The 144,179-nt window shown below is 40.5% G+C and overlaps 2 protein-coding genes across 3 annotated transcripts; one reads left to right on the top strand and one right to left on the bottom strand.

The window, feature by feature from the left end:
- Window positions 1-2,384: 2,384 nt before the first annotated feature.
- Window positions 2,385-74,372, bottom strand: PDHX (pyruvate dehydrogenase complex component X). 2 transcript variants are annotated; one of them, XM_027072907.2, is made up of 12 exons: window positions 74,150-74,372; window positions 57,753-57,833; window positions 45,390-45,490; window positions 38,280-38,479; window positions 34,761-34,859; window positions 26,191-26,365; window positions 24,003-24,150; window positions 16,281-16,339; window positions 12,754-12,912; window positions 8,520-8,584; window positions 5,142-5,348; window positions 2,385-3,935 (listed from the first exon to the last, which is right to left on the bottom strand). In XM_027072907.2, the coding sequence occupies exons 1-12, from the start codon at window positions 74,307-74,309 to the stop codon at window positions 3,791-3,793; spliced, it is 1,599 nt and encodes a 532-aa protein (XP_026928708.1). In that variant the 5' UTR covers window positions 74,310-74,372; the 3' UTR covers window positions 2,385-3,790. The 2 variants fall into 2 exon arrangements, with proteins under 2 accessions (XP_026928708.1, XP_026928709.1); XM_027072908.2 differs by lacking the exon at window positions 2,385-3,935 and having other exon boundaries at window positions 4,314-5,348; window positions 74,150-74,368.
- Window positions 74,373-74,475: 103 nt separating this feature from the next.
- On the top strand, window positions 74,476-98,467 carry APIP (APAF1 interacting protein). Its single transcript, XM_027072909.2, has 7 exons — window positions 74,476-74,744; window positions 84,961-85,061; window positions 90,664-90,712; window positions 91,800-91,917; window positions 93,425-93,560; window positions 96,897-97,064; window positions 98,148-98,467. The coding sequence occupies exons 1-7, from the start codon at window positions 74,688-74,690 to the stop codon at window positions 98,245-98,247; spliced, it is 729 nt and encodes a 242-aa protein (XP_026928710.1). The 5' UTR covers window positions 74,476-74,687; the 3' UTR covers window positions 98,248-98,467.
- Window positions 98,468-144,179: the final 45,712 nt, after the last annotated feature.

Below are 144,179 nucleotides of genomic sequence, written 5' to 3' on the forward strand. Positions count from 1 at the left end.
CCAGCCTTCCTGGCTGGGCTTATTGTGCCAGTTACTGATTTATTGTCTCTCAACTTCAAATTTACCCTTTAATGCCTGTTGTAAAATAATGAATGCAATTCTCTGAAGCATATCTTAGGAAACGTACAGCAAGAACGATCTGTTAAGCTCTCTCGGAAGGCGCGTGACAGAATAAGCAGGTGTCTTCGTTCTTGCCATATGTCCGGAATGGCCCTCCTAACGCTATGTCCCCATGGCCCTCTCGGTGTAGGTACCGTGTGCTCCAGGCCTCCCATCCACCGGGGCACCCTGAGCCCTTTCACGTGCACCAGCCCAGTGGCTGAGGCTCACCTGTGCCCTGGAGAGCTGCTTCCGGTTTCCCGTGGTGAATGTGGACAGATCTGGCCTCAACGACCCAATGACCTCTGCCAGACAGTGAACCGCAACCAGTGGTCCCTGACTAATAAAGTCAATATACAAGATTAGACCTTGACTGATACTGGTTGTCCACACAGAAGTCTGGAGCCTCCAAAGGAAAAATTGGGAGTCACTACTTTTGCTTCTGAACTTGGACCAGATTGTCAGGTATTTGTTAAGTGTGAAATATGTCATGTTTTTATCCATAGAGAAACTAAGCCCCTAGTTTAAGTTGATATTTTTCCAAGTCTTCCATTCAGAGGGAGCAGTTATATTACTTAAAGTCAGCATTTCAAGTTAACAGGGGGTGTCCATAATGAAAACAAAAATCCCTCAGCATTCTCTGCACGCAATTACCCGAAAGACACAAAGAGAACTATTACAGAAAAAAATATGAACTGATTTAAGAGTGGCCATGTAGCAAACACATCAGTGTTACTACTGAGGAACAGGCCCCTCAGTTACTCCCGGGGGAAGGTGCGGTGTGTTAATACCCAACTATCTCAGCAACGGTACCACCTGCACTGTGGCGAGCTTGAAGTTGGGTGCTGCACGGATCCGGGTTCAAATCCCAGTTGTGATGCCTGAACTATGCGCCACTGGGCAAATTACATAATCTCTTGAGTTTCATTACCCTCCCTTGCAATGATGATGTTAAAATAGGCTGGACCCGCTTTATAGAATTGAGATTAAACAAGACTAGCAACCACCACCACCACGGTTAATTTTCCCTCCTGTTTCCTCATTTTTCATAGATAAGCACATTGAGGCACAGAAAAATAAAAGTTTTTACCAAGAGCACAATATAGATAAAGCTAAACCCAGGCGAAAATACTCTTAATACTTGGAGCACAAAGTACGTACTAAAGGGCAATACTTCTGTCGCGAAGGACAGTAACTTATTGAGTGCTCTCCTATAGTTAGTTGCCTACCCAATGCCATTCTTTACCAAACGGGCTGTTGATGAGCCACTGGAAAGAAGCAGAAAAAGTGCAATTTATGTGATTATCATTTTGACAACTTACGTGTAATACTTTATGCTTTATCAAGTGCTTGACTAATAGAATATCTCATTTGATCACAACAGCCTCATCTTTAAAAGATCTATTTTTAAGTGATGGGGTAATAAAGAATTTCACAACTGAAGGAATTTCAGAAAACGTAAATCGTTTTTGGTGTGAACAAAGGCAAATCATGACTAATTAATGATTTTGTGAATAATTTCTCAACTTTGAATAAAAGCCCGTTTCCTTTCATTGTATATATCATGTGCAGTAGAGGTTAGGTGAGAGGTTTAAAAGTATCCGCTTTCCTAGGAAGAAAAGGCTGCTCGAACTTGTTGCAAAAAATACAGATGAGTGATAAAATGTGAAGGTAAGCTCTTCATAGATCAAAAAAATAAAAGACTGCTACTAACAGAGGCTAATCATTTTTCCAAACACATCTTTATGCCTTATAATTTTATTCAATATTACAAGTCTAGACAAACCACACCTTTCCTCCAACCCAGCACCTGTCCCCATCTGCTGCAACCAATGGAAACACTAGGAAGTAAAATTTAAAAGTCCACAAAACTATTTAACATTATTTTATTGGAAGACTGCTGCTTTTTCCATTTACAGAAAGCTTAAATGTCTTCTGAAATATATCATTTGCTGTACATGACTTAATTTTTTGGATGCCGGTGATGTGGGCCGAGGAGGACTGTGTTTTGGGCCGGGAAATTACATTACTGTTGCTGCATTATCTGACCGCACACGCCCGCACTCCGAATATCTGTAATACACCACAACATATTAACATGTACACTATTCTTCACCTCCCCCCCTTCTTTAACCTCCCCTGACCTAGTGCAGAGTCTAGTTAACTCACTCTTTCATTAAGGCAAAAGCTTCCAGATGGTTCCTGCCGACTGCTGTCCTCTCCTCATTTTGACCTGCCTTGCATATCATGGCCAGCCTAACCTTATAGCAATTCTACGCTGTTACTTCTGGTGACTGAAAAATCAACAGAAGTTTCTCATGAATAAGGCCGTATCTAAATTAACAGTTAATTGTTACCTGCAGCATATTTGGTTCTTTTACTTCTTCACGTCACCTGAGACAAAGTCCGTCATGATGCAGTTGTGTAATGAGGATGTTTCCCTTGAACACGAAGATCTAAATGCCATTTTACTTTTTCTTCCACACTCTAACTATAATCCATTAACTCACAGCACCCCCTATCTTTCAATTAAAAGGTTAGGAAACTAGGCTTGCTTTTAACAGAATGTCTGAATGGCTGGCCTGTACGATTTAGCATGAAATTAAATCCGCAACGCAAAGAAGAAGAAAAAAAAATCTAAAAATAAAAGTTCCATTTGACATTACACATAAGATAGCTGCACTAGCACATATAAATCGCCTAGTATTGTTGCAAACAAAGGAGGTGGGCCAGCAATATACTGATGCCACAAAATAGTGAACAAACTCTGTAAGGGTCACCTGGAAATTGCAAGGGGAGAAGCAGGGCCATTTGACTTATAAACAGTCATTGATATTTCTTTTCATGCCCAAGTGATAAAAGAAATGTGTGCTGCCTTTTCCTTAGAAGTCTTCCCAACATTTTACTCATTTTCCCTGTTTAAATGAGGAAAAAGATGACCAGATATCAAATTTAATTTTTATATCCTCTCAGTGTGATACCTCTCAGTACTACAAAAACAAGTATCTATTACACACATACAATAAAATAAGATATAAATAATACATATAAAAAGAAATAAACATATATATATATATGTATCTATAAAAACTGGAGGAGGGAGCCTGCCCAAACAGCATAGAGCTCGTTCTCTAGAATAACCCAAACCGCGTTACTCAGATCAGTGCTACGGCCAAGTGTATGTATTACACTTACATAATCAGTGTAAGTATTAGAGAAAACGCTTCCAGTCAGAATGAATTTGTACCAAAAGCTGTGAGGTGAGCCCATGAAAAATCAAAATGCCTCAAGCATACACGGTATTTCTGCTGTGCAGTTCCCGACTTTCCAAGGCAGGCAGTGGTGGCTACGAGCGCCCAGCTCCCTGCTGGGGAAACAGGTGCATTGCCATGTACGCATGTCCGTCTGTGGAAAACAGAGCTCCACACCAATGCTCATGGCTGTCTCAAGTTCTATTCCTCAGATATAAAAATTACGAGAAAACAAGTAATTTCAGTTAAAACTGAGAGTAACATAACTTGCAAGAGTTACTTTGAAAAGAGCATTTGGGGACAATTTTTAGTGTAACTGTTAATATGACAAAGGTTTTTAAGACTGCTTTGAAAAAAAACAGTTTGTAAAGAGTAATTGGATTAAGCATATTCTTAACAGCTGATATACTGGGGCTCCGGTGGTTTTAGAAGCTCTTCGGTTAGAGCGTAGGCAGCGTGCTGTCATACCACGTGGTCTGCTTTCTGGGGATTCCGGGTAGCAGACACCAACACAAGCCTTTCTGTGACTGGGTATTTAAATCAGCACCCAATTTCAGGCCAGTTGACGTGCCGATCGTGGTAAAGCTGTTAAAAGAGAGAAACAGCCTCTTCTAACTTTTACAATAATTAGTGAAAAGTTCATACTATTGATGGAATAAAAAGGAGAGTTCCTGCCTACTTCATAAAATTTCCCTTCTACTCTCTTTCAAAGTTTTACACTCCACATCCGTTGTTTTCCTAATGTTAGATCAAGTTTAAGTTCTTCCTTTCCTCTTGCAGACTTCCTTATAAGCTGTCCCAGGCAAACTACTAACCAACTTCAAGGATTTGCTAAACTTCTGTGTCCTAACATTTAAAATACAATAGAAGCTTTTGTATTTTCTCACATTTTATTGCACAATACAAACTTGATTCAAATGCACTAAAAAACCAACATTTTGTGTTTAACACTAATTCAAAATGTTTGGTAGGAAATAGCATACTTTATTTTAATATATTCCAACTTAATATGAAGGTGAACAGTTTATTTCAGAAAGTTTAGATATTTTCACTATAGTTTATTACTGAAACAAATGTTTTGGTCTCTCTCTCTTATTTTTGACTTTTTAATTCTTCCTCTTTATAAGTTCACAGTGTCATAGAAGTGAAAAATAAGACTGATAGAAACCACTCTAAAACCTATGGCTTTATATACATAAAAAATTCAATAATGTTGCCACAACCCCTAATACAATGTGATCCTTATTTACTTACTATTATCCAGAATACACTTCTGTACATATTAAATTGTTCAAGTATATCTAGAGCAGTGCTTATGAAAAGTGAGGTCCCACTGCTTAAATTAATGGGCTTCTCTTTGACGCTCACTTCTAATTTCAACATAATTAGTTCTCACAATTTTTCCCATTTTACAATTTATCATACATTCTCAAATAGTTTAAAATGCTCACATGAGCCAAACAATTTAATTTACATTTCACTTTAGAACAGCACCAGAGGTTAAAAATGAATCTGACGAACCAAATGTTCTCTTTCTTTTACTAGTTACGGTTTGTTATTTCTGTAACATTAAACTCAAGCTGAAAATGAGGACAACTCGGAGGACAAACTCGTTCACCCTAAATAAATAAACAACTCATCCACTTCGCGCTTGTATACCTAATTGTCTTCTTACAGTGTAGGTTCTAGTACCAGCTACTCAATTAACTAAGCCAGAGACCAACTTCTCATGTTGGAGGCTAGGCCAGTCGGATGGGGTTCTCCAGGTTTGCTTTAAAACTTTCAAGAAACCTGGTAGCCAGTTCGTCGTCCACCACCCGGCTGTCACTTGACATGGTGACCGTTATGAGCTGGTGCCGCTGCAGCTGGGCATTCCCCTCTTCGTCCCGCGTGAGCTTGAGCACAGGCCGGAATCTCCCGACGGCCAGAATGCAGGCCTGAGGAGGGTTGATCACTGCAGTAAACTCGTCGATGCCAAACATGCCCAAGTTGGAAATACTAGGGGAAAACAGAACACTCTGAAGGTGGCGCATCCTCAGTCAAAGAACCCTTTCCCGGAAGCCTACGTTTTTCCTTCACTAAAAAACTGATACAGAACCTTATACCAAGTTATTCAAAGACCAAAGACAAAGACAAACATACCATTCGCAACAGTATCAAAAAACAAGTACCGACACACATATAAGTAGTGTGTCTAATATAACATTCATTCAGCATTGAACTGGAAGACCTCGGCAGTAGAATATGACAAGAAAAAGAAACGATAAGGTACGAGAAGGACTGGGAAAAAGAAAGAAAACGGTCACGGGACGCCTGGATGGCTCAGTCAGTTAAGCGTCTGACTCTTGGTTTCAGCTCAGGTCATGAGCTCACGGTGTGTGGGATCGAGCCCCACATTGGGCTCTGTGCTGGGAGCATAGAGACTGCTTGAGATTCTCTCTCTCCCTCTCTCTCTGCCCCTCACTCACTCACACACTCTCTCTCTTTCAAAATAAACTTAAAAAAAAAAAAACAGAAAAAACAAGAAAATAGTCATTATTCATAGATGAATTGACTGTGTACACAGAAAATCTAAGACTCTACAGATAAAATAGCATACGTAAGTGAATTTAGCTAAGTCACCAGATAAAAAGGCCAATGTAAAACTTCATTTTATATCTATATACAGGTTGCTGTAGTTAAAAATGAAATTTAAAAACACTACCATTTACAACAGTAGCAAAAAATAAATAAAAGAAATACATCTAATAAGACCTCTATGTAGAAGATTATAAAACAGAACTGAATGAAACCAAAGAACTGAATAAACAATGGCGTATACCGTGTTCACTGCCTGGAAGATTCAATACTGTAAAGATGTGAATTCTTCTCACGCTGATTAAAAGACTGAATGCAATCCCAATCAAAACCCCAGCAAGGTTTGCATCTATGTGTCTGTATATGAAAAGTGGTAAGTTGACTCTGAAATGTATTTGCAAATATAAAGAGCCAAGAAAGACAGTTTTAAGGGTGAACAAAATTAAAGACCTCCCTAGACCTCCCTTACCAGGTATCAAAGGTTACACCTTGGTGATACCAAGCAAAAGGGATGAACACACAGGCCAACTGAAGAGACAACACAGAACAGACCAAACACACACATGGTCACTTTCTCAGTGCTATGGAGAAGGAGTCAGCCTTTCAATAGGTGATGTTGGGTCAATGTAATTAATATCCATAAGGGGGGGGGCAGTTACAGAATCTTGACCTTTATCTTCGTACCAGATACAATCCAATTTTAGATGGATTGTGATCTACATGTGAAAAGTTGTAAAACTTCTAGAAAATAACAGAAAAATAACTTCATAATTCTGGGAGAGGCAAGAATTCTAAACAGAAAACAAACAGTACAAGCTGTAAAAACAAACAAACAAACAAACAAAAACCCCTAAAAAACAGAATTTCATTAAAATTCACAACTTGTGTTCATTAAAAATCCATGAAGAAAGTTCCAAAGGCAAGGGACGCAGTGGGAAAGGATACGTGAAATAATATGTATCCTATAAAGAGCTGTGTGTCTGGAGCTAAGAGCCTTCCGCATACCATTTTTAAAAATGGACATAAGATATCAACAGGTACTTTATCTGGTAAGTTACCAGATACCGTAAAGGCTGAAAGATAATGAAAATAGTATTCAATAGCATTAATTTGCCTGACCCCAAAGAGTACCGCTACATAGCTTAAGAACTGTTACAATTTAAAACCTAACGTTACTAAGCGTTGGTGAGAATATGAAGCAACGAGAATTCTCATGCGCTGTTACTGGAAGTATAAAGTTGTATGACCGTTTTGGAAAACTGGCAGTATCCATTAAAGCTTTTAATTCAGGAGTTCCACTTTCAGGTCTATACAACAAATACATTCACCGTAAGACACCGATGAGAATGTTCACGGCACCGTTATTGGTAACAGCACCAAACTGTAAACAACAACATATGCCCAAGAGTAAAAGCAGACACTGGCGTATTCATACGATATGCTACAAAATACTATATACTGGAAAAGTAAATAACTACTTCACATGGCAACATGGCAATCTCACAGACATTAATGTTGAGTGAAAGAAGTCAGACGCTAAGGGATATATATTATTTACATAAAGACCAAAGGTAGCAAAACAAATCCGTGGTGATAATTTTTGGAAAGGTAGTTACCTTTGCCAGGGGGATAATTAGGAAGGGGTAAAGGGAAGCTTCTGGGATGCTGGTAACAGTCTATAACTTGCTTTGGTCGGTTACACTGAAACCTGTGTTCTTCCATTTTTTGAAACATTCACGCTACACTCAGTACACAGTGTACTACATACACTGTATGAAGGAGACACTTAAAAACAGAGCTGATCATACCTAAAGGATCCAAATGTTAATATTTTCCCCTGAATTATCTTAAAATAAAAGAGATTGCAAGTAGAAAACAAAAGTAGAAGTTTATAAATGTATTGTATTTATAATATATTTTTTAATGTTTATTTATTTTTGAGAGACAGAGAGACAGAGCATGAGCAGGGGAGGAGCAGAGAGAGAGGGAGACACAGAATCTGAAGCAGGCTCCAGGCTCTGAGCTGTCAGCACAGAGCCCGACGCGGGGCTTGAACCCCCTTACTGTGTGATCATGACCTGGGCTGAAGTTGGACGCTTAACCAACTGAGCCACTCAGGTGCCCCTATAAATATACTTTTTTAAAGCTTCAGAACCTGCATGTCATTCTGAGAGCACATGAATAGGTTAACTAGCTAACACTAGCAGGCTCCTACCAGCCTCGATATTTCGCTTACAGTAAAACAAAAGTGTTTCAGAACATAGATGAAAAGGACTGACTTCTAGATCCGGTCGTCTGGTTTTGCTTGTTTGTTTTTAATTTTTTTAATGTTTATTTATTTTTGAGAGAGAGAGAGAGAGAGAGAGAGAGAGAGGGAAAGTGGGGGAGGGGCAGAGAGAGAGAGAGGCAGACACAGAATCCTAAGCAGGCTTCAGGCTCTGAGCTGTCAGCACAGAGCCCGATGCGGGGCTGGAACCCACAAACTATGAGATTGTGACCTGAGCTGAAGTCAAATGCCCAACCGACTGAGCCACCCAGGTACCCCATGGTCGTCTGTCTGACGTTACTGATAATTCAGAGTTTAAATTTTACCTAAAAGATCCGCCTTGGTATTCTTCAGGTAACAGTTTTCCATCTCTCGCTTTCTTTGATAGAGCCTGAGAAAGAAAAATACACATTGAGCATGACAACCAGCACCATGTTATGCAGCTGATTTTGCCCCTTGTAATACTTGTCTGGGGTACACACTCATCACTGATGTGCCCTCACTGACTCTATAGGACATATATATATCTACACACACATACATACACACACACACACACACACACGTCATTTTCTCTAATACAATTCAAAAATGAACAAGTTAGAGCACAGATCATCTAAGAACCTAAAGATGTGAACTGAAACTCTACAAAAATTACTTCCCTTTAAAAATTCTTCCAGTATTAGAATTACCCCATATACCATAACTATGCAGCATGTTTTCTATAGATACAATGAAATTATTCTGCCTATAAAGATTTTTTTTGTGAGACAAAGTATTAGAAGAAACCACTCTTGTCGACCCAGTAGCTTTTAAATAAATTTTGTCTAATGACAACCATCACACAACCAACATAATAGTTTTCATCTTTCAATGTTTCCTTCTTTTTTATAAAACCGAAACATACACATCATATCTATCACTTCAGACAGCTGCAAAAAAAAGCAGAATTGTATATTTCACTCTCAATATTATAAGCATCTTCTGTGCTGTTAGTCTTTATAAATGATTTTTAAATGTCTGCTTAACATTCTAAAGACTACATCTGCCACAATTCAGTCATGCCCCCAGTGTTTTAATTTGGTCCACTGGTTTCAATTACTTCATAAAAATCTTCAGAGGTGCAATTACAAAGCTCTAGGACATACACATTTTTTGGGTTCTTGATCTACAGCTGAAGCAATTCCTGAATGAGCTAGTTTTACACCTGCCACGAGGACTGTAAGAATATATTAACTTCATACCACTCTCAGCAAAATTGATTTCTAAAAACTGACAGAGGAAAAGACAGATGACACTCTGAGAATGACGTTAAGAAAAGTAGTTCAGGGGCGCCCGGAGGGCTAAATCTGCTGAGCATCCAACTCTCGATTTTGGCTCAGGTCATGATCTCAAGGTGTGTGGGTTCGAGCCCCGTGTCGGGCTCTGTGTTGACAGACAAACCTGCTTGGGATTCTCTCTCTCCCCCTCTCTGCCCCTCCCTTTCTTTTTCTTTCTCTCAAAATAAACATTAAAAAAAAGGAAGTCGTTAAATATTCCTTGACTTGCGCTTGCAATCGACTACCCTCGTGTTAATTTTTTGTTTTAATGCTTTAAAGACAAAGAAATGGAGATTGAGTCATTACGTATGAAAAATTAATAAGGAACTAATTTAGGAGGGGAAGAAAGAGAAAAATGAAGCCACTGTCACCTGGGGAGGTAAAATAAATCTGAGGCTTACTACTTGGATCCAAAATGAATACTGAAAAGGTGAACTTAGACTTGTATGGTCCTTGGACTATCAGAAATATCAGAAATAGGACAAACTACAAATGTGTTTTTTCTGCCTTAAGCGATGTAGCTGTTCACATGATTTAAACAGGCATGTATCATGAACTTTGAAAGGTATTGATTGATTGATTGATTGAAAGGCAGTTCTTTAAAGGCAGATGATCACAACAATCCTGATGAATTACTAGGCTAAAACAAATAAAACACATGTTCATTTTAAAAACTGGACTGCAAGCCCACATAATACACTTAAAAAAAACATCTCTCTGTAGACTGTAAACATATCAGCAGGATACTCCTATCAATGAACGCTAAAAGCCTGGCATAAGAATAATTCTGAGGAGCATCACTGGTTTTACAAATTCCTAATTCTCACTGGGATTTCCCAGTAATGTAAACTTAAAATCAAAACACATGTTACCTGAAGCCTCGTGCCGAAAGGATGTAATACAAGATGACTAGGAAATATTTCTAAAATATGTCACATTCCTTACTAACTCATTTAAAAAACATACCGGGTACATTGAGGAAAACTTTGCCTCTGTCTTTTAAAATGTTATAACTAATGAAGCATGGGATCTAAGGCTTGTTACTATATTACTTTATTTAGGGAATAAAAACTTGAACTTAGCTAAGGCATGCCTTTAGCACCACACAATGACATCCTTAAGGTTAGTGAGGGTCAAGAAGTAAAAACTTAGTGCAGGTATTAACCTGGTCCACAGATGGAGCTCCAGAGACCCGCAAACTCCTTGAAAAGTTCATTTCAATACAAGTTTTTATTGAAAATTAAACAAATAAATTCACGGAGCACCTACTATCTCCATGCACTCTTTCTTCTAGAATTGGATATATGGCAAGAGCAAGACCGTCAACATCAGACAGGAAGGAACAGAGAAGGATCAACAAATAAAGAAATGAGGTGAGCTCAGAGAATGATCAACTGCAGGAACACAATAACACAGGATAATGTCAGGAAGCTACTTCAGCAATGGAAGCCACAGGAGCCCTAAGAAAATGGCTCATGAATTGTGAAATGCCCCGATTTAAATAAAACCTCACCTCTACTGCTTTCTAGATGCATCACCGTGGGCAGATTTCTTAACGGCACTAAAACTCCATTTCCTCCATTTCAAAATGGGGGAATTAAAGTTTCAATTATGATACTGGGCTGATTAAATACAGTGCTTAGCCTGGTGTCTCACACATGCTAAGAAGAGAGAGTGGGGTGTTGGTCACAGGCGGCAGGGTGGGAGAGGGTGGGAGAGGATGGGAGAGGGTGGGAGAGAGAAGCAGGGAGAATAAGAAGCATAGAGGAGCAGCCAGCGCACACTGAAACTTAAGGGTTGCCAGGAATTACAGGAAAACCTCAAGGACTGTCACAGAGGCCCTTGAACATTCCAAAGGGTCAAGGCTGCCCTTCCCATTGCGGAGAGGCTGCTCACACTGCTTCCTTACACCTCAACTTAGCTTCTTTCAGGATATAAGAAAATGGGAACGCTAACACTGCTAATTTAAGAACTATGTATTATCATAGTAAAATTAGTAAACTGGTCAAAAGCAAAGAGACTTTCCTATAATGCTTAATTTTAAAAATTTAATATATAAGAAACACATAAATATTAAAAATAAGAAAGATATAAAAATACATAAGAAAATTCTAACTTTATAGTGAAATTTAACCTCATTTGGATTTCACAAAAACACTAATAATACATGTATTCTCATTGTTGTTGAAAACTTTTGATGACTAAAAGGCACACAACTATCTTAGTAAACCAACGTATCTTACTTTGACTTCTGAATTGGTCGAACTAAGTCACCACTCAATTAAGAAAAACAGTTGCATTTTTATCTATAAAAACACATTCTGCTAATCTTTTCAAAGAGGAGCAAAGAAAGAGCTAACAATGTCCATTCCACTAAGGCCAGCATTAACTGTATCTAACTCGAAGATTCTAAGAGTATGCTTTTAAAAGCGGATTAACTTGTGTTCGTGTATTTTGGGCAAGTACATCTACGACGTGTACACTGTCAGCTCCCCAAAGAAATCTTATCTTCTACTTTTAAAAGTATACTTGCTCGTCCACTATGTATATACAACTGGTCTTTGGTAAATAAAAAAAAGAGAAGAACCATTTATCTAAATGAGTCTGCAATATTCAATTCTAACGCTGTAAGAGAGGTGACACTTCCGTCAAAAAATACCTCTGGAAATTATACAGGCTGTCAGAGCCGATCTATTGCCCGTGTTCCCATGCGGTTCAATGGGATATTCTGGGGGAAATCCCACTCCTCCATATTGGAGCTAGAAAAACTGCTTTTAAAGAAACTCAGGAAAAATCCAGTACTTTTGCTTCTGGAAAATGAAGGACTTTTAGTGGCCTCAATTCTAGAGAGGAAATGAATAAAATTAGTTTTGAAGAATAAAACACTGTGAACAGTGAGATCTACTCACCACCTTCACAGAAATACAGTTTCAGCTTTAAAACTAACTAAAATATCATCTTTAGAGTGGAATTCTAGACTTTGGGAAATAAAGCATTCACCTGTAACTTGAATACAGTAGATCCTAATCTATCTGTATGTTATTTCTGAATTTTTGAATATTAAATTTTCTTAAAATGGTTCCTACCTAGATAAAACCTTAAAAACTTTCATACACAATTGACAATCACTTGAAAATACTAATACATAAATATCTCTATCACAGTATGACCAGATCATGTCAAGACTTTACCAGAGAGTAAATACTAACATTTTGAAAGCACAGTATTTCCTAAGACATACCTTTACAGAGTCAGCAATTTCCCGTATACCCTTAGCGGCAGCATCTTTTATGATTGGCGTAATTAAACCTTTATCTGTTGCCACAGCCACTGAAATGTCAATAAAGGGCAGTTGCTTTGGGCCCTCTCCATCCCAGCTTACATTAACATCTGGCATTTGCTATGAAACAGAAATAGAAAAAACATGTCACTAAAGAAGCAGCTGTAGAGCAAGGCGGTTACAGAAAAATAACTAAAATTATTCTGCATTTTTGAAAGTGAATATAAGTGGACAGAGCAAACAAATGAAGATCTGGTTTGAAACAATGATTTGGATCTCAGTGTTAAATGTCGTCTATGTTTGGGAAGAATAAACATACCAACTTTTTTGAAGCAAGCTTCAGGAAACACTGATGGACCTGTTTTGATCGCTGTATACTAAATCATGGCTAAAAAAAGGTCTCCCTTTGTTAAATCTGATTACTAAAAAGCATTTAACATTTGCCATACTTCCTGCCTCATACAGTGACCAACATGGCCTTAAGGAGAAGAGAAGAAGGGAGGGGAGCGGGTAGCAACATTCAGTCACATAATTCCTGAGGCAGGTAGACGGCGCAATTATCTAGCGCAGCCCTGGCGGATATCATCCGGCCCCTAATAAGTGACTTCTGTATTTAAGAGAGATTTCCCAGGCTTCACCAACATATGACAGATACTGTGTATGAGCATGCATGTGTTTAATATACATACAACTACGCGGAAGACGAAAAGAGCAGAGGAAATGGCTAAACGCCTGGAGACCGTGTATACTGACACTGTTGTCAAGTATCGGAGAAAGTGATGGTGAAAAACCGCAAACACAGACGAACTTCTCTTCCCACTCTTCGCTTGGGTAACAGCCTACCTAAGTGTACTTCTGAGCCCTCCCCAGAGAAGCCTTTCCCACTGTGCTCCTCCCCGGCCTGTTATGTTCACTCCTGCTGCTCGTTCATTCGAAGTCATCAAAGCTCATTTGTCAAAATCAGACACGGCGAAGTCGCAAACCCCCCGAAGATTTTAAATTCTTACAGACGACGCTAAAGTAAAAGAGGGGGAAGAAAAGCCCCTCCCAAGTAAGGAATATCTGGCAAAAGAAGTGTAATTACGCAGCCATGCAACAAAAGCCCAGGGGACATGGTCTCAGTTGTAGGCAAAGGAAAATTCGTACCCTTAAACTTTCTTATTCGTATTTATAATCATTATTTCACATTTTCTAATAAAATATTTTCAACCGAAGTCTAATCTAATTCTACTCTGCAGCTAAGGAAATGACGGAAGGAATACATAAACAATATAAAAGACTGAGCACACAAATATACATTAATAACAGCGAGACAGGGTCTAGAATAATGCCAGCCTTGAGGACATTACGATATTAGAAGAAACATTTAAATAACGTTAGGCTAGTTAAGCTTGGGAATCCAGAATGAAATGATTTTCTGGGAATATAGAAGTTTCCAAAAGTGATTCAAGAAAACGCTGAAAATTAAACAGCTCAATAATTATGGGGGAAAATGAGAAAGTCATCAAGTCTACCTCCTCAAAATAGAACTAGGCTGAGATATTTTTATTGGTGAATTCTATAAACTTCAAGAAATAAAAATCTTTATAATAAAGAAAAAAAGTACAGAGAAAGGAAAGAGAAAAAGGATCCAAATTCATTTTAAGAAACCACTGATTTAAAAAAAACCTGATAAAGCTAGCACAAAATTTAAATTACAATCACGGTTCCTAGTACAAAATTATGAAATGAAATGTAATGGCCACTGGAGATTCACTTAAGGAGGGCAAGAATGATTCATAATTAGAAAATCACTAATACAATTCAAAATATTATTTGGTCAAAACACAAAAGCATATGAACCCTTAGATACGAATGGCTAAGAAAAGGCATGACTTTAACATTCTCCATTACTGTATTGTCCAAGAAATAAAAACAAATTCCTTATAAGCATACTTTAAATATAGCACTTAATACGCAGTGGTCCAGAAAAATAGCCTGGTTATAGAAAGAAAGGCAGGACAGAAAATGGTGCAGAGCAGGAAGGCAGGAAGCCTGGGTTTCCAATCTACGTGTCCAGCCAGACACCCCACCGCTCACCTGCCTTCCTGGCCCCTCCAATGGACACCATTTGGCTTCTCGAACGGAGTTATGTCCAAATCCAACTCTAGAACTCCTACCTCGAACCTGCTCCTCTCTCACATTCCCAATCTCTGCACGTGGAAAGCTCCATTCCTCCCAATGCTTGGGCTAAAGCCCTTGTCCTTTCTCTCACACTCCACATCCAATCCATCAGTCAATTTTGTTGGCTCTGCTTTGAAACATACCCAAAATCTCACCTTCACCCTAGCCACCCTCCTAGCTGCCACCTGAGTCCACACCACTGTCAGGGTCCACAGCCTCCCAGGAGAGCACTGCTGCCCCCTGGCCTCTCTACAGGCTGCATTCCTCAAACCACCAGAACAGTCACTCCTTTTTCTTTGTAAAGGTGAAGTAGACCGTCAGTCCTCTTTCAATCCCCTCCAAAGGCTTCCTTCCCCTTCATGATAAAACCCCTAGTCCTTTCCATGGCCACCAAGGCTTCACCTACTTCAGGGCCCTCTCCACATTCCCTCTTTTAATATCATCTGTTCAATCTCATCTCCTACCTTCTCTCTCCGAGGCACACTTTGTCCCTGGGCCGTGTCTCAAAGGCAGCACTTGCCCCTCCCAGCCGCTGCGTCTGCAGTTCCCTCTGCCTGGAGCACTCTTCCCCCAGGTGTGTCTGTGGCTCACACCCTCTTTTTTGGGCCTTGGCTCAGTTATCACCTTGCCAAAGAGGCCTTCCTTGCCTAACTGTGCACAACGACACCCCTACTCCGCTTTCTCTTGCTCCTCAATACTTTCACTATCTGACAAATACCGGTCTCTTCCATCCAGAGTGTAAGCCCCAGGAGAGCGGAAAACATGTAGGCGTTCGTTCACTATTGTACCTCTAATGCCTACAAAGTACTCAGCACAACACCGGGGATCAATTCGTATTTGCTGAATGGTCTCTGTTCTGCTATAATTAGTCGTACGCCCCACTGATTCTCAGTTTCATTTGTATTACTGAGGGGGTGAGACTACATGATGTATTTTTAGCAATAATGTTATAAAATTTTGGGGACTTAAAAATCAGAGTTCCATTTATCATATAAAAATCCCAAGACATGAGACTATTTAAAATTTTTTTTAATGTTTATTAATTTTTGAGAGACAGAGAGAGCACGACTGAGGGAGAGGCAGAGAGAGAGAGAGAGAGAGACAGACAGAGACAGAGACAGAGACAGAGACAGAGAGAGAGACACTTCTAATCTGAAGCAGGCTCCAGGCTCTGAGCGGTCAGCACAGAGCCCGACACGGCGCTCAAACTCAGAAGCCATGAGATCATGACCTGAGCCAAAGTCGGACGCACAACCAACTGAGCCACCCAGCCGCCCCAACATGAGACTAAAAGAAGCCAAAATTATTTGGGGTCTGCTACTTACTTTAAGGGTAACAGCTGCTGCCTTGATAATAAAATCGTTTACTGATACTTTAATGTCATCTGAAAGAAAAACAAGCATATCAAAATTAGGGTTCATAATGAAACTTTAACATTGACCATTATGATTGCAAACTTACTCATTAACAAACCATAATGAAAAATATTGTAAGTTTTTGTTTATTCGCTTAGCAAAATTTCCCTGATTAGAAAAACTTTTATGAGGCCCTGGATAAATAATATTAGCCATACATGTAGACAATTACTTCTGGAACTTGATTATAATTCTTTTAAAGCTTAGATATCATATACAAGAACTTGAAGGATACATTATAACCGTAATTAGAAAGAACCAACCCCTATCTCTCTAAAAACACAAATGGTCTCTCTATATAGATTCAGATGATTCATTTTTTTCTCTCATCCTTTTCAAATGTCTTCATTCTGCATGAGCTTTATAATATATTGATTATACTAGAACAGTGGTAACACAGTCACTTTAAAGATATCTATATCTATCTATCTATCTATCTATCTATCTATCTATCTATCCATCCATCCATTCATCCATCTAGAAAGAAATTTCTTACTAATGGAGTGGACACCAAAAAAATTTAAGACCAATGAGCTGCTTTTTAACTTAACAAAACAGGATATAGCAAAGGCCAAAGATGAAGCAATGTTGGCACACGTCCTGGTGCAATGAACAAAATGAGGTTTTCTGTCTAGTTTTATGGTGATTCCATTAAATCAATTTCCTTCCAGTATACATAATGATTTCAAGGTAAAGCTGAGGTCCCCTCCCTTCCCATATAAATCCCATGATTTATACTTTTGCTTTTCCAGGTGGGTAGGAAAGTATTGAAAAATGTAAACTACACTTGATTCTCCATTGCAATGGCTTCTAGACAAAGCGTTTAAGATAAAGATCTCGTCAATGGTATGTGGCAAGATAAACAAATCCCGTTACTATAGTATCATGGAATTTTATATGAACAATAGCTCATTCCCAAGGCATGCTGGAGATTTCAGAAAGACACTAGATGAATTACCATAAACCCAAATACTGCCAAACTGTCACGGTAAGAGTCACCTGCTCATCCAAATCATTGCTCTTTTAATTCAGATTTCCAGAGACATAAATATTTTTGTTTGCTTGTTTTAAACCTCTTTATGAGTAGAAATGTGAGTGGGTTTCCAGTGCTTAGAGAATTTTAATGATAACCAATATAAAAGACTTGGTCTACATAAATTCCAATAGGTGGACAGATATTAGGAACTCATTATGCTTACTCTTCATGGCTCCCTCAACCTCCTTCTCACTTTATCTACTATCCATAGGTATCCACAGTGAAGACTTCCCAAACCATCCACCGGCTGATGATTCCCAATCTACTGCCTGAGTCCACAGTGCTCACCTAAATTCTCTGCCCTCATTGTACTCCAACATTTAGTACTGTTGAGTTGATCACTTTCTTCACCTCAAAACACTGTCTCTTACTGGCTTCTGTGTCACTATATTCTCCATTGTTGTCTTCCACTCTTTACCACTTACTCATTTTCTATCCCTTTCTCTCAAAGGTGGAATCTTCCCAGGCAAGAACTTTCGGTTCCATGACTTTGATACCATTCATATGCTGATGATTCCTTCAAATGCTACCTCTAATCCCCATGCATCAGGAGCTTCAGGCTTATTATATGTCCAATTTCTCACATGACATTTCTCTTAGGCATTGAAAACCAAAAAAGTGCAAAGGAGATTTTTTCAAGTTATTTTATTTTTAACTCTTTATTACGGAAATTTTCAAATATATAGAAAGGAGACTGTTGGTGACATTGACTGAGAAGAATAAGAAATAGTTTGTGAGGGAATATCAAACATTTTCATTTGCCTATCATTACAAAACAGTGCAGACAGGCTTATAGAATACTATAACTATATAAGAAAGAGGACTGGAGATAAATAATGGGGGCTCTAAGAGCCCCTCCTCCCCGAAAATTCCTAATTGCAAAGACATACCAAACTTGGGACCATGAAAAGATACTAGACTAATCCATCCCTCCACTGAAATAGTACTGTTTCCTGCCTCATGAAAGGAAGAAACAAGGAAAATTATTCCCCTAATGATCTCTATATCATGACTAAGCAAGTACACTTAATATCTATAAAGAGAGATTCCAAGGTTAACTTTTTGAATACAGAGAATTTTCTTTGAAGTAGCTTTCCATTTATTTCCTTGAACTTTTAAAAGCTGTCAGGCTGTCTTTGTATGAATTCTTCAAAGTGTGTATCTAAATTGAAATATCAGTTCTGTTGTCACTTAACATGTAGAAACCCAGAAGAGAATGTTTTTCCCACCCTAATAGAGCAGAAGAAAAGCAGAAGTTACAAAATCACAACTTTTCTTGAGTCCATTAGGGAGCCAAGGTTACAAGGCAAACAAGTGAACTGAACGTCAAGGGTGATGGCTCCCCTCTGAGGAAGGACGAGCACACAAAATGATTAACCGCTGTTGGAATATGGGAAAGTACAGGACAAAGTATGGGACAATGCGCGTGAACAAAGGTGGTATCAGCAGACAGATGGAAACTATAAAACAGCATTTGAATGGACATCTCAGGGAAAAAAAACATGCTATCAAAGATAAAGATTTTTTTTGTTAAGATTCACAGACTAAACATAGCCAAGAAAAGAGTCAGTGACATTGAAGCTAGATCAACAAAAATTATCCAAATGGAAACACAAAGAGGAAAAAAAAAAGGTAAAAAAAAAAAAAAAAAAAAAAAAAGAATAGGGGATCTAAGAGCTTTAGACAATTCAAACAATTGAGTATTTACAATCAGAGTTCCAAAGAGAAAACACATCAAGCAGAACATAAGTGGAATACAATGGCTAGGAGTTTTCCGAAATTAATGAAAGACAACAAACCACAAATCCAAGAAGCTGAGAGGAAACCCCAGCAGGATAAAATACAGTATAAAAAAAACGCTAAAGCATATAATAATCAAACTGCTAATGGAGAAAATCTTGAAGACAACAGCACCAGAGGGGAGACATCATTATAGAGGGGAACAGAGATATTAAGAACGGCAGCAGATATTTGGCAAGTCAGAAGATAATGGAATGGGATCTTTATTTCAAGTAGTGAAACCAAAAATCTTTTTACTCAAAACTCTATACCCAGCAGAAATACCAAAAACGAAGGAGACACACCCATCAGGATGCTTGCCAACAAGTGTTGGCAAGGATGTGGAGAAACTGGAACCCTTGGGCACACCTGATAGGAATGCAAAATGGTACAGTCACAATGGAACACAGCATGGCAGCTCCTCAAAATATTACAAATAGAATTACCATATGTTCCAGCAATACTTCTGGGATAGACCCAAGAGATGTGAAAGCAAGGACACAGAGAGCTACGTATACCCCCATGTTCACAGCAGCATTATTGACAATAGTCAAAAGGTGGAAGCAACCCAAGTGTCCACTGACATATAAATAAACAAAACATGGTAAATACATACAATAGAATATTATTGTCTTAAAAAGGATGGAAATTCTGACACATACTACAACATGGATGAACCTTCAGACAATGCACTAAGTGAAATAAGCCAGTCACAAAAAGACAAGCCCTATATGATTTCACTCATATGAGGTACTTAAGAATAGTCAAATCCATAGGGACAGAAAGCAGAATGCTGGCTGCTAGACAAAGGCTGGGAGGAGAGGAAAATAGGAAGCTATCATTTTAGTGGGTATAGAATTTCAGTTCTGCACAATGAAGACTTTTGTGGATAAACTGCTGTGGTTGCACAGCAATGCGAAAGGATTATTATCCCTAAGCTGTTCACTTAAACATGTTTAAGATGGTAAATTTTATGTTACACATATTTTGCCATAATTAATAATTAAACAAAGGGAAATACATGAAGGAGAAATAGACTTTTTCAGATAAAAGCTGAGAATTTATTGCCAGCCAACCTGTATTACAAGACACAATTAAAGGAAATTCTTTAGGCAGAAGTAAATACCAGACAAGCATTTTGTATCTACATAGAGAAATGAAGAAGGCCAAAAAATGGTAAAAAGAAAATGGGCAAATGCAAAAAGACTTTTTTTCCCCGCATTTTTAAAACTCTTTTAAAGTTTATGTTTTAAACATAATTGATTTGCTAAAGCAAAAACATATCAGACATATATGCTGGTGCTTATAGCACATGTGGTAATAAAACATGACAACAAAGGCACAAAGGATAGAAGGGAGAAAACCGAGTATGTTGTTGTAAAGTTCTTACATTACACACGAAGGGGTGTGATACAAATTTGAAGGTAGACTGTGATGAGTTAAAGAATTATATCGTAAACCTTAAGGAAACCACCACGTAGAAAGAGAAAGGTAAAACAGAAATAAAATGGAATTAAAAAATTAAAAAGCAACCAATCCAAAAAAAAAAAAAAAAAGTAAGAAAAAACAAAGGACAAAATTACTAAATGTGAATGGTCCAAACACCTTAATTAAAAGACAGAGTATGGATTAGATTAAAAAATAAGAAAATTATTTGCTGTCTGCAAGAAGTCAGTTTAAATATAAAGACAGGGACACCTCAGTGGCTCAGTCGGTTAAGCGTCTGACTTCGGCTCAGGTCCCGATCTCGCGGTTTGTGAGTTCGAGCCCCATGTGAGCCCCATGTGCTGACAGCTCAGAGCCTGGAGCCTGCTTCGGATTCTGTGTCTCCCTCTCTCTGCCCCTCCCCCTCTATTGCTCTGTCACTCTCTCCCTCTCCCTCAAAAAAAAAAAATAATAAATTTTTTTAAAAATTAAAAAATATAAAGACAGATATATTAGAAGTAAAAAGATATAAAAACATCAATCAAAGAAATTTGGACTGACTGTATCAATATCAGATAAGGAAGGCTTCAGAGTAAGAAATATTACGCCAGGAATGAACAGAGACATTTCATGACACATCAATTCATCAGGAACACATAAAATCCTAAATGTGTTCTGTGCCTAATAACACATCTTCAAGATGATATAATACCAACAGTACTCAAAGGGAAAACAGACAAATCCTAATCGTAACCAGGGATCTCAACACTCTTCTTTCAAGAATGGACAGAACACGTAGGAAATCAGAAAGGATATGAAGACATGAACACTACTCCCAGCCAACTTCACCTGACATTTATAGAACACTCCTCAGAGGTAGAACACACATTCTTTTCAAATACACATGAAACATTCATCAAGATAGACCATATTACGACTCTAAAATCTCAACAAAAGTTAAGATTTACATCATACAAAGCATGTTCTCTAAGCACAATGGAGTTAAGCAAGAAATCATAAAAGAAAGGCTGAAAAGCCCTAAATATTTGGAAATTATATTTACACTTGCAAATGATTCATGGATCAAAAGACACATCACAAGGAAAATTAGAAAACATCTTGAATAGAAAGAAAAATAAAACACATCAAATTCTGTGGAATTCATCTAAAGCACTGCTGAAAGGGACCTTAAAAGCATTATATGCTTATGTTAGCATCAAGGTTTATTATATGACATTGATCTCAGCTTTCACCTTAGGAAACTAGGAAACTAAGGAGCAAATTAAACCCAAAGCAAACAGAAAAAAAAAAAAAAAGGAATAAAGGTAGCAGAAACCAATGAAAAGAAAATTAGAAAAACAATGAAGAAATTGTATGAAATTAGGTGACTGTTTGAAGAGATCAATAAAATTTATAAATCCCCAGCCAGATTGATCAAGAAAGTCAAAAGACACACATTACTAATACTGAAAATGGAGACATCACTTCAGATTATATAATGTTAGAAGTACTATATAGTAAGGTAATATTATAAACAACTTTATGCCAACGACCCCTTTATCCATAGTTCTGCTTTTCACAGTTTCAGTTACCCACAGCCAACAGCAGCCCAGAGGCAGATGATCCTCCTTCTGACATACTGTCAGAGGGTCATCAATACCCTAACACTACGTCCCAATGCCTACATCATTCACCGTGCGTCATCTCACCACGTTGGCATGTTATCACCTCACATCATAACGAGAGGGGCGAGTACAGCACAGTAAGATACTTAAGAGACAGAGAGACCACATTCACTTAACTTTTATTACAGTATTCTACTACAGTGTTCTATTTTATTATGATTGTTGTTAATCTCTATGTCTAATTTTTAAGTTAAGCTTTATCATAGGTATGTATGCACAGGAGAAAACACAGTATATACAGGGTTTGGTACCATCAATGGTTGCAGGCATCCACTGGGGGTCCTGGAATGTATTCCCTGTGGATGAGGGGGGACTACTGAAAATTTTATCACTTAGATGACATGAACAAATTCCTTGAAAGACATAAACTACTCAAGCTCATTCCAGAAGAAACCGATACATCTATTTTTAAAAACTGAATTTGTAGTTAAAAGTCTTCCCACAAAGAAAAAAAATCAAAGGCCTAGATAGACAGTCTCATTGGTGAATTCTACCAAATAATTAAAAAGGAAATAAAATCAATTCTACCCAAACCTTTCAGAAAATAAAGGAGAAGGAAACATTTCCTAATTTATTCGGTGAGATCTGGTAACAAACCCAAGAAAAAAACAAACAAACATCTTTAAGAAAACCACAGGGTAGTTATTATTCATGTGCACAGGTATAACAATTCTTAGCAAAATTTTAGAAAATGGGATGAAGAAATATATAAGAAAATTAATGATTGATGAGTTTTATACAAGGAATACAAGTTTATTCAACATCTGGAAATCAACCAAAATAATTCATCAAAATAACAGAATGAAAAAGGAAAGATTATCTCAAAAGACACACAAAAGCATTTGACAAAATTCAACATCCGTTTATGCCTAAAACTCTCAGCAAATTAGGAATTTGAATTTCCTCAACTTAAGGAATCTACAAAAAACCTACAACTAACATTAAAGACTGAATGTTTTCTCCTAAGACCAAGAACGAGGCAAAAATGTCTGCTTTTGCCATTTATACTCCTCATTGCAGGTTAAGACAGAGGTCTTAGCCAATTCAAAAAAGCAAGAAAATGAAATCAAAGCCATACATACAGAAAGAAAAAAAGAAAGAAAGAAAGAAAGAAAGAAAGAAAGAAAGAAAGAAAGAAAGAAAGAAAGAAAGAAAGAAAAGAGAAGAGAAGAGAAGAAAAGAAAAGGAAAGGAAAGGAAAGGAAAGGAAAGGAAAGGAAAGGAAAGAAAAGAAAAGAAAAGAAAAGAAAAGAAAAGAAAAGAAAAGAAAAGAAACATCAGTTCATGCTAAAAATTCCGAAGTCTCCCAGCAACCTTAGTTTTAACTAATTTGCTGGGAGGTACATTACAAATTTCATAACCTGAAAGTTCATTCTGAAAAAGATATAAAAAATTAAAACTTGTATAAAGAAGAGTGATATCTAAGATATACATAAAATCTAAAACATTTTTCAATCATTTTGGATTTTTTACTTTCTAAAATGTTAAGGATTGCTTTGTTCAGATATCATACCAAAAACATGATTTACTCAATACAATGGAATCGGTTTGTTTCTTATAAGAAAAGTGAACCAATTCTTTTCTTCAGTACTAAAATACACCCAGATGATGAAACCAAAATAAAAAGCTGCACAATGTGCCTTTGTAAGTAAAGGATTTCACAATAGTTAGCACATGTACTGTATTAAGTAAATTTAACTTTACTAACCTCTGACCAGACTTTGTCTAGCTTTTAAAACAGCTCCAAGGTCACAGTCAGTAGTAGCATATGCATGTGGTACAGTACTTTTAGATTCAGTTAACCTCTTGGCAATAACTCTTCGAATATTGCTAGCAGGGATTTCAGTGAATGTGCCCTGCAAAGAAATTGCAATCTGTCCATTAAACCATAAATGGAAGTGGAAAAAGCAAATTCTAATACTATAATCTAGTCTCAGTAACTTAACTCTTGGTAATTAAAGATTAACAGAGGAAAAATACTATTAAAAATTCTTAGTATAAGGAGGAATATAAGAAATCCAGAGAGCTTTAATTTTATAGTATACAACTGTAGAAAAAATTGGTAAAATCCATGTCTTAGTTATAAATGAGAATCTTATGTTACTTTGTATAAGATGATCAAAAAGAAATCTACCAGGTCATGAATAATTCTCCCATGGGTGTGTGTATGGGACAGAGACAGACAGACACACACATACCACTGTAAGCAGCTTGTTACAAATATCACTTAATAAAACTCAAAGCATCCAACACATCAACAAACCAACAACAGACAATTCCTACTTATAAAAATGGTGTGCAGTAGAAAAAGATAATGTACTGGATAATCTGCCAAACTATTTCTATTTTGGTTTGTAATTTAAAAAGAAATCACATGAGTATCATATTTCCTAAAAATTCATAATAAAAAGTCTAAGTGAGATAATAAAATCTTCCTATAACTTACTATAGCTTTTCCACTCTGTTCTTTGAAACTCTAACAAAAAGCAGGATGGACATAAAACTACCTGTGATTCCTTCCTTGTCCTTCACTCCACTCTGGGACTAGATCACAGCCACTTCTAATCAAGCAGCTAAAAATATACCTGAGTCCTTAGGAAACTAAACACTTTGTTAGTAAAGTATTTGTTCAGATAGAATGAATGCTCTCTGTATACCATAAAAATTTGAAAGTAAGGTTTACATTCCTAATTTGAATAACCTACTTCTTAAAAACATAAGATTTGATTACACATAAATTTTTTGTATATGAAGTCACGAATCATGAATTTACATTAAAAATTGTTTCCCATGAAATTTGTACTGTTTGCAAATTCTTTAAAATACTATACTGGAATATATTTCTCCATCAGAAAGAGCAAGATAGGTTTGTTTATTTTTTAAGTGCCCAGTTTTTTGTTTTTTTTTTTCCCTTTCAGTTTTACATGAACCTGATTATCCTGCATTTCTTCTGATGGGAAACAAATGACATGAAAGATACTAAGAAAGGGAGGTAAAAAGAGGCAAAATGGAATATTCTGACAACAAAAAAGGGCTGTTACTGCCTCCATCTGAGAAAGAATGACTAGCTATACAGTCTCTATAGTTCTTCACAGTCAGAGTATCAATTCCCTCAGTCAAGGGGCGCCTGGGTGGCTCAGCCTGTTGAGCGTCCGACTTCGGGTCAGGTCACCATCTAATGGTCCGTGAGTTCAGGCCCCACATCAGGCTCCAGCTGACACTGTAAAGCCTGCTTTGGATCCTCTGTCCCCCCATCTCTCTGCCAATCTCCCGCTCATGCTCTTTCTCTCTCAAAAATAAAAATAAACATTAAAATAAAACAGCCACAGATGAGGGCTAGTGGTGGCTACCAACCATTAGTACCACACCAGAGAAAAGCTACGTGAAAAGCAGCATGATGAAAGAGCCTACTTATATGGCACTGGACTTGAAAGTTAGCACCACACAAACTGGGTTTGTGCTAGGAGTCTGCACGACATGAAGTATCTGGAGAATTTTTTCTTTATCACTGTTAGCTACTACTAAAATGGATTGGTAGAATTACACGTAAAACAGACAGCTGGGGCGCCTGGGTGGTTCAGTGAGTTAAGTGTCTGACTCTTAATTTTGGCTCAAGTCATGATCTCGCAGTTTCCTGAGTATGAGCCCCAAGTTGGGCTCTGGGCTGACAGTGCAGAGCCTGCTTGGGCTTTTCTCTCTCTCTCTCTCTCTCTCTCTCTCTCTCTCTCTCTCTCTCTGCCCCTCCCCCACTCATGATGTGTCTCTCTCTCTCTCTCTCTCTCAAAATAAATAAATTAAAAAAAACCCCAAAAAACAGACAGTAATGGTTCTTATTGATTGGGTTCCTAGTTCTCACTTAAGTCCGAAAACATACAAATCTATTCAAATGATATTACCACTACATTCGGTTGTCCAGGAGTTGAGACCGGTGGGATCATCGGCCGTGTGTATGGTGGCGTGGCCATGGCCTGTGGGGGCAGAGGCACTGCGGGAGTAGCTAGAGGGGCTGGGGTGGGTCTGGATTCAGTAATCTTGCCCGTTTCTTTCAACTGGACCAGTTTGAGAGCATCCCTGAAGAGAGAGATAACCACGATTAGCAACAAGGAATAGAAGAGAACATTTAGAAAATGGAGATAAGGAGGGAAGGTACTGAAATAGAGAGATGTCAAGGCTGTGATGCAAAATGAATTACTTGAGTTACACAAGCAAATCTTATCTGGTCTGCTGATTCATATTATTCACCCAATGGCTACAATATTTGGACATTTTCAAAAACCAAACAATTTGAATTATATCAAAGTTTTGGGCGTAGATATCTTTAAAAGGGAAATTAGTCCTTTTCTCGGGGGGGGGGGTGTCATTTGGTAGACGAACAATTCTTAAACCATACTCTCATTCTTTATACTTGTCAAATAATTTTCACATGGTATTCAGAAAATGTCAAGTTTCTGATGACTTTTATTAGTATATTTACTAAATTACTGGATTTTCTAGTGTAAATAACCTTGTTATGGTCAGAAACTCATACCATTTTAAATATTGCTCAAAATGTTAACAGCATCATCTCATGAAATAAACCTACCCCACAGCATCATTCAGAATGAAAGATAACTAAACTAGTAACAGACTTACCCTGCATTAAAGGTATCTTTGTTTTTTAAAAGGATGTAAGTGGATGACTAAATATACCAAGCTTTCAATTTATGCTAAGTTATAGTGGGTATGAAAGAGTACATTTTCTTAAACAAAATGCCTTCTCGAAAATTATAATACCTGACAATTTAAAAGAACTCTTTTCAAAAACAGAATTTTATAGTAAAAAAAAATGTTTTAATCTAAAAACTTTTTCAAAAAGGTTTTATGTAATCTAAAAACAACTTCAGGGTGACACTAATTTAAAGGCAATTTACATCCTTTAAATTTCTCAAACACGGTTAATTATTCGTTATTGTTTACTGACAGAATTGCTGAGGGGAAAAACCTAGCATCTGCCGGGCATGTCTGAAATTATCCTTCCCCGAACAAAACCTTTTTACTTAATATGGCAACATGGTAGGCAGAATTCTGAGACGGATGACCCCAACATTCTTGTATACACAGAATTATTACCTGGTTACACACCCTGCATAATCCCTTGTGTAGGCCTGTGAGTATGATGGATGCCGCTCCCCTGATTAGGTTACATTATGTGACAAACGTGACGGATTTTGTACACACAATTCAGGTCCCAAATCAGCTGACATGAAGTTAATCAAAAAGCAAAAGGAAAATTACCCTGGCAGGATCAGACACATCAGATAAGCCCTTTAAAAGGAACCAGAAATTCTTTCAAGAAGAGATTTGAATGGAGAGAGACTCTCCTGCGGGCACCGGAGAAGTAAACAGGCATTTGTGAACAGCCTGGGGAGATGACCATGTGGCAAGGACCTGAAGGAGGTCTCGAGGAGCTAAGACCAGTCAGTCCTTGGCTAAGACCCAGTAAGGGGCTAGAGTCCAACAGCTCCAAGGAACTGAATTCAGCCAACAACCACGTGAGCCTGGAAGAGGACTCCAACCTTCAGATGAAGCCCAAGCCCTGGGCCAACACCTTGATTTCAACCTTGTGACTATAAGCTGAGAACCCAGCCATGCTGGGCCCTGGCTTCTGACCTACAGAATTGTTAGATGATAAATAAACGTTTTAAGTTACTAAGCTTGTTGTAATGTTATGCAGCAACAGAAAATTGACCCAGGCAGGAATGCTCCAACCTGGGGCACATTATTAGAGGAATCCCTCAATGGGTCCTAATAGCATTTTTAGGAAGGAGGGTCCGTGCTTTATACCAGGTCCAGAAAGGGGTGCATGGAGTTAACACCAAATATAACTTACTTACTTCAAAGTTAAAGAGCTGACATTTAATATGAGAGGTCAGCTGACGAAGAAACCTTAAATGTTTTATCATCTTGGATCCCTAACTAAGCATTCAAAGTGGGAGTAAAAGGGGCACCTAGGTGGCTCAGTCGGTTAAGCATCCAACCTCAGCTCAGGTCATGATCTCGCAGTCGTGGGTTCAAGCCCCACATCGGGCTCTGTGCTGACAGCTCGGAGGCCGGAGGCTGCTTAGGATTCTGTGTCTTCCTCTCTCTCTGCCCCTCCCCTGCTTGTGCTCTGTCTCTCTCTCTCTCTCTCTCTCTCTCTCTCAAAAATAAACATTAAAAAAAATTTTTTTTAAGTGGGAGTAAAAGTGGAAAAATTAGCCTCTTATGTATGTATTGTGTTTATGCTAATTACATAATTTCATACCAGGCCTGTGAGGGAGGTATTATTATTCCCAATTCAAAGATGAGTAAGTAGGCTCAGGGAGGTTAAATTCCAAGTCTAAGTCAGTATTTCTCAATCACCTACTCTGTTAAACGTGTCAAGGATACAGTGTTAAACAAGACACTTCCCATCAAACAGCTTTATTCTCTGTTATGTTAATCAGGCAAACAAATGACAGATAGTGATGTACTATGAAAAAAATAAAGCAGAATAACAGGATGAGTGATGGGTGAGGATGGGGGGCGCCTGGGTGGCTCAGTAGGGTAAGTGTCTGACTCTTGATTTCGGCTCAGGTCAGGATCTCACAGTTCATGAGACCGAGCCCTGCATCGGGCTCCATGCTGTCAGCGTGGATTCTCTCTCTCCATCTCTCTCTGCACCCTCCCCACCACTGCTTGCGCGCTCTCTCTCTCTCTCTCTCAAAATACATAAACTTAAAAAAAATAAATAAAATAGGGCAGATGGTCAGGGAATGCCTGAGGAGGTGGTATTCACGTGGAAAGATGAAGGAGCAAGCCTCGAGAAGAGCCCGGAGAAGCATGTTTCCAGGCAGGGAGAGCAGCCAGGGAAAAGGCCTCTCTTAAGGACAGAAGGCAGGTCGGCACGAAGAGAGCAGTGAACAAGGGGAGGGGGTTAAAAGATGAAGCTGGAGAGGTGGGCAGCAAGCAGCCGCCAGGGCTGGCATCAAACCCAGGTATGGCCAACTTCAAAGCCTGTGCACGTTCTACCACTTTTCTAACACCTCTATGCACATAGTATGCAAATATAAACCACAGCAGAGTCAGAATAATTTTTTCTCACATGAACACATCAGAATAGAATTCAGCACATCTAGGATTAACAGCAAGTCTGGGACTGAATGAAAAAATGCAATCTATGTAATCCAAAGGTAAACGTAGGCAGTGCTGGTTTTCAGGGCATGGGCAACAACACGGTGACGGGAACAGAAAGGACCGGGGAGAGGAGGAGATATGCGGCCTAGGGAATGACCTTGTGTACCGTTAAGGCCTTGAAGAACAAGCTTACTTCTGTTTGGAAATTGATTTTTAATTTAGATTTAGAACCAAAAGCACCAGTTTCCAGTTAATTATGATAACATTTACATATGAAGTAAATGACTGGCAGCATCATTTCTGGGGATTTATGCCATGAGCCAAAACCCTAGCCAGATAAATAAAAATATGAGCATGGATATATAAGGCCTCTCTGTTGATTCAGAAAAATGCCTTCAATAGAAGATACTTAGCTTTTGAAGGCTCTTACAAATCACAGCTGAACGTTACTAGTCTCTTCCCATTATATAAAATACATCTCTCTCACAAAACCTATTACTAATCTGGGTTTTAAATCAAATTACAGTTTAGTATCAGAGTGGCATATCTAAAATACATTTTATTTTCTTTATATGGGGATCACTAGTTTACTCTCAGTTATCAGTTAAAAATAAGCAGATAAAAATAACAGGTAAAGAGACTAAAGAATCTAAAATGCCTGAATACACTGATTTAAGACTGGTCACACTTAGGGGCGCCTGGGTGGCGCAGTCTGTTAAGCGTCCGACTTCAGCCAGGTCAAGATCTCGCGGTCCGTGAGTTTGAGCCCCGCGTCGGGCTCTGGGCTGATGGCTCAGAGCCTGGAGCCTGTTTCCGATTCTGTGTCTCCCTCTCTCTCTGCCCCTCCCCCGTTCGTGCTCTGTCTCTCTCTGTCCCAAAAATAAATAAACGTTGGAAAAAAAAAAAAAAAAAAGACTGGTCACACTAAACTGACACATCTTTATTTTTTTTTAAATGTTTATTTATTTTTGAGAGAGAGCGTGTGCAAGAGCGAGCGGGGGAGGGGCAGAGAGAGAGGGAGACACAGAATCCAAAGCAGGCTCCAGGTTGAACTGTCAGCACAGAGCCGGACGTGGGGCTCAAACCCATGAGCCGTGAGATCATGACCTGAGCCGCAGTCGGGCGCTCAACCGACTGAGCCACCAGATGCCCCTAAACTGACACTATCAGCATAGGTATTACTATTTTATCAAGAAAAAAAATAGTTTAGTTTCATTCTTGTAGTAATTAAGATTCTTGGGTAGAACAGCTCTTAGTAAAGAATAAAAGCAAGAAGTCATTAATCATAAACAAGAAAAGAGAAAATCAATTCTGGCCACTGCTTCACAGTCAGCTTTTATTGCTAATTTCACACTTACATACCTCGTAAAGTATGAATGTTAACTATTGTTTAATAACAGCCAACAATTTAGTTTCTATAATGCAGAGAATGACTTTAATGATTCTGTCCATGAAATAATTAATCAGACTAGACTGAAGAATTAGGTAGGCATTAAAAGCTCTAAAAATTAGGAGAAAAACAAATACACCACACACTTCTGCAGAACAGCAGAAGGCACCTTGGTGGTTCACTCAGGGTAGAATCTTCTCTACCAGGATCCCTTAGAGAGTAATTCATTTGGGTGGGCAATGACTTAGTTTTCAAAAGAAATACTATTACAAGAATGCCAGACACTTGCCTGTCACACTGGTCAGATTTTTGATGCTGTGATATGAATACAAACATTAACTACAACTATGATTTAAGACACAGATATACCAAAGATGTTACGTTACAGGCAAAGAACTTAAATATATTCTCTCTAAAGGTGGCCCCAGCGCTCGTTTTCCTAAAATACTACATACGCAGGCAAAAACAAAGTCCATATGCTTTTGCGCAACATATATTCTGAGTGATATGTTTGAGCAACATTAAAATAGCAACCCTAACACTTAGGATCTACTTCATAAATACAATGCATCAGAGGCACTTCTTCAGCAGTTGGAACTGATTTTTCTATTCTACTTGCATTTTTAGTTAACAGTGGAAAAAGGAAGGATGTCCCTCCAAATTCCAAGAATGTGTGCTAAGGGATTTGGGGGGAAGCTTATGTCAAAGCCTGCAGTTTTTCAATCTTATCAGAATATGCCATTTTTGTAGATGACAGCAAGTCAAAGTTTTTCCCAAAGTCCACCTTAACGTTAAACTTAAAACACAGGCATCTTTAGTAGCATACAAAGCAAAAATCCTGAATAATGCATGCTTTCAAGGATCTTCTCACGAAATCTTTTGTAATGTGTCAAAGTTTGAAGACCAAAGGTTGACTCCCTTATGATGCAGAGTTAAAGAATACGGACAGGAAAGAGAACTGGATATGAGGAGGAGGAAGATAGCAAAAACATTAAACATGTAACTCTATTTTAACAGTGCTGCCTTTGGGTATACAGCAAGACAATACCATTTTGTTCTCTTTAATAAATGTTACATTACTGTTATAACTTCAACTGAGGTTTAAAAAAAAAGGTATTTGGGGGCGCCTGGGTGGCTCAGTCGGTTGAGCGAACGACTTCAGCTCAGGTCATGATCTCGCGGTCTGTGAGTTCGAGCCCCACGTCGGGCTCTGTGCTGACAGCTCAGAGCCTGGACCCTGTTTCAGATTCTGTGTCTCCCTCTCTCTGACCCTCCCCCGTTCATGCTCTGTCTCTCTCTGTCTCAAAAATAAATAAACGTTAAAAAAAATTTTTTTTAAAATAAAAATAAAAAAAAGGTATTTGTTCATCACATATGTATTAAGCACACATGGAAAGAGAAGGGAGAAATGAAGAAAGCACTATTTCATTCCTCTGCTGTCACACCAATGAACTGCCTTCTAAAATGTCACCTGATCACCAACTTCAAAGACTTTTCTCAGATCACACATTCTTAACTTTTTATCCAGTTCCTAGATATCCTCCAAAACAGGAATTTCAGCCTTCTAAAAGTTTACCTCCTGATTATCTCAATTATAACTACTGCTCTACTACCTACCAAACCTCCCTCTCTAGTTCCAAAGTGTTTCCTGCAAATAACATTCACCTCGCGGACCCTGATGCCTGCGCGGCTCGTCAGCACTGATAATAAGCTTCAGAGCTACCCCATCACCCACGCCACTGAGACAAATACTTTCTCAAAGCCCTTATTGTATTTATGGAGCCAAAATTTCATGACCCGGATCAGAATTCCAACTTCAGTCCTTGACTGGTTGCTATCCTGGTCTATTGCTCCACATTCAGTCCTTTACGAAGGCTTCTGGATTCTGTCTGTAGAACACTGTCTGCGTCAGAAATCTCTCTTACTTCTTCCATACACATTCAAGCATTTTTTATCTTTTACCTGAATTACTTTATAAGCTTATTAATTTATCTCCTTACCTCAAGTATTTTCCTACTCCAATTTATCTTATGCAAATTTGCAAAATTAATCCTTCTAAGGTACAGCTATGATTATTTTACATTTCACCAAATCTTACTCGATGATTAATGAATTAAATATAGACTCTTTGTCCCATCCCTCAGAAATATAGGTGAGTATCCCTGGTTATGAAGAAAGATGTTTTATCCCATTTTTACAGGGAGTTTACTGAAGCATAGACTAGTAGATTAATAAAATTAAGGTATGAATAGTAGACACGAAATAGGGATTAATGTGGGAGAAAAACTAGGCTTAACTGGCTATCGAGATACTTAATTTTAATTTTTTATGGCTACGTTTTTAGGTCCTTTAACTAGAAATTCACAGCCTAGGATGCTCTTTTTCAGTCAGGAGTCAGGACAGCTGATTTCCTGCTCATGTGGTATGGCAGAACTTCACAGGATGTGTTTAAGAGAACCACAGACACATGTTTGATGAGCAAATCAATAAGGCTATAATACAGATAAATGAGACTATCTAAGAATTAAGGAGGTACCGCTCCCCATAAAAATAATACACAAACATAAACTAATGCTTTAATGAAGACTAAAATAACCAATGGGGGAAAAAAAAAAAAAAAGGTCCCTTGGTCCAGCACTGCCACTTAATAGTTTCATAACCCTTGCCCCATCGCAACTTAAAAACTTTTAAGCCAGTATCACCGATCACTTTTTATCAATATTATATGAACAGGGAATAAGCATATTGTTTTAAGACATTAACTCGATTTGAAGAATTTAATATTACTGCCATAGAAATATAACATATAACACTACTGCAATTTTACATCAGTTCATATGCCTAAAGGATTAACCTTTGTCTTCCCAATAGACCAAGTTTGAATAGAGCAGGCGCTATCTGTTCTCATACACTCCTGAAAGAAACAAAATTTAAACAAATGGTAAAACATATCAGTGTTCTTGAACAGGAAGACTCAGGATCATCAAGATATCACTTCTTCCCCAACGTAACTTACAATGCGATACAATCCCAATAAAAACACCATCATCCCCCTGCGGAGTCCCGTCAGCAGGGCAAATGAATGGTTTAAAATTCATTTGGAAGAATAATAAAATAAGAATAAACCAAGAAAACTGGTCTATTGAAAAAGAAGAGCAAGGATAACTCTATCAAATTTTAAATCTTACTTGAGAATATTTATAATTAAGAGTGTGGTACTAAGCAAGTGAGGTACTAACTCATGGACAGTGAGATCAGTGCAACAGAAGACCTAAGAGGGCCAACTGCATACGGAAATCTCTTTGGTCATATCATTGACTAAATTCCAAACAGATAAGAATGAAAGTATTTTTAAAAGTATATATCTAGGTTTTAAAAATTTAAGTGTGATCGCTAACTTATTTCAAGTAAACGTAAAACAATACAAAGGTTCACCACTCTGCACTCTAATTTTCTGCATTTATCACCATTTCTAAGGATCTGGCTTTGTTACCAAATTAGAACTGTTCTTCACTAATGCTGTAATTATTCAGAAACAACCCTTGCACAGAATATAATTTTACACTGCCAAAGCAACTAAAAATACAAAAGAACAGTATACATCCTTTTAAATCTTAACACTGAATAAGCTCTTCTTAAAATACTTTCAGAAAAGGATGATCATGATAAATAATGGAATTGGTTGTTACAAAAAGCACAAACAGGGGCACCTGGGTGGCTTGGTTGGTTAAACGTCTGACTCTTGATTTCAGCTCAGGTCATGATCTCACAGTTTTGGGAGTTTGAGCCCCGTGTTGGGCTTTGCGTTGACAGTGCAGAGCCTGCTTGGGACTCTCTTTCTGTCCCCCCCCCTGCTTGCCCGCCCTCTCTGTCTCTCTCTAAATAAATAAATAAACTTAAAAAAAATTTTTTTAATTAAAAAAAAAAAAAGCACAAACATACTCTTTAGTGAATATCCCCCGAGGGCCAGTGGCTGTGCCCTGGCTAGCATCCAGGGAGTGTTTTTCCAGAATATTACGGGCAGCTGGACTTAAACGGAACCTAAGAAGAAAACACGAAGAGATTAAGGAAACCAATAAACACTTAAATTTGAATCAAATGTACATAAACGTCAACAATTTTGCTGAAACTTAGAAAAATAAAAACTTACAATGAAATTAAAATGATTCCCAGAGATAGTCACGGTAAAATAAATTAATCTGTACGAATCTGGTTTACTTTACTACCAAAACATTTCATACAAAGTTACTTAGTTACTATTTCAAAATACTCTTTCAATAAGAGTAAATATTCAGGGTGCCTGGGTGGCTCAATCGGTTGAGTGTCCAACTCTTAATTTCAGCTCAGGTCATGATTCCAGGGTCATGACCCTGTGTCATGAGGATTGTCAAGGATTGAGCCCTGCGTTGGGCTCTGCGCTGAGCCTGCTTAAGATTCTCATTCTCTCTCTCTCTCTCTCTCTGTCTCTCTGTCTGTCTCTCCCCCTCTGCCCACCTCCCCTGCTCTCACTCTCTCTTTCAAAAAAAAAAAAAAAAAAGTAAATATTCAAAAGAGGAGAGCTTCTATTTCAAGTAATAATTTTTCAAATGGTTCCTAATCAAACACATCAATACGGAACTAGATAAATCATTCCTTCATTTTTTCTGTGTGTGGTAAAAATACACAAAATTTACAATTTAAAATATTTTTAGGTGTACAATTGAGGGGCATAAAGTACAATTACACCAGCCATCTCCAGAACTTTCATTCTCCCAAACTGAAACCCTGTCCCCATTAAACACTAACTCCCCACTCCCCTAGCTCCCAGCAGACAGCTTTCTACTCTCTTTACCAATCTGACTACTCTGGGTAATTGACGTAAGTGGAATCATATTACATCTGTCTTTTTGTGGTTGGCTTATTTTACTTAGCATAATGTCTTCAAGGTTCATCCATGTCATGGTATATGTGTCAGTGTTTCCATCCTTTCCAAAGCTGAATAACATTTCATTGTATGTATATGGCACATTTTGGACACATGAGTTGTTCCCATCTTTTGGCTACTGTGAGTAACACTGCTATACATGGTTATACAAATATCTCTGAGTTCCTGCTTTCAACTTTTTTGAGTATACACCGAGAAAAGGAATTGCTTGAGTATATACCGAGAAAAGGAATTGCTTGAGTATATACCGAGAAAAGGATCATATGGTAATTCTATTTTTAATTTTTTAGGAACTGCCATGCTGTTTTCCAGTGATTGCACCATTTTACATTCCTACCAACAGCGCACAACTGTCGTAATTTCTCTGTCAACACATTATTATCATTATTTTTTTTTAACAATAGCCAATCCAATGAATGTGAAATGGTAGCTCGCTGTGGCATTGACTGGCAATTCCCTAATGATTAGGGACACTGAGCATCTTTTCACATGTTTATTGGCCATTCATACATCTTCTTTGGACAAAATATATATTTGAGTACTTGGCCTATTTTTTAAAAAAATTTTCTAATGTTTATTTATTTTTGAGAGACAGAGACACAGAGCACCGGTGGGGGAGGGGCAGAGAGAGGGAGACCCAGAATCCGAAGCAGGCTCCAGGCTCTGAGCTGTCAGCCCAGAGCCCGACGCGGGGCCCGAACCTGCAAACAGGGAGATCATGACGTGAGCCGAAGTCAGACGCTTAACCAACTGAGCCACCCAGGCACCCCTACTTTGCCTATTTTAATTGAATTGTTTGTTTTGTTGTTGTTGAATTGTATCCTTTATATATTTTTAAAAGACATTAGTATTTACATGAAAGCAGTATTTTAGATTTACTCCAAAGAGTTAAGAGGCAAAACACTTACGTTGATTATTAGACATGGAAACTGAGACATACCAAAAGGCCACACAACTACTGAGTGTCCACTCTTCGATTATGACCTTTAGGCAAAGCAGCAGATACAAATAACTATACAGTTTGATAAAGATGTGAAAATTGAAAACTGAATAAAAGGGGCTGGGTCCAGAAGTGTGTAACTAAAAAATGGAGAGGAAGGAACGTGGTACTTGCTCCATTTTAGGGAAACAGCTCTAGGCGCTATGGACTCAGTGCTATCAAATCTTTAGATTTTTCAGAAGAAACTGAAATTTTAGATTTTTGGTAAGATTAACTATAACCAATTCAAAACTTTTATTTAAGAAAATCACCGTGTGGGCCAACACTGTGCGGTTCACAGGTCTGCTGCTTTATAACCTACACCCCCGGGTCTCAGACTCATTAAGTCTGAGTGATGGATCGTCACAGAATGACGGGGTACACACTGTGGTCTCTGCAACAGGAGAAGAGCAGTGAACACAGCCAGGAGCCTGCCTCTGATTTTCATGGTAAATGAAGGGAAGTTAAAGCAAAGCAGTCAGAAGTGCTGTGTAAACAGTGACGGGAATTTACAACTCAGCACTTCAAAATCACTGTGGATTTTTTTCTGACAAAAGCTGACATTGGTAAGCTGAAGGAAAAAATTTTTAAAAAGGAAAAATTCTGCACTTTTATTTAAGTTTGAAAGTGGTTCATAAGAGGACCCTTCTCGATGAAGAGCTTTTTCTTATAAAGTAATTTTGTATAATTATAGAGAATGTTAAAATAAATAAATGAACTTGTTAGAATTTTCTGAGTCCATCCATTTAAGCTATGCAAAGCTGAAATGAAATGGTGTTTACTAAGTGTGTTATACAGGGATAAGATTGAGCTCTAATCTGTGTCAGACACTCACATGCAGAATAGTTGCAAAGAAATGCATGTTAAGATGCTAATTCCATTTTACTTAAAAAAATTTTTTTAATGTTTATTTTTTGAGAGACACAGAGAGAGAGGGAGAGACAGAGAGAGAGAGAGAGAGAGAGAGAAATGAATGAGTGGGGGAGGGGCAGAGAGAGAGGGAGATCTAGAATCTGAAGCAGACTCCAGGCCCTGAGCTGTCAGCACAGACCTCCACATGGGGCTTGAACTCAGGAACTGTGAGATCATGACCTGAGCCGAAGTCGGAGGCTTAACTGACTGAGCCACCCAGGCACTCCTGCTAATTCCATTTTACATCAGTTATACATTTAAAACTGGAATTCACATTATGGTAACTAGAATTCCATGGATGAAAACACGATCTGAAATTTGGTATATTAAATTCCATCCCAGAAGGCTAAAACCTAATTCAAGTTCAACACGGACAACACAGACTGCTTTGTTCTCCACCAGGTGAGCAGAGCTTTCCTACTACCTGGAACAGGGCAGGTATTCAAGAACTATTTGTTTGTTGAATGAACAATGACATAAAATAATCATTCCTAGGCATCAGTTACCTAAGAGAAAAAAAGGAAGATCAGCCACTTCATATATAAGGTACAAAGATGTTTGATAATGATTAAGATACCCGAGGAGTTGCCATCACTTTTGGTTTGGTTTTGTTTTTTTACATCAGCATCCAAATAAACATACTCACTGCAGTTTTCCCGGTATATGTTCCTTTTTGACAGGAGTAGAAATCTGTGGTTCTGGCGAGGGGCAAGGCACTGATGGTTTTGAAGCTGGTGATGGAGGACCTACATCTTTGGGGATTTCAACATGTTTCCAATCCTCTCCTTCTTCAACTAGCAAACCAATTAGTGCACCTAGCCGTATATTTTTAGATCCTTCTTCAACCTAGATTTCAAAAAGAAAATAACTGCAGAGATGGAAAGGCTCATGACCTCACCAAGTAGTTTACATAATTCTGTACTGATTAGAAAGATCTTAATTTGAGCTAAAATCTGCTCCCAAGTCAGCCTGCCTCCTCCTTCCACCCACCACCGTCCTTTCCTGCCTTCCCCCATGTATGCCTTCCTTCACCATTCTCCCTCTCCCAGTTACTCATGAGACAGCCTGAAAAAAAATCCAGAATCTCTTCTCTGACAGCTTTCAAATATGTAAGAGTGATCATACCATCTTCCTTTTGATGTCAATCGTACAAATCCAAACAGGAGACTATGGTTTTATCCTTCAACTGCTTGTCTTTCCCAGACAGTTTCTACACAATGGCTTAGGAATTCCAGGAGCTCACAAGGAATTAACTCTCCTAAGTGAGTCCTACTGACTAATGTTAACATAAAATATGTTCAGTGAACAGTCTCTGGAGAAAAGAATATCCCATCGTTAAACAGAATTGGTTAACTACTCTGGTTAATGTTGGTTTCTGTCTTTCCCTATATTTAATTTTTTCCCTATGTATCTATTTACAAAACCTGAGAAATAAAATAAAACCCCATGAATTTTTACAAGTACAACAGAAACACACTGGTGACTCAGCTAATCAAACAATTTTTCATAGAAAATGTCAATTAAAAGAATAAATAAGATTGAAGTTAAAAAAAAAACTTAATGTATTTTAAACATTTCAGCAGCATTCATTATAAAGGAAGAGTTGCTTTTTATTTAGTTAGTAAGATAAGTCCCTAGAGAACCTTCAGATGACAATGTTTTTAAGTTCGGTCAGTACTGGAAGAAAATGTCATTCCTTTAAAATTTGTATTATTCCCTTTCAATTACATTAAATAAAGTTCATTACCGATGTAATGTAGTGAATAATAGAATGCGAGGCTGAAAGATGTGCATTAATAGAGTAATTATAAGAGCTTAACTCCTAAAATGGGTATGACATTTCTGACTAACATTAATTTTGATGATTATCAGTATATGCACTAGTCTAAAAATAAATAAGGCATAAGTTCTGGAAGTTAGGAAGCTTTCAAAGTTTACTAATTACTGATGGAGAAGAACAGAAATAACACTTGGATGAAGCTAAATACATATAGAAGACACAGGTACATAAGGTAAGGACATTTCATGAAGTGCAACCTGTGAAAAAAACACAAAACAACCCAAGAACAATTTGTTTAGCTGTCACATACTGAAAAGTTTTAGTTCTGTGGACTACTCATTTTTTTTTTTTTTTACTATTATGTCAAAAGGATAAATTAATATTATTTCAAATAAAATTTTTGTTTTAAAACAAAAAACACACTCAACATGGATCAAGAGTGGACAGGAGAGGAGTGCCCCATTGGTAAGGGTTGGAAAGTTGCGCTTGAAGGGCCAGCAGGAGGCTGGCAGGACTGGGGAGCGGACAGTGGACGGCAGGACAGCAACGAAAGCAAAAATAGGCAGGAAGGCCTGGGGCAAACCTATTTCTCCACAGGACCACACACAGGCTGCTGAACTCCATCCCCAGACACAGACCCCAGGGATGGGGCCTCTTTCTTTACAAGAGACATTCCCATAGGCTGAAATGAATCACGGGCAAATGTGCTCCATGCTGCCCACCGGAGCTTCCTCAGTGTATCCGCTAATAGGAGATGCTGAAGTCAGCAGAATTTCCCAGCAGAGAAATTATTTGAGGGGGTTCACTCCACTCAAGGTGCTGGGAAAAACTGTATTTTGATTGTGATGTTAAAAAATAATAAGTTAAGCAATTATTTAAATATTTTCTTCTGTAAAATAGGACAGTGTGAGAGCTGCTGAGCACAGAAGGAGCATGCACTGCGGTCAGTGGCGTTGAGCCGAGTCGCATGGCTGACTTGGTTTGAAAACTTAGTAACAATTTTCTATCATGGTTCAAACCATTATACAGCTTTAAACTGTATTCTTTAATATACACACTTTAACTCATGTGCACAATGAACTTTGGTCTAAAAGGAAGGCACATAGAGGCGCCCGGGTGGCTCAGTCGGTTAAGCGTCCGACTTCAGCTCAGGTCATGATCTCGCAGTCAGTGAGTTTGAGCCCCGCATCGGGCTCTGGGCCGACAGCTCGGAGCCTGGAGCCTGCTTCGGATTCTGTGTCTCCCTCTCTCTCTGCTCCTCCCCCACTCAGCTCTGTCTTTCTCTGTCTCAAAGATGCATAAATGTTAAAAAAAATTTTTTTTAAAGGAAGACACATAAGAAATACTGACACTTACAACAAATCAATGGCAAGCTAAAAATGCACAGCGGGGAGAAAAAAAACACTCATTAAGTCTTTGAGTAACAGTTTGGCATTCAATTGCCAGGCACTGTTCTAGCACTGTGTCAACTCACTTAATTCTCCTAACAACATTACAAGGTAAGTGCTATTATTATTCATGTACAGATGAGGAAACTGAAGCACAGAAAGGTTAAATAACTTGCTCAATAAGGGGGGAAAGGGACCTAACAATAAAAATTATATTGAAAAACTACAGTCTTTAAAAAAACACCAGTGACACAGTATTAGCGTGAGATGCAGCTAAGAAATTGATTGGAGAACACAAATAGTACCAAAAATAATGAATCTTTGTTTTTTAATTTTCGGATGATCAAGTAAGCCCTGTCCAACGTGGAGCTTCAACTCACGACCCCGAGATCAAGAGTCACCTGCTCCACCGACTAAGCCAGCCAGGTGTCCCTAAAGCAAGTACGTTTTACAATTTTGCTTTAATATCCATGGATTTCAGAAAAAAAAATCTATTCTTGAAAATTGTTTTGAATAGTAATGGTCTACCAATATTATAAAATCTATCAGTGAATGTTTTGCTAGTCAATAAATTAAAATTTCAAAAAATTATAGAAGTTCAAATAATCTTCACATCCCCACCCTTTACACCCTCAAAAGTATCCTGGTTTGTAACAAATCATATAAGAAGCCAAACCAGACGATCTTTAATAAATTCTCCAAATATGTCATCCTAATATGCTATTTTATTAATTTATCACTTAAAACACGTGCTGTCCAATTTGCCAGATAAATTTAAGACTAAGCTTATGAACTGGCATGTGTGTAAAAATTTTAAGGTTTTCCGCACAGCAATTTACCAGTGATTAAATAAGACTTTTTAACAACTCCCTCATTAACTGAACTGAACTGGAAATGAATCCTAAAATTATCTACACTGACAGCAATTGCTCTTTATTAACATTATTAAGAGCTTCTAAGCTTTTTTCTGGTTCTAATTAAAATGTAATAATTATTAGTTTATATCTAAAATGGAAATCAGATGCAAAAACTACGAATGAGAAGAGAATGAAATTGGGCAGGGGGAGGAGAAGAATACAAAAACCTCTCAAAGACTATGCAAACAAACCTCCATGAAGAGCAAAACAGACAATAATTTCTAATTGTTTCAGAAACGTGGGCAAACTAAAAACTAGAGCTTTTTGTCATCACTTGCCTTTTGATGAGATCAATCATCCAACTCCTTGACTCTGGAAGTGAAGATCTCTTATATGTATTCTTATTAAAATCATTTTATTATTTGCTCATATGAGAATTATTCCACAGTGAAAGACAGGTGTAACTGGCAGGAGGGTGGGAGGGCTGAGAGTGGAGTAGGGTGAAAGACTAAAAATCCCCAGTAACATCACCTTGATTTTTTTCACCAGAAAACTGTGTACATTAGGACATGAATATACTCCCATTCCTATTACCCAAAACACATGTGGAATAATAATAAAGCCACAAGGCCCTAAAATATACATACAATCTTTTCTTTGGCAAGGAAGTAGCCATTTGTGCTGCTAAAGCCCTTATCAATCACATACTCCCACTAGGCCCCCTACCTTTTCAGAGCATTAGGGGCCAGATGAATAGGCACTACCGACCTATAACACTGTTAGCAATGTGAAATGCATTACAAAGCAGCTAAGTGGGAAAAGCTATCAATTCTGAAAGACTTTCATAGTCAAAGGACCCAGAGCTAGGTCTAAGAACACAGCTTGCCAAAAGCATACACAATAAAACGTAGCTGGGTTTGTTACATATTGTAATTCAAGCAATCTTTTCCTTTTTCAAACTCTGCATAAATTAGTTAGAAACCATTTTTTTAATTTTTTTAATGTTTATTTATTATTTTCAGAGAGACAGAGAGAGAGAGAGAGAGAGAGAGAGAGCACGAGCATGAACGGGGGAGGGGCAGAGAGAGGGAGACAGAATCTGAAGCAGGCTCCAGGCGCTGAGCTGTCAGCACAGAGCCCAACACGGAGCTCGAACCCACAGACCATGAGATCATGACCTGAGCCGAAGTCGGATGCTTTTGGTATGAATATTTATATTTTCCTTATTATGAAGGTATAGAAATTTTAGTTTTCCATTCATATTTCCTCCAAGGAAGTATTTTCAACAATGTGTTTTAACGTGGCTGTTAATATTGTAGATGACAAGTAAAGAAAGTTTGATAATCAGAATGTAAAAAGCAACATATAAATGACTAGAAAAAAGGGGAAAGGTTTCTAGTAGAAAACACGAATGGAAAACTATACATAGATCTACATCTAAATAGACTGTAACATTCCCAAGTGTAGCCTCTGGATAAAATGTACAAAGGAAGGTGTTCTATCCATGCCCAAAACAGAGGTGAGCTGGTGTCTCAGAACTGAAAACCCATCAACAATGGACTACTGATAGATGTGCGGCATCTCTGTACCAAACTACAGAGGCCCAAATGAATACTAACCATTCAGTCGCAAACAACGAATACAAATTATTAGGTAAAAAAACAGACTGACATGCGAGCTAATGGTCACCAAGAGCTGGGTGAGTAATTGTAATAATGATGAAGACAGCAATATATATTGACACTTGGTGGGCAATAGGTCTTGTAATGAGTATATATGTATTATCTCAATCTCTACTACTATCCATAATGTAGATAGTATTGTCATTATCCTCATTACGAGGAAAAAGGCACAGAGAGGTTAAAGAATTTGCCAACTATTACATAACTAATAACTAGCAGAATTTATTAGCTATATGAATCAGGCAGCAGTTTAACTCCAGAGCCTACAATCTTAGCTGTTACAACATATCATTACATGTTCTAGAAGAAACAAACACGCTCCATCAGTGAATATATCATGTAACCCTAAGTAGGCTTTAAGCATTTTATTTTAATTTTCACAAAAATGCTACTATTTCATTATAAAAACAATATAGCTATTATAGAAAATTTAGACAATAAAGAAAAATAGAAAATATGGGGTAGGAGGATCTTAGTTCCATCCCCCAAAAACAACTGACATTTTTACAACACTTTAATCTTTTCTATACATGTTTTTCTTTAAAGTCCTATAAGATTGGGGCACCTGGGTGGCTCAGTCGGTTAAGCGGCTGACTTCAACTCAGATCATGATCTCAAGGTTTGTGGGTTTGAGCTCCACAACTGGGCTCTCTACTGTCAGTGCAGAGCCCATTTCGGATCCCTGTCTCCTTCTCTCTCCCAAAAATAAATAAACATTTAAAAAAAAGTTTTTTTAAGTCCTACAAGATTATAATCACTGCCCATATACAATTTTTAAAATTTTTAAAATGTTTTATTTTTGAGAGAGAGAGCAGGAGCAGGGGAGGGGCAGAGAGAGAGGCAGACAGAAGATCTGAAGCAGGCTCTGCGCTCACAGCAGAAAGGCCGACGGCTGGGCTCGAACTCATGAACCACAAGATCATGACCTGAGCCAAAGTCAGACGCTCAACCAACTGAGGCACTCAGGCGCCCCTGCCCATATACAATTTTAAAAGCGTTTTTTCAAAAAAATTTAAAAATTTTTATTAATGTATAACATGTAAAGAAATTACATTTTTTTCTAGAAACAATTTTTAATGGCTACATGATATTCCACGTTTTCTTCTGTTAACTAACCTTTCTTTTATTGCTAGACACTTTGATTGAACGTCTGTACTAATAGCTTCCACTTCTAGTAATAGCATTACAGTATTCAAGGCATAGCTCCATATTTTAAATTAGCGATAAAGCAAAGATTGCCCAGAGAGGAATATTCAAAATTACTGCATCTATTTAAATTGGGATCTCAAAGGAAATGACTTCAGTTTTGCTAAACCCACAAGTATATATATATCATTAAAAAGCTCATGAAACAGAAAATATACTATCAATAGACAAGACTGTCAACTCAACTATATTTAAGTATGTGAAAAATACCACATATGTATCTTTTTATATAGATATTTTCAAATGATTGCAAAAATGTCCAAACTGTAAGGATGAGTCAGAGTTGGACCAGGCCACTGAGTGAGGCTATGAAACCTATAGACAAGAATCTGCACTGGACAACTTAAGATATTCTTGTCTGGAGAACAGGAGCTGAACAGATGGTCACTTTACATACTTCCAATCCTGGGAGTCCTGGGGACAGATGAAGAAAGGATTTCTTGATTTCGTGTGATACAGTAAAACGTTCCTTCTTTCTGGTTTAACTGACTACAAACTAGGAAACTGCTAGTGCTGAGTTGTAACCTATTGCTTTGTCTTCAAATTCCACCTCAAAGAGCCTTCTCTCTTCTCAGGCCAGAATGCTTCTCATTCTCTATGAAGAAACCCAAAACACTGAGTACCATTGTCATGGTTGAAATATTTCCATGTTGTCTGATCATCACTGGCTATTATCAGACCTTAAAACTCAACTATTTTAAACATCTGAATTAAAAATGTATTATGTACATACAGATAACACAACTGTAAATACAGTGGTAAAAATAAAGGGTGACTCTAATTCAAGGAACTTCCCACTTAAGAGATCTTCATCCTGTTGGAGACATCAAAATATAAACTTACCACTATTTTGGCCAAGATGCCATCATCACTTGCATCTAAGGTAACCACAGCTTTGTCAGTCTCTATTTCACATAAGGCATCTCCAGCACTCACAGCTTCACCTACAAAACAAGACTGGGTTTGTTTTGTTTTTTTTAAAAAAATATATGAATATTAGTATGTGGGCTGGAGTGTGCTTAAGTAAAACATAAATAATAAATACCAAAATATTCAGTAGCTACCTCTGGGCTATAGAATTACAAGTAATTCTCATTGTATATGTGTGTGTGTGTTTGCACGTGTGTATAAATGTATGGTTTGCTGTATTTTCCAAAAGCTCTATAATGGACAGAAACTATATCTGTTATAATAAAAGACAATTACAAAAGATTACTGAGCAAATGTTAAAAAATGAAGTTTACATTTTAGAGACAATAGTAACGAATGCATGTTCTCCTCCAAACAAATCAATTCCAGACCCATTCCTTTCTTTTTAATATATTTTGACTATCATTCCATGAAGAGAAAAGTTTTACAATTAATAGCGCTTCTGGGTTAACATTGTAGGGTGAGTTCAGAAACCCTGTTGGCACTGCAGAGCATAAATAAAGTATATTAAACAAAATGAGACAATGTCATAGACACAACTGAGGTCAAATAAGAAACACGTCTGTGCAACAGAAAGTATGGAAACTCAAAAATGTTGAGCAGTACCTGCCTTGCTGTTTCTGGACCCAGAAGCAGGTGTGTGTGTTGTGTGGAGGGGGTGATCAGCGGGGAGAATGCAGTGGTTTTCTTTGGAGTAAAGAGAACTAAAAGTGATTTGCTGAAGTGATTTGCAAATCAGAATCTCCCCTTAAAGCCAGGGCTGGATCAGTGCCTTTACTCAAAATAGGGGGCTGATTAAGTGGGCAATGAAGACATGTTGACTAGGACTATGGCTTTACAAAGAACTGCAGTAGTCTAGGAGGTGGGGTACAAAACACTGCCTTAGTACAAGGATCTGAGCCAAGCCCCCCTCTGTCTCCATCACTGCATCCTACCAATATCTCCAATAGCAGCAGCAAAATCCCTAGACTGGGAGTGAGGAAAGGGAGGGCAGGAAGACATTGAAACACAAACAAAAAGCCTTCCACTGAAAAGTAAATTACAAAATGCAATTCCAAAACATTTGAAGAAATTTAATGCTAAGAAAGAAAACCACAAAATCAATCACTGAAAAAAAATATTTCAGATGCAACTCATTTAGGGCAGCCTGCCAAAGATTTTTAAATAAGTATTTTGAGGATGCTCAGAAATACAAATGAAGGTAAAAGGCCCATCACAAGAACAAGAGATAAAAAACAGTGTACAGAAATGAAACAAAGTAACATCACATAGGAAGGAAAGAACTAATTAGAAATCTTGGAAATGAAAAATATAGTCATTGAAATAGAAACAATCAATGGGATGTACTCTAGACTGGACATAGTGAAGTGAATTAGTGAATTAAAGGTAGCATTAAGGAACTACTTGGAACTTAATACAGGCAGAGAAAAAGATTAAAAATAGAAGAGAGCACTTAAGAGACACAACACAGATTGAGGCTGCAACATCCGTCTAATGGATTTTCCAACGGAAGAGTATAGAAGCAATACATGAAAAGATAATTGCGGAGAATTTCCTACAACGGAAAGGAAATATGTATCCTCAACACGAAAGAGCTCTGAACGAATATAGAGTAATTTTAGCCTATGGTGCATGGACTAGGAGGGGGCACCGGGAGCCTTGTAGCTTGCTAGAAATATTATGAATCTTGACTAGGCAGCAGTAACCTGGTATATATGTGTATGTAAAAATTAACTGAGCTTATACTTTATGCAATGTATGCCTCACTAAAAAAAAAATTCAAACAGAAAAAGAGCATTAGACTGTATAAACATGAATCCACATGAGATACACTGTCATGAAATTCTACACAAAAACAATCTTTTTTTTTTTTTTTAGTTTATTTTGAGAGTGAGAGAAAGAGAGAGAAAGGGTGGGAGGGGCAGAGAGAGAGGGAGAGAGAATTCCAAACAGGCTCCATGCTGCCAGCATAGAGCCCCACGCAGGGCTTGATCTCACGAATCATGAGATCATAACCTGAGTCGAAATCAAGAGTCAGACACTCAACCAACAGAGCCACCCAGGTACCCCAAAAACAATCTTAAAAGCTATCAGAGAAAAAAGACAAAAAAAACAAAAACGGATTACTTCAATGGAATGACAGCCCACTCCTCAGAAGCTGTAATAAAGGTCAGAAGACAAAAAAGTAGTATCTTCAAAAAGCTGGGGAAAAAGAACTGTAGAATTTTATATGCAGCCAAACCATCATTCACGAATAAAAGAAAAGGATTCTTTAGACATATAAAGGCTAAGAAAATTTACCACCTATTGATGAGCTATTAGAAAATGCAGTTCATCAAGAAGAAAAATGGACACAGAGGGGACCCATGGGCTACACAAAGCAAATTACTAGAGATTGACAGAATGGTAACTATTAATCATTTAAAAGCTAGTTTCTGAGGGTTTAAAAAATGTAAAACTCAACTTCTAAAAAACAATAAGCTGGATAAGGGAATGTTTCATTGATAGTTAAAGCATGCTAAGAACTTGGACATAAATAGGCCAAAAAAAAAAAAAAAAAAGGCTAACTAACTCTAGACTTTATTGGCAAAATTTAATTAAATATGTACCCAAAATACCTAATAGTGTACACCAAAAAAATATACAGAAATATAATCTACAGCATTTAAAAAAGCAGAGGAAAAATTAAGTAAAAACTTCATCCAATTGAAGGCAGACACATGAAAAGAAAAAAACAACACACAAAAATTGTAGAAATAAGTCCAAATATATCAGTAATTGTAATAAATGTAAATGGATCAAAACAACCTACTAAAAGCAGCAGAAATTATCAAAATGAATAAAAGTGAAATAAAACCTGGAGAAATGTGGCTTACAAGAGACAGACCTAAAAACAAAAACACAATAAAAATACAGGTATAGAAAAGCATGTAACATACAAATACATTCCCTCACACATAAACCAAAAATAGCTGGTATATAGCAGTATCAATAGGCACACTCAATAAAAGAACATGAAGGAAAATCTAAAACCCTAAGATGAATATGCTCTGGAAGTTCACTGTACAGAAACTACTTCACTGTATTCCAAGATGTTCACATAGATGGTTATATTATCTTCAGTTAAAACAGTTCAGAACCATCAATACAACTTTTTTAATGAGATAAACATATCTGTTAGATGGTATTTATGAAACACCTGAAAGGTGATTGGCCTAACCCTAAGGAGATTTTTCTACTCAACAAATATTTATTGCAAATGCATGAGGGCATTGAGGATACAGCAGTGGGGGGAAAAACAGTTAAGATTTCTGAGCTCAGGAAGCTTGCTTACTACCTAGTGACAAATTGGAAATTATGGTGGGGATTAGGTAAAGTCAGAATGCTATAGGAACATTCAGGAGGGGTATCAAATTCAGTTTTTGCAAGTGAAAGGCTTCCTAAACCAAGGAGATATATACAGATTTACATTACTATGTATATTATTTATGTGCATTATGTATACTATATACATATTTGTATGTGTGTGTATGTATATATATATATATATATATATATATATATATAATCTAAGCCTGAAAAGATGAGGAGAAGACAATCAAGTAATGAGGCAGTGATCCAAGAAGGCACAACATACCCAAAGCCCAGGAGGCAAAAGAGAACAGGAAACTTTGGAGGAGCTGGCTAATAGTACCTGAGAGAAGCAATGAGAGATTAGGCTGGTGAGGTAAGCAGAAATCAGACCAAAAAGGAACCTTGTATGTCATACAGACAAAGCAGATTATATCACCTTACATGCTTCTTTATAATGACAGATGTTTCCATAGTTAAAACAGATTGTATTTCAAAAGGAAAAAAAAAAAAATCACACCCTTGTATGTTTCTGCTGTAACCATGGAAAAAACAGTTGAACTAGGCAACCTGGCCATTAAATACTTCTAGACATCTAGAAATTCTGCCCATAGGAAAATAGTAAAATGATATGTTATTACTTGTGTTCACCTATTGCAAATTCCTTTAAAAACCACAGATCAACCATCGATCAACTCAGATGTCTTTCTTCCTATTCCTGAATTTCTACAGCAGCTGTAATTAATTTGAAATGCATCACAAATTGCCTCATAAAATGTTATGTTGCTAGTGTTAATTTTCTTTTTCGATCGGGTTTTCCTCTATTTACCAGACTATGAGCTTCTTCACGATAGGAACAGGACACATCTTAAATGTTTTACATTCTACTTCATTACCCTGGACTCCAGCTAGTGCTTCACACATAATGAGTTTGAGATTAAAATACTTGAGGACAAAACTCCAATAATTTCACAAGTTCTCATGTCATCATAAGGTATACATCAAACTATCATTCACATTTCATTTGGTTCTAATATTTGATTTGTAGCATGCTTCTAACATTTAACATCTCAGGTAGCCTATTTCCTTTTTACGGTGTTCTAATTTTATGTACACCTATTCACGTAACATAGACATATATATTAGCTATACGAGAATGCCAAGAGAGAGAAAATAGAAAGAAACAGAAAAGGATCGATTCGCTATGTGGCGAACTTTCCTCAGAAACCACAGCAAAGTTTAAAACATCATATTATTACATGAGGGCACATTACCCCTCATTTTATGAAGCTAAGCTTTGAGTTATCAATAATCAAACATAATGTAAATGCCAGAAAAATATTTTGAGACTAATAACGATCCATGATGATTCGAAGTATCCTCCGTTTGGGCCCTGATCAACAATTTAGTGCTACAATTGAGAAAAGCTGCAAAACAGAGTAGTTACAAGGAAGTTTTCCAACTCAGACACAGGTTTGATTCCAAGCTCTGACACTTAATGAGTAATCTTGACCAAACTACTTAATCTCTCTGACTCTCAGAACGGTTTTGTTTTGAATATGTAGCTGCTTTAGAAAAAAGATCATGGAACTGGAAATGTTAGGTTAACGCTTCAAATACATCTTCAAATAACACTTCACAACACGTTTAGATAAAAACGTTAGGTATGTTATTGAGAACCATTAAGAACCAGGACTCCTCCTCACTCCCTATCCTATGCTCTGTCATTCCAAACAGATCATTCAACAAACATCAGTATACAAGGCATTATACTAAGCACTGGGTAGAAACGCAACAATAAGACATGGTTCTGTCCACAAAGAGCTTGTATTCTAGAGGGGAAGGCTGAGAGGCCAGGACAGAGCATCATGGATGGTGTGAGGTGACAGACAGCTCCTCAGCAGCCAGGTTGCAGGAGATGGTGGCTCTGCAGTGTTCCTGTGTGTCCCTGCCCCATCTCCTTGTGGTGCACGTCAGCAGCCGAGGTGGAGCGGGCCCGGAGCGAGAGTGCGGGCCCCAGGAGGGGCCAGAGCAGAGGCCCGCCCGGGGGCCGCTCCCCAGCACCGAAGCCAGCATCATCGTCCGTTCCTTTGTCCAGATGGGCGGCTGCCGGAGCGGAGGACTGCAGAATAGAGAGGCTCCCTTTCTCTTTTTAAATTCCGGGCATAAAGTAGAGTCTTGATCAAACACAATGGTGATGTTTATGAACTAAACACATCCTCTGGCTTTAACAAAAGAATTCTGTCCTGCCACAAATTAGCAATACAAGTCTTTATTTAAAAGGGGTATATAGTGGTAGTGGTGGGGGAGAGTTAGATTTTATCTGTAAGACCAAGTAAATCACACCTATATGGACATTAAAGAAAAACCCGTCTTTTTAGTGCTAAGTTGAAACAGAATGGCAGCTCTGATTAGAAACAAAATAATTCAATTGTTTACACGACAAATACTTACGAGCTGCCCCTATGTAAATGACATACAAGACAGTATGGTAAAAAATAATAATAATAAAATGAGACAGACCTGCTTCAAGAAGTTCCTAATTTGACTGAAGAGTACAAACAAGCAGGCCTTGCCAATCCCATCCACTCAGTGTTTCCAGCAGCGTGTGAAGACAGAGGAGGGGGCCCTACTCAAGAGTTTGCCAACCCTTTCCACTTCATTACACCCAAAAAGACATTTGTAGGACCAAAGACCCCAGGCAACTGGGCTCCTAGGCCAACAGAGGAGGTCCTGCCCTGAAGGCTAAAGGCGTGAGTAGCAGTTAGAGAAGGAAACGTCTGGGCAAAATTAACCTTCACGTCCTTCTGACCTCTTACATTTTATTACACGGCCCATTTCAAGTGCTCAACACACATGTGCCTAGGGGTCACTCACTATATGGGGCAGTGCAGATACATAACATTTCCATCACCACAGAAAATTCTATTAAATAAAGCGGCAATCAGTAAGGGCACCCCCCAATTCTAAAATTCCGACATAACAGAAATATTAACAATAAATGTAAAAAAGCGTGCTGACGGAATGCTGTTCGGCAATAAAAGGAAGGAACAGCCTACAACATGAACGGACCTCAAAATCATGCTAAATGGAAGAAACCAGTCACAAAAGACAGACGACACATTACAGGATTCTACTACAGGAAATGCTCAGGAAAGGCAAAATTTTAGAGCTAGAAAGCAGATCACACTAGTGATGGAAGCAAGAAGTGGACGCAGTCAGGCACCAGGGATCTTTTGGGTGACAAAAATGTTCTGAAACTGGATTGTGGCGAGGTCACACACGTCTTTCTACTTAGTAAAAATTATGGAACTGTGCACTTGAAATAGGTGAAATCTATGGGGTGTAAATCACGCCTCAATAAAGCTGTTAACATAGTCGTATCCTGGAAAAAAATGGTGAGGCTATCTGTGAAATGCATGTTTCAAAAGTTTTTCATTTTAGCACCACAAACATGGATACAAATCCCCAAAAATGACAGACACCAGAGCTCTCATACGGAAGCCAGGGACCCGTGTAACTCTGCAATGGGCCCTAGTGATAACACTTCAAACAGTCATCAACCCCTTCAAAAACAGTTTCACTTCGGAATTTTATATTCTGCATTAGTGAGATAAAAGCTATTTGAGATAGTCATAATCCCCTGGAATGTCCACATGAAATGCCAGTCTCTGAGGGATAACATGAAGAGGGGCAGCAGGAGACATCCCTGATGAGGCACACGCTATGTTCCAGACACTGTGGCTCAGGAAGTACTTCCTGTTACTACCTCAACCGAGTTTTGTTCCACAGTGTTTCGTGAGACAGTTCATACTCTGAAATATCTCAAGAAAGAAAACAATGTCTTTCACACCCTCAAATATGCTCTCACAAAAGGGGGGGGAGATGAGAATATTTTCTTGGTTTTGTTATTCTAACAGATTTGATTTCAATTGATCAAAAAATAAGTTATATCCATGTTAATTAAACTGAAAATATCTGAAGCACATTTTTCTAAGTAACAAACCTGTAAAATAGATGGGGAATTACAGCTCAGTTCACCTTTCAAGAGATTCTGACGTTGTACGTGTTACCTGTCACTTTTGAAGTGTCTTCTCTACCAATTTTATAGTGCATACTCTTTACATAATCCCAGACTAAAACTAAGTACTCTAATACTCATTATGAAACCGCTTTGCTAACTAACAATCAACAATGGGAAAAATGTATGTGCTATTGAGTATTTCCAAGACATCCATCAACAAAACGAAATGAAATTGAATTACAGAATTCTAAAGCTAGAGATACTCCTTAGATTTCAACTACTTCAACTCGCCCCCAGATATTTTCATGCCAGAGTGGGAACCCCAAAGGACAAACTGTGATTCCCAGACCAGAGTTCTTCCCACTGCCTTAGCTTAAACACACCCCCACACACCCTTCACACACCCCCATGACACTAGTAATAATAGTTGTGAATTACAGTCTCAGAGAAACATTATAGGTTTGTAAGACCAAACTACTATCCATTAAAGGTCATCAGATCATTAGTCTTTGCTTAAAAATAAACTAGATTTATAATTAGACAAAACACTATTCTTTTCTATGAAAAAACATTCAGTCCTCTTCATGTCTGAAGGTCTAAACTCATTGTTTTAAATAACACTGATCATGCATTAAAAAGATCTCAAGATAATTTTTTAAAACACAGCTAATAAGAAAAAACGGTATAAAGTTTTATGCATGAATATGTTTTTAATACAGAATGACTGAACCAAGTGATCATAAATGTATCGAGCACCAAACATACTTAGAAATACAGTCACATGTGTACAGTACATAAACATTAATGAAGTTTTAAGTTACGCTCAAAAGATCACAATTAAAATCATAAACATGGAACTTGAAAAAAGAAGACAGCGAATTACTGAATCTTTGGACCAAAGATTAAGATTACTCTCAATTATTTATAGTCTATCAGTAAACAAACATTTCTCTTCAGTTGGTGGAACACAATTTTAAGAGCAATCTTCAGGGAAACGTGCTCCAGGGGCTTAAAGCATATCCTGGCTCTTCCTATGTGAAAACGGCACATTGTAAAATCAAAAGGAAAAAAGAACAGAATGATGAGACCATATGTCTCCTGGCTCTTCATCATACTCTCCATACTCTAATGGATGTGAATAACTTACCAGATTGCCAGTGAGCTAGAAGTCTGAAAGACAAATGTGCTCCAAAGAATCCTTCTTATCTAGTTGCCTCAAAATGTGAAGAAATTTAATCTTTTTATAATAACCCTAAAAGGCTGTTCTGTGTCTGAATCATTATGTAATGACACCAACACTCTGTCATATTGAATGTGGAAATAGCCAAAGCTCTGTAATTCATCAGGAACAAGAAACCTAAAAATAGATGCCAATTGATTCCATTATTTATAAAGGTGAAGCTTTCTTAGATACTGATAATTATTTTAAAAGACAGCAGCCACGCAGAGCCAATTGCTCAGAGTGCTTCTTAATGAAGCACTGGCTCTTTCATTTAGTGATATATGTCCTTCTCAAATTCTAGAAAATTCTCTGCTACTTTTGCCTTGAAAACTACATTCTCTCTTTTCTCCTTCTAGAATTCCTGCTATTGGATTACCGGATGATTTTCATCTTATTCCCCATGTCTCAATGTCTTGTTCATATTTTCTACTGCTTTATGTCTCTGGGCTGCATGTAAGCTAATCTTCTCAGGATAGACTTCTGTTCACTAATTCTTTGCTCAGTCACACTTCAACCCAACCTTGAGTATTTCTCTTCTAATTTTAGAGACAATATTTTTCATTCTTAGAAGTTCTGTTTGTCCTTTCCAGATCTGCCTAGACATTCTGCAGAGTGTCTCTTTTCATATTTTCAACTCCTTCTCTTACATGTTTAGTCATTTCAAACACACATCTCTATGTATCTAATAATTCCAATTAACTTAAGTCCTTGGAGATCTAGTCCTGAGACTTGTTACGCCTCATGACCCTTGCTCTGAAAAGACTGCTTCCATGTACAATATTAAATTTGAGACTGTGAACTCTTCGTAAGTGGGACTTTATCTGGGAATCTTGTATGGCTTGGATTGGAGGCTGTGTCCTTCCAGAATAACGGCTTCTGCCAGGTAACCCAGGAAGATTATCAGCCCAGAACCACTTTACCTCTGCCTGTGAGTTCCAGAAAATGCAAGTACTATAAATGTACTCAAAGCCTCATGAGGACATGCCTATGAGAGCAAATTTTCAAGGGAGTAGGCATTCTTATTCCATATCAAGTCAAACAAATGAATTTGCCTGTTATCATATGGCATTAAATTCCATCCATATGCTGATGACTTCACTCATGAACTTCAAATCGTACAACCAGTTGTCCATTCAACATCTTTGCTTGAATGTCTAATAAGCATCTCAAATTTACCACGTCGAAGCCTAAACCTAATTCTTGATTTCTCTTCCTTCCCTCCTCCCCGCTCAAAAACACCTGTTCCCACTCTCATTTACTCTTCTTCCAGCTCAGGCCAAGTGGGGCACATGGCTTCAACTCCCACCACCGACCACTATGGATGCTGCGGGCATTTGATGACTCCCTTTTCTTGTATTTAAGCGCTACTTACCATTAAGAAATTTGTTTTATAGTTTTTTATCCAGTGGCGAGCAGAGGCCCTACCCCATCTCTTTAGATAGTCATACTGACCGAAAGTCCTCAGGGTTGACTTTTCAAGTGTGAGCAGGCAAAGAGGGCTCTTAAATCACCTATAGTTTGCTCTTGATACCAGAGCGCTGTGAGGACCCGCTCCGTTCAGTGTAATGCTACTAACAAGGCTCAAAAAAGCATACAGAAACCACTTCCTATAAAATAACCCTAAGTGTGGATACCTTGGCTTTAGGATAGGGACCCTCCCAGACTGCCACACTGACGATTGGTATCGATGTTCCTTCCTATAACCTATCTGACCGCACACACGCGGCACCCTTAATGCAGCCTGAGCTACCTGCTGTTGCCAAAATATATGTCGTGATATCTCACTTCCAAGGTCTTGCCAAATCATTTACATTACCCACGTCCTTGCTCACTTTTGTGTTTATTTCTGTTTTTTAAATTTCTTTATTATTATTATTTTTTAATGTTTTTATTTATTTTTTTGAGACAGAGAGAGACAGAGCATGAGCAGGGGAGGGGCAGAGACAGAAGGAGACACAGAATCTGAAGCAGGCTCCAGGCTCCGAACAGACACCACAGAGCCTGACATGGGGCCCGAACCCACAAACCGTGAGATCATGACCTGAGCCGAAGTCGGACACTCAACCGACTGAGCCACCAGGGCGCCCCTATTTCTGTCTTTTTTAAATAAAACCCCAGTATTCTACAAGGACCAAGGCAAATAGTACCTCATCTGCAAAGCTCTCTTAGATCCCTGACACACCGCCTGCTTTTAGCTTACTCTTCCCTCTGCTAATACACTTACTGATCAACCACTTACCGTACTGGCACGTGTGTTCCAATTACTCTGCTAGTCATAACGGGGGAAGGAGAAGTATCAAAATGCAGACATACTGCCCACTAAGGAACGGAATTAAGTAATGCTTCCAACCAAGCATGGTCTCTAGCGTGGCCAAGACCAGTCATGGTCATCTGGGTAGCCTCAATGTACCACACCTCCTAGCCTCCATATTGGCCCAAACCATAGTCCCAAGCTCCTGCCGTGAGGTCCATTCTGTAACCTATCTTATTGCCTTTCCTAGCACTCCTAGTCTCCCTCAAAGAAAGGGGGTTTTCTCTCAAAACTCTCAAGCCAATTTGGCTATGTTTCAGAAGTGAATACTTGTAGCCTTCTTCCCAATCCCCGTAACTGTCATCACTTACAAAAGTGACACCAGGAGTGTCCTGGAATCATAGCATAACTGTCACACTCTGAATTCCTGCCTATCACCTAAATTCTCTCAGTGCCATTTTATATAAGCACCAGACTAGACCACTCAATACCAGCATTTGCCTGGATGACATCTGTGCCCACTGAGTCACATACAGACATCCGAGAAGTCCTTGCCAGGGCCGGTCTCTGGAATCAGACACAGCATCCCAAGCCATGTCATCCATTCTGCTCCCCTCTTTCTGTTTTTAACATTTGGTTCACTATTTCTCAAGCTGAAGCATAGTAATGGCTACGGGGAACTCATCTGGTCCATTTCTCTGTCTAACAACCTCTAATAGGGACTGGAGACACATCCTCTTTCCTCCACAAAACTTTAACGTATTGCAGACCAAGTAAAGCACAGGGAAAGATGGCTGAAAGAAGCTGTCCCCCAGTCAATACCCGCGTGGGTGCAGGTTTTCTACCATCGCACATGGCAGCGGCCAGAGGGGCAAAAAAAGGAAAAGAAAGCAGCCACCAGAAAAATAAAGTCTCCTTCTCCAGATGCCTTCACAGTAATTGTCCCCATGTCCCTGCATGACAGAGGCATAATAACACACTTACTATCTAGCAGGGCTAGACTCCTTCTCCACTCTCTTCTTTTGGGAGCTTTCTTTATTATCCTTACTTATTTGTTCTTGCCAATGACATTCATAATCAACTTGCTTAGCTTCAGGAAAAACACACACACACACACAGAATCATCATAAAGCCACAGATTAACATAAGGAGATCAACAAATTTATGATGCTGAAACTAAAAGCTAAGTATAAGGACTGAAACACAACAAAAACCCCAAAATATTTTGCCATTCTCTGCTTGTGAAAAGATACAGGCTGAATCAGAAAACCTTTGCTACATTATATTGCCATGGGAAAATTTTATCTAAAAACACTTAGGTTAATGAGCGGAGGACATGATTTAATTCATGTATTGTATAATACAACTGATTGGAAAAGAACCCCAAATGATGAAATAACACAAGGCATTAGTGGAGTACTTGCTTACCTTCCTTTTTTAGCCATTTCACAATATTTCCTTCTTCCATTGTAGGAGACAGCGATGGCATCAGTATCTTAATGGGATCAACTGGAATTTAAAAACAGAAATATCAGATGGGGTGCCTGGGTGGCTCAGTAAGTTAAGCGTTTGACTTCGGCTCAGATCATGATCTGGCTGTTCCCGAGTTCAAGCCCTGCGTCAGGCTCTGTGCTGGCAGCTCAGAGCCTGGAGCCTATTTCAGATTCTGTGTCTCCCTCTCTCTCTCTCTCTCTCTGCTCCTCCCCCACTCATGCTCTGCCTCTCCCTCTCTCAAAAATAAATAAACATTTTGAAAAATTTAAAAAAAAAAGAAAGATTAGTCACAAAAAAAGAATGCACCCTCACGAGGCATCAATAAAAAGGCCAAATACTCTAAAATCAAATTCAATTTGAGAAGGAAAATATTCCAAAACTTAAGACTCCCAAGTGGTCAAATTCAGGGTCCAGTAAATGGCATGGAAACATAAAATTCTTATGTATTTTTTTAAATAACACTCTTACAGAATATTTCAACTCGTTTTTCATAGTTCCCCAGTCCTCTCTGTGTATTTTCAAACCAGATGCTTACAAGATTAAAACAAAAAAAAAGTTGATTTATGTTCCATCTCCTTCTCCTTCATGTTTGTTACCGCAACATATATATATATATATATATATGTATATACATACACATGTACATATATATGTATGTATATTTACAAGTAAAATGATCAAAGGAAAAGATAAATAACAAAAAAAAAAAGAAAAAAGAAAAAAAACTAGGGTTCTCATAACCTACAACAAAGTAATCAAGATTAGACTTTAAGAAACTGTCTTTTTTAGTTCCCTCTCCTATCACACTATTCAAGAATCAAAGGTTCTTACTGGTAAGCACTAAAGTCAAGATTTGCCTTGTCAAAGATGACCAGGCAAGCAAACCTCCATGGTTAAATCGACCTCAGATTGTGTTCCCCACCACAACTTAACTAGGGACCCCAAAAGGTACACCATTCAGTGAAGCACAGCTTCACAGTCTAAAAGGGACACAGTTTCACAGTCTCTACATTTGTCCAGATGTGCTTTCCCAATAGTTGTCCAGTGTCCAGGACTACACTCAAAGAGCACACAGTCAGCACATTAAGTTCACATAAAGTTTATACTAATAAAACAGTTAACAGCATATTCCAGCTATCAGCAGTAGCCATGGTAAGAAATTACATTCCCTGAAACCTTCCACAGAACCTATTCTATCCTCAGATTATTCAATTCTCTGACCCAAAAAAGCAAAACACTATATAGCACATGTAATATTTCAAATCAGGAAGAGCACAGAAAAGGGCTTCTTCTTTTTTCACCCCCCCCCCATTGATGTTTTAGGGTTAAAAGCAAGGGAACTGAACACTAATGTTAAAGGAGGTTAAATATATCCTTTGGAAAACTAATAATTTACTGTGAATTCAAGGGGAAAGTTCCTATAGCTTCATGGTAAAGGAGTTCCATCTCTGAACCATTTGGAGGGAAGTTTCTGTCCTCTCTCCACCAAGCCCACATACCTGCCTCAGCTTCTTCCTCATTTTATCTAAGAATTGCCTTCCTTAGGGAACTTGCATTTTTCTTTCAGCGCTTCCTGTGCTAGGCATAAATGCACATGCCTTTCAAAGACAGAGAGCAGGCCTACCTCTGTTTCTGCCATCAGGGTCCACTGGGTGTGAGGAAGCAATTCAGGTATGTGTGTTTGTGTGTTTGAACTCTCCTCAAACGAAAGCCCAAAGTCTAAATATGGGGTGATACTGGGGCGACTGGGTGGCTCAGTAGGTTAAGCTTCCGACTTCGGCGTCGGGCTCTGTGCTGACAGCTCAGAGCCTGGAGCCTGCTTCGGATTCTGTGTCTCCCTCTCTCTCTGCCCCTCCCCTGCTCACGCTCTGTCTCTCTCTGTCTCAAAAGTAAATAAAACATCAAAAAAATTTAAGAAAAAATATGGGGTGATATTGAGAAGCCTAACTGTAGAGGGCCACAGATCTAAGTCACATTCTCCAATACAACAAAACCGCCAGCATTAAAACTGTTACTTTGATCCCCATCTGACTTTTTTGCCTCTCTCTCAATGGGCACCAAACTCTAAGGACAGAAAAGTAGAATTATCACTCCTTATACCCCAACAATGGTGGAGTCCAAACCAAACTCTACGTCAATATGCCCATTTCATCCATGAGAAAACTACAAGCCATTGATTAAGGGATTCGAATTCTTCCTGCCTAAACCTCAAGGCTATCCTCTACTACATGGTACTACCTCTCATCATTAATTGATGATACTCACAAATATAGATCATTAATTAATCACTGTCTCTTCACCCAGAAATTCAAACACAGCAAATCAGACACTGCAAGTCCATGTGAACATTTTTCATATCTTCAGTCAAATATCCCAATAAGCCCTTTCCCTACCTTAGGCTTAAAGAATTCGGGCATTGAGAAACCACTTTTCGTACCGACAATGAATATTCTGAATATAGCAGAAAACAAGTAATCATTAAGTGCATTGTATCTTGAAAATAATGGAGTAAAAATAGCCACAATGACTTTCCTAACTCCTGATAAATCCTCATTTATTATTTATTAATAATTGACTTATTAAGTCACTTATTTCTTATTAACACCTGATTTATTGTTAAAACACAGTTATCTCAGAAGAGACTGGTGAACAAACACAAGCCATCAACTCCTGTGCATTATGTCTTTCGAGAACTTTCACTGAAAAACGGTTTCATTTAACTTCCAAGCTAGGTTTAGTTGAAATGCAAACCATGAATGTAACACAGCTTACAAAAATCTTTGCATTTTTTCTGTAGTGAAATAAGTCCTCATGGACTAAAAAAGGCACATTAAGATACTGAATGGGTAGAAAAGAACGCAAACTACTATGTACAACCCCGGTGCACTGTTGTCTATAAACATCAGAGTACTAGATTCTGAAGTAAATTAGAATTCGGGGAAGTGCATTTAGGGAAAGCACAACACACACAGGCAAACTGAACATTAGCGATGCACCTCCACACCCGAACCCTTAACAAGCCTATGCTTAATTGGAAGAATTCTTAAAAAGTGCTCAACGCTCGACAAACTAACCACATTTGGAAACAATAAAATGAGCTTTCTAATTCCCTACATTATGTTGTGTATGCCTTTTGCATATTTTTCATGGCTTGATTTAGAAAACAAAAACATTTGTCTTCACAAAGTTAAGCAAGTCCAAGCCTCAGCATTTAATTTTTTTAAGTTCATAGTGACAAAGGGGGTTTGAAAAAAAAAAAATTACCTTCTAATAGCATGACGATAAGAGGTCAGCCTCTTCTTGAAAAACACAGCTTAAAAAAAAGTCCTAATACATTGCTTCCATCAAGAAGAAGGCTGGTGTTATGAGACAGAATTATTCATAATCACATATATATTAAATTTATAGCAAATAGATTCCACTTCAGAGCAGCAATATAAATGGACTTCAGTGATTCTACGTCCAGATTCTAATTTATGACAAACCCTAAATCAAGTCTTCCAAAACAAAATCTCACTTCAATATTTTTATACCTTCGTTCTAGTTACCATGTTACAATTCATATTTATTTTATGATTCTAACTCCTAGCATAATCCCTCACCTACGAGACCTTCACATTTCCATTATTCCTGATGTTAAGGACTATATTACGAAACTTTTGTATTTATTAAGTATTATTTTCCAAATTACCACATCAAGAACTCAAAAATTTTCATATTTTAAAAATAAAAAGAACATAATCATTCCTCATACAGCCACCCTTCAAGGATGAATTGAAATTGCTTCTCTGAATAATGACAATAAAATATAACAATTCTATAATAGATCGCTACCTTTGCTCTGAAGTGAAGGTGATAAAAGACAAAGAAAGACATTTTGGACATGTCTCATATTTGGTACTATCTCTTGATTGATTACACCAGCTTACTAAAGAAAGTAAAATGTGCAATGTATTTTCTGATTAATCTAGCCAATCTACCCTCAGATTCTCATGCCAGAAAATTACGTCGAAACATAAACATTAATTTACTAATAATGGTACGTATTTCATTCTAGTCTATCCTCTTGCGACTGGAACATTATACATACCTTTTCCATATGTATTTTTCCAGTGATGAAGCAAGTATGCAATCATATCATCTTTGACTGACAGGCTGCACATAATTAATACCTGCCCTTTATGGCTGTCATCAATTCTATTCAGATAGTATGGGCTTTTCTAGACTTCTTGGAATTTTGGCCTATACCTAATATTTTTACTTTCATTAGAAATCAAATATAGTTTCTCTTTCCATTCCAGTAAAGCAGTCTGTTCCACCTTGTTCCTGTCGAACTGAGGAGGCCTCGAAATGAGAACCCATTACATTTCCTAATAACTGGGCACAACTATGAATAAGAATAAAGGAAACGTGTTTTATTCTCCACTGGTCCTACCAGTTATTTCAATTAATACTCAAAAATACACACAAATTTTAGTTAGAGTTTAACTCTCTGGTAGTCATTTTAGTGTTAGCATTTTATTCCTTTGTATCAAACTAACAAATTATAGCTAATGGCTTGTGAAGTCCTTCTGTAATTAAAAAAAGAGCATCGTGGCAATGTACATTTCCAGTTTATATTTAAAACATAATGATTTTAAAAAGTGGAGCCTCAAAAATCACTAGAACTATTTTTTTTTAATGTTTATTTATTATTGAGAGACAGAGAGTGAGCATGGGAGGGGCCGACAGAGGGGGAGACAGAATCTAAAGCAGGCTCCAGGCTCTGAGCCGTCAGCACAGAGCCCGACGCGGGGCTCGAACCCACGAACCACGAGATCATGACCTGAGCCGAAGTCAGACGCTTAACCGACTGAGCCACCCAGGCGCCCCTCACTAGAACTATTCTAATCTTTTGTTTTCTTTAATAGAATGACACAATCAACCTTTTTTGTTTAGTCTATTGCTGCCTTCCATGTCGTTATCAGGCACACAGCAATCTATCAATCACTGAATTTTACAGCAGTTTCTCTAAGTAATTCCTATATTTCTTCAAATCTGGTCTTTCAATCTTTCTGCAGAATAATTGTCTTCAACTTCAAATAAGGTACACTAATCTACTTCTACTTCTGGTTCCCTAAAGAACTTCTTTTATCCTAAGAACAAAACATTCATACTTCAGTAATTATATCAAAGCTTTAAATTGATGATATATACATCAACTCTAAAAGATCTCCAGATTAAAAAAAAAGTAATAATATATGCAAACTCTTAAAATATAAAAGCAGAACAGATTGCTTTGTGGTTAATATGAAGCAGATCTAAGCCCTATCACTCTGATGAAAGAAATTAAGGAAACTCAGCAGTTTACATATGAATATTGCTTGAGCATCAGGCTCTGGTCCATTTAAGGGACTATTATGCAAATACACAAAAAATCGTGAAGATAGACCAAATGAAGAAATAAATAATTCAATACTTTCTTAGTGCGCCTCCCTGTTCTTAACACTAATTTGCTTCTTCTCTAATAGGAAGAGATGTTGCTCATTTAAGCGCCTCTCTTTCCAATGCAAGAGCTCATTACATATAATTAACCTTTAGAATTTCTGTTAAAAATAAAACAATTGTGCCACCTGCAGGCTGGATGAGATAACACAGAATGAAGTAACTAAAGCAAATTTTCTTAAAAATGAGTACTTGTCGTAGAAGTCTTCTTTACTCAAACAGTGATTTAGGTGTAGTACCAGTGTAAGAATAAATTGAAAATGTCAATGGACAACAGAAAATGTATGCGTAATAGTTTGTGAAAATGGCATTTACAGGTCCTGCCGTGGTAAAAGATGGCCCACAAACAGTATATGCGGCATCATCCACTTCCCACCTGCTTCGCTTGTACACACACGGACTGAAGGATGTGCTCCAGAATGGCACCAGTGGTTCTCTGGCTGGTGATGGTATATACGTGCTTTTTATTTGTTTCTTATAATCTACATTTTAATAGTTTTCTCTAGTAAGTTTACCCGATTTCACTCTGTGCCCAAAACTTATCTAACACTGAGAAAACAAAACAAACAAACAAAAAAAGTACTTTTGTTTGGTCATTTTTAGATAAACCCCACAAGGACAGGGCAAAAAGGAGGAGTAACAGCACACAAATTTGGAGGCAGAAAAGTAAAGAGATGAGTAATTATTGTCCAAAGAGATTCCAGTAAGCTGAATCCTAAGCCAGCAGTGGGGAAAGCTGAGATAATCACCCGTTCATGCAACAGAATTGCCCCAACGCCCAGGAACCAGCTGTACGAGGACCTTTGGAACTGGGGAATGCTATCTGAATGCTAACTGGATCCCCTCCTGCAGTCCAGTGCTGGGTAACAACCCATCCTCATTCAACAGAAGACTGGGACACTGGAGACTGTTTCTCTGGAGAAGGCAGAAGAGAAGACCTTTAGAATGAAGGATCAACTTACACATGTGGGGGTAGACAGGAAGTGTATAAAGAAATTAGCAGATAATCTGATGTGACTGACAATACAGCAAGCTGTGCTGAGAAGCTATTAGATACTGCGGGATGAATCAGCAATAGTTATCAGAGAAAACTAAAGAAAAAATTTTAAGGCAACAATACAGGAAAAGCCAACAGTAAGAAAGGTAACAATGATAATTTGGGACAATGCAGGACAATCTCAAGATGTATTCAGTGTAAACACTGAATGCGGATTTAACCAAGAATTGCAACGTAACTACACTGGAGGAACAAGAGAGGGAAAACCTAGGGGATGGCACTGACCAGCACTCATCCACAGATAATATGTAACACAGAAATAGGGAGACGAACAAACGCTGGAACAAAGTTAAGAGACAAAACCTATTGCTTGTAAGAAAGAAGACTGGGAAAGCAGGGAGAGATGGGGAGATCTACTGCATTGTCATAACCTTTCAGTACTATTTGACTGTTTAAACTATATGCATGTATTACTGTGTTAAAGTAAATATTTTATTATTTAATAAACATGTTTAGTTAATTTTATAAAAATCCTAACAAGCGGCAGCAGCATACCATAGTGACTTAGAGCACAGGCGCTGGAACCAAACCGCCTAGGTTTAGTATAGATCCACCACTTACAAGTCACCTACTCCTTCTGTGCCTCAGTTGCCTCTTCTGTAGAACAGTTTGTAAGGATTAAATGAGGTTAACACGTGCAAAGTCTTCATGGGTGGGGGTGGGGCTGTCAAACAGCCAGTCAGTCTCAAAAACGTTAGCTAATTATTAGTGACAGGTAGCACAGACACGGTTAAGAGGGTGAACTCGCACACATCCGGAGTTGGCTATATGTATTACCATATCGTGCATTACAATTCCTTCCTCAAGTAATGGAAAAATAGATTCACTGTTCCTTTCACATCTCAACCCTAAACACGAAGGTTTCCTTTCTACTCTCTCCTTCACCTAACCTGGCCTCATTCTCACAGCTACAATACACTAGCTCTTGATCTCTATTTTAACTGTAGTGTACATTTGAAAACCAAATTCGCATTAAAATCAATAGTAAATGTGGGGGCACCTGGGTGGCTCAGTCGGTTAAGCTCTTGATCTCTGCTCAGGTCATGATCTCATGGTTTGTGGGTTTGACCCCCGTGTCCAGCTCTGTGCTGACAGTGCAGAGCTTGCTTGGGATTGTCTCTCTCCTTTTCTCTGCCCCTCTCCCCAGCTTGTGCTCTCTCTCTCTCCCAAAATAAATAAATGACCATTTTTAAAAAATCATCAGCAAATGTTTGATCTTCAGTGGTGCTGTCGTAACATTCACTACCAAAGCTAAGGAGCAAATCAGGCTCTCAGTAAATGCCTCCTGAGCTCCCATTATGCTAGTCCTAGACCAATATAAGACCAGAATCTTGACCTCCAAAGGATTACAGTTTAAATGGGAAGTCAAGATATATACACAAGTACTAGAGGGTAGTAGATAAAAATGCTGTAGAGTACTAAAGAGCAATGAAAGCTGAGACTTGGGCTGATCAAGAAAGGAAAAAAAAAAACCTGCTATGGCTATTACCAAAAAAATCAAAAACCAAACCAAACAAACAAACAAACACCCCATCCTAACAAATAAAACCCCCAGAAAACAAGTGTTAGCAAGATGTGGAGAAATTAGAATCCTTGTGCACTGTTGGGGAGAAAGTAAAATAAATAGCGCAGCTGTTATGGAAACCCATAGGATTCCTCAAAAAATTAAACAGAAGTATTACCATTTTCTCCAGGCCTCCTAGTTTTGGGTATACACCCAAAAGAACGGAGAGCAGGGGCTGGAACAGATATTGTACACCCATATTCACAGGAGCAATATTCACAGCAGCCAAAAGGTGAAAACAACCCAAATGTACATCGACAGATGAATGGATAAACAAAATGTGCTACAGAACTACAATGAAATATGATCAACCTTAAGAATGAAATTGGAATACAGGCAACAGGACAGATGAAACCTGAAGCCACTATGCTATTAGCTAAATACAAAAAGACAAACGATGTAGGATTCCAGTTGCATGAGATACTCTGAACAGGCACATTCATAGTGATAGAAAGAAGGTGGTCACCTGGGGCTGGGGAAAGAAAGGAAAGGGGAGATTTTGTTTAGGGGACACAGGGTTTCAGTTTGGGAAGATGAAAAAAGTTCTAGAGATAAAGACCGTGGCGATGGTTGCACAACAACGTGGACGTATTTAATGCCATGGAACTGAACACATAAAAATAATTAACATGGTGAATTTTATGTATATTTTACTACAATTTTTTTTTTTAATTTAAAAACTTTGTGCTAGGTAAAAAAAACAAAGTGAGAAAATGAGCAGACATTCCAGGCGAGGAGAGCATCACATCCATAGAAGGAGGTGGGAATTACAGTTCAGAGTGCCTGGAGAGTGGAATAGAATGAACATAAAAAGTGGGCACGTAAGTTAAAAACGTATGTTACAGCACTATTATAGCTTAACTTGAATACCTCGTTAATGAGTTTGACATTATTTAAATTGCAATGGAAAACTATGAAAGAATTTTTGAGCAAGACAAATACCACAACTAAAAACTGAACTTGTTTGCAGTTCCACATAAACAGCTGACCTTCACAAATCTGCAATTTACAGAAAAAAATAACACTGCACAGTTGCTTTGACAGGGTCGCAACTATAAACCTTGCAGAAAAATTAAAATAGAGGGGCCTCAGGTACCAAAAAAGCTACCCATGAATGTGTTACCTGTTCTCCTTTACTCACTGAGACCTCTTGGCCTGAGAGACTGAAAAGGCACCTAGGACCTTCCATTAAATCTTCAAATGTCTGGCCTTCATTCTACCAGTGGTAGAGAGAAATGGGAGGCATTTCTGGAAGATCATTTCATGGCAGAGGAGTGGAGTGAAGAAAGGAGAAAGACAAGGACACCTGTTTGTTCATTCACTTGTTTAGTCAACAAATATTTATTCAGACCCTACCAAGCATTAGGTGTTCTTCTAGGGGCTGGAGATATCAAAAGTGAAAACAGACAAAAATTCCTGCTTTCATGGAGTTTTCATTCTAAAGAGGGGAGACAGAAAATAAACATGATGTGTCTGGTGGTGATAAGAAATAAGAAAAGAAAGGCAGGTAACAGTGGAAGAACTATTTTATCAGTTGGTCAGAGGCCTCCTTTGATAAAATGAGCAGAGATGAATGGAAGAAGCCATGCAAATATCTGATGGAAGAGCCTTCTAAACAGAGGAAACAGCAAGCACAAAGAATGAGCAGAGAGTATGCTTGTTGCTATGTTCCAAACACACAGAGAAAGCCAGCGCATGGGAGTGGAGTGAGAAAGTGAGGAAGTATGCGGTCCGCTGAAGTCAGGGAGCGGAGGGATCCTACCATAGGGGGCCTTGTAAACCACAGTCAGAATTCAGATCTCAGACTGAGTTTAATAAGAAGCCTTGGAGGGTTTGCAGCAGAGAACTGGCATGATCTAATTTATAATTTAAAAGCACTGTGAAAGCTGCATGGAGAACAGTGTACTGAGCCAAGGGTAATGCTAGGGATACCTCCTGGGACACTCGCAATAATCTAGAGCAGAGATCATGGTAGCTTAGACCATGCTAGTTGGTGAGGAGTGGTCAGATTACATCTCAAAGGTAGAGCCAAGAGAAATTTCTGATAGACTAGATGTGCCATACGAAAGGAGTCAGGGATGACTCTAATTGTGATACAAGTGAAATAACAAAAATCAAAATTAGATGCCACAGCTCCAAAAACAAAATCTTTCTACCTGTATAAAGCGCCCAAAGAGCCTTATAAGCTATATAGACTCTATTCCTATCCAGTTGTTCAAACGTATACAGAAAAATCCCATTAAACATCAGGTCAGTTACACAGACCCTGTGCTTACTCTTGTGCAAGGCACTGGCCTCAGGACACAATCCAGAGAACTTATACTTGCTCTTTTCTCCTCTCTTAGCATGAGAGCCACCATATTTATAAACAATACAGTACTTGGTATTTCAGTGCTCACCTAAAGTACAAAGTGAGAGGACTGAAGGGTGTGAGGCAGGAGGGGATGGGAGAGATCTCCCGTCTGCCCTTCTAAATCTACCCCTCGACTTTCCCCAGACCACTGTGTGTGCCTCAACAACATGCTTCCTTGTGCCTTGAACCCACCGGGGTTCAGCCACAGGGCAGTAGAAGCAGGAGATGAAGGGAGAGCGGAGACGGGGGGGGGGGGGGGGGGGAGGTCAAGGTATTTACTTCCCCAGCTCCCTCCCCATGTAGCCACCTGAGCTAGTTAGATCCTTCAACTGAAGGACATACCTCCATCACAGGATCCTCCCCACAGGCTCCCTCCTTTCCAGCTCTAGCAACTGCGCCCTTCCCATGCCTCTTCATGATGCCACTCAGCACCTTGCTCTAAATAGCCCTGCCGCAGCACAGCACCACCTCTACGCCCGGAATTCACAAAAAGTAGTCACCTAGTAAACTCTCCTCAAATTACCCATTTTTACGGTGCCATCTATTCCCTGCAGGACCCTACAGAAGATTTAGAATAGCATTTAAGTAATTAGAAAAATTTCAACCCACAGAAGAGGTCACTCTATTTGAAGAAATAGTTCGAACCAAGATTTCCAAATAACTGGCTTTATATAAATGTATTCGCTAGCCATTTACTTATAATGGGAACCCCTACACAAAAACATTCACTTCTTGTTCTCAGATATGGTAAATATCCTTGCAAAATAGCACTATTTTCTGTAGGAAATGACAGACATTTTATGGAAATAGGCTGGAGACTAACTGGTGTTTATAGATAAATTACAGGGAGATCCACAAGTTTCCTGAAACTACATAGAAAATTTTGCACGTACACATTTTTCTGAAGAAGTGGTATAACTTTTATCAGTTTTCAAACAGACTTGTGTCTCCCCTAAAACCTAGCACTAGTACAATCCCAAGGAAGTTCTCCTGAAATGTGCCAACCTTAATTCTTCCCTAAAATTTTTCATGTAATACAAGAAAGCCGTTGATTGCAGCAAAGTATTGAGAAGATCACTAGCTATAGTAAATGTACTGCTTACCGACTACAAAAATAAATAAAATAAAATAAAATAAAATAAAATAAAATAAAATAAAATAAAATAAAATAAAATAAAATAAAATCACCATTCCCACCATTTTGTTTACAGAATCTGCTAATTCTTTCATATACTTAGTATCCAATGGTGCATCTGTAAGGAAGCTGGCCAGAATTGTAGGTACTCAATGGCTATGGAAATACTTCCTCTGAGTGGGAGAAACTGAACACGACAGAAGAGGTTTCAGCTTGCAATACTGGTCTTCTTGCTATTAAATTATAAAATTAAAATTCTACCTAAATCCATTTATTTTGCAATCTTGGAACAGGACAAAAAGAAACCATTACTTAAGAGTCTAGCAAAAAAAATGGACACATGCATAAGTTTGGGGATTTACACATTGGCTGTAAAAGGCAAATGAAGGTCAAGACATTAACAATTAGGCACACTCAGGAGGACAGTTGACCCTTGAACAACATGAGTTTGAAATTTACAGGTCCACTTACATGCAGATTTTTAAAAAATAAATATATTGGGAAAATTTTTGGAGATCTGCAACAATTTGAAAGAACTCACAAACCACATAGCCTAGAAGTACCAAAACATTTAAGAAAAAGTTATGTATATAAGAATATGGTTGATGATACGTATAACACACAAAATATGCGTTCATTGTTTATGTTATTGGTAAGGCTTCTGGTCAACAGCAGGCTATTAGTACTTAAGTTTTGGGGCAATCAAAATTATACATGGATTGTCCACTGCGTTGGTGGGAGGGGTCAATGCTTCTAACCTCCATGTTGTTCCAGGGGCAACTGTATATCAATTAGAAACTTGCAGATAGGAGGACATTAACATATACTCTAACTCTTAAAGGGTTCTGCCACCCTTTATACAGTCAGTCTAGAATTGTAACTGTTAAACTGTTCTAAAAAAATGATATCATGACTATCACTGAAATACTATTTCACAATGTAGATATTACTAAAATAGCTCTCACTTCACTTAAAAAAAAAAAAAAAGTGGAGGTGTTCACACAGAATATAAACATGGTGAACACAGTTTCAGCATGCTGACATTGTTCTGTTGATGGCTACGGCCAGGCCACCACCTGACACTGAAGTAGACTGTGGTTAAGGAAACAGGTTCTGGTGTCAGGCAGAGCCGGGTTGAAATTGGAGTTCTATCACCAGAGCACAGCATTAGCCACTGAGAGTATTAAGTGAATTAAGTCATGTAAAGTGCTGAGAAGGGTGCATGGTACATAGTAAGCTCTCAGTGCTACTTGTTCTTCTCAAACCCACTTCCCCGACTCCTTTCTTGCTGGAAGAGATCCAATTTTGTTCAATCGTGTACCTTTCTTGTGAACATGTGCTCCGAGTTAGTGACCTCATTGCCCAGTGTGTTAGTCCATTTGGACAGCTGTCATGAAATACCTGAGGCGGATGGCTTATAAACAACATTTATTTCTCACAGTTCTGGAGGCTGGAAGTGCAAGATCATGATGCTGGCAGATGTGGTATGGTGGCTGATGAGGGTCCACTTCCTAATTCATAGATGGCACTAAGCATGGGACACATGTCATTGCTCATAAAAATGCTGCCAACAAACACCATTTAAGGAAACCAGTACTCCAAGTATGACTCCCATGGACAGAGTTGAAGATCCTGGATTAGATGTATGAAAAGAGAAATTATTCAGTAAGTGTACTTAATTCCTATAGTCTATAGGTTACCAAATAGCTGTTTAGTTTTATGAAATTACAATTTCTAACAAGCTCAGAGAAAAACAAGCCAACACCATGTAACTCATGCTTTGTAAAATAAATAGTTCAAGGACCACCACCTGTATTTACCACGACAAAAACCTGTATGTGGAAAGTTACGAGACAAATTTTAGCTCCGTATATTAGAAAATAAAAAAAACCAAGATTTCCAAATAACTTAAAGCTACCCAACAACACTGTCAGCTACCGAGGTAGGCAGAATAACAACCCTGCCTCCCACCCCCCACTCCTCCAAGATGTCCCACATCCTAACATCCAGAACCTGCGAATACATTATGTTACATGGCAAGGGAGCATTAAGCTTGAAGAAGGAATTAAGGTTGTTAAACAGCTCATGTTGAGATGGGGAAAGAATCCTGGTGGCCCAATATAATCACCAGAGTCCTTATACATGAAGGAAGGAGGAGCTGGGAAACTTAGCTTCCATGTGATATAGTGATCTCCCTCTTACAGATGATGTTCAGGCAGAGTGAGCCAAGTTGTTCATGGTGTGCAGGGGAGTAGGTAAAATGTCATGATGCATCTGGGGCGCCTGGGTGGCTCAGTCGGTCAAGCGTCCGACTTCGGCTCAGGTCATGCATGATCTCGCGGTCCGTGGGTTCGAGCCCCGTGTCGGGCTCTGTGCTGACAGCTCAGAGCCTGGAGCCTGTTTCAGATTCTGTGTCTCCCTCTTTCTCTGACCCTCCCCTGTTCACGCTCTCTCTCTTTCTGTCTCAAAAATAAATAAATGTTAAAAAAAATTTAAAAAAAAATGTCATGATGCATCAGATAAGGACTGCCTAAGTGAGTTTCCAGAGGCAGAAGTCCTTAAACTGGTTCTAAAGAAAACCCCTGAAACTGCATGCACCTTTCTGTCTGTAACCACCTATGTTCCTTTTTCTGTAGAGAGAGTCTAAAGCATTCAAAGATTCTCTAAAGAATCTGTTTTCCGGGGTGCCTGGTTGGCTCAGTCGGTTAAACGTCTCATTCTTGGTTTCGGCTCAAGTCATGCTCTCACAGTTTGTGAGTTCAAGCCCCACATCAGACTCTGTGCTGACAGCACACAGCCTGCTTGGGATTCTGTCTCCCTCTCTCTTGACCCAACCTTGCTCTTTATCTCTCTCTCTCAAAAATAAATAAATAAACATTAAAAAACAAACAAACAAAAAGAATGTTTTCCAAACAAGGTTAAGAAACAGTATGGAGTTTCCTCAGAAAGTTAAAAATAGAACTACCCCACAATCCAGCAACTGCACTACTAAGTATTTACCGAAAGGATACAAAAATACAGATCTGGAGGGGTATATGCACCCTTATGTTTATCACAGCATTATCAGCAATAGCCAAATTATGGAAAGAACCCAAATGTCCATCAACTGATGAATGGATAAAGTGTACACACACACACACACACACACACACTGAAATATTACTCGGCCCTCAAAAAGAATAAAATCTTGCCATTTGCAACAACATGGATAGAGTGAAGGAGTATTATGTTAAGCGAAATAAGTCAGTCAGAGAAAGACAAATACCGTAAGATTTCATTCATATGGAATTTAAGAATCAAAACAGATGAACACATGGGAAGAAAAAAAAGGGAGAGAGGGAAGCATATCATTAAAGACTCTTAACTATACAGAACAAACTGAGGATTGATGGAGGGAGGAGGGTGGGGGATGAGCAAAACGGGTGATGGGCATCAAGGAGGGCACTTGTTATGAGGAGCACTGGGTATTACATATAAGTGATAAGTCATGAAATTCTATGCCTGAAACCAGTATTACACTTTATATTAACTAACTAGAATTTAAATAAAAATTTGAAAGAAAACAAAAGGATACCTTCCTAAATTATTTGCAACACTGAGCTTTTACTATGTCATGATTTTCTAAGGTAGTGAGTCTTAAAGTGTAGCCCAGCAAACACCACCATAAAATATCAAAACTTGAGCTCCATCCCAGACAGAATATCTGGGAGCTACAGGAAAGTTCAATATTTCACAAAATGGAAAAAGGGAAAACAGGGAATTCTATACACAGTTAAAAAAACCCACTACACCAAGAGGTATTTTATGAAATATTCAACTGAAGAAACTGAAATAAATTGTTCCCATTACCAAAGCTTAAAATCTCAGTGTGCTCATCTTACCGTGTGACTCTGTGTAACTTTTTTTTTTCTGAGTCTCAGGTAGCTCAGAATATGTAAGCAATGCCTACTACCCCTAATTTTTTATATCAAAATTCAGACTGTGAAGTGCCAGATGATTGGCAGGTAATACAGCACACTCAAAAAATGTTAGCCATATCCCCCCACCCTCATGTAAAGAAAAATAATGCCCAGCATACTATATTACCTCCTGTTAAATACTAAAAGAATTATGTTAATTCTGTTAATGTCATTACTTAATGCCTACTTTCTGTAATAACTTCTTGGTATGATTCCCCTCCTAATATTCCACTCTTTCAAGCGCATGTTTTGCTTAAAGCATTCTTCTCGACCTATGTCTGTGATGTCATAGGTATTTACAAATTAAGTCTCTTGCTTGTCGTCGCGCGGGGCAACCCGAGAGGCTTGGAAGAAAATATCTCCCAATAGAGAGGGGCCAAGAGAATGAATAAGAATGGCTACCAGTGGCTTTTGAATCTCAGCAAGCTTCGACACCCTGACAGCTTTAGGGGAACCTGAGACTGGGAAGTGGCTTGAAAGAAAGGCGTTTAGGACCTCTCTCCGCGCGTCACAAATAACCCAAATTCCAAGGCAAGGTCACAGAGAAGCCACACTAACCAGGGGCCCAGGAATGGAGTCAAGATCTCCCAACTCCCAAGAAAAACCCTTCGCGGCATGCATGCACTAGGCCAAGTCAGCGGACCTCTCCCCGAGAAAAGGCCTTAGGAACCGGGAGCCGCGGGCACTTCCACACCCAGATGGGCCTTGAATCCAAAAGCCCCTGACCCAGGCCCATTACTCAGCTACACGGAGAAGCTGAGCGAGCCCCGACCACTCACCCCGCAGCCACTGCGTGCTGTGAAGCCATCTCCAACTAGCTCCGCGACCGAAAGACCATCCGGAAGCGCCCCTCACCAGCCCCAGTCTTCGGCAGCCGCCGGAGCCCAAGAGGTAGCGTAGCACCCGAGGGTCACAGCCCAGCCTCCAGGAGGCCGCCATCTTCCCGGCCTTGTCGCGGGCTGCCCGCAGCACCGCCTGATCGCCCAGTCATCAAGACCCTCCCAGGCCCCGCCTCTTGTCACGTTGGCCACACCCCCTGGCTCCAGTGGTGCGCGTGAGTCTCGGAATCAAGAGGTTCTCCTAGTCCCGCCTCCAATCTCGTTGGCCCCGCCCCTCAGCCAGGAGGCCGCGCCTCTGGATCTACGGTCCGCGAGGTCCTCCAAGACCCGCCTTCCGCCTTTTGGACCCGCCCCCGAGCTGCCCTTAGCGCCGCCCGATTGCAGCGGTGGTCACGCCACAGACTGCTCTTAGCCCAGACCCACCTCGGTCCCGAAGCCGCTCAAAGATAGGAGGCCGTGGGTTCCCCTCATCAGGGCCATGTCGGGCTGTCACGCTCCGGAGGGAGACTGCTGCTCGCAGCGCTGCGGCGCTAAGGTAGGGGCGGGGCCGCGGGTGCCCTGTTTGCCCGGACTTGAGGCACAGGTGGCGTGCGGCGGCGGAAGCGGGGCGCCGACCTGGGGGGCCTGGGACCGGTGTGGACGCCACCCTCGCTACCCGCCGCCCTGGCTCCGCAGGCCGATTCGAGGCCACGGCAGTCGCTGTTCCCGAGGCTGGGCTCCGATGATGGGCGCTGGGCGCCAAACGCTGAAAAAGCGAAAATAACGGAGGAGAGCGCTGCGCATCTTGAGTGTGTTTTGAAACAACTTACCGGGAGTACAGGGCAAACGAGGCAACAGGAGGCACTGGAGTGGAAATGGAGCTAAGACTGCCCTCGAGCTTATTTTCTGCGCCCTGGCAATCAGCCCGACGTTTGGCAGGCAGTAGGCGCTCGGGAGACGGTGGCCAAACCGAGGCTGTGCTTCAGTAGCCCCCACTTTCCCTCTCGGCCTGCCTCAGTTTAGAGTGATTATGGGATGGTCATCCTTGAGCAGAAGTCAAAGGAAAATCCACCCTCGGGCTGCATCTGCTTTTCATTCACTGGGTATACACCCCAACAGCTTTATGGAATACCTGTGTGCCCAGGGATACAGCGAGGATTAAGACAAATGGCCTGCGGTCTGGAGGAAAACTAGAGGAGTAAACAATTACAATACAGTGAGAGAACCCCTGCTTAAGAGGCAGGGATAGCCCCCTAAAATTAGCCCCCTATTCCTCCTGTTCTTTCTTAGGACTGACTGAAGGCCCCAGTTAAAAAAGTCGTAACGTGGGAGATCTTATTGCGAAATACTTGTCAGTCTTGTGGGAATACTCCCACAGCTTAGCAAAAGCTAAGCAAAGACAGCTTAGCAAAGACAACTGTGAGGATGGAATGGTGGACAGGAAAAATTGGATAGAAAGGGGGAAGATGTTGGATACAGGTCAGATGGCTAGGCAGGCGTGCGTGGAAACTGCAGAAAGCAACCTGTTAGAATCTCTGCTAAGATGTTTCGATAGCATGTGTGTTCATGCCACCAGTAAGTGAATCTTGGTGAAATATTATCTAAAGGAGCATCAAAGAGAGCCTTTATCAAGGGATCTGAGAATAAACAAGACCTCTCAAACCAAACGTGGCCAACAGACAGCTGGGCCAACAGCTGTGTTTGCTTCACTTACTGTTCATAAGAAATATTAGCCAACCTTTCAAAATGCAGAACACTTCAGGCTTCTGTTAAAACTTTGGTACATCTGATGGCATGGAGCTTGTATTCCTTCATGGGATCTGGGTTGAGCTGACTAGTGAGTACCACCTAAATGTGCTTGCCAGGCTACAGAGCTCCCCTACCCACAACAGATTTGCATATGCACTTAAATAAACCACTTCCAGTAAGCTTCATTCGGTCCGTGAGCCACCAGTTCATAAGCTCTGATATAGGACTTTTCTTGATGTAGGAGATGTGATCTTAATTCACAGTGTTTATTGGGCAAAGCACTATCTGGTAGGTATACATCAAGAGCATGTTCCCTGCTTTGTAGGCAGCTAAGCTTAGCTGGGAAATAAACCAAGAACTACTTCTATTTTTTAATTTTACCTCACATATCATAGTGTCCTATATATGTCAACCCCGAATAAATACTCGTTCTTTGCTGTTATTATAACACAAGGCCTTTCAATACCCTTCCCTTGACCTCATCAGTTCTGTACATCTTTACCCCTCCCCTCCACTCTAGCAACGCATTCCCATGGCCATACCCTTCCCTGCTCCACCACTGCTCCTTCACCTCACACCTTTTTGGGGTGAAGGACTTTTCTTTTTTTACTCCGACACTTCTCTCTGTGTAGCCCCCCATCATAGGATCTATCACACTGGATTACAAATAATTAATTGCCTTTACTTAAATGCCTCCCACGCAGACCCCCAAGGGATGGGGTTTGAGGGAGTGTCCCTCAACTACACACATTTGTGTCTCTACAAATATTATTGTGTCCTACTGCAGCTGGCTCCTGGACACCTCCACATTACCTGAAGTGACTATCCTCAGACCTCACCATCTCCTCTCATTCTTTCCCCCAAACCTGCTTTGAAGGTGACTTCGCCTCCAGAAACACAAAGAAAATGAAGTTGTTAGTTGTGAACATCTTAACTTCAATTTCTTCCTGTTCCTACCTACGTTATAATGTTAAGATTAAGAACAAGACATCTAGAATTTGACTGCCAGCGAAAATCTTGGTTCTGCCAGTTGCCACGTGGGCAGTTTTGGATGCATTAATCTTTTTTTTACTTTCTTTTTTTTTTTTTTGAGAGAGAGAGAGAGCGCAAGTGAATGGGGGAGGGACAGACAGAGAGAGGGAGACAGAATACGAAGCAGGCTCCACGGGGACTGAATCCCACAAACCTGGCATCATGACCTGAGTCAAAATCAAGAATTGGACCTCCAACCAACTGAGCCACCCAAGTGCCTCAATCTTTCTTAGCATAATATAGCTATTATAAGGATTAAGTTGTATATATAAGCTTTTAGTATACTACCTGGCATAAAATAAGTATTCAATAAATATTAACTATTTTTGTTATTAATCGTATTATTACATATCTTCCTTACTTTTCTTCTTCCTCCTAAGATAAATATTTCCCTGGTCTAATTCCAGCTGCTCTGTCTCCACAAAGATTGACCTATTAGGCTTTTGCTTTCCTGTGGTGCTAATCTCTCCCCCTTCCCTAATTTTACCTTTTAGCATGAAAGGAAAACTGGTTATTTCAGAGTTTCCTTTACATGCTAAAACTCTGTTATTAACCAGTTTTCCCTTCGGTTTCCCTATCTGGCCCTTCAGAGCCACACTATTGAAAGAGTCTTTAGAATTCTCTGCCTCTAAGTTTCATTCACTTCTTAACCCACTAAGATCTGGCTTCCACACCCAACCTATTAAAACAATTCGTACTTAAGGTTGACCTAATTTACAAAGATAGTTGGCCTAGCAAAAACCCAAAGTGAACCCATCGTTTTTGTGATCGCACCGAGCTGCATTCCTAGAGAAAATTACATAACTGCGCTGAGCGGCCTCACTTCATATTCAAGATTTCAACCCCAAATTGACCCTTAACACTGCCCAACAACCATCCCATGTTTCCCCGGTACTTTACTGTCCCACTCCCTGAGAGGACTAGTTTATACCTTTTATTATCTTTTCAAGCCTCTCATACCCCGTCCCCACATCGTTCCTCAGCTGATGGCTTTGTTTATACTTAAGAAAATAGAAGACACCGGATATGAACTTACTTGCCTTCCTACCACAAAACCTAGCGACCTGCTGAAACGGGAACCCACCTTCTCATTTTTCAAGATGGCGGAAGCCCAATCTCTCCTCTTGTGCACAGGATCTGCCTCCCCTCTCACATTCAGAAATTGTTCCTGTCCCTCTCCCTGTCTCTCTTACTGTGAATCAGCCCCCTCTCGGCCAGACTGTTCTCATCAGCATGGCTTCCAAGGCCCTGCGTGACCTGGCCCCTACAAGTTCATCTGCCTCTCTCAGTACTTTCCTTGTCAGCACTCTGCTCCGGCCACCTGGCCCTCTTTCCATCAAATGTGTTAAGCACTGTCTCACTCCAGGGCCTTTACATCTGCTGTCTTCTCTGCCTGGAGTGCTTGCCGCACCCCAGACAAACCTTGTGTGTGCAAGCACATTCATTTATTACACACTGGTTGGTTGGTTTGTTTTTCACATTCTGTGGCCTTTAGATTGTCAAGTGCTCAGAGAGGCTTTCCTTAACCACCTTATTCAAAGTCAATCTCTGCTACGTTTCTCTTAAGTTCCTTGTTTCCTTCTTCCTACTTATTTAAAAAAAATTTTTTTTAATGTTTATATATTTTTGACAGAGAGCATGAGCGAGGGAGGGGCAGAGAGAGAGGGAGACCTAGAATCTGAAGCAGGCTCCAGGCTCTGAGCTGTCAGCACAGAGCCCGACGCGGGGCTTGAACTCAGAGTGGAGATCCCGACCTGAGCCAAAGTTGGACGCTCAATAAGACTGAGCCACCCAGGCGCCCCTCCTTCTTCCTACTTATTATAATTTATTCCTCTCTTTGCTCTTTTAAAACTACCCCAGAATGTACATTTCTTTAGGGCAGGGACTTTGTCAAGTGTTAGTGGCTGAATTGCCAGGAAATGCTTGGCATACTCCCACCATCCTTCATTGAGACCTGACTCACCCTTCCCTCCTCTGTGAAGCTTTGCCCGACTCCTGCTCCCTCCCACCGCTAGCTTCTTCCTCCCACCGGTAAGTGGCTTCCTTGGACTGCCCTGTATTATGTATTGCTTTGTCCTTTCATAACTTCTATACTAGATTGTAAGCTTCTTGAGGGCAAGGGTTTTATCTTCCTCCTATTCATTTCTTCAGGGCCTGCAGAAGTTTGCCAAATGAATGAATGAGAAGGCTCTATAATAAAAAACGAAAGGACAGGTACACAGAGCAAATGCTGTGGCATGGGATTAGAGGAAGGAGCGATCGCTTCCTGCTGGGATGATGGCAGAAGGAATCACAGGGGAAGCGATAGGGGGCCTGGTGTTAACGCTGATAAGCAGGAGCCTGACAGAGTCGCAATAATTGAAAATCCACCACGAGCAATAATAGTGCAAAAAAAAAAAAGATGCACTTGGTTATAAAGAAAATATGTCTTAGTTAACTAGTGCTCTCCATAGCAAGTACCTCAAAACTTGGGCTTAAAACCCAAACACTGACTGTCTCGCAGAGTTTGAGGATTAGGAGTCTAGGGGAGTTTGGCTCAAGGTTCTGGCTCAGGGCCTCTCCTAAGGTGGCAGACAAACTGTCCCCTGGAGCTACTGTCATCTCGAGGCCTGATGGCATCTGGAGCTGCAGGCATGCCACAGTGTCGTTGGCGGGCCTCCATTGCTCACTGATTATTGTCCATACACCTCCAATTCTTCACCACACGGCCTTCTGTGTAGGCTGAGTACCCTCTCCATGTAGCCGCTGGCTTCCTCCCCCAGAGAGCAACCAAGACCGAAGCCATAGTGTCTTATATCCTAATCTCAGAAGTGACACGCTGTCACTTCCCCTGTACTACTGTAGTCCGTTGGCCACGCAGCCCTAGTACGATGTGAGAAGGGCCTACACCGCGGGGTGTGAATACCAGGAGGCAGAGATCACAAAGAGCCATCCTGGAGGCTGACTACAACTAAGTTGAATAGAACTGAGAGATTTGTATCAAAATGGACTGAAAGAAAATGGGCGAAAAGTAAAATTGGGGCAAGAAAGCAGAAGGACTTAAATAACAGACCAAGGAGGTGCCCCTGAGCATTAAGTAATTGGAGGGATGGGGTGCAGTGATCAAAGCAGTATATTCTTTTAGTGCTCGTGGGAGAGAGGAGGGTAAGCTAGAGAAGAGGGAGAGAAAGGAGAAATTGTAGGCAAGGAGACCAAATAGGGACAGATAACCTTATTCCACCCCAAATGAGTCCTTGAAAGAGTTTTTACTCAACTGTTGCAAAATAAGAAAATAAGGACAATCAAAAAGTGAATTTCACAAAATTAACACATTCGGTTTAAAGGACAACCTTTTATTTTGAGATGAACCTTCTTACTCTTTTCTTTATGTTAAAAATGTACTTTTTGGGCGTCGCCTGGGGGGCTCAGCTGGTTAAGTGTCCAGCTCTTGGTTTCGGCTCAGGTTATGATCTCTTGGTTTCGTGAGTTCAAGCACTGCATCGGGCTCTGTGCTGGCATTGCAGAGCCTGCTTGGGATTCTCTCTCTCCCCCTCCTCCACTCACACTCTCTGTCTCTCTCAAAATAAATAAACTTAAAAAAAAAATTAAATAAAATTTTAAAATGTACTTTCTTTTTTGAAAAAGGTGATAGTAGATGGTTAAATGTAATTACCTTTATAACTTAGCAACCTTATGTCAGTCCCTAAAATTTAAACTACAACAGCAACAACAAACCCTGGTTTAAAAAAAATGTTTTTTTAAAGTTTATTTATTTTTGAGAGAGAGAGGAAGACAGGGCGTGAGTCAGGGAGTGACAGAGAGAAAGGGAGACACAATCCCAATCGGGCTCCAGGCTCTGAGCTGTCAGCACAGAGCCGGATGTGAGGCTCGAACCCACAAACGGTGAGATCGTGACCGGAGCCGAAGTCGGACTCTCAACCGACTGAGCCACCCAGGCGCCCCTACAAACTCTGGTTTTGAAAATCAGAAGTCTGGAAATCACTGATCCAGATTATTAGCATAAGGAAACTGATACCCAGAAGGGGTCACGGACTTGCCTTAGGGCATTCAGCTAGTTGGGGGTCAAAGCTGAAGCAAGCCTCCACGCCTTCTCATTTCTTCCAGTCAGTGCCTAACTGGCGTGAAAGAGTTTGTAAGTGTGGTGAAAGTGGAAGGGAGAAATAGGGTCAGTGGAGGTAAAGTTGCAAAGAAAGCCAGTACGCACGGAGAGGAGAAGGAGATGTGCAGAGAGAAACAAAGCCCAGAGACTGAAAAAATGCCGACAACTTGGCCGTGTCTGAATCCAGTCCCTCCCTTGGGCCAGTGTCAAGAATTTTGAAAGACTGAAATGAGCAGAAAAGATCACTAGGTGTCACGGGCTATCTTTGAGCTATTGTGCAACTCTGTAATTGTAGAATCTGACAGTAATGCAGATGATTACTGACCCTAGAAATGCAGGCTGCATTCTGGACATTCAGTTCGTTGCTGCCTGGTGGATACTGTCCAGTTTTTCCTCATTTATAAATCCAGAATTCCTAATTACTTATATGGGTGATGTTTTGCCTTCTCTTTGGACACAGCAGTATCATGTTTCTGGTTCCCTCACTAGCTGATGGGTTAAATAATATATTTGACACGTGTTTATTTTATATTTGTTTTGAGAGTCCCCCAGGCAAACCTCTGTCCAAGCAGTACCTCTCTTATGCTTCAATTGAAAGAAAAGGTGGGGGAGGGGAGTAGAATCCTTGTTGGCTGTGAGCAAGTATATCAGTGACAGTGAAACTGATTTCCATAAAATAACGGGACTGAAAAATCGGAAAAATTAAGTCTTGCTTCAAAAACTTTTTAGGCTTTAATGTTTTTGCTATATACAAAATACTGTTAAATGTTTCTCCCTCACACTATAGGACCTCTACTGTCAGAAGTTGATTGCAATCTATCTTCAGTTATGTGTTTCAAAATTCTTACAAACCCAGACATAATAGTAACAGATAAGTAATATTATTGACATTCAGGGGAGAAGTAAATATTAACTAAGCTTCTTGTCAATTCTTAGTGAAATATACATTCTGATACTTTCTTACCATTCTGAACAATTTAGATGATTGCATTTTTACCAAATATATCTGTTAGTTCCCACTGCTACAATTTCCTAAAATTGAAATTTTGTGGGTATGAACAAATGAATGAAACTTTATTAACAGGAACGGCCTTATCATGGTTATCACTGTAGTATGAAGCTGGCTAGTTGCTACAATAACTCAGGACTGGAAGACAAAAGGGAAGGGGGAGACCCATAACAGACTATTTTCTATAATGTTTGCAACTTTCTGTGCAAATGGATGGCTTTAAGGATTGGAAACCTGTAGGAGTTTTCTCCTTATCTGTTCTTTAATATATAATTAAAATATCATTTGTATCACTAAAAAAGAAAATGGCAAATTATACAAGGCATGGATAATTCTGGCTAGATTTTGTAGGGACAGATATAAGGAAAACCAACACAGCTTTATTATTAGTTTCAATTCCAGAATTTTTAGCACTTTAAATGGGAGGGAGGTAAAACTTCCAAATATAAAATAAATAAGTCATAGGGATGAAAAGTACAGCATAGGGAATATAGTTAATAATGTAATAACACTGAATGGTGACAGATGGTAACTGCAGTTACTGTGGCGAGCATAGCCTAAATTGTCAAGAGTTTATTGTACATTGAAAAAACTAATAGAACATCGAAAAAAATGGGAGGGAAACTAACATTGTCACACATTGTCCTGGATGCTTTATCTCCATTTTTTCTCATTTTTAAAAAAACTTACTCCCTCCATACCTGGAAGCCTGTAGCACTGTATCTCTTTTTACTCCTCATAATATTCTCATGTTGTAGATTAGTAAACCGAAACCCATAGTCATATAAGCAATAAATAGTGTAACGAAGGTTTGACTTTACGTCCGTTAACTCCTAAGCCTGTGTTGAGTCAGAACTTTAAAAAATTTTAACATTCCCGTGTTCTTAATTTTACATTTTGAAGTCTACTCCATCAAACTATTATTTATGATAAAATACAAAGTGTATGTAAAATATTAACAGTGAATTGGGGGAAAACACTATAATTTCAGAAAGCCAGTGAAGTAGCTAAAAATTTGGTGTGCTCAAGAGTCAGCCCTCTCTGGACCCAAAGGTATTTCTCCCCTTTATCCAGTGCCAAGATTTATACAGGCAAGCTTCCCAGCTGTGCTTTTGTGCACAGAGGGTCTATTTCTTGTTTACCCTTACCTGGGGGGTATAACCTCTTATCTGGTTTCAAGCCTATAGAGGGATTTCCTATTAGGTACCCCATTCTGAGCACACCCTAGGGTTTATTTCGTGTTTCTGACAGCTTGCATAGCTATCAAAATTGAAGGTCAAGCTCACCAGAGATCTGCAGATACCTTCAGGGAAATGGCTTCAGAGCTTCCCTCCGGGGTAGACTCACTCTGGTTTCTTTTTTTTTTTAACAACTATTTTTTTTTTTTTTGATGTTTATTTATTTTGAGAGAGAGAGTGAGCTTGCACAAGCAGGAGAGGGGCAGAGAGGGGAGAGAGAATCCCAGGCAGGCTCCCCGCTGGCAGTACACAGCCCAATGTGGGGCTCAGTTTCACAAATCATGAGATCGTGACCTGAGCCGAAATCAAGAGTTGGATGCTTAACTGACTGAGCCACCCAGGAGCCCCCACCCTGGTTTCTTTTATGGCCACTGTGAAGCCTTCTTTACTTTTTTGCTAGCTCAGCAATTTAATTTGAAATTTTGTTTTAAACTTTATTCAGGAAAAAAAAATTACTCAACATTTTCAGTTGTTTTCAAGGTAAAAGTTATATTTCATACTGCCAGAAATGGAATTCATTGCATTTTTCATTATTGTTTTGGGTTTTATTAACTTTAACTTTAAAAAATGGGGAAACATCATATTTTTTATTCCTAAAGAAGTAATCATCAGACTTAACAAAAATAAGCTCTTACTTTAACTAGATTTATTGTGCTGATCACTTACAATATATACAGATACCTACTCTTTATGTTAGCCACTTGAAACTAATATAATGTTGTATGTCAATTATACTTCAATAAAAATACATGAATAAAAGCTCTATGTTCATCCCAGCGGATATACATTTGTTCCTATACACACATATCTTCATACAAATGGGCCCAGAAAGTATTACTTGTGATTGCTTCTGAGTGAGTCCTTTCTATGTTTTTTTCTTGACTTTATATTCCATAGTGAATATATATTGATTTTGTAATAAGCAAAAACAATGTAATCACTATGGAGAAAAGACATTTTAGAATAAAAATAAAATCAGACCAACACAGAATATGAACAAATAGCTGTCATATATATGTATATCATGACTTAACTGAGTAAGATGTTTTGTGTAATGAAATTTGCTGGACAGACCAAAACATGTTCCTTTCAGCACTAAATTCTATTTTATTTCAGCCATTGCAGTAGATGCTTTGCATTATATACTGGGCATTTCCTCACCTTGTTCTTATAGCCTATTCCATAGTGTTGGACTATATGGCCCTATCCTGAATAATTCCAGGTTGCCAAATAACATAGATCCACTTTCTAAACATCAAAAACAAATTATGGGGGCACCTGAGTGGCTCAGTCAGTTAAGTGTCTGACTTCAGCTCACGTCATGACCTCATAACTCGTGGGTTCAAGCCCCACATCGGGCTCCGTGCTGACAGCTCAGAGCATGGAGCCTGCTTTGGATTCTGTGTCTCCCTCTCTTCTGCCCCTCCCCAGCTCACACTCTGTCTCTCTCTCTCCTTCAAAAATAAACATGAAAAAAAAAGTTTTATAAAAACTTTAAAAAACAAAGTATGTTTCATAATAGTTTTCTCCCTCATGGTACCCTCTCTATATAGTAGATTTTCTTGGCTTCTTAGCAAAGATGTCAGCTGGAAAAGTCACCCAATAATATAATGTCTGTTTGAAAAATCCTTATCTTCTTTTTAAGGACAAGGAACATCCAAGATACCTGATCCCAGAGCTTTGCAAACAGTTTTACCACTTGGGCTGGGTCACTGGGACTGGAGGAGGAATTAGCTTGAAACATGGGTAAGTGTCTGCCTGATGTCATTTCTGAGCATTCTCCACGTAAGTAGCCCGTGAAGAGCCTAATATGTGTTATGTACAAAGAACAACTGGTACTCAGTTTTATGTGATAGTGAAAGTATCTAGTTTCTAAATGGAGAAATCAGTATTTGCGTAACTGAATGACAAGTGTGTAGAAGTTGTACATACAATAAATACCTAAGGATTTAAGAATCACAATTTCTAAACAGAATAATTTGGGCCTCGGTCTTTGGAGTCCCAAAGTTAAATTGCACACTGCCAAGTATGTTTCTATGTCTGGAATTAGAAAGGGTCCCTTCTTGGGAATGCAAGCTGGTGCAGCCACTCTGGAAAACAGTATGGAGGTTCCTCAAAAAACTAAAACTAGAACTACCCTACGACCCAGCAATTGCACTACGAGGCATTTATCCAAGGGATACAGGTGTGCTGTTTCGAAGGGACACATGCACCCCCATGTTTATAGCAGCACTATCAACAATAGCCAAAGTATGGAAAGAGCCCAAATGTCCATCAATGGATGAATGGATAAAGACAATGTAGTATATATATACAATGGAGTATTACTTGGCAATCAAAAAGAATGAAATCTTGCCATTTGCAACTACGTGGATGGAACTGGAGGGTATTATGCTAAGTGAAATTAGTCAGTCCGAGAAAGACAAATATCATAGGACTTCACTCATAGGAGGACTTTAAGAGACAAAACAGACGAACATAAGGGAAGGGAAACAAAAATAATATAAAAACAGGGAGGAGGACAAAACATAAGAGACTCATAAATATGGAGAACAAACAGAGGGTTACTGGAGGGATTGTGGGAGGGGGGATGGGCTAAATGGGTAAGGGGCACTAAGGAATCTACTCCTGAAATCATTGTTGCACTATATATATATATACTAACTAATTTGGACGTAAATTAAAAAAAATTAAAAATAAAATAAAAAAAAAAAGGGTCCTTTCAAGGTAAGCAGGATTTGTTTCAAGGGTTCAGATACATATTTTAAAGTCACTTAAACACAGATTACGAACCATCAAAAGTACTAAAAATTACCTTTTATTAAGTCAAAAGACGACATTATGCCTTTCTAAGTGCATCATGTATCATCATTCATGGATAGCACCTGCTGGTCTTTGTTGCTCAGACGATAAAACAAGAAACACTGGTTGAAACAGAAAGAATTTTACTTGTTCATTAGGTATGTTCAGTGTCTTTCCTCCAAGAAGTTAAAGAAACAAGTGACTATTAGTAATGAAAATACAAGTTGTAGAAACTCATTCTTTCAAGTGTTTCTGGAATAGGATGAATGTTTTTTTTCTCCTGAACTGTTTCAGGAATAGTACTATCTGGAGGCTGAATGTTAAACTGAGTAACTTGATTTCTTTCTTTATCCTAATTCACTTTCTTTAACAAAATTGAATTAATATGACATTTATATAATATCGAATCTATATAGTAATACTGCCAAGGGGGCTGCATTTCGTAGAAAGGAATGGAATGGAAAATTTAATCAGAATGCTTAGAACAAAAGAGATTTTTCGGTATACTACAGGATGATGCCAGTGAAATTTCATCTACTTCAAATTACCGAGTAACTCATGGAATAGTAATTGAACTGTGGGCAACGTCAGTAGGGACCCAGCTGTCACAGTTCCATGTATAGGGATGCACTCAGTCTGGAAACGTCATGTTCCTCATGGTGCATCGCACATCCATCCGTGCCTCCTCTCTGTCAACCCAGTGCTCCATCAATCCAATTCAGCATTTGGCAGGTTTTCAGATTATTTTGCCAAAGCTTTCAAGTCGACTGTTCAGAGCAAAGTCCTAAGATAATGACATTTGTCACTAAGATGATGACATTTGTCACTGTTGTTTCATTTATCCATTTAGTTGAGTTCCCAATAATTTGGTTTCTCAGCTATATTTATAATCCTATTCTAAACATTGCCTTTAGTTAACTGCTTTTTATTTGCATATGCAGAAATTTATGTATGTACAAATATGTACAAAATACTTCTATCAAACTGAGTTCAAATAACCATTTTTGAAGTGGCTCTTTAAATAAATGGCAGTGATGGGGCACCTGGGTGGCTCTGTCAGTTGTATTTGACTCTTGAATTTTGGCTCAGGTCATGATCTCATGGTTCGTGAGATCCATGCTGTCAGCGTGGAGCCTGCTTGGGATTCCCTTTCCCCCTCTCTCTCTGCCCCTCCCCTGCTCGCTTGCTCTCTCTCCCTCACTCTTTGTCTCAAAACAAATAAACATTAAAAAAAAATGGCAAAGTGAAAATGGAATGCAAATCTCAAAAGTAAATTTATTTATCATAAAGACATAAAAGACTATGTTCTTTCTAGAAGAAGTTTACTAACCCATGCACTGAAAATGTGTGTGGTCACCCTAAAACACTCACGGGGCACCTTTTAAAATTAAATGGTTTTTACAGCACTACAATCAATTTATGGGGACATTGCGTCATAAGCGAAAATGTTTGGTCCTTGGTTAGGTTCTTAATGGGTGAGGAGCTCCTCCTGGAGGTCACGGGTGGAAACAGCCCCAATTTTATGGCATTGTTTAGAATGTTATTAAACGTGTGCTTTGCAAAGTAAGATGGGTAATTTGTAGTAAAATGTTGAATTTTTTTCCTCGTATTTAAATGACTTCATAAACCCACATCATTAACTATCTGCTATGTTATTCTCGTGTTATAGGTGAAAGTTTGGTTTTCTTTGTCTGATGCTTAAAGCAAATAAATTTGGAATGAAGGACAAACCCAATAGATTATGTTTGGAGATATAAAATTATTTACTGATTCCAAGGTTTGACTGATACCATTTTAGATTATACTACTTGTGTGTGGTACCAAAAGATGTGTATAAAAGACAGCTTAAGATACATATGAGAGTTAAATCAGAAGGAGGAAATAGAAGAGCAAGAAAATGACAGTAATCGAAGCAATTCCAAGACACTGAGCAGCCATTGTGTTTAGGTTGGGGCACTACTATTCACATTTAGCATTTCCTGTTTTTTGGTTTTTTTTTTTAAATGTTTTTATTAATTTATTTTTGAGACAGAGAGAGAGCATGAGCAAGGGAGGGACAGAGAGAGAGGGAGACACAGAATCGGAAGCAGGCTCCAGGCTCTGAGCTGACAGCACAGAGCCCGACGTGGGGCTCGAACTCACAGAGTGTGAGATCATGACCTGAGCTGAAGTTGGACGCTCAACCAACTGAGCCACCCAGGTGCCCCGCATTTCCTGTTTTCATGGTGTGATGTTGAAACGTGTCAGAGACACCAGTCCTATTCATGCTATTAAAATTAAATTTGATAAACCTGTAGTGTAGACAAGATATGTGAGGTATATTATGATTTAAATTTAAAAAAAAAAAGTTTTTTTGAGAGACCACAAACAGGAGGGGCAGACAGAGGGGGACAGAGGATCCAAAACAGGCTCTGAGCTACAGCAGTGAGCCCAATGGGAGGCTTGAACTCAGGAACCACGAGATCATGACCTGAGCCAAAGTCAGACGCTCAACCGAACCACCCAGGTGCCCCTAGATTTAAATTTTTTTAAATAGCCAGGCAGTAAATAAAAGTAGACACAACTGAACATAGATGTATTTTGAACTCTTGAATTTTGTTTCCCTCCTTATGGAATAGTGAAAGAGCAGGCAGTACCGAGAAATAAATTTCAAAACTTAATACTTCAGATGCAAAATGCTTTTTGTTTGTGGCTTACGGCACCAAGTAAATACTTCCCTTTTAGTCTTTGGCACATTTCCCTCCTAAAATAAAGGCTCTCGGGGCACCTGGACGGCTCATCAGTTAAGTGTCCAACTCTGGATTTTGGCTCAGGTCATGACCTCAGGGTCCTGAGATCAGGCTCTGTGCTGGGCATGGAACCTGCTTAAGGTTCTCTCTCCCTCTCCCCCTCCCCCACGCTCTCTCTCAAAAATAAAATAGAGTTTCTATCATCTTTACATTTTTATCCAGGTACCTCCTTCTTTGTAGATGTAAATATATATTTTTTCTAAAACATATTTAGCTAATCTTTTAATTACCCAAAGTTGATCAGTTTTGTTTTCTACAAAGGGAGCAATAAAAACAGATTCAGATTACGAAATCACTTGAATAAACAGAATACCCTGGATTTTCCCACTTTGTAGATGGAGTGTATTTACTAACAGGCTGTTTTAAACTTTATTTGGGTCTGTTCCCAGGACTGCATACATTTCTCCCCACACAAGAAGACTTACCCTACAAGTCCACTGACTATATATCACACATGAGTCTAGAATTTCTTCCATGTTACATAAGGAAAGAAGATTTGGATTCCCGGTATTTGCAAAGAACTCTTTCTAACTGTATGATCCCTCTGATTCCACTGGTTCCAGAGGAATGCCACTGTGTTTTCTTATGTCATGAGGTTTGTTTTATGCAACAAAGCTCTAAAGCGAGCTATTTCATGAAAACAACTGAATGTAGCTTACTGTGGTTTGGATTTCACTCCCATTACCAGACATTTCTTTTCCAGATCTTAGTTTACCAGTGGACCCTTAAAGGAACTTTCATTTTTGTCAGTTACAAGTCTATGGGTTTATTAATAACTGGATTGATGGCTTGACTCAATATAGGCCATCATCCTCATTTTTCACCAGGAACCAGTGTCCCTACATCCATGTCTCAGCGGCAGAAGCTGGAGCATTCAGGTGCTGGTATTTCTTTCAGTCGCATGTATGTGGCAGCTCTTTACTACCTTCTGGGAGCCACTGAAACTGACAAAGGAGCCAAAGGACCTTTGTTGAGGCTGGAGAGAATTTAGAGAAGATTTTGAAATTAATTTCCCGATCAAATTTGAGAGTACTTTGTGACAAATGGTACATTATAGCATCTCCCCTAGCACAACATTCTGTAACAGACACATCTCCAGATGGAACCGTGCCTTTTATCCGTATTTTTAACTTTCCACAGTTGTTTCAGCTTTATTACCAAATAGTTTCACCAGAAAGATGTGCTTTTCAAATAGGAAGCATATATTCCACCCAAAAAGTAGCTTAGTGTTAATGCTGTAATTTAATAAGGTGTCCAGCAGGGGTCCCTGAACTTCATGTTTTATAAGCAGAGCATTTCAAGCACCAAAATTAAACTTGATCCCTTGCGAGAGACAGAGATCATCTGCTCATGAGCATATCTTCCCCTGATTGGATTTTGTAATAACTGTTCTACATTTAATGAGATAAACTGCAATCTTATGCTTAAAGATGCCAAAGACTTGTTTTATTTCCCATAACCAGATAAAAATCTGGTTACCATTGATTTTGCACGGTAAACAGAAATAATGAAATATGTATGAAAACTGCCAACATTTTACTGCATCACCAGCATTACGTGTGTAATGTAATTACAGTGCATTAGTAATTTGTTATTCTTTCTATACAGCACACATCATTAATTAATTCAAGCAGCTTTCTGTGTGATTTGATTTATAAAGAATATTGATGATTGGACTGTAAGAATACACTTGCCTTTGTTCAAAAGCAGAACGGTAGAGTTAAATACATACCAATTTCTACATTTTGTGTTACCAGCGATGAGATCTACATTGCTCCTTCAGGAGTGCAAAAGGAACGGATTCAGGTATGTTAAAGGTTCCTTCTTGACCCCAAAGCTCTTTTCTTCTCTACTTGACTATTATTGTTTTGTGAAATGGAATTAATTTTAAAAGAAGTTTTGAGGGGGGGTTATATTGATAATTTAAATGAATAATCAATAAACATTTCTTAAGTAACATAAATTTTTTTTTTAAGGTGAACCTCCATGCAACTAATATTTTTGAATTGTCATTCATCCTCTAGAGGGCACAAGTGAATGGCACAATCTTAAGTCCTACTACAAAGTGATTATAATTTTGCAGCATTATAACACTGTCTTTATCAGGCTGGTAGGGTGATCACGTTGATGGTCTCAATGAACCAAACTGACTCTTATTAAACAATAGCAAAGCTATTCCAATCTAAGTTATAAAAGTTTATTTCAGATTTTTGAGAAGTCTCATTCCATATTAATGCTGGAGTGCTGAAAATTTAAACATAACACTTAACTCCTAAGGCATAATCCTTCATTAATAAAACATTTATATTGTAGTTTGTAATAAACCCTGGCAAATGAAAGTCACAAGTCGGAAGTATGCATGCACTACTAGGAAAAATCTGTGGATCTGCTTAATTACTTCAACTTTAAGAATAATATACCTTACTGAGATTAACGTGTCTGAGTACGAGTTCCCTTTCTCAGGAGATAAGAAAATTCTACTCTATATTTTTCCTCCTATGATGACATATGAAGAAAAAACTGTAACCCCCATCTTAGAATGATGATTTCTTTGTAGAGTTTCTCTGAAATATAGTTGTGAAATGACCGGGGAAAGCCAAGAAGCTAAGTTGATGAAGTATCATTACATGCATATGAAATTTTCCATATCAATTGTTTCTTCAAATTCTAAAGGAAGAATTGCAGCTCTCTTGAGAATATTTTTATCAGTAGAAAACAGTTTTTATTTCTCAAAATGGCTAAAACATTTTGGAAGAGAAACAATTATATGAATATTTAAAAGATGGGTTAAATATGCATACATACATCTTAGCACACACACACCAGAAAGGGGACACTTCTAATTGATATCGTATAAGCCTTGTTTTTCTTCTCTGCCCCCCTCTACAAACAGCCTGAAGACATGTTTGTTTGTGACATCAATGAACAGGACATAAGTGGACCTCTGCCGCATAAGAATCTTAAAAAAAGCCAGTGCACTCCTCTTTTCATGAATGCTTACACAATGAGAGGTAGGCAGAAAATGTATTCACCATAAAGAACTATTTGCTACAGAGTAGGTTTTCTACATAATTGTAAGTATTGTTGTAGTTAACATTTCTCGAACACCTACTGTGTGCAAGAACTTTAATTATGTTAACACTTTCAGTGCTCACATCAGCCCATGTGGAAGGTCCACTGTGACTCCATTTTATATACGACAGGACAGAGGCTCTGGGAGATTTTCCTGAAATAAATAGCTAGTGAGTACTGGGGCCAGAATTCCAACCTAGTATGACTCCACTAGATTGTCAGGTTGACTGACAACACTATATTTACAATCAGATGCCTACTTCCAGGGTAGAGGTCTACCTCTGGGAACTTGTAGAAGGTAAGTAAGATTACAAGTGAGGGAAAATTGTGGCCTTTACTTTTAGTGGGAATAGTGCCGTCTCTCTCTCTCTCTCTCTCTCTCTCTCTCTCTCTCTCTTTTTTTTTTAGTGTACCATATGATAAAAGTAGGAGTCTTATTTCGATTCCCAGAATTTGTGATAGCAAACCAGTCTGGAAAGGTTGAGCCTAGAGGACGGTGTGAAAATAGAAAATTATACCTGAAACACCAGAGCAATAAAGTCATTACAGCCATGCTTTTTATAGCCCCTGAATGAAATCTGTTCTGAGCATGGTCTCATGCTGTGTTCTGTTCCCGGATACTGTCAGCTGCTCCCGACAGCGTAAAATCTCAGGAACAGATGCTAACAGCATGAAACATCTCTCCCAGCATAAAGTGAAATAAACTTCCAATTGCAAAAATAGCCATTACTGAATTTTATAGCATACAAATCCTTTTTTAGGTAAATCCATTACACTGTACCTTAAAACCCTGCAACCCCGATGCCACCGAGACATGGCCCGCACTCTGAAGCCTAACTCCATGATTAAGGGTCACCATGACCACAGTTTAAACCCAAGTGCCACCACTGCTATCTGCAAACCGCAGACAAGTGATTTAATATCTCTGAACCCCCGTTTCCTTGACCATTAAGTCGGGGAGATAGAATTGACATCTCTGTTGTTGTGGGGGACTCAAGATCAAGAGATCACACATAATGGGGATTTGCCCAGTGCCTGGCACAGAGGAACTCCTAATTAAATGGGAATATTGGACTATGATCTCCATGATTATTCTAGTTACACTTCAGACCATCTAAAAGCTATTTCTTAAGCATGTGTATTGTGCATTGCCCTGATGCTGATAAAGTTTAAATGCTTTTTGCAGCTTTGCAGCTTCTGTTAGTATTTCTCTCTTCCTACCTCCATCCCTCCCCTCCTGTCTACTGCCAACTTATTATTCCATGCCAAGAAAAACAAGGTCATCATCATATACAAATAAGTGTATGTGATATATAACATATATATATGATATGTGATATATAATATATATGTTATATATATACTATATGTCACATATCATATATATATTTTTAAAGGTATCATTTTGTGTTCCCTGAGTATGTGACTTTCTTCTCCCTCCTCCAGGAGCAGGTGCAGTGATTCATACCCACTCAAAAGCAGCTGTCATGGCCACCCTTCTCTTCCCAGGACGAGAGTTTAAAATTACACATCAAGAGATGATAAAAGGAATAAGGAAATGTACTTCGGGAGGGTATTACAGGTATTTTTTTTCTATTTTTGCTTAAGTAATTTCAAAAGTATTTTTTCTGTCTTTTGATAAAGAGGCTACTGATCTTTTTTATACCTTTAATGAGATGTTGTGGGATCTATGTTAAGTAATACCCCACTTAATATTACACTTCCAGATCTGTTCTCAGTGACACAAATCAGACGCCACCCTTCCTCCTCCCCACCACCACCCCAGCCTTGGTAAATTATTAGCAACATGAATAATGAAACCGTTTGTCAAAGTTAAGTGGAAAACCCTTGGCTGAGCTTGATATAGAGATGGAAAGATTATGTTCCTGTATGGAAGCACCCTGAGAGCGTGGTCCCCTCACCTCCATTTTGTCTCCAGGAAGCTTCAGCCCTGACTGAAGCTTCATCTTGATTTAATTTAATATGTCTAGGGGAGCCTGTGTCGGTTAAACATCTGACTTGAGCTCAGGTCATGATCTTGCAATTCGTGAGTTCAAGACCCGTGTCGGGCTCTGGGCTGTCAGCCCAGAGCCTGGAGCCTGCTTCAGAGTCTATGTCTCCCTCTCTCTCTGCCCCTCCCCTGCTCGCACTCTGTCTCTCTCTCTCTCAAAAATAAATAAATGTTAAAATTTATTTAACATTAAATAAATGAGTTCAAGCCCCACATCGGGCCCTGTGCCGACAGCTCAGAGCCTGGAGCCTGCTTTGGACATGTGTCTCCCTCTCTCTCTGCCTCTCCCCTGCTCATGCTCTATCTCTCTCTCGTGCTCTCAAAAATAAAAAAAATAATAAATTAAAACAAATTTTTAGTTTTTTCAAATTTAGTATTTCTAGAATATTCTCATATTTACGATTATTTCAGTTAAGTAGATCTATGTATTTTTATAATTTTTCAGTATGGAAAGTGGCATAGATGGTATAGAATGGAGGCCTTCTAGATAAAATCAACCAAATCCGCCAGCCCACCAAAATGTTCGCCAATCTAGAATACAGGGATGGGAAGAAATGCGTTCTCAGTGTTCAGGTACAAGCTAAGCATTTCATTTGACTGTACTGGCATTCTTATTCCTGAGCTGCTTAATTTGCCAAAGGGCCTGATCCTACCTTACCTTGCTTAGAGGAAACGGGTGCCAGTTTTTCTAAAGTGTTCTTAACAGCTGTATCTTATTGTTAATCCACGTAGTAGAATCCAAGTACATGTTTAAACTAGTGTGCTGGGAACTTAATATGACTTGATTTTAGTTACTATTTATTGTATGCCTACAGCATTACTCAGCACTGCAGAATATCTATTTACAAAAGTGAAATGTTTAAATTATGAAAGTGTACATACTAAGGAAAGGATAGCCCCACATTGCCTTTCCATTCTGGGTCTCCAAGGAGAGGCATTGTGTGTGCTATTAATTTCAGCAGCGTTTGGTTGCTTTGGTGAAGAAATAAAAGCAGGTGAGAAGGAGGCGTGAAAGGGCGGGTAGAGGGACAGCAGAGAGCCTTCTGGAATTCTGTGAGAAAAAGAATGGTCCGAATCAAGACATGCCACTTTTTATGCATCGTAACATACACGCTTCATAGATCACTTTAAACGTTTCTGATTTTAAAGAATACAAACCTTTTTGAAATGTCTTTTGCTATTCTTTTTGATCCTGGCTGGGAAGTCAGTAACAGGGTCATTATCACAGCTCAGGAGGCAGTGATCTTTCTTCAGAATTTGGGGAGAATCCTAAGAGTCCAGTTTTCAAAAGAAGGGGCAGTGAAGGCTGGACGAAGGAACAAAGGAGGGTTTTGATGCTCTGTATTTTTTAAGTCCAGCTTGAAAAACAAAAACTTTCAAATACACACCTAATTCTCCTCAGGGGAGGTTACCGTATGTATGTAAGTGTGGTTGTCCTTCCTTCCGGCAGCAACACGGGTGGCCTGTGGCAGAGTGAAAAGCACACTGTTTAGAGGTCAGAGGACCATCTTGGCTCTGTTCCTCATTTGACTCAGAAGGAATAGTGTTCAGTCTGTAAAGTGGGTGGCTTGGGTTGAATTTCAGGTCTCATTTTGCTGTGATATTATTTGACTCAGGAAAAGATGTCTAACTTTTCAGTGTATGCTAGAGGAAAATATATGTTTGTGATTCTCTTGGCCAACATTAGGAAAGATCTGGGGGGCGTCTGGCTGGCTCAGTCCGTTAAACGTCTGACTTCGGTTCAGGTCATCAACTCGCATTTTGTGAGTCCGAGCCCCACGTCAGGGGCTCAGAACCTGGACCCTGCTTCGGATTCTGTCTCCCTCTCTCCCTGCCCCTCCCCTGCTTGCACTCTGTCTCTCTCTCTCAAAAATAAGTAAAGATTAAAAAAAAAAAGAAAGAAAGATTTGGGGCTAGCAATTCATTCTTTCCATATTTTAAGAATATCCTTCAATTACCTCTATTTCACTTAAGTGAAATAATAAACATCTCCATAATGCTGCTGGTAGTGGTTGGCCAGGCTGTTTATCACATGACAGCTCTTTAGCCTATACCTGCCCTAAAGTAGCAATTTTTGGTAAAACGTTACTTAGAACTTCTTTTGTTGTTGTTAAGTTTGGCCATTATAGAGGTAGTGAAAAAGGAGATGTTCCTTTAACAAGGGAAGAGAAATTTATGTAAAAGGGAAAACATGTCCGAGTTTGACTGGATATAAATGACCTCAGAGACAGACTTAATTTTACCAGTATCTAAGTTATTTGCGTAAATATTATTACATGAACAGAAAGGAAATGCATATTCTGATTTTATCACATGTATTTACTGAAAACAGGTGGAAGTAAAAGAAGTTCTAATGCCACAGACTTGAGAATGTTCTGAAAGGACTATCACACCTTTAATAGTTATTTCCAGAAGGTTCTTGCTAACCCAGTACTATAAACCACACCCGTATATATTTATTTGCCTGAGACACCTTGAGGTCTTGCAGAGATAAAATAAAATGATTTTGTATCTTTGGAAAATCCATACTTAACATGTAGTTCAATTGTTAATCCTTTCTATGTTTCTGGTTCTCGGAACTATCATTTCTCATCTCCTACTAAAAATACTATGATTGTCTCTGCCTCAAGGAAATACTTGTATGATCTTGATAATTTCTTTGTTAGGTTTTGGTATCCTATACAAATTTCTGCCACTTAGAATAATACCTGCCAAATTCCCAAGGCGTCTTTTGATACAGCTCTCTATGCAAGATATACAGAATAACATGCAAAATCTTGTTCATAACGTGGAGTGGCTTTCAGATACAAAGAGAATGTCTAGTTGGTCCGTGAAAAAAATTGTAAATTTTACATATGAATACCTTTATTTGCTCTAGCACGAAAAATGGCTTGTTTTGTCCCATAGGTATGATGATATGTTAGTGGTACCCATTATTGAGAATACACCTGAGGAGAAAGACCTCAAAGAACGAATGGCTCGCGCGATAAATGAATACCCAGACTCCTGCGCGGTCCTGGTCAGGCGTCATGGAGTGTACGTCTGGGGAGAAACCTGGGAGAAGGCCAAAACCATGTAAGTATCCATCAAAGGGCATTTGGGACAAGTCACTATACTCCAGATGTGAAGAGGGAATGAAGTGTGTTTTATGATTTGAAAGGAAGTACGACTTTTTTGTGTGTTATTGGTCAAAGTGGTTTAAATTTAAGTCATCTGGGGGCGCCTGGGTGGCTCAGTCAGTTAAGCGTCCAACTTCGGCTCAGGTCATGATCTCACGGTTCGTGAGTTCAAGCCCCGTGCCGGGCTCTGTGCTGACAGCTCGGAACCTGGAGCCTGCTTTGGATTCTTTGTCTCCCTCTTGCCCTGCCCCTCTCCTGCTTATGCTCTGTCTCTCTCTCTGTCTCAAAAATGAATAAAAACAGGGGTGCCTGGGTGGCTTGGTCAGTTAAGCGTCCGACTTCGGCTCAGGTCGTGATCTCACGGTCCGTGAGTTCGAGCCCCGCGTCAGGCTCTGTACTGACCGCTCAGAGCCTGGAGCCTGTTTCAGATTCTGTGTCTCCCTCTCTCTCTGCCCCTCCCCTGTTCAGGCTCTGTCTCTCTCTGTCTCAAAAATAAATAAACTTTAAAAAAAATTTTTTTTTAAATGAATAAAAACATTTAAAAAAATTTAAATTTAAGTCTGTTATTTCTAGATACTTGATTTGCATTATGTATTCATTTATTACAAAATATTTATTGGACAAGCTGTTATTTGGCGAGACACTATGCACTTGATACAAAGGAGAAGGAAACAGCTCTTTTTCTCCCAAGTGTAAGGCTAGAAGGGAGAATAAGGCTAACCCAAGTTAATAATGATTTGCTACATTTATTTCAAAAAGTGACACGGAGTAAAAAATTTAAATTTATGTAAGTAGTATATTTTAAACTCCCTTTTATTTCCTGAGATGCATGTAATATGGTTGCATGATTCAAAATGATTCCTTTCCATGTTTTAATAATGCTGGGGGCAAAATGAGAAAAATCTGGCCTGGAATTGAGAAAAAAACAATGCACTAGGAGCCGGCTTAGCCTGATGGAGAGGAGACATGTGGGAGGGCTGGAGAACTCTCTTAAGTTCTTTGAGCTAAGAGCTTCCGTTCTTTGCTTTCTCTCTTCTAGGTGTGAGTGTTACGACTATTTGTTTGAGGTGGCCGTGACCATGAAGAAAGTGGGCCTGGATCCTACACAGCTTCCGGTTGGAGAAAATGGAATTGTATAAGCCAAGTGAAAATGTAATTCTGTACACCAAGCCTATCTTGATTATTATGCAAATGAAACTTGATTATTCTTTTTAATGAATTGAACCTTCCCATGATACTATTAAGTCACTAAACACTGAAGATGGTCACCCTGAATCTACTTCTGACGTTGGACGATATTTGCTTATATTCTTGGAATTTTAAATGGCAAGGCGGTGGAATAAAAAATTTTATAATGAAGGGTTTTTTTTATGCTTACTTTTAAATCCTTAACAGCAAAATATCCTCGCTTAAATTAATTCCTTTTTTACGTACACTCCCAGAGAAACCCTTTTATCCTCTAAAGTTGCTGAGGATACCAAATTCGTGAGAAAATTTCCATTCATTATGAAATGAGCATTTTCTTATTTTAATATTGGCATCATGAAACGCATGTGAAAAGTTAAAGCCAAATGTATCTCTCCATATTGGTGTCAAAACAATTTACAGGTTTCCCCTGTTTGCTGTAGTGCTTCCTTGTAACAAAGCATAAAGGCACTCATTTCATACCGGAATCAACTGTGAAATTCCCACTGACTCCAACTCTACTAGCCAAACCAACCCTAACCAAACCAGTGATATAATCAGAAAGCGTTTTCCTTCAGGAAGCCAAAAGCAACATCACCTTGATCATAAAGGTTTCACTTGGTTAGTGCTTTTTTCAGTTGGAGGAGAAAATCAATAAGGCACCATCTGCACAATCTGAAGCTCATCTACCCCCCCTCTCTGTTTACTACCCTCTCCCCTTCAAGTACATTGACCCTAGTCCTCTCACTCCAGGCCCTCGACCAGACCCTTTGTCGTTATCCAGGACCCCCTTCATGCCCTTGCTCCCCTCCTTTTGAAGCCCAGATGGCGGCCCCATATTTGCAGCATTTCATTGCAAACATCCCAACGCCCTGGGATGGGGATGGCCCGGTGGGGAAAAATTACACAACTCTGTTGACTGATCCCGCTTCAGATCTAGGACCACACACGTCAGGTGGACCCTCAATACTGCCAAGCAAACTTTCTATGATTCCGTAGTAAATTCATTCTCCCAACCTCAGGACTGTCTCTCCTGGCCCTTATCTTTCATCAAATTTCCAATATTCACCCCCCTCCCCAACACACACACACACACACACACACACCAGCCTTCAGTTCATCCAGCACCTTTAGAGCAAAAATTTTTGAAAGAGTTGTCCACTTTTCTGTCAACGATTCAAACTTTTTCCTGACTCCCTCCAGGCAGGCCACACCACTCCACTGAAAGAGATTTACCAAGAGTAACAAAACCCCCCCACCTCCTCAGCCTTTTTGAATGCTTTCTTTCCTTCTTTGTCTTGAATTAAACCCTTTTCTCCCCCAAGACACAGTTTTCCCTGAGGCTCTCAAGTGGTGGTAATTCTCACTTCCTGTACCCCTAGGCATGGAGTGAGTGAATTCCTTGAACACTGAATATTTTTCCCCTGCTCTCATTCCACAGTACTCAGCAAACCTTCAGCCACAGCTAATTCCGGCTCTTCTGGCTCCACACCTGTACCTGGGTGCCTTAAGGTGCCTGAAGGAAAACACATCACCACCTTAAGGTCAAGTGGGCCTTTAGAGCTGTTTCCGCCCCCCCCCCCCAATTTTACTGCCTTCCTCCATTCATTCCCCCACTCTCCTCAACAACTGTCTCCTCAAACTTCAAACACTTCCTCCCTGCATATTCACTCTGACGGATGACCCCCCCGAGCGCTCTTTCATTGAAAAAATAGAAGCCGTCCAGAGAGAGCATAGCATAATGTATAGAGTTGTCCAATCGCTGAATCACTATATTGCACAGCCGAAGCTCATGTAACATTGTATGTCAACTATACTTCAATTTTTAAAAAAAAATAATTGGAAAAAAGAGTTTGTATGGGCTTGCACCTTTCTGCTTGTATTTTGCTGAGGAGCTGTCCACGCCCCCACGGAGGCTGGCCCCTTCACTGAAGCAGATCTCCGCCCCCCTCTCATGTTTAAGGACAATATCCACAACAGAATCTCGAATTTCCTGAAGTCCTCCTTGACTCCATCCTGCCAACTGCTCAGGCCCATCATCTCGATGTTACGCTAGGTGGTTTCTTTCACATGCTACAGACACACACACCCAGCTGATCAGCAAATCCAATCTGCTTTAGATCCAAGGTGTATCCAGAGTCTCTCAACTTCTCACTGGGTTCACTTTGACCACCTGGCCCAGGGGACACCATTTCTCACCTAACCTATTGCAGTTGCCTCTTAACCAACTTCCCTACTTCAGCCTTTGCTTAGCACCCCACTCCCGTCCCCAAGAGTCTATTCCCAACACAGCAGCCTGCAGGAGCCTGTTAACAAGGAACTCAGCCAGTGTCCCTCCTCTGCTCAAATCCCTGGCTTCCTGTCTCACAGTGAAGGCTCCCCACAGCCTCCCCCATGCCCCCATTTGCCCCCCCCCCTCAATTACCCTCTTCCTCATTTACTCTGCTCCAGCCAGGCCAGTATCCTGGTGAGTCTTTGTACTTTCCAGGCAATTTCTTTGGCAGGTGTTCTCCCCCTTTAAGGGCTCTTCCTCCAGGGCCCTGCATAGCTCATTCATGCCTTCTGCTCATTCAGGTCTTCAAAAGTCACCGTGTGGTTCTCCCAGCTCACCCCATTTTAATCACCACCCTGCCCTACCCACCTCATCCTGAACTCGCTTCCTCCCTGCTTTAGTTTTCTGCAAAGTGCTTATCACCAACCAGCATGCTATTGTGAAAATTAGTAAGGGGGAACCTCCCTAAAATAAAGTCGGGAGGTTTCCACAGGGGGGAGCATTGACACCTTACCACTCAGTAGTCAATTGCAGGCCCAACAGGAAGAGACTGACTTGACCCTGCCCAAGATACTCCTCTACGCGGCCTGCTGGAGGAGGACCGGTTTTCCTTAACCCCGCCCCTCCCTCAACAGCTCAGCCAATGAGAAGCCACCGCGCTTCCGAACTTCCAGTTTACTCCAGGGGACTTTTAGTCCGCAATAGCCTTGCCAAATTACCCCTTTTCTCCTTGAGCATGCCTCTCCTTTGTCCCCCACTCCCCACTTGCCTAGGGTTTTGCTACAGCTAGTTTGTCCCAGATTGCAAATCCTCTTTTACTCCCAAATCAACTCTTTTGCAGGTAAAATAACAGGCAGGTCTTACTTTTAAGGTTAACACTGTGATTTAATTGTTCACCTTCCACCTCCCCCCGCCAGACTATGAACCCCAGGAGGACAGGGATTTTCATCTGTTTTGTTCACTCGTCCCTTGAGCAGTATCTAATACAGTATCTAATACAGTATCTAATATTTATTGGTACTAAATAAATATTTATTGAATAAAAGACCAACTTTTTGCCAAAACTAGTGATCAGTTCTCTGTATTTTACATGACTTTATCGTAGCTTTACTAGGGATTATTCCCTCCATTTTTCTCTAGGTTTCCATGACCTCAAACCCCTGAGATTTTCCACTCACCTCTTTGGCCATGTCCGTGGTTCTTTTCTCGACTATTTCTCCTCTATCACACCACAGTGTTGGAGGGCCTCAGGGCTATCTGCCCTTAACCTTGTGCCCCATCTTTACTCCCCCTCCCCACCCCGGGAAATCTCATTCAGTGCGGCAGCTTTGAATACTATCTATATGCTGATGACTCAGTGTTCTATCTCCAGCCCCCACCTCTCCTTTACACTCCAGACTTGTCTCTCTACCTCCTACTCTTCATCCTTGGATGTCTAACAGGCACCTGAAACCCAGCATGGCCCAAAACAGTGCTATCGATTTTTCTTCCCTATAAGCCATCACCCTCCCCTCATCCCCAAACATTTTCTGGATACTTATGCTAAAGATCTCTCTGAAACAGAGAGATTTACTACAACCAAGAAAAGTGCCTGACACATTATAAGCACCCACTAAGTATTTATTTTCTGGGTGCTAGGTTCTAGCTTTGGTTACTTCAGCTTAATTTCCTCATTAAAAAAATTTTTTTTAGGGGTGCCTGGGTGGCTCAGTCCATTGAGCGTCCAACTTTGGCTCAGGTCATGATCTCACGGTTTGTGAGTTTGAGCCCCACATGGGGCCCTGTGCTGACAGCTCAGAGCCTGGAGCCTGCTTCTGATTCTGTGTCTCCCTCTCTCTCTGCCTCTCTCCCATTCCCTCTCTCTCTCTCTCTCTCCTGCAGAAATAAATAAACATTAAAAAAATTTTTTTTAATTTAATGTTCTTATTTATTTTTGAGAGAGAGACAGAGACAGAGAGGGAGACACAGAATCTGAAGCAGGCTCCAGGCTCTGAGCTGTCAGCACAGAGCCCAACATGGGGTTTGAACCCACCAACCGTGAGATATGACCTAAGCTGAAGTCTGACGCTTGACCGACTGAGCCACCTAGGCTCCCCCATTTTCCTCATTTTTAAAATGAAGCAGGGGGCACCTGGGTGACTCAGTCGATTATGCGTCCAAATCTTGATTTTGGCTCAGGTCATGATCTCACGATTTGAGAGACTGAGCCTGATGTCAGGCTGTATACTGACAGTGTGGAGCCTGCTTGGAATTCTCTCTCTCTCTCTCTCTCTCTCTCTCTCTCTCTCTCTCCCGCCCCCTGCCCCTCCCCCACCCAGTCTCCTCTCTCTCTCTCTCAAAAATAAATTTAAAAAATGTTTAAAAATAAAATGAAGCTAATGAATGAGATAAAGCATGTGCAGAAATAAACCTACCTTTAGTAGGTATTCAATAATTCAATAAATATTAATTACCCTCCTTTCTAGAAGTCCCATTTAATTCTCATGAGAGTGTTTTGAGGGAGGTATTATTGTTCCATTCTTTTTTTTTTTTTTTTTTAGGATGAGGCAATTGCAACTCAGATAGGAATAATAAATATGTACAATTTACGAAAAAGTAGGTAAACATCTTACCGCAGTGCCTCAAACCGTCAATGCACCCAAGCATGCTGTAAAATTTCTCTCCTAAACACCTGTCACTTAGCTAGCCTCCAGGTAATTGTGATGCAGGTAAGTCCATGAAAGCCTGTGACACTGCAGCACATCTCTCGGGTTGTATGTTTCTTCCCACCGGAAGTGCAGAAAGGATTTGCAAAACCTGACTGAGCGGTGGAGAAACAGCTGGTGGGAGTTTGTGTCACCTAGTTGGTTTTTCTAAGATCCCTACGATGTGGATCCATGTGGATCGCTACACTAGAAGCCGAGGTTCAAAGGTGAATACAGACACAGCCCTGAGAGTATTTGTGCAGGGAGGCAACAAGCATCCTTCTAACGTCCTTGTGACCTGTTCTCTCCATGATTCCTCCTTCTTCAAATAAGGAGGGGGAAAGGTCAGTTATGAATGAAGGATTCAACTGGCAAGAGATCCAGATCAAACACGTTCATTTGTTTAATTCGTTAAGTGCGGGACATTCCATTCACTCTCCGATTGAATGAGGGATTAAAGTATTTTAGTCAAGAGGATGTCATTCTTTCTCAACTGATTTCAGAGCTGTTTTGTCCCACCCAGCTCTCTTTTGTGAGAAGTACCTCAAAATGATATAGTTCCCCAGAAAAAGTCATAGGTGAAGTCCTAACCTAAAACAGAGTTTCATCTTGTATTTCAGTTTGTTCCGATACTTCCCCTGTGATGAAGAAAATGTTTATCTCATCAGCAGTTCTGGTCAAGGGGGTCAGATGTGGGACTTGCTATTGGGAGCACGTCTCGAGACGCAATTGGAATTCTCCCTCCAAGATTCTTTAAAACAGGACTCCGAGAGAAAGAGAATTTGGTTTTTAAGTCATTGATCTGTCATCAATAATCATCGAATCAACACATTTCGGATGATAATCACAGAAAAAAAATTTGTTCCTCTTGTGTGGTTATGCGTTATAAACAATGTTCATCCCTGGCTCTGTCACAGCCCTAACTGGGTAATTCTGTCGTTGGAAAGTACATTTTCTGAAAATTAAAATAAACGACTTAAAATAAAAATAGATGCAGTCTTCCTCTGTTTACTGCTGTTAAATTACAAAAATTCACCTAAGTAAATTTTAAAGATCCAACTGGCTTTATTAATTGATTTATGAATTGGGCAGCATTCCATCTAACAAGTAGAGGGGAGCTGTAAGGAGTTGTTAAAAAAAAAAAAAAGCAGATTTATATAGGGAAAAGAAAAGGCAAGAAGCTATTGATGAAAGAAAATAAAGGATTGTTACAGGCCAGATCACCTTTCCTTCAGGGGAAGGGCGGGGGGGGGGGGGGGTTGTCTTATCAGGTCCAGGAATGGGGAGGCCCATGTGACAGATTGCCTCATCCGTGCTGATCAGAACATTCCTGGCTGAATAGTTCAGACTACATTTCTGGGGCCATTGAAACTGAAGTTAGGTTGGGTATTAAGCCCAGTTTGATGATTTGGCCTAAGTGACACCACTTGGGGCCTGTGGATTTCATTTTAATACTGTCTCCTTGTTTAAAATTCTACAAGTTTTTCATTATTGGACTTAAAAAAAATTTTTAATGTTTATTTTTGAGAGAGAGAGAGGCAGAGTGCAAGCGAGGGAGGGGCAGAGAGAGGGAGACACAGAATCTGAAGCAGGTTGCAGGCTCTGAGGTGTCAGCACAGAGCCTGACGCGGGGCTCGAACTCGTGAATCGCGAGATCATGACCTGAGCTGAAGTTGGACGCTTAACCGACTGAATCACTCGGGCGCCCCTCATTACTGGACTTTTAAAAGCCAGAGAATAAGCAAGGCAATTCTTATAAATATTGTATTAATCTCCTATATGATTGTTCTTGAAACTTTCCCATTTACAAGTAAAGGTTGTAAGGATAAAATGAATTTATTCATGTAATTAGAAAGGCCAGGTACAATTGTAGTAATCATAGCAGTTTGTATTTTTTAGGAGCCTAAGCAGTACATATGGTAAGGACCTTTAAATGCATTATATCCAATTTTTATAATAGCCCTTGAAAGTATTATTACCCCTCATTTTACAGATGAAGAAAATGAAATTTAGAAGTTACATTACCCAAATAAAAAATTTACCAAGATTATTCAGTAAGCCCTCTGCGCTTTCCTCCATTAATTAACCTTATGTCATCAATGTAATACCAACTGCTCCTTGGGTATAAAGGGAGTTTGCCTCTTAAAGTATATGTGGCTTCTGCGATAGGCATTAGGGACTTAGGAGTCTAAGAATTTTCATATGTTTGCAAAGAAGCATCTTTAGCTTTACTGACTTAATACTTCCCAAAATTTCTTTGGGGATCATTTATTGATCATGCATTGAGTTTCTTACTATTCAACTGTATGATTAATTTCTATCCTTTTGAATATAAATATCATATTCTATTCCTTCTATTAGTTTACTTATACTTTTACTAAATACCTTTTACTTTCCTACTTAATATTATTTTATCGCAATAAGGGCCACATTTTTGCAAAGAAAACCAAGGAATCATTTCTCAATATATAGTAGAGCTACATCTTAGGTTTGAAAGTTAGGGGTGCCTAGGTGGCTCAGTCGGTTAAGCATCTGACTTTGGCTCAGGTCATGGTCTCACAGTTCATGGGTTTGAGCCCCACATTGGGCTCTGTGCTGACAGTTCAGAGCCCAGAGCCTGCTTCAGATTCTGTGTGTGTGTCTCTCTCTGCCCCTCCCTCACTCTCTCTCTCTCTCTCTCTCTCTCTTTCTCTCTCTCAAAAACAAACATTAAAAAAACTTTTAAAAAGAAAGTTAATGAATAAAGTGAAAATCTCCAGTAGTCAAAATTACCTTAAAAAATTCTTTAAGGGACGCCTGGGTGGCTCAGTCGGTTAAACGTCCGACTTCGACTCAGGTCACGATCTTGCGGTCCATGAGTTTGAGCCCCGCGTCGGGCTCTGGGCTGATTGATGGCTCTGAGCCTGGAGCATGCTTCCGATTCTGTATCTCCCTCTCTCTCTGCCCCTTCCCCGTTCATGCTCTGTCTCTCTCTGTCTCAAAAATAAACATTAAAAAAAAATTTTTTTTAAATTCTTTAAATCACCCATCAAGTATAGTACTATGTATGTGATTTGTGAATTTAGCCTAGTTTTTTTTTTTTCATTCTTTCAATAGTAAGTATTTATATATGGCCCTCATCACACTTATTTCCCATCTTAAGGATATTGACCAAGCCTATCACCAACCATTTATCTGCTATTTGAACAATGTGTTTTAAAGTCACTCAAAAATTTTTTCCATTGGTTTCACAAATCTTCATTATTGGTGTTAGGTTTCATCGCATACATCACTTTTAATATAATAAAAAAGAGATACTGTCCTGGTATACAAGCCCTTTAAGTTAATTTGAACGTGATTCAATACCGCTGTAATTGGAACTTACTAGCTGGCTAAGATTTCTTCCCTTTCCTCAAGTATGGATGAACTAGTGAATTAATATGCTTTTCTTTCCCATGCTATAAATATAAAGCCATTGTGTGTGCATGTGTATGTGAATGCGTGTATGTGCATGTGTAATCTCCTGCTCATTTTGGCTTCTATTATTTTATAAAAACTGGGTAAAAAGCAAAATAGCCTATCCCAAGGAAATCCAGTATGTTAGTGTAATAAGTTCTCTCTGGAAGCAGGCAGTTCTGTTGGTGCTCAATGCATGGCTTTCTCACTTGAAATACTGGTGGTCATCTGTAAGCCTATCAGTTTGATATACATCAACTAAAAGACACCACAAGATTGATACAGCAGTCAAAGGAATGAAATAGATAGACATCCCCAGGGTACTGAATATTCCTGCCCAACACTGGGTGGGAAATCTTGACCCTTCAAATGATATGGCTACAAACCAAGGATGGTAAGTAGATGTCAACAGATGTTGAATGAATGGCACTTGCCCCGTCTCCCCCATAAACATTAAAGCAGATGGGAATTAGGAGTAATGTGAAATGTCTGCCTCACCTCTTTCTCCCAATTCCACCGGGAGAGAAATGAGTCTAGGAAGGATGAATGCCCTATTAGCTTTTATATTATGGACATAATTGGTCATGGTAGTTAATGGAGTAGGACTGGAAAAGTCTTAAATCCCTGGTTGAGACAGCATTGGGAGGGGGAGTTATAAACACACAAATCAGTCATATATTGCATTGCAAAAGTGGGGATTAGAAAGACTAGGATTATAAAATCTTGAGTCAATGAAGCTTATCTAATATCTCCTTATTGAAATGTCTTTAATTTTGAGTCCTCCCATTAGCAAACTATGAATCACTTTGTTCATTAACTTTATTTAATAATAATAATTGCATAAAATCTTGTAGTTTAGCAAACACTTCTACTCTCCTAGTCAGCTTCTCAACAGCTCTGTGATTGTAGCGTTACCACCATCCACCCACTCATAGAAGCTTCCAGGGAACTAGCACCCTGTCCTACTGATTTCTATAGCGCTGTGCCCACACGTAGCAGGCAATCCTTGTTTTTTGAATGTAAACCTTGATATTACAGATGAAAACATGGGTTTCGAAAGATTAACTTGCCCAATGCTCATGAGTAGCAGTGGTAAGAATATGTCCTAAGCCTTTCACTCTACATTCCATGGCATTTGTCCAACCTGGATGAACAAATTTCTCTCGGTAAATACAGATAGATGCATTTGATTTAGACATTTTTTTTAACATTTATTTATTTTTGAGACAGAGAGAGAGCATGAACAGGGGAGGGTCAGAGAAAGAGGGAGACACAGAATCTGAAACAGGCTCCAGGCTCTGAGCTGTCAGCACAGAGCCCGACGCGGGGTTTGAACCCACGGACTGCGAGATCATGCCCTGAGCCGAAGTCGGACGCTGAAACGACTGAGCCACCCAGGCGCCCCGATTTAGACATTTTTAAATTATTCAAGACTTGGGGAGCCTGAGTGGCTCGGTGGGTTAAGCGTCCAACTCTTGATGTTGGCTCACATCATGACCTTGTGGTCCATGAGGTTGAGCCCCACCTGGGGCTCTGTGCTGACAGTGCAGAACCTGCTTAGGATCCTCTCTCTCCCTCTCTTTGACCCTCCTCCTCCTCTCTCTCTCAAAAATAAATAAATGGGTTTTTTTAATTATATAAATTGTCCAAGACTTAAAATGCACATAGGGACCTTTTTTAGGTCGACAGCTGTTTTTATTATATAAATTTCAGGTAGGGACATTTTTAGGTTGACAGCTAAGTTTTTATTCCTTATTTAAATTTCAGGTGTATTCTCTCTGACAGTTTAGTAAAACTGCATACATATTTTAACAATATTCATAGAAGTGATTAACATCACAGTATTAGAATATTAGGGTATTATTAAAGAAACAATTATTTTCCTTTCTCTACAATTGCTAACAATGAACTTACACTAACCGGTAGGTCTGCACATTTCTGCCCTTTCTCCTCTGTTCCAGTAGTTTTTCGCAGATGCGTAGATCCTGATAACCTCTGTCCCGTGTAACTTAGAAACGTGTTGATTCTGTTCTAAATTCAAACTTCTAAGGGCCCTGCACCTAAGTGACCCTTTCCAATGGCACTTCCAAAGCCATTCGTTTTACAGCATGTCAGGTCGAATTCTGCCCTTTAAATGCTCTTATTTTCAACAATTATCTCAGTTAATTTAATCGCATGGCATCTCTGACCGGTGATTTCATCACACAACGGGATGAAGTCACTCATTCCAACCCATACTCAGCAATGTCACAGCAGCAACCCTCGTGCGCTTTTTACAGAAATTCTCTGAAAAAGACTTCTTTCCTCCAGCCTCCTACATTTCAGAACCTGCTGTCATTTTCCCCTTTGCCTCTTTTTATCTGGGAAGCAAAACGGAACTCTTACATCACATTTGCTGATTTCCCTTCCCAGCCAAGAGTGACTGTTAAAAAACCTCACTCTGTTGTGAAAGCTCGCTGCTGTGAAGGATATTACTTCGGCCAGGGTGACTTCTCGAGAATTACCTCGTAGCATTTACAATGATTCTGACTCACCAAGCTTACACATGAGTGTGATTTTTTTAACCCAGGCCTTAACTGCTTCTAGCTGTTAATCTTCAATCATTCAATGCCATTCACATATTCATCAGGCATTTTTCCTATTTACTTAAGAAACAAATCACCGCCTGTAGTCCCGATGTGAAATCAAAACTTTACCCTTAAACCAAATCCACATTATCACTTCTAATCTTTCGTAATGCTTTCACGTCCTGAGAATGAGGTTTTCCCACTTGGTCTCCTTCTCTTTAATGTCTTCTGCCCACCCATTGTTAATAAAGGAGATTTTGTGTGTTGCTTTATTCTATCCCCCCCTCCTTTTGGGGGGTGCTTTTTCCTGTTTCGCTTCCTTTTTACTCATTAAACATGTATTTTTATTTTTGTTTTATTCCTTTAAGCTTCTCTCTGGACTACTTTCTCTCCTGACATTTTTCTCTCTCAGCAGCTAGTACTTTTAATATTTTACACTGACCTTGAGCAGAAGCACTTACGTCCACTGTTTGGCTGACATCGCCTAAGGCTCTTTTAACTAACTTCAACTATTCTTTTTACACATAGTGGGTTTTTTTTTAAATCTTTATTTATTTCTGGGGCGCCTGGGTGGCTCAGTCGGTTAAGCGTCCGACTTCAGCTCAGGTCACGATCTCGCGGTCCGTGAGTTCGAGCCCCGCATCCGGCTCTAGGCTGATGGCTCAGAGCCTGGAGCCTGCTTCCGATTCTGTGTCTCCCTCTCTCTCTCTGCCCCTGCCCCGTTCATGCTCTGTCTCAAAAATAAATAAACGTTAAAAAAAAAAATTAAAAAAAAATAAATCTTTATTTATTTCTGAGAGAGAGAGAGAGAGAGAAAGAGAGAGAGAGAGAGACAGAGTGTGAATGGGGGAGGGACAGAGAGAGAGGCAGACACAGAATCCGAAGCAGGCTCCAGGCTCCAAGCTGTCAGCACAGAGCCTGACGCGGGGCTCGAACCCACAAACCATGAGATTATGACCTGAGCTGAAGTTGGACACCCAACGGACTGAGCCACCCAGGCGCCCCTCAACTATTCTTCTTTTCATACTCAGTACTTCCTCGGTACTCAGGTATTGGTTTGCAGGTAGTGGTAAGCTGTTGTTCGAATCTGCCCCATTCTCCTCACTTCCACCCTGCCTGCTACCCCATGATATTCTGGAACGACGGTCAGTCACAAAGTCCTGCCTGCCCTCTGGGTGCAGGCGTGAGTACATAACCCAGGCCTGGCCAGTCATGGCACACCACTCCCCTGCCCACAGGGATCGCTCCAAGTTTGAGGCTCCTGACTCAAGGAGAGCTGCTGGGTCTCATCTTTCCGGCCACACGGAGGAAATCTGTCTCTGGTTGAAGAGCATGAAACCAACACAAAGAGCAGCATAAAAAGCAGATATGAAAATAGAGTGCTGGGGTGCCCGAATGGATCAATCGATCAAGCGTCCGACTTTTGATTCTGGCTCAGGGCATGATCTCCTGCTTTGTGAGACTGAGCCCAGTGTGGGGCTCTGTGCTGAGAGCACACAGCCTGCTTGGGATTCTCTGTCTCCCTCTCTCTCTCTCTTTTTCTCAAAACAAATAAATAAACATTAAAAAAAAATGGAGTTCTAATAGAGAACTATCTACTGAAATAGTGAGTTTCAGTACCTGGATTCAGCAGTGCCTTTGGCTTTACTTTCAGCCTTTTGAGTCAGAAGGGATGAACAAGTTTGCTTTTTTTAAAACTTCAGTTATTTGGAGATGTATTCTTTCATAACAAAATTTTAACTGATCCCGTGTCTAAGAGGAGAGGCTACGCAACCATGTGAGATAAAAGGCTAACTCACACGAACGTCGATGAGTTACAGGCTTCTAGGCACATTCCTTCATACAGAAAGTGGCAAAAAGAGAAATGAGGCCCGTGCACCGGCGTGGCTCGGAAGGTGTGTCGGTTCACGCACAAGTTTTCTCTGCGCGATGTTTTCAAGCAGCCAGGGGAAGCTCTCTGTCTCCCCCTCTCTCTCTCTCTCACAATGAGAAGGGGAAGCTCTCACAATGAAGGAGAACGTCTTAGAAATGCATGAAAACCTTGGGTAAAAAGCTGAAAAGCTGCAAAAGTTCATTCTTTAAAGCAGAGGGAAGAGGGGAGGGGGCGGATAAAGGGGGGGCTAATGGAATTGTTTCGCAGGCCATCGGTATTTTCACTCTGTTAAGCTATCCAGGGCAGGTGTGGATGAAGACGCAAAGAAGAAATTTCCCCTGACGTAACATAATGGATTAATGGGGAAGGTTTCAGACTGGATCAGATTTTCAATTCGATGAAAATAGAGTCTTTTAGAAGCGAATGCCTTGTAAGAACTACATCTTAAAAGAGGAAGAGCAACCCCATGGAATTCTAAGGAAATACATGATTAACGGTGTTGCTCAGTGCAAACACTGGAAAAGAGTTAACTGCTAGCCTTTTTATTAGTGATGTTATTGTTTTTATTTGTATTCTGCTGCCTGGTCTCATAAACATGCTAACATGTTTAGTGGTCTGCCTCAGCCCTGTTGACCCCATATGCCATATATATATATATATATATATATATATATATATATAATATATATATATATATTATATATATTATATATATAAAATATATATATACACACACATACATATATGTGTGTGTATATACGTATGTGTATATACACACACACATATGTATGTGTGTGTATATACACATATATATACATCCACATATATGTATGTGTGTGTATATACACATATATATACATCCACATATATGTATGTGTGTATATACACATATATATACATCCACATATATGTATGTGTGTATATACACCTATATATACATCCACATATATGTATGTGTGTGTATATACACATATATATACATCCACATATATGTATGTGTGTATATACACATATATATACATCCACATATATGTATGTGTGTATATACACATATATATACATCCACATACATATAGTGTTTTATACGTATATATACATATATATGTATATACATGTATATATACATGTATATATGTATATATACATGTATAACATATATGTATATGTATATGGCAGGGCAGGTATATGTATATGTATATGTATATGGCAGGTATATATACATATACATATGTACATACATATGTATATGTATGTATATATATACATATACTTGTATATGTATATATACACATACACATATAGTATATGGCATTTATATTTTGTTTATACATAGCTACAATCATTCTGCAAAGGATTGAAGACCATAGAAAAATTGACATAAGAAGTTGATTTGTGGGGAAAGGGAAGGGAAAGGAAGAAATAGAAATGGAAATATTAATACTGAAGGGTAAAGTTAAGGCTAAAACAAAATGAATGTGGAAAGCCCAGTGTTGGTGGATATGCTGTTCGGAGTTCACGTAAAATCAAGTGGCAGCTCCATCTCAACCCCGTTTGTTGATACTACCGTTCATCTCTTGCTGGCCAGCTGGCTATGTGGGTTTAGGTTGAAAAATAAGAACATAGGGGCATGTGAATGGCTCCGTCGGTTAAGCGTCTGTTGATCTCAGCTCAAGTCTTGATCTCAGGATCGATCATGAGTTTAAGCCCCGCATTGGGCTCTGCGCTAGCCATGAAGCCTACTGAAAAAACAAAACAAAACAAAAAAAAACACATAAACTTGGTGGAATCTAAATATTTTTACCCATCTGGTTAACAAAAGGTGCGGTAGACTTTTAGATCTCTAAGAACAGCGGTTTAATCAATTTCTCATTTTTGGAACTCTGGGATCCTGGGACATAGTAGGTGCTTAATAAATATTTGTCAAATTAGTATTTTTTTACTTATTTTCAATTTTCTTTAAAATTTATTTTGAGAGAGAGCGAGAGAGAGAGAGAGAGAGAGCACAAGCATGGAAGGGGCAAAGAGAGGTTAAGGGAGAAAAATCCCAAGCAGGCTCCATGCTCTCAGCACAGAGCCTGACATAGGGTTTGATCTCACAAACTGTGAAAGCATGACCTGAGCCAAAATCAAGAGTCAGACACAACCAACTGAGCCACCCAGGAGCCCCAGAGTGGATTTTTTAAAAAGGCATTTCATATCCTTAGGTGTTGAGTTATTTCTTAACTTATTTCCACGTTTATTTATTTATTGCCTAGACTTTTCGACCTAAATTCATGTTTGCGAGGTTCATATGCATTTAACATGATAAAAATATGCAAAATGTGCAAAGGAGCGTATCATTGGAGTATTTCTTTCTCCCACTTTGTTCTCCTGGTTGCCTGGTTGCCTCTCTTTGGAGGCAACCACTGATACAAAGGTCTTGTGCATCCCTCCACGGATGTTTATGCAGATATATGAATGTGTTTACATAAATTTGTATTGGACACAGGCATGCAGCCCCAGATCCCTTTCCAGGGAAGGACTTGTTGCCCCACCCATAGGAGTGCTGTCCACAGGCAGCCTTTAGCTGTTAGCCCCATTCAGAGATGGTCTCCGCAATAGAGCTGCTCTCCCAAGGCCAGCCCACATCTAATGACTGAGGAAGCAGACCCGTTCAGCCTGATACTGGACATTTCTGATGGGCCAACTTAATTCAAGAATTCTTTCTCCACGGGGCCAGCTGAGGCCATCAGGCCTGCGTTACAGCTTGACTTATCCCTCCATTCAACCCTGATTCTGCATCCTCCCTTCTACACATCGGGTTGCTAATCGTCCTGGTTTTCCAGGGACACAGGGCGTTTCTAGGAGGCTGGATTTTCAGTGCTACAATCAAAATGTCCCAGGAAAACCAGAATACATTGGTCACCCTATCCACACGTGTTGATCCCAAGGACACCATCAAATAGCCTGTATACTGAACTTGGTCTCAGGGTCCGCTTCCTGGGCTACTCAGCTTGTGGTAGTCGCAAGAGTAGTCCGAGAAAGCAGGTATAAAATAGAATTTGGGAGCTGAATCTCTTATCCCCAAGCTGGCATCGGGGAAGTGATAGGCGGAGTTGATAGCCCTTGGCACAAGGGGATGGCCCAACTGGGAAGACTTTCACCAATGGTAGACTGGAATAATATACTAAGGAAGGGAAAACACTAGCACACACAGTTTATCAGGCTTTTGAAAATGATGCACACAATAGTCACTACAAGGACAGTGGGTTGGATGGCCACTGTGACTGTTGCTCCGGTGACAGTGATTAATGGGCAGCTAAAAGCCAACAGTGAAAGTCAGAGGCTCCCTTGGCAACCAAGGCACCCTCACCTCCTGCAGGAGAAGAGCCAAGAAGGCTGAGGAATAGGCTCAGGTTTTAATTAGCAGAGGATCTGAGATGCAAAGAAGGTTCAACTCCCAACTCAGGCCAGTCTGCCATAACAAGGCCAAGGTTCTTGTCGGGAAAAAAACCAGACCTGGATATAGCGGATGGGAAATCAGCATAGAAATCAGCCTTGATGTCCCTGAAAATCTTTAATTCCCAGATTCCCTGAACGTAACGAGCCTGCAAAATTCAACTCTGCTTCCTATTAGGAGCAAGCCCTCCTGCCTGCCTCTCCCCCTCAAAACCATATCCCTCAAGATCAGTTCCCACCTCCCCTTCTGGCCACGAGGTGCATAACTAGGATGGAGTTGTGGGATGATCCAGCCAAGATGGTCCTAGGCACCATAAGAGAGGAAAGGGACCCTCAGGAAGCCACGACACCCAGCTACAGGTACAGGCAGGAGCCAGAGGAGTTTTGTGGGAGTGAGTTCTAAAGACCGAAGGCTGAGACATAAAGCTGGTAATAAGAGTTCATTTATTTTCCTGGGCAAAGCGGGTACACCCACACATTCAATAACTGCTAGACAGGGGGTCTGAGATGACACTGATAGATGGAGACCCAAAGTGTCATCACGATCCTCTGTCAGAGTGAGGTCAGAGGGAGTCAAGTTATAAACGGACTGTTGACCAAACTCTGGCTCACAGTGGGCCCATAAGTCCATGGACCCACCTACCAGTCATTTCCAAATGTGTAAGTGGAGGAGACGTGGTTGGTGGTGGTACAATCCCCACATTGGATCCTTGGCCTGTGAGGTAACATCTGTCATAATGCAGAAGGCCAAGGAGCAGCCTTTGAAACGACCACTTGCTCCTGTCCTGCCCCCGGCCAAGATGCTAAATAAAAAACAAATTCATCTCCTTAGAGGGATAAGAGAAATTAATGCTACCCTTAAGGATCTAAAAGAGGCATTGGTGGGGAGCCTCCATATTTGTCTCCACTTAATTCACCGGCTTGTTCCCCTGCAAAAAGCAGGCAGATCTCTTGGAAGATGATAACAGATGATCACAAACCCAACTGCACCTGCCATAGCAGATACGGCATCCCTGCTAGAGAGAATTAACAAAGCCTTAGGTACGTGGTAGGGAGCCATCGATTTCTCTATCTCACAACACGATATTCATCCGCTACATTGATGACATTATATTAACTGAGCTCAAGGAGCAAGAAGTAGGTAACGTCTATCCGGGGACTGGGAGATAAACTAGACTCTGGGGCTTGACCCATGAGGGGAAAACTTAGAGGTCCAATAGTTAGAGATGTGTTAGGATATCTCATCCAGAGTGAAAGACAAATGATTACATCTTGGTCGTCCTACTAAAAAGGAAGCCCAGGAGATTCCTTTGGGTTCTGGAGGCAACATATTCCGCACATGGAAATACTGTTCCAGTCTATATACTGAGGGTCTCGGAAGGCTGCCAGCTTTGAGCGGGTCCCAGAGCAGGAAAGAATTCTGCAGCAGCTCCAGATTGTGGTGCAAGCAGTGACAGTGCTTGGGCCGTATCACCCAGAAGACCCTGTTGTATTGGAGACAGTAGTGGAAAGGATGTCTTGGCTAGGTTATGGCAAGTCTCACTGAGAGAGTCACTATGCAAGTCCTGGGATTCTGCAATGGAAAATTATTTGCCTTTTGAAAAATCTTAGCGTGCTCCTGGGCCTTTTTAGAGAGGTAGAACTTGTCTATGAGACACCAGTGGTGATGGTTAATTTTATACATCAACTTGGCCAGGTTATGGTGCCCAGATGTCTGGTCAAACATTAGTCTCGATGTTTCTATGAAGGCATTTTTTTTAGATGTGATTAACATTTACATCGGCACACTTGGAGTAAAGCAGATTATCCTTCATAATATGGGTGGGCCTTATCCAATCAGTTGAAGGCTTTAAAGGAAAAAAATTATGGTGCTCTGAGAAGGAAAACATTCTGCCTCCAGACTGCTTTCAGTCTCTAGATTGCATTGTTAATGTTTCCTCTTGCCTCTAGGCAGCTGGTCTGCTCTGCAGATGTTGGGCTTGCCAGGCCCACAGTCACGTGAACCAGGTTCCGTAAAATAAATCTCTTTCTCCATATGAATATGTAGATATGCATGTGTGTGTGTGTGTGTGTGTGTGTGTGTAAGATATAAAATATATAACCAATGTTTCTCTCCTATTGCTTCTGTCCCTCTGGAGAACACTGACTAGTATACCATGTGATCATGCATCTAGAACACCCATCACCCATCGTCATGCTGGGTTTTTCAGACCCACCAAGTTGAAGTACAGGCAGGCCCAGCCACAATTCATAAGATGGCAGTGGGACACCTAAGGTCAAGCATGAGCTGGGCCAGAGGTCACAGGAAAGTTGCCACAACAGGTAGCTCAGGCTTTCGTGCCACTTATTATTGTCACATGAGCACTTCTGCCTTTGCTCACACCTACGGTCATGCGGTGGATTACTTACAACCAACTGACAGAGAAGGAAAAAGCCTGAGCTTGCTCTATGCATAGGTCTACTCAGTATGTGGATAAAAGCCAAAAATGGCCAGCAGCTGCACTCTCTTCCCACCCAGGGTGGCCTTCGAAGACAGTGGTGAGGCAAACATTCTTCCAATGGGCAGAGTATCCAGTGATGAATTTGGTCACCGGCTTTGGATGGACAAAAGAAGTGGGCCAGCAATAAAATACGTCAAGAATTGTTGGCAAATGCCCTGACTGGCTGATGCGGTGCCTGGAAGGAGAAAGATAGGAAAATTGGGATCATATTGGTCTGGGATGACAGCATGAAGATAAACACATGAGAGCAGGCGTGACATGTACAGAGGTTTGCATCACGTGTTAATGCCCACCAGAAGCACATGATACAGGAAAGGCATGAAACAAGGGGAGGGCATGGCTCAGCCAGTAGATGTCATCCAGCCTCTAAGTCTCTCTCTGATTATACCTCCCACAAATTGTTTGATTAATTATTTAAGAATGAACAAATCCTCAGTGGACCACACCCCTAGTAACTTAAGGCCAGCCACCAACTTTGGCATCCCCAGCCAAGTTTTATGGGAATATTTGAAGACTCACAACAGGAAGAGGTAACCAAGGGACAGATCTGGAGGCTCTGATAGGATGGTGACTCTTCATAGCTATGAGCTCATTATTCTTCCATGCCTAGACTTGACCTGGAATTAAGTCTCCCTGGGCATTCAATACAAGGACACATTTACCCAGTGAGTGTGGTAATATTGTCACCTTCTAATGAGCGACCAGTGGCTTTCGATCCAGTGATCCTTCTTCATCCATGTCTACTTAGCAAGGACTCCGCCCAGTAGCTGCACCGACACCTTCTCAAGGAAGCTCCAACTCACATCGTTGGAAGGAACCAACCTTCTCTTCTCCTGTACAGAACGTCTACATAGCTGCCTTCAATGGGAAAAGATGAGAGTCCAAATGGTATGGCTGCCCCAGCAAACTGTCAATCAGTCTACTAGACTCTTACCACCATTTCATAGCAATGACAGGTAGCTGGAAATATTTGTCTAGACTTTGGAAAAAGAGTATCTGAAAAATCTCAGCAGATCAGTGACTCGCCCATTTAGGCATGCATTCATTCATTCAACAATAGTTATTGAAAATCGACTATATATCACGCACTCTGCAAGAAGCTTGCAAAATAGGACAGATCTGGTCTTTGTGAGTCTGGCATTTACAATCTGTTGAGATCATAGCAGGGTTGACTGAAACCATGAGTATAGATAATCTTTCCAAAGGTGAGGAGAAAGACTAAGCTTTGGGGCACATTCTAGGGTCTAAAAGAGATCAAATAAACCAACAATAGAAACAGAAAGAGGACGTAGGTGAAAACCAGAAGAGCATGGCATTTCGTTTAAAACGTGAGAGTTTCAAAAGGAAGAAAGAAGGCTTTAAAATGTCATCTGCTATAAAAAAAAAATCAAGAGTAAGACTGAGAAAAGGAAAGTATAGCATGATACTGTTAAGAATGTGGACTTAGCTTCAGAAAAATAAACTTTGAGTCCTGCCTCCTCCATTTACTGGCGATGTGACTTTGGTGGGGATTAAAACGCCTCCTTTAAGGGCTATATAAGTGAGACCATGGATGCAAAGTATCCAGTATACTGCTTAATAAATAGAAGTTTGGTTTTTTATTTTGCTTTGCTTTTGTTTGTTTGTTTATTTGTTTTGGCACCTTTGAATTTGGCAAAAGGGAGAATCAATACGTTCTAAAAAATGTGCCTGAAATCTTCAAACTTTAAAATCCAACAGGCTCTTCATAAAAACCTTCCAAGCTCTGTGTATCTCAGGCCAATAGTCTTTCACTACACACCCCTCTGATAAGACACAGGAAGGAGAGTCATACAGAGGACATTTGTGATAGTAATTTAGGTGCCCAGATGCCTCAACCTTTTAGCTTAGAGGATGTGGTCAGATGCACAGCTGGATATTTAAGCAAAGTACATAGCCACACTCTCACAACTCAGAACTTGGGGCTAAATTGGACTCTGTCTCGATACCATATGGTTTCACTCTTATGTGGATCCTGAGAAACTTAACAGAAACCCATGGGGGAGGGGAAGGGGAAAAAAAAAAAGAGGTTAGAGTGGGAGAGAGCCAAAGCATAGGAGACTCTTAAAAACTGAGAACAAACTGAGGGTTGATGGGGGTGGGAGGGAGGGGAGGGTGGGTGATGGGTATTGAGGAGGGCACCTTTTGGGATGAGCACTGGGTGTTCTATGGAAACGAATTTGACCATAAATTTCATATATTGAAAAAGAAAAAAAAGAAAAAAAAAGAAAAAAAATTGCCACAAGTAAAAAAAAATAAAAAAAAATAAATTGGACTCTGTCTCACACAGCCAGTGTAGCCCATGAATAAATCAAGCATGAGACTCGCTCGAAGTGAGGAGGCTACAAAATATTTTCCTCTTGCCTGTACTTGGACTCTGGAGGTAGGGACAGTGGCAGAAAACCATTAAAAGAAATGGCAGGGTGACCACGGAAAGCACTGACAAACACAGATCCAAAGGGCGAGACGGTCGAGCTTGGGGAAGACTGAAAAGTGAAAGCCTAATAATGTTGGAGGGTTAAGGAGAAGACCCCGAGGAGCACGCATAGAACACTCATTGGAAAATTCTGTCAACTTCAGCCCAAGCTTCTCCCACGTCCTTAAAGTAAGTCCTCCTTGATGAGTGGGTTTCTCAGACAAGCAGTTTGTCTCAGCCATCACCCAGGACCTGGCTTTCTCATGTTCCATAAGCAGAGAAGATCATAATCCCTACTGAGATATCAGTAAAGAAGACTCTCCTTTCTAGTATGCCCAGTCTGCAGATACTGATCTTGCCTAGAAGATTGCCAGGCCGTTAAGAGCAGTTAGGATGCCAGGTCACACTGTCTGTCCTTCTTCCAACTGGGGAGAGAGCATTCTTCCTATGCATTCACTTAGGCAAAGAAAACAATCGCTGAAAGTCCCGCTCTCCGCAGTGATGCCAGGTTTCGTGTCAGCTCCTCCTCTGGGATACAGGGAGAGCAGCATCTAGGCCATCTCTGAATCTGGCCTTCCAAATCACTGACGGGCTATGGCTGAACTCTAGGGTCAGATCATGTTCTCAACGAGGATCTGGTCAGTGATGGAGGATGAAGACTACGGTTTGGCTCAAAATTGGTAAGACCCTCCTTCTCATCCCAAATCTATTGCAGAGCCTCTTCTACTGTGGGTTCAATTGCTCCTAACCCTGACCCTAATAAACTGGGGGAGACTGGACCTTCCATTTTGGCTCCTACTTCCAACCCTTGTCCTCATTTGCTGAAGTGGCTCTAACAGTCCGTGTTCACACAGCTGGATTTGCCACTGGGCCTAACTTTTGACCTGTTGTGTGCCTGTCTGTACCAGCCAGGGCAGTGAGGGGGGGATTTCCAGAATGTTCACCCCAATAGTTACAAAGCGTGATGAACAGGTGTTTATAGTGATGTCTGACTGATGGATTTTAAAGCCCCTATAGCTTAAGGTCCAAATTTCATTTTATTTTTGTTTTTATTTATCTACTTTTTAAAAATTTTTTATTTTTAAGTAATCTCTACACCCAATGTGGGACTCGAACCCACAACCCCGAGATCAAGAGTAGTGCACTCTACTGACTGAGCCAGCCAGGCACCCCGAGGTCCAAATTTTAAGTTAATCTACATATTAGCCTCATGGCCATAAAAGTCCTTGCCAGGCTTTCTTCTAAGTGCATTTATACCTGGCATAGGTCGTTGGCTGGCTTGAGACAGCCCAGCCTATCACAGTGATAAAGTGGGATGTTTCTATAGATGCTCATTGTTGGATTTAAATTAAAAAAAAATTTTTTTTGTTCATTCATTCGCTCAACATGTATTTGTGGAGTGCTTGCTGCTGAAAATGCAGCGTGAATTTTGCAGGTTCCTGACCTCATGGAGCAGGAAGAAACAAGGTAAATCATCTTACAAGTAAATAGAAAAGTTCAATACTATAAGAGAGAGCTATGGGGTTCTACGAGAAGGTATGAGAAGGAAGTTTGACCCGATTTTGGTGGGAATGATGGCTCAGCTAAGGCATATCTCAAAGTTTAATCACCAAGAATACAGAGGCCATTAATAGCTCACAACACTTGGTAGCCTTGGGAAAGTCTTAGTTATGGCGTCCTTCCTCTATTCTCCTCAAACCGTTCCATGTTTCTTTCCGGATGGAAGGAGAAGACTAGAGAAATCACACAGGTTTAGGGGATACATTTGGATAAAGAAGTAATCCAATAATAGAGCACGATTTCTCAATTTACTAAGTTCAGGGCCAACTATGTTCATTGCTACTTTCTAAATGAAAACCTACCAGGTAGAATCACAAGACATCGATTATAGTCAATCTTTTTGAACCATAATTGCAGCAAATTCATATGGCTTGGACTACCTGTATAGAGACTTCAGATAAAGAACTTTAAAGTGCTGAGACTGGAGAACAGGACTGACCTTAAACCACACGATGAGGAACCATGCCCACACGGTATTTTTGCAATACGAGGTTCAGGGAAACTCTGCAATAATAAAAAGGTATAAAAGACCACTAGACTGGGTCAGGAGACTTTGGTTCTAACTCCAGTAAGACTAGGAACATTTCCTCTGTGACTTTGCATAAGTTGCTTTCTGTCTCAGAAGCAATAGTTCACCATCTGTGAAATTATGGATTTGACCTACAATATATAAAGCCCCATCCCTTCAAGACTCTTTCCTACTCCTTGTGACTATAAGACTACAAGACTTACAGTAACACATCTTTATTGACCCAAGCTCAGAATACAAATGCCTCTCATTTCCTATGCCTCCCTCTACGGAAAGGTGTAGACAAGTGGCGATATGGCCCATATCGGTCTGTCCATCACATGTGCTCCATGTGGACCAAGAGAGAAATAGATTTACCTTTCTTGGTCAGATGATTTGTGAGTTAAGAGCTCAGATTTGGATCCAAGTTAGCTAGCTTTAGCCATTTCTACCTATGGACCTCTGTAGCTTATTTCAGCTCTCAGAGAGTCTATTTGCCCATCGGTAAAATGGGGACAACAATCATCAGGCTTCAGGGTCGTCACATGTCTGGCATATAAGGAATGGAGGTAGATAACTTTGTGGTTATGTGCTAAAATTCTGGACTCATATACCTGGCTTTGAATCCCATGTCCACCACTCATCAGCCCCGTGCCCTTGGTTAGATTACTTAGCTTGCCTGAATTTCACTTTCCAACCTATAAAATGGACCTGATAATTACAGCGGTGGGCATCAAATGCAATAATCCATGTAAGCACATACAACGGCACCTGGCTGTTGTTGGAACTCAATAAAAGTTACCTGTTATTATTAATAGATGGTGGATAATATTTTTTATACTAGAGTGCGCGTTAGACATCAAAAATGCAAACATCGAGCAGGAAACCATTATGGAGAACATTATCCAAGGAATCAGAAAAATAATTGACCTAACCACTAGCTACATACAGCACACACAAATTAAAGCGTTTTGTTTTTCACGCCTGATGAGAGTAGAGGCCGTATGACTCAGGCCTCAGAAGGAAAATCGAACAGGAGATGCTTTCTGAAGTCCAGCTGGGCCAGGGGCACACATGGTCTCCACTCTGCTAACCAGCACGACCGCAGGCCAGCAGCCAAACCCTCGTATCCCCCGGCAGAGGGGCAAGTGGTAACCACACAGGACTTAGGCCTGCCGAAAGTGAGGTCATGATTCAGGGTTTTGACTCTGTCACACAGTGCTGACAAAGACGCACTGTTTTCCCTGACGGTACAGAATCGTATTACGGCACACACAAGTGTCTCACACCTGGGAAGGATGAAATTACACTGAGCTTAATCCTCCGAAACCAGCTCGACAAGAAGCCACTTAAACATTTAGGTGAGGAGTTGTCTCCTGGCAAAGAAAATACGGCGAGGCCACTGGGCAGTTTTCACTAATTAGAGGGGCCTGGCTCCGTCAGTCGAAATCATCTTTGATCCTTTATTCTCTTTATTAATTATACCTTGAGAGGCCTGAACACGGTCTCTTTTCAATGGACACTTGGGTCTTCTGCCCTCGTCCTTACTAAGGGAGGAAATCAGTTCTTCGGGGGTTACTTGAGCCTGTGAAAGACAGCACGTTGATAGCAGATATTTCGCTAAAAACAGATTAATTCATCCCTTTCAGCAAACCTGGGTTTGCTTTGATGAGGGCCAGTGAAGATTATTCACATGCTGGAAAGTGTTCATGAGTATAAACCCAAGGTTGTAACCAAATGTGGCTAGACAGAAGTTTCACAATCTTTATCTCTGGGTTTAAGTCACGCTAAGGTGACTTAAGGGTGTTTAAACAAAAATCTTCCGACGAGCTTTGCTGCACGCCTTTGCCCAGACACACAACCTCTCCTACCTGCCTGTGCTGCCGGGAGGCCGATGACCTGGCCTCACATAGAGAGGTGGACAGAAGGGTCTCCTCCCCAGGCCACCGTCAGCCAGCAGCTCCAGCTTATGGTGGCCAAGTTCCTCCCTCTGCTCCCTCCTACGGGAAGATAATTTAGTTTGGAGATTTATGGAAAATTAAATCCATGGAACATCTATCAGCTGATGCGATACAACGCAAGTACAAACCAATGCAATGGTGTGTGTGTCCGGGGGCAGGGGGGAATCAACCACCATTTTAAAACTTAACAGTGAAGAATTGGATAATACAAGGCAACGAATAAAAATAAAAACAGGAAACACATGGCAAAAAAAAAAAAAAAAAAAAATCAGAAGATACCAAACCCACACAATAGTAGATCTTCATAATCCCTCTCTCCCCAGCTGCCCCATTTCCATCCCTAGAGGCACTCAGGGTTATTAGATTCTTTTGATTCGTCCAGAAGTGTTTAATGCATATTCAAGCCTCTATGTATTCATTTCCTGAAACGTACACGCACATACAAACGGTGAACACCTAACCCAATATTCTGTACCCTCCTTGCCTTTTTCAGTCTATGTGGGAGATTCTGCCACGTCACTAGGCGTAGAACACGCTGACTCTTTTTAAAGACAGCAAAGAATTCTACAGTATGGATGCATCATAATGGACTGAACTTTGCAGGTTTTTCCCTTAATCTTTCTCTGTCACACGCATTGTGGTAACACACATGTCCTTGCAAGCACAACCCCATATCCATGTGTGCATACTTGCAGAGTAAATTCCTAGGAGTGGAAATGTCAGGTTAAACAATACGTACATGCGTAGTTTTGAAAGATATTGCCCAATTGCCCTCATAGAACTCGTGCCAAGTTACCCTCCTACCAGCAACGTATTAAAGTGGCTATTTCCCTAAACCCTGGCTGGGCCAGTGTGTTACCGAACCTTTTGATCTTTGCCAGACCAACGGTGACAATTATATCTTACTGCTGTTTGCATTTGCCTTTCTCTTTTAAGTAGGCAGAGCGCTTTTACAGACGTTTAGATGCCTTTGCTCTAACTGTCTGTTCATGTCCTTGGTCTCTCGATTTGTTGGTCTTTTTCCCCCCTCTTTTTAATTTTTTTTTAAGATGTTTTTATTTTCAAGGAATCTCTACACCCAATGTGGGGCTTGAACCTGCAACCCCAAGATCCAGAGTCACATGCTCCACCAATTGAGCCAGCCAGGCTCCCCTTTCCCTTATTATTTTTTTTTTTTACATTAACACATAACATTACATTGTTTGCAGGTGTACAACATAATGATCCAATATGTGTATATATTGCGAAACGGTCACCACAGTAAGTCTAGGGAACATCCATCACCACACAGAGCTCCCTTATTGATTTGTAAACACACTTAGCCCGTCGGAAAAAATGGACTGTGCTGTGCAGTGCAAATATTTTATCCTCTTGTGTTGTTTGACTTTTGACTTTGTGTCATTTCCTTCCATGCACATTAAAATTTTTTGTTTCGCATTGTTGAGCGTATCAAGCTTTTCTTTGGTGGCTTGGGAGGGGTGGAATTGGGGGGAGGCCATCGACATTTAACTGACCAAAGTCAAAACTGACGAAAAGCCAAATTTCTCAAAAGGACGCCTGCGTTGATGTTTTCCCTGCTTCCCTTTCAAGCCTCTGTATCTCTATAAACCGTCCCCCCTCCGGCACATTCAATTCCATCCATATAAACTATCCGCATCTCCCAAAGCCAATCATCTCATCTGCTTGTTTCTTTTATACATGAGATGATGGCATACGCTATTCTTTCAACTTGGGATCGATTTCTTCGTACTCTGAATATATCTGTTTGATACAAAGCAATTCAAATATCATCTCCTTTGTGAGATGCCTGTTTCCTCTTACCTGTGCATAATCAGATATGTAGCATTTTCTATGATCCTCTCTGGTACTGGTCATAGGGTTCCGTTTATACCTTAAATGCCAGTAGCGTGGACTCTCGGGCCAGGCTGTCTGGGTTTAAATTATGCCTCTGCTACATATTTGCTGCGTGACTGACCTCAGGCAAATTACTTATTTGTAAAGTGGGGATAATCATAATAGGGGGGAAAATAAGATAAAAACAGAGAGAGGGAGGCAAACCGTAAGGGGCTCTTAAATACAGAGAACAAACTGAGGGTTGCTAGAGGGCAGGGGAGGGATGGGCTAAATGGGCGATGGGCATTAAGGAGGGTACTTGTTGGGATGAGCACTGGGCGTTAGATGTAAGTGATGAATAACTGGGTTCTACTCCTGAAACCAATACCACACTGTATGTTAACTAACTAGAATTTAAGTAAGTAAATTAAAAAAAATCATAATACCTCATAGGATTACTTTGGGAATTAAATGGGTTAATATTTGCAAAACTGTTAAATAGCACCTGTATTAAGAACATACCTGTGTTACTTGACACACAGAAAATAATAAATAAATAAAAATATATTGAACCTAGTGCTTCTCTAAGCAACAGAGAATACCTCCAGAAGGCAGCTGTGTTATACTTTGTCTGCTTTCCTGTCTATCTGCTTTTCTAAGACTGTGAACATCTTGAAGGAAAGGGCCAGGTACTATGCTTTATTCGACAAAGTCCTTCCATGTGCGATTGCTATGGAAACAGTCAAGGAGACATGCGGGGTAGAACCAAGCAACGTTCTTGGGAACATTTCCCGTAAAGGTTTAAGTCAGAGAAAGAATATGGATCATAGAGACACTTCAAAAGTATCCCGAGGAGGGGGAAATGATACACACACAAGGCCACTGGAGCCTAGTAAGTCCCAGTTCGCTCTTATCGAACATTCATATATATCCACATCCATAAAAATTGGGGGGCAAAAACATTTGAAAGGCATTTGCTAATTGGGCTTTCAAAATTACTTTCTACACGTAGCTTCTTTGATTCACACCCATCGTAATTTCTCAGCAATCGCTGGGTACCCAGGAGACATTTTAAGAAAGAAAATCCAATCTGCACATTGATTTTCCATTGTAATGAGATCCTTCTGAGTATAAAATCAAATAATTGATGAAGTTGACATATGCTGTAATTTGCCACAGTATCAGTAAACATGTTAAGATTCTGATTTCACCATTTCCATAGTTCGGAAGTATAACATTTCTTCCTTTTTCTTTCTTTCTTTCTTTCTTCTTTCTTTCTTTCTTTCTTTTTCTTTCTTTCTTTCTTTCTTTCTTTCTTTCTTTCTTTCTTTCTTTCTTTCTCTTTCTTTTCTTTTCTTTCCTTCCTTCTTTCTTTCTTTCCTTTTCTTTCTTTCTCTTTCTTTCTTTCTTTTCTTTCCTTCCTTCCTTCTTTCTTCTTTCTTTCTTTCTCTTTCTTTCTTTCTTTCTTTCTTTCTTTCTTCTTTCTTTCTTTCTCCCCAGGTCTCAGGTATTTTAATTGGCTCTTGCAATGTTCTTGGGTGCTAGCCTAGACACTATGCCTATAGTGCCTGATGCCCGGCTCACTCAAAGGCCCAGAGGCAAGTGCAATCAAGCTTTATGCTGAATATGGCAAACTTACCTTCTCTGTTGAAGCTGAACATTTACGTGGAGGATTAGTTAGAAATATCCTTCCTGAGGGAACCAGATATTTTTGTGAGTAAATGCCTGTTACAAAAAAACCCAAAAACCAAAAAAAAAAAAACCCAAAAGAACAAAGCCTATTTCATTTGGGAGGTGGAGGTGGAGGGGAGATACCGTTTTTCTGATCTGCCAAGAACATCATGCCCTCATTTCATCTGGAAGACTATTAACACTCAACACCAGATACAAGATCCAGGATCAAAACTACTATCTTCTGTCATAAAGCCAGTTCTCATGCCTTTTCTAGAACGAATGTCCCAGCCTCTTTGGCATTACTTAGACCCTTTTCTTTTTCACTCCCAGGTCTCCCTTGTGCCAGACGTTGCACATCACAACCCTTGGTACTGGCCGAAAGGTCTTACCTTTGAATGATGATCAGGAAAGGGTAAAAGTAGACCGAGGTGAAAAACATTGCTTAACCTGAACCAGGTGGTGGGAATGTGAGAAGGCAATATCCAGCTGGATATGAGCATCATTTTTGGCAGGCAGTTACAGGAATAGCCCCACTAGAAAGGAACAAGGATTGGTATCCTGCACAACCCTAGGGTGCAACGTTCACTTGGAATTGTGAGATCTTCTGGACCTGGGAACAATGGTCACATGCCTTTCAGATCCAGGGAAAGGAGAGCAGAATGGTCCAGGACAGGACAGAGAATATTCCACCAAGTTGCCTGTATGGCACAAGCGTTCCCAAACTGCCAGTTGACTTCATGCCCGGCTCTTGCTACACCTAAGATTTGCATAACCCAGTCCTGGGGAGGTTTAGGGGGAAAACCAAGATTCCACCCCTGAACCCAAGCCAAGCCTTCAGCGACTGGAGACCGGGAAAGTGGCATTTTTTTTCCATTTTAATCTAGCTTCTCTTTCCCAATAGCATTTAAAGGACAAACATGTTCTGTTCTGCAGCCCTGGAACTCACTATTCATGGGTAAGTCGTTACCTGTGAGGACTTTATAAGGGTTATTGGAAGCTTGGCTTTACAGTAAATGGAGTGTAATTTACACAATAAAATGCCGTCCCTTGCTTAATTACTCACCTCACCTATCGGGAGTTTTAACTCATTTCTCAGGTCAAGGTTTTTACTTAGGGCCATAACTGTGGAGTTGACATGGCTCCACGAAACACTTTTGAACCCCTCAGAATAAGACTTCTTGACTACACCTAAAGAGTAACTCGCCAAAAACAATGAATGGTGTTTCACAATCCAAGTGGGTGTACTTCATCTAACTAGCGTGTAAACAAAGGAGCGGTGAGTTAACAGCTCGGATGTGGGGAGCGGCGGGGGGGGGGTGGGGGGTGGGGGGAGGCACGCAAGCATGCTTAGCTGCTGGAAATTAAGGGCAACTTCACTCAAATCCTGTGACACTGCAGGATGTAGGCACAGGAAGGCGGCTGGGTCTGGACCAAGGGGAGGACAAAAACCTCCTTTCTGTCTCTGGAGCTCACCCGTGTCCGTAAGGATGTGATGCCAGGAGGTGGGACTGCAGAGCTGATTCTGAATCCTCCCATGTAGTTTTTATTCCAGACTTCTGGTTTCTGTTGAAAACCACCAGAGAATTGCACGTAGTTCCAGAGAGGAAACGATCAATGTTACACTTTCACCTTGCCCTCTGGTTTACATCAGGGTGAGAACCCAATTAGGCCAGCATGACTTAAGGCAGCAGAACTGCCCAGGCCCAGCCAGACAAAGAAAAACAGAAGCCTTGGAAGAAGAAAAATAATATTTGAAGGCACTAATGGAATCACTATAACAATAATGATTCAAACGTCAGTAGCTAGCACTTACTTGTCCACACTTGCTTCCACAGGGACCTCAGGGACCTAGCAAATTCTGCCCATCTTCCGAGGTTTCCCGGGAGTCCCCACGTAATGTTCCTTAGGCACTTATTTTCCACTTCCGGCCTCTGTGTTGATGATGTTTGGTTCCCAAGATTCCCTCCATGGTCTCCATGACAATTCTGGTGACTAGGCTAAGGCTGTCTCATGCTGCCGCCAGAGCTGTTAATGTGAAAGGGGCCAATGTAATACTATCTTTTCACCCGGGCATCAAAGCATCCCAGGTCTCATGGAGCCCGCTGTGAAAACCCTCTTCTGCTTCTCCTGAATCCCTTCTCTCTGGAAGAATTCAGACCGGACTCCCAAGGGGTCAGACGGGTCCATGGGTGGACTGATAGCTGGGGCAGGCAAGATTCTTGTCTTTCCTTGTCTTACCCCTTCTTCTCCCCCAGCCTTCCCTCTACTCCTTTCAATATACCAGAGGGAACCCCAATAATCTACATTTTAATGAGTCCCCACAGGGCTCAGATACGACCTTCTGGGAAGCAACACTTGTGTTCATTAGAAGTCTGGATAACATGGTGGCTAAAGGTGAGTCATACCTAGATCTGAATACAGGCTCTACCACTTACTGAGTCCTTCAGCAAGTGACTTAATCTCTTTGTGACCCAGTCTCCTCAATTATCAAATGGAGGTAATAAGAGGACTTAGCTCATAGGGTTGTGGTCAGAATTCCACAAGATCGTTCATTTATGTATTCCTTGTATAAATAGCTTATTGAGAGCCTGTAATGTTCTTCTCTTTTAAATTTTTTTTTAACGTTTATTTATTTTTGAGACAGAGAGAGACAGAGCATGAACAGGGGAGGGGCAGAGAGAGTGGGAGACACAGAATCCGAAACAGGCTCCAGGCTCTGTGCTGACACGGGGCTCGAACTCACGGACCGTGAGACCATGACCTGAGCCGAAGTCGGACACTTAACCGACCAAGCCACCCTGGCGCCCCAGGAGCCTGTAATGTTCTAAGCACTGTTCTAGATACTGAGGATACAGCACAGACAAAAACCCAAAAACCTCTATCTTCGTGAAGCTTCAATTCTAGTTGGGGAAGCAAACAGTAAGTAGAAAAATAATATAATGTTGGGTAGTGATGAATTCTATAAAGATAGAGCCTGATTTACGGTATGGAGAGTAACAGGGGCTATCTGAGATAGGATAGTCAGGAAAGGCCTCTCTGAGGAGGTAACATGAGCAAAGATCGAAATGTAAAATATTTATTTATTTATTTATTTATTTATTTATTTATGTATTTATTTATTATTTTAGAGACAGAGAGCACGTGTGAGTTGGGGAGAGGGCAGAGGGAGAGAGAGAGAATTTTAAGCAGGTTCCATGCTCAGCTCAGAGCCTGATGAGGGGCTTGATCCCACATCCCTGGGATCATGACCTGAACCAACATCAAAGTCAGACACTTGGGGCTCCTGGATGGTTCAGTCGGTTGAGCGGCCAACTTTGGCTCAGGTCATGATCTCGCGGTCCGTGAGTTCGAGCCCCACATCAGGCTCTGTGCTGACAGATCGGAGCCTGGAGCCTGTTTCAGATTCTGTGTCTCCTTCTCTCTGACCCTCCCCCACTCATGCTCTGTCTCTCTCTGTCTCAAAAATAAATACGCGTTAAAAATAAAAAAATAAAAAAATAAAGAGTCAGACACTTAACCTCCTGAGCCTCCCAGGTGTCCCCCAGAATGCAAAATCTTTAACACAAATCAGGCATAGAGCGTTCAATACATGGGACCATTCACAATGCTACTTTCCAGGTTCTTATCCTCAAGAAGCTTATGGACCATGTGCCTGGAAGTGTGGCAGATAATATATTTTATTTCTAAAACTACATCACTAAGCATTAAAAACTAGTCAGCTCATTTCACAAACACAAACACTCATATTTTAATTATTCTATCTCATTAATTCTTAGTCTCCCACCCCTGGTCACCTTTCTACTAGGTGCCACAGCAAGGTCCAGAACTGGACCACTGGCCCATTACCTCACAAAAGTCTGCCAATACTTGAGAGGGGTAGCAATATACTTTCCAGAATGGAGTCACTGTTGGCGTTTGTGGAAGCTGGACTATAGATGGGAAGGAAAGGATGGGGAAGGGAGTGAACTACATTTAGTAGATTGCTCTGTATATCACTCAGGAGCATAATTCTGTTGGTAGTGGGTAAGCCAGTGTGGATGGTATCACTGTGGTATTAACTAAAATCACTTGGGTACCATTGAAACCTGCCATTGCTGTAAGATAGACTTTTCCAAAGTGTGTTCCTAGAAACATTTGTTCTATGGAGTTCCATGTTCAAAATCTTTGGAAAACACTGCAGACTAAATTTCTCTCCTGGAGATTCACAAGGCATATTAACAGAGTAGACCAAAGGACTTGAGAATGTCTGTGGTAAAGAAATCTGATGAACCTTAACTGACCTAAATTTCTCTGGCCACAGAACCCCTTTCTTTCTCATTAACCTACACTTTTTGAGACGCTAACATAAAGTAAGGACACTAAATTTTAATCAACTACTCCCAACCTACCCTTCTAAAATCTTAGAAATAGCACAAGAGTAGGCAACCAGTAAATACGGAGTGAATGACTCCATATATAAGGGTCATGATAGGTGTCATGTATCAAATACACATCCAACTTATATTCAAATTTACATATACAAAGAGTTCTCTTGCTTCAAGTATCACAGTGACGTCTGATATTATAGAAAGCTTTTGGAACTCCTTTTTGGGGGGACGCATTCTCAGAATTTAAACTTTGGAGGTGGAAAGTCATTTTAAAGAGCCTTTTAAGCCACCGTTGCTGAACCATGTTGTCAAAACATTGTGAGATTTGTTAAAAGTAGTTTTTTAAAACACATGATAGTATTATAGATTGTGAATGATGGTTAAAAAAATGAATTACAACAGGATCAAGGTTATCCCTACCATATTACCTCCCTTTTGCCAAGTTGCATTCCGATATTCTTTCTTGAGTGGGAGGAAGGGGTGGAGTTAGAGCCAGCCTGCTGGGAATTGCCTATAACCCATAGCCTCTCTTACGGGTGCTAAGGGACACACCCATGGGAGTGTATCATGTGCGTAAATCTTATCTGTCTGTTATCTGATGTCAGAAGCTGAAAAAATGCTGAACCAACATAAAACCCACATTTTACACATGAGAAGATGGAGGCCTAGAGAGGCAAAAAAAAAAAAAAAAAGTACCTAGATCATTCAGTCAGGAGAACACTCTAGAGAACAAAGACCCAGCTGTTCTGTCTTCTGGCCTCGGACAACTCGGTCTGTTTGGAAGAAGCCGTCCCATAGCAGGCTCCTGACATGAGAGCCTGAGATAGGAATTATAGTATTAGAGATGTATTGATTTATGTTATGTGTTCTCTAACATAAATATCTTGTTCATGCAATCCACGCAGGATCCTTCTGTGTCACCCAAGAAATGGCCCAGTATTCCAGTGTGGAAGATGCTACCCCCTAAACCCAAAGAGCCCTATCAAGCGCTGCACCCCTTTCTTTGTTGTATAAGGTACAAAGCACAAAAATGTGGCCTTTACCTTAGAGAGGATAATTCAGCATGCCCCAAATCACCGGATCCCTCAAACCCTCACCGATGTAGCAAGTCCCTGAATTCTTGAGGCGCATGTATCTTGCCAAGTTATCCAGAGACTCTGTCGCTTCTCATCAGGTTTGATTAATATGGTGTCACCAATATAGCGGACAAAGGTGATGTTCTGCATAATCATCAGATGGTCCACATTCCTTTGGGTTACACTAAGACAGAGATGTGGTCTTACGGTAAAACCGTGAATGTGTATTGCTGGTCATCACATGTGCATGCTATCTGCTTCTCATCCTCCTTTCTGATGGGCATTGAAAACCACATACTTGCCCAGGAATAGCTGAATACCATGCACATAAGGATGTGTTAATCTGCTCCAGTGAAAACAGCTGAAGTTGGAGGTGTTCCTGGGTTAAGTTTTCAGCAGTACACAGTTATACTCCATGATACAGTTTTTCAGGGGCCAGACTGATAATTTAAATGAGGATATGCTGCGGACTACCACCCCTGCGTACTTTATGGCTTCGAGAGTCTTTGAGGGAATCTGCCATTCCCTCTATGAGGGAGAGTGGATATACTAAACTCTCCAAAGGGTGTAGTTTGGGAGACTGACACAATCGCTTTTACTCGACAGGTCAAAGGACGCATATAAATATTCTGCAAATTGCTAAGAATGTCCATCCCACTTACATGTTTGGGAGCTGAGACAACGACCACCGGGTGGGTTCATGAACTCAGTTTACCAACTGTGAGACAAACCTGGGTCAGGACTCATCTTATTACCTGCCTTGCATATGCCTCTACTTTAAAAGAGGTCCGATGCCACTTTGGGTTTCTAGCATCAGGATCATCTTTGGACTTGTATCCGACAGCCCTTGAAAGAACTGGCTATTTCTCTTTCTGCAGTGTATAATTGCCTGTGTAAAGACCTGTAGGTCTGTTTGGAGAGGGACCTGGTTGAATCATTACAGTACACACTTGTTACGATGTTTCCATACCTTCTCTCACGAGAACCCAACCCCTCTTGCAGTCAGTGGACTCTGGATCTGAGAACTGACTGAGGTCTGGAGCCCGGGAAAGAAATCCTGATTTTCTTTTGGGAGCATTGACCATTCTTGATCCCTTTTGACTTCGCGGGTTAAGTGAAGGGCATTGGCTATACCCTATCTTGGCTCTAGGGCCAACATAACCTTTCACCCACCTTCACAGATAACTTCAGGTGGACCCCCCCTGGGCGCCATTCCAATGTTGCTGCCCATTACAGGAATTACGTTCACCCTTGCTTCTGATAATTCAGTGTTACCATCCGGCCTCTGCTTTTCTGGGACTCCATTATTATGGTTGATGCTAGGGAGCCTGGTTCTGGAACAGCTTTCTTCTATTATCATCCCCAGACTACAGGGAGCAGCCTCTACAGAGCTCCTCAATAGTACTGGTACCTTCCCCAGCATTCCCTTTCACATTGGTAAATGGAGGAACAAAGTCAGTTTAGGGATTTTCAGTCTCATGTAGTTGACCTATTCGAGCATGCTCAGTTCTCAGGGACTTTTAATCTCTTCCCCACAGTCCACCAGGCAGTCTGGCCTCTCCATCTCATTTAATGCAACTTATCACTCATTCCAAGGTACTAACAACCGCCTCAACGGTACACCAGCCGTGTCTCCTGAAGCCCTTCACCCTGTTATCGACAAACGTTCCCTTATCCTACTGCCTCCCACCGTCCTCGTGACCCACTCCTAGGCATGCCCACCCCGTTCCTGCTGGCACACCGTAATCAGTTCTTGAACCCTCTCTGGCATGTAATTCCTCTACACTCTTTGCAGGTTTGGCACCTCTCCAGTGGGGTCACACTGAGATTTGACCTTGATTATAGGTCTGGTGGCCAGGAGGGGGAAGGTGGCAGATGATCTTAAGAAGGGCCAGTATTGGGGCACCGGGGTGACTCAGCTGGTTGAGTGTCCAACTCTTGATTTCCGCTCAGGTCGTGACCCTCTGGTCGTGGGATGGAGCCCCGCGTCAGTGCTGAGCATGGAGCCTGCTTGGGATTCTCTTTCTCCGTCTCTCTGTCTGTCTGTCTCCCTCCTTGTGCCCCTCCCCTGACCATGCTCTCTCTCTCTCTCAAATAAATTAAAAAAAAAAAAAGAATAAAAAGAAGGGCCAGTATTATCTTACAAAGCAGTAGCCTTACTCGAGGCTCCCCTTACCCTTCAAAAAAAGGAAGAGGGAATCTATCTGCTGACAAGCGGGAGTGGAGCCATTTAGGCATGCCAAGGGGGTTCAAGGTTGTCAAGTGAATGTCCCCAGATACCTGTATTCCAAGTCTTAGGATCCTATTCTTTTCCTATCAGAGTCCTATCTTTGGCACAGGATATCTGCCTAAACTCTGAATTCAGCCCGCTTCGAAGTTCTGCTATCCTTTCCGTTAGGTTCTGTGTTTCCTCTTCAGCTCTGCCTGCCCTCTGGCTGCAGAAGACGAATCTCTAAGTGCCACCAAAGAGGCTCTCTGTTTTCTTTCTTTCTTTCTTTCTTTCTTTTTTCTTTTTTTTTTTTTTAACGTTTATTTATCATTGAGAGACAGAGACAGAGCATGAGCATGGAAGGGGCAGAGAGAGGGGGAGACACAGAATCTGAAGCAGGCTCCAGGCTCTGAGCTGTCGGCACAGAGCCTGACGCGGGGCCTGAACTCACAAACCGGGAGATCATGACCTGAGCCGAAGTCGGACGTTTAACCGACAGAACCACCCAGGCGCCCCTATTTATTTCTTTATTTAAAGGTTTGTTTATTTTGAGAGAGAGAGCACATGCACATGAGCAAGCACGGGAGAGGCAGAGAGGGTGAGGGTGAGGGAATTCTACGATCTCGGATTTACTCTTTGCTCCCTACCTTTCAAATGCCAGAGGCATTGCCCTAAAGGCTGCCCCCAGTTCACTGCAAGTGGAATTCTTAGCCGTTGTATGCTATAGCATGGGAGAGACCATCCTTAGCCCGCCCACTGCCCGGGAGGTCTCTGGGGTCATCCAGTCGGTGAATGATTCACTTCTAGGACCCCACCTTTAGAGTCTATTTCCCGTGACCACTGTTGATGCCAGCTGTCTTATGTAGACCTCCCTGAAAGCACAGCCTAAGGTGGGGATTCCCATGAAAGTAATTTATTGAAAAATTGCTCTCAAGACAAAAGAACCGAGGGAGGCAGAGCAGGGCAAGAGGAAAAGCCATGTATGGATGTGGTCGCAGCTGAAGGCTAGCGTCGGTCTGGTACCGCAGAAAACTCTAGAGCGCAAATTAAAGCACATAGTTGGGTCTACCTTGAGGCAAGGACGTCAGCCTTGTTTTTTAATCTGTGTGTCAGTCACAGGCTACTGGCTGTCTTTGGGGTATGAGGGGGTAGAAGCACATGAGCCGTTAGAGCAATGATGGCATCACATGTCATGCACCTTCTGGAAAACTCCACTGTACACTCATGAGAGAATGAGAGTGAACCAAACAAGTAATGGTTTGGAATTATTATTAAAGGAATTCGGGGCACCCGGGTGGCTCAGTTGGTTGATCGTCCATCTTTGGCTCAGGTCACGATGTCACAGTTGTGAGTTCGAGCCCCACGTGGGGCTCTCCGCTGTCCGCGAGGAGCCTGCTTCAGATCTGCCGTCTCCCTCTGCCCCTCCCCCTCTGTCTCTCAAAAATAAATAAACATTAAAAAAATTAAATTACATTAACATTCTTTTAATGTTTATTCTTGAGAGAGAGAGAGAGAGAGAGAGAGAGAGAGAGCATGAGTAGGGGAGGGGCAGAGAGAGACAGGGAGACACAGAACCTGAAGCAGGCTCCAGGCTCCAAGCTGTCAGCACAGAGCGCGACGCGGGGCTCGAACTCACGGACCGCGAGATCATGACCTGAGCCAAAGTTGGACATTTAACCGACTGAGCCACCCAGGCGCCCCCTAAATTACATTTAAAAATGAATGAATGAACGAATGAATAAATAAATAAATAAATAATAGAATTCAGACATTTACACTTAAAATTACATTTAAAAATAAATAATAAATAAATACATAAATACATAAAAGAATTCAGACATTTACATTTAAAATTACATTTAAAAAGAAAGAAAGAAAGAAAGAAGAAAGAAAGAGAGAGAGAGAGAGAGAAGGAAAGAAAGAAAGAAAGAAAGAAAGAAAGAAAGAAAGAAAGAAAGAAAGAAAGAAAGAATTCAGACTCTGTGGACCCTCTAAAAGTCTCAGGGACCCAAACCATTAATTGTTAGTATAAATCATTTACACATTTTTTTCTTTAATGTCTTCTGTATCTTTCCACCTCTCTGCAGTGAGCATAAATGAATTTATATGCTAAGAACTAATGGTTCTTGTAACGTGGATGGAACCGGAGAGCGTGATGCTAAGTGAAATAAGTCACACAGAGAAAGACAGATACCATATGTGTTCACTCTTATGTGGATCCTGAGAAACTTAACAGAAGACCATGGGGGAGGGGAAGGGGGGGAAAAAAAAGAAGTTAGAGAGGGAGAGAGCCAAACCACAAGAGACTCTTAAAAACTGAGAATATACTGAGGGTTGATGGGGGCTGGGTGATGGGCATGGAGGAGGGCACCTGTTGGGATGAGCACTGGGTGTTGTATGGAAACCAATTTGACAATAAATTTCATATTTAAAAAAAAAAGAACAGTGGTTCTTTGCAATTGACTTTATTTGGGATGCTTTGTGCAATCACTTAAAGAAAATGCTTTAGAAATTCTCAGGAGGAAGCCGGCTCATAAACGGTAGAGTGGCTAATGGTTAGTTTTTTTTTCTGACGTGCTTATGCACAGAGTAGGGCTGCGGCTCCTTATGTAACAGGTTAGCCACAGAGCAAAGATGTTCTGGACGTCTTCACACATAGTGATTGCATGGTCACGATGAGGGTCACCTTGTTTGATTCACTCCTGGGTGCTCAGGGCCAAGCACAGCATGTGATGCACAGGAGACATTCAATCTTTGCCAGACAAATCGACTGGGAGCAAGATCAGCCTACAAGCTGCCAAGGGGTGCAGCAATAAGAGCTTCCATATCAAGCGCTTTACGTGCATGGTCCCGTCTCAACCTCCAGGAACTCTCTGAGGTGGTACCTTGGTCATCTCTGCCTTCCAGACAGGAATACGGAAGCTGAGAGAGTGCTAGTCACCTGCTCAAAGACACCCAGCCAGGAAAGAGCTCAAATTTGAGCTCTGGTTTGTGTGAGTGCAGAGCCATACTCCTAATGCTATACAGGAGCATCTTCCTAACAGGCTGCTGGGATGTCAGGGGAGCCAGAGGGGGCTCCTACTCCAGGAAATGCTGATGGAAAGATTACCTGAAATCCTGATTTAAAAACCCCACCCTTAGAAATCCTTGTCTCTGACCGAAACCTCCTGATAGGTGGCTTTCTGAATATAGGTTACGACGTGTGTGGGCACTTGGAGGAGACAGGAGGAGGGAAGAAGGAGCCTGGAGTAAGTTGAAAAGCAGAGCTGGGAGGCTGGGACCCACGATGGAGGCATGGAAAAGCCACCAAAGCCCCGCACAGCCACCCCCACACCCAGGTGTGTGTCCTGACGACTGAAATCTGGCCCAACAGGAGGAAAACGTCTCTTAACTCTCTTAACGGGCCAAGTTGACACCAGAGCTGCCTGGAAGCTGTGTGTGGGAAGGATGGAGGAAGCAGATGGGCTCAGCCTTCCTTAAGTAGATCAAAGTCCCCGCGAAGACCTCACTCACTCAAGACGGCAGCTGTCATTCACCCAACAGCTCAGCAGAACCTCACACAGCACGACACCCATTTGGCTTTCATTGAACTCAAGCAATGGAGTCCAAGGAACATGATGGAAGTGTCTCCTTTTGAGACAGTAAGGAACGTTCTCCATAAACAACTAGGGAAGGGGCAGAGGATGTAGAAGTGGGAACCAGACCAGAGCAGGTGAAAAAGGCAAGGAGAATGTGATCACCAAATTGGCTGAGTGACTAGAAAGGTTTCTTTTTTCAGGCACTATAGGAGGAGAACGCATTAATTTGGTGAAAAATGTTTGCTGAGTGTGCATTAGAATGCTACACTGGAGCCAGCACCTATAGAGTATATGCTCGGAATGTTACTTTGGCCCTACCTCCTGGCCTTTGCATATGCTGTGCCCTCTGTCCGGAAAGCCTTCTCCACTCTTACCATCTGCATTAAATTCACCCTTTGAGATCAAGTTCAGCGACTGTCCCTTCCAGCCAGCCTCCTGTGATTCTTTCTTACCCACCTCTCCAAAATACCCAGCCAGATATGGATTATGCTGCCGAGCATCCATAATATCCTACGCTGGGCAGCCATAATATTTATTCTTTTTTTTAAATTTTACTTTAAATTTTTTAAAATTTACATCCAAATCAGTTAGCATATATTGCAACAATAATTTCAGGAGTAGATTCTTTAGTGTCCCTTACCCCATTTAGCCCATCCCCCGTCCCACAACCCCTCCAGTAACCCTCAGTTTGTTCTCCATATTTATGAGTCTCTTACGTTTTGTCCCCCTCCCTGTCTTTATATTATTTTTGTTTCCCTTCCCTTATGTTCAGCTGCTTTGTATCGTAAAGTTCTCATATGAATGAAGTCATATGATACTTGTCTTTCTCTGACTAATTTCACTTAGCATAATACCCTCCAGTTCCATCCACGTAGTTGCAAATGGCAAGATTTCATTCTTCTTGATTGTCGAGTAATACTCTATTGTATATATATACCACATCTTCTTTATCCATTCATCCATCGATGGACATTTGGGCTCTTTCCATACTTTGGCTATTGTTGATAGTGCTGCTATAAACATGGGGGTGCAAGTGTCCCTTCGAAACAGCACACCTGTATTCCGTGGATAAATGCCTAGTAGTGCAATTGCTGGGTCGTAGGGTAGTTCTAGTTTTAGTTTTTTTGAGGAACCTCCATACTGTTTTCCAGAGTGGCTGCACCAGCTTGCATTCCCAGCCACAATATTGATTCTTAATGAACCAACTCAAAATAATTTGCATCTGTAACTATCTCCCCGGCTAACCGGATGTTTCTTGAAAGGTCGGTGTCTTATTCATCTTTGTGTCCCCAGTGCCTGGCACTTAGTAGAGGCTCTGTAAATATTTGTTCCATTAATTTGGTTAATTCTCCATTTCCCTTACCGCACACCTTTGACTAATCATATACATTTAAGTGAGAGGCAATTCTTACAGCATCAAGAATAAAGTCTGGGAATCCAGAATTCTAATCCTGGCTCCACCACTTTCAAGGTCTGTAACCTTCCGGGAGTTACTCAACCTCTCTGAGCTTTAGTGTCTTCATTTATAAATGGGGTTCAAATCCCCTATCTCAAAGAGCTATTGTAAGGATTTAATGAATTAATTTAAGTTCTTGACAGAGATCCTGGCACATAGTGAATATGCAGTACTACTCGTTCCTTTTAGTAATAAATTATTGGGGCGCCTGGGTGGCTCAGTCGGTTAAGGGTCCAACTTCAGCTCAGGTCATGATCTCATGGTCCGTGAGTTCGGGCCCCGCGTCGGGCTCTGTGCTGACAGCTCAGAGCCTGGAGCCTGTTTCAGATTCTGTGTCTCCCTCTCTCTCTGCCCCTCCCCTGCTCATGCTCTGTCTCTCTCTGTCTCAAAAATAAATAAAACATTAAAAAAAATTTTTTTTAATAAATAAATAAATTATTGTAAAAGGTCACACAAAAGTTGGCAGGGATAGGCAGCTGTCTGAGCCTTGATAGGGAACAAAGTCTACTTGGGGGGATGGGTTCCATAAGCAACTTGGGTCTCCACAGTGCTGTATGTTCAACTGAATTGCAATCTTTAATGGTACCTGAAGGGGGCAGTGGAGATCCTGCCCTGGAACTTAGCTGAGAACCCACCACCCCATCCTTCTGGGGCAGGCACACACCAGGACAGGCTAGTGAGAGGGAGATTTGTCAAAAGGACCTCAAGGTGGAGAAGACACTGAGATGGCCTTGCGGGACCACAGGAGTGGCTAAGGGAGGCAGCTTCCATGCTGCTGGCACATTCAAGTCTGAAAAATTCTGGCGGAGGCTGGCCCTTGGGGCCCGGTTTACCTCACTTTCCTCCCCTCTGGAGCATGGCTATCCTATGGCTTTTCCACCTCCGGCCAGGGAAGGTGACCACAACACTGAGAAGCGAATGAAAAAGAGTGGCTGAACAACAAAACTTAAAAGCCAAGGAAGGGACAAGGCAGAATGAGGGAGAGTAGGAGGGTTTAAGGGGTTCAGGGCCCAAGGGAGGTATATGCTAAGAGGTTCCCCAGAAGACAGTGGTTCCCTGAGGGACCAGGAGAGAAGCCCTTCAACTTGTGGCTCAGTCAGAATCCATTCCAGATTTCAACCCAAAGGTGGACTCTGAGGGATCACAGTGGTCAGCTCAGACCAAAGGAGACAACAGTTCTAAATGTCCTTTTGTGTTAGCCATTAGCTATCAGTGAAATACTTTGGGTAATGAGCTGTGCCTTCCTGCCCTGCCAATGTTAAGAGCAAAGTCAGGACAATTGGTAAACGGCTAATTGTCCTCTTAGAAAGGTTTTTTCCTTCTCGCCTTCTTCCTAAGTAATAGACTTCCCTCCACATTTCAGCTGAACATGCAGCTACCCAGAGTAAAGACTACATTTTCCAGCCTCCTTTGCAGCTAAGTCTGACCATGAGATTAAGTTCTGGCCCAAGGAATGGATGAAGAAGTAAGCATGCCACTTCCATGACGTGCTCCATAAGGTAGAGGGCATGCCATCCCTCCAACTGGTGATGGCTGGAGCTAGAGCAGCCACACTGGGGCCATAAGGCAGGATCTTCATGTTGAAGACAACAGGGCAATAACCTCGAAGAATTCTTGGTCTTTGAGGACTGTGGAGTTGCCACACTAGCTGGCAATGCACAGCACCAAAGGGAAATAAATTTCTACTTCTTACTTGGGGTCTTTTGTCACTCACCGTCAAGTCTAATCTTAACCGAAACAAGGGATTCCACAAAGTTTCAAAAACCAAAGTCCTCTATTTCCCTGGGGGAAAAAAAAAACCATGCAGGTTAGTGATACTGAGAACATCTGTTGAGTGCTTACTATGTCTCAGACACTGTCCTAAGCCCTTTACATGCATTAGTTCATTTAATCCTCACAGCAATCCCGTGAAGTAAGTGTTATATTATTCTCGGTTTATAGATGCAGAAACAGGAATGAGGCAAACTAACTGTAGCTTGCTCAAGTTCACATGGTGAGCAGTAGAACTGGTATCTGAGCCCAGATAGCCAGGCTCCAAACCCAGACTCTTCACCACTGTGTTAACTAAAATTTAATCATATCAAGAATCCAAAGCAAATCAGTTTTGTTTGTTCCCTGTCCTGCTTAAGATCCCCCTGGCCTGGGTCCTCAGAACCTCATTTCCTTTCCCTTCGTGACATTCATCACACTGGCGGTAACTTGTTTCATGAGTGTCTTCTCTAAAGACTGACAGCCAATGAAGTCGAGTTCTCTGTCTGTCTTATTCATTGTTGTGTACTTGATACTTAATCATTTCTGGTATTCAGTAAGTGCTCAATAGGTATTTGTTTATTGGGGAGGAAAAAGGGAAGGATAAGAGGGAGAGAAAAAGGGAGAGGAATAGGGAGAGAGGAGAGAGAAAGAGAGAGGGAACAGAGGGGTAAAGAGGGGAAAAGGAGAGGGTGAGGAGGATGGAGGAGAGGTACAGGGGGGAGGGAGGGAGGAATAGGGAGAGGAGAGGGAAAGACTTAATCAGAACCCTTCATCTTCCTGCACCCCCCACCCCAGCTCCCAGTGGTACACACCGGCTGAGCCCTCCCTGAACTATTTCAGTCCAGCAGGTCCCAGGGGCTGCCTTGACCCTGCTGAGCCCTCTATGGGGACTACAGATGTAGGATATATCCATTGGTTAATCAGTAGATCCAATAGGATTTACTATGCATCAATCAACTTGCTCTGCTTGGGGGATACTAAGGTGAGTGAGAACAGACAATGTCCCTGACCTTGTGCAGCTTAGAGCACGGGCATAAACATAATCAAACAGGAGCACAGAAACATAATGACAAACTGAGGTCAGTACTCTAAAGAAAAGAAGGGGCACACGCTGCAAATGGCATAGTCTGGTGTGCATCTGGGATACTGGCCGGGGGGTGAGGATGGCAGGAAAGTTCCTTCAGAGAGGGCTCCCCCAGGGGAGGAGGTGAGGCTTGGGCTACGACTGATGGGTCTGGTGAGCTGGGGCAGTGCTTGTCAACCTTGGGACTACTGACATTTGGGGCCAGTTCATTCTTTGTCTTGGGGTGCTGTCCTGTGCACTGTACAATCTTTAGCAGCACCCCTGACCTCTACCCACTAGATGCCAATAATACCACCTCAACGGCCCCGCTGTGACAACCCAAGTGTCTCCAGACATTGCCAGATGTCTCCCGCGGGGCGGAATCTCCCCCAGTTGAGATCTACTAAACAACCGGAAGAGGCCAGGTGCTTGGGGAATGGAAAAGGGCAGCAAGGGGAAAGGTATGTCAGAAAGAATGAGCCACATCTGCAAAGGCCCCAGGGTGGGAGGGCAGTGCAGCTGGAAGGGTGGGGGGAGGGGGGCGGCATGCACTCTGAGAGCAGCACAGGCCAGACCCTGCAGGCTGCGAAAGAAGGCAATGAATTGTCTGCTCCCTGGTAAAGAAAACATGCAGAGGGAGGATGGGAGCCTACAAGTCTAGTGACAGGATCTCATGACTCTAATCATTGGGATCCAAAAATTAAGAAGCCACCATAAATCCGGAGCCCTGAGACAATATTAATGGAGCTGGGTTGGCACATGCAGCCCATCCACCCAGCTCCCAGGGCTGACGAGGGGATGACAGATGAATCCAAGTGGAGCGCTAGGACATGCCAAGGGCTCCATTTAATAAATCAACTGACACTCCCCTGCATTTGCATTGCTAATGGCGGTACCTAAACCCCAGGTGTTGCTGTAGGGACTTGTCCCCTGCTGCCTCCCCATCTGTGACTTCCCAAGAGAGTTGGCAAAGGGCAACCGGGTGCTGGGAGGTTAGGTCTGGAACACATTTTAAAATCAGCCTGGGGCCGGAAGGTGGGTACAATGTCCAAAAGATCTGGCCACAGATGTGCAGGCTCGATGTCCTAAAGAGCACCTCAAAGCTGAGTCACAGGGCCCCTGAGGCTGAACTGCCTTGGAATAGGACACCGGGGCAGCCAGCAACCAAATGCGTCCTGCTCTGGCCATTGAGTAACCAGCCATTCTACCGGGAATTCTTTTGTCAACTAGCTGTGACCTCCGGCCAAGTCAAGGTCAACCACTTTGGATCTCAGTTGTCTTCAATACATGCTGAAATTTTTCTTTTCCTTTTTTCGGGGGGGGGGGGTGGGGGGGTAGGATGGGGCAGAGAATGCTGAATATCAGAATCATCTAGGAGATTTTTCGATGTATACTCCACGCCCCATCCACCCCTATGATTCCCATAAGCTCCCGAGGGGGGTGTGTCCACCAGGATCTGTCCTGCCGATTTTTCCTCCTGTCACAGACACCAGGATAGTCTTCATCTTCCCCAACTGAAACACTATATACCCATTAAACACAACCTCCCCACCCTCTCCTCCCCCAGCCCCTGCAGCCACCGTTCTGTCTTCATAAGTTTGACAACTCTAGATGCCTCACCCCAGTGGAATCATAGGGTATTTCT

This window comes from Acinonyx jubatus, chromosome D1 (assembly GCF_027475565.1).
Source record: "Acinonyx jubatus isolate Ajub_Pintada_27869175 chromosome D1, VMU_Ajub_asm_v1.0, whole genome shotgun sequence".
Lineage (NCBI taxonomy): Eukaryota > Metazoa > Chordata > Mammalia > Carnivora > Felidae > Acinonyx > Acinonyx jubatus.

Bases quoted from the DNA above. Each gene is read 5' to 3' on its own strand.
- PDHX (XM_027072907.2), bottom strand. From the start codon at position 74,309: ATGGCGGCCTCCTGGAGGCTGGGCTGTGACCCTCGGGTGCTACGCTAC. The intron at 24,151-26,190 runs GTAATATCATTT...ATTTCTTTGCAG, and splicing joins CTGGACAACCGAATGTAGTG to GGCACATTCACTGAAATCCC. The intron at 3,936-5,141 runs GTTTCTTGAAAG...CTCTTTTAACAG, and splicing joins GACGACGAACTGGCTACCAG to CTTTACCACGATCGGCACGT.
- APIP (XM_027072909.2), top strand. From the start codon at position 74,688: ATGTCGGGCTGTCACGCTCCGGAGGGAGACTGCTGCTCGCAGCGCTGC. The intron at 74,745-84,960 runs GTAGGGGCGGGG...CTTCTTTTTAAG, and splicing joins CGCAGCGCTGCGGCGCTAAG to GACAAGGAACATCCAAGATA. The intron at 90,713-91,799 runs GTATGTTAAAGG...CTCTACAAACAG, and splicing joins TGCAAAAGGAACGGATTCAG to CCTGAAGACATGTTTGTTTG.